The sequence below is a fragment of the Moschus berezovskii genome, chromosome 12, assembly GCF_049115385.1.
Source record: "Moschus berezovskii isolate FMDL1 chromosome 12, NW_MosBer_1.0, whole genome shotgun sequence".
NCBI classification, from domain to species: domain Eukaryota; kingdom Metazoa; phylum Chordata; class Mammalia; order Artiodactyla; family Moschidae; genus Moschus; species Moschus berezovskii.
The window spans coordinates 68131131-68275309 of NC_142471.1; the positions used below are offsets into that span (position 1 = coordinate 68131131).

At 45.2% G+C, this 144179-nt stretch overlaps 3 protein-coding genes and 1 non-coding gene across 7 annotated transcripts; 2 read left to right on the plus strand and 2 right to left on the minus strand.

Moving 5' to 3' along the window:
* Nucleotides 1–348: 348 nt before the first annotated feature.
* On the minus strand, nucleotides 349–8977 carry POLL (DNA polymerase lambda). The gene is made up of 9 exons (XM_055424816.2): nucleotides 8844–8977; nucleotides 7564–7704; nucleotides 6545–6839; nucleotides 6220–6382; nucleotides 5542–5859; nucleotides 4637–4810; nucleotides 3962–4090; nucleotides 1643–1811; nucleotides 349–1209 (listed from the first exon to the last, which is right to left on the minus strand). The coding sequence occupies exons 1-9, from the start codon at nucleotides 8923–8925 to the stop codon at nucleotides 845–847; spliced, it is 1836 nt and encodes a 611-aa protein (XP_055280791.2). The 5' UTR covers nucleotides 8926–8977; the 3' UTR covers nucleotides 349–844.
* Nucleotides 8853–31614, plus strand: DPCD (deleted in primary ciliary dyskinesia homolog (mouse)). Its single transcript, XM_055424822.2, has 6 exons — nucleotides 8853–9056; nucleotides 16633–16713; nucleotides 22630–22754; nucleotides 23093–23226; nucleotides 30581–30683; nucleotides 31303–31614. Exons 1-6 carry the CDS (start codon nucleotides 8993–8995, stop codon nucleotides 31405–31407), a joined length of 612 nt encoding a protein of 203 aa, XP_055280797.1. The 5' UTR covers nucleotides 8853–8992; the 3' UTR covers nucleotides 31408–31614.
* Nucleotides 8884–117799, minus strand: FBXW4 (F-box and WD repeat domain containing 4). Of its 4 annotated transcripts, none has more exons than XM_088842278.1 (9): nucleotides 117003–117799; nucleotides 100389–100484; nucleotides 97128–97313; nucleotides 96562–96694; nucleotides 88635–88729; nucleotides 43195–43260; nucleotides 33682–33822; nucleotides 33058–33144; nucleotides 32133–32853 (listed from the first exon to the last, which is right to left on the minus strand). In XM_088842278.1, exons 1-9 carry the CDS (start codon nucleotides 117797–117799, stop codon nucleotides 32841–32843), a joined length of 1614 nt encoding a protein of 537 aa, XP_088698404.1. In that variant the 3' UTR covers nucleotides 32133–32840. The 4 variants fall into 4 exon arrangements, with proteins under 4 accessions (XP_088698405.1, XP_088698404.1, XP_055280796.2 ...); XM_055424821.2 differs by having other exon boundaries at nucleotides 33058–33199; XM_088842277.1 differs by lacking the exon at nucleotides 43195–43260 and having other exon boundaries at nucleotides 33058–33199.
* On the plus strand, nucleotides 97894–97967 carry TRNAE-UUC (transfer RNA glutamic acid (anticodon UUC)). The gene has a single exon. It is a non-coding gene; the product is annotated as a tRNA-Glu (tRNA).
* Nucleotides 117800–144179: the final 26380 nt, after the last annotated feature.

Here is a 144179-nt window from a genome sequence, read left to right on the forward strand (position 1 = left end):
CAGAACAGAACAGAACAGAACAGAATGAGCCTTGTAACATTTGAAACTTTTCACTTTCACTGAGCCTTTTTACATCTGTTCATATCCTTAGGTATTGCCTATTCTAGGACAGGGCCCACACAACATGCTGATGGGTAGACAGGCAGTCCTAATTCCTAGCTCCACGAATCCTCCCTCTTAATGTCCATCCCTACTCCTTTCTGAGTTGTTCAGGAGCTGACTCAGGCCTTGCCCGTTTGGAGAACTGTTAACTTGCCTGGGTTCCCATTCACCTCCGATCTCTGTCCCTGCCTGGGAGAAAGGCAGGCAGAGGCTGCAGCAGCTCACAGACACACCAGGCAGGCTGAATGTCAAGTGCACTTTATTGGGCCCCCAGGCCTTCAAACGCTGTCCTCGTCGATCCTGGGGTGCCCCCTCCCCACATTGCCAGCTGCACTGCAAGGGAGGTGGGTGGAGGAAGCACCTCTGGAGTGGCTTGTTTGCTCTGAAGGGTCTTGGGTGATGCTGGGCCACAGTATTGTGCCTCTCCCCTGCAGCCCCCTTCCCACCCCCAGTAGCTAGACCCTCCTTGGGGTAGAGAAGTGGGGATGCCTGGGCTTCCAAAGCAGGAAGCTGGCCCCAACCCAGGTACCAGTTCCTGCCTAAAATGGGGCAGGGGGCCATGTGCACGACTCTTCAGGGGCAATGGTGAGGTAGACACGGTAACACCTGACCCTGCTGCAGAGAGGGCCAGGCAGTCCTGGGAGCCAGGCTGGCCCTTCCCATCAAGCTCAGAGGAGCCAGTGGTTGATGCAGTGAGGTTCAGCCTGCTCTGCTGGCTGAACGGCCAAGGGGGGCAGCCAGGTTACCAGTCCCGCTCAGCAGGTTCTCGGTAGGGCAGGCCTAAGAACCTGAAGACATCCTTCTCAGTGGGGGTGGGCAGCACTTGGCCAGAGCCCACCTTGAGGCCTTGGGCATTGCGGACCACAGCTGTGCTGAGGGCATGCTCTGACAAGCTCATGCCCTTGGTCTTGGCCAGAGCCCGCATGGAGCGGTTGAAGTGGGCAGAGCCAGTGAAGTAGAGCAGGGCACAAGCGAACTCGCTGTAGGGAACGACGATGATGTCCAGTCGTCGGTGCCGCCGCCCTGGCCCCGGGAGCTGACACACACCCAGGTACTTCTGCTGCTGGCCGTTCTCCTCGTGGCTCACCAGGTCATCCGTCAGGAACCCTGGCCCAACACAGGAGGGCTGCTGGGAGGGCGGGAAGTCAGGGCCTGGGCTGCCCAGCCCAGCGCTGTCTGACCTCCCAGGCCTCTCCTGATTATCCCTGGGTCCTCTGTCCCCAGCTTGTCCATTTATTTGCAGGCTTTCTTCAGCCCTATGTCCTTTTCTATAGAATATGCATAGTAACTCCTCCCCGTGTCCCCCCTCCCACACCGGGGGCATGGAAAGATCAGATGAACCCTTGACCTGCAGCACCTCTGGGAGGTGTGAGGAGCTAATTCATCTCTTCCCAGCAGTGGCTCTGGCCCCAGGAGAGAGGTGGGGTTCTCATGGAGCAGCCTCCCCTGCTTCCTGCCTAGAGATGGGAACTTTGAGGCTCTCCTGCCTGGGGGCCACATTGCCCCTGCCCGCCTGCTCACCCGGGGGTGGGGCTTATACCTTGCTGCCGGAGGCTGTCCAAGAGGCGGCTGAAAATGCCCTGGTGAGAGCGGCCATCTGGGTGGGTGAGCAGCACGTCCACATCACCACAGGTTGCCTTTCCCCGTCGGTATGAACCACATGCCACGCACAGCAGCCCGGGGTTGAAGGCCTGAGCTGCTTCCCGGACCTAGAAGAGGACAGTGAGGAGGGTGAGGGCTGTGGCCTTCCCTGTCCCAGGAGCCCACACACTCCTTGGGTTCCAAGCCAATCCCTGGATGCATGGTCCAGCCTGAGGGAGAGAGCCTCAAGCAACAGAAGAGGAGTTCCATCCACCCTGGAGAGCAGTTCTCTAGCTTTGCTGGGACAGAAGAGAAGAAAACGTATTCACAACATCGGGTGCGGCCCGGGGAGAGAGATGAGAAGACCGTGATCGGATTCTGAGGGAAGGTGTGGCTCTTTCCCTCTAGAGCTCTTCAAAAGCAGACAGACATACCTTCTCTGGGGTCCGCCCCAACCCATACACCCAGGTGTGTGAAGCTCCACTGAGTACAGAGGGCCAGGTGCCAAGAAGCCCTCAGCCAGGGCTCAGTAGCCCCAGGTATCTTTGGATTCAGAGCTAAATGCAGAGTGTGAATTGGGGCTTGAAGCCTGACAGGTGGCTGGCAGGGTGCCCCTGGTGCAGGCCTCTGGGGAGATAGAGCCCAGAAATATAATTGCATGTGTAGGGAAGGAAAGGGGAGAGCAAAGGGAGGGAAATCTGAGCCAATGGCCACATTCTTACTTGGAGAAATGGGACTCGGTATGGAGGGAACTGAGACAGAGGGATCATGGTGCAGTGAGTTGGGGGGACTGAGGGAGGCTAAGCCCGTTAGTCTCCACCCCAGAAACAGAGGCCTTTCATATGCAGATAGCTACCCAGTCTCCACCCCAGGACACTGAGATTTCTGGGACCCTGAATACCTCAATTCTCCTAACAGGCAGGCTTTGCTAATCCCCTCAACCCCCTTCTTGAGAGTGTGGGAGGAGGCCTAGGATGAATAATCCCATCACAACCTCCTAAAGCTGGAGACCTTAAATGGGGATACTGGGGCTGGAGGCTCGCTGGGGCATTCTCTGACAAAGGGGCTTGCCTGTCCATCCCACACCAGCTCATAGTCATGTGACTGGGGGACGAGCTGGAGGGTGACTTCAACTAAGCTGGGCCAGTCTCCAGGGAGTCCTGCCGTATTAGAATCATAGGCCATAGTGAGCAAACCGGCCCCTAACTTCAATGCCAGCTGAACAATTGATACATCTCACCCTAAATGTACCCTGCTGCTACTAAGTTGCTTCACTCGTGTCCGACTCTGTGCGACCCCATAGATGGCAGCCCACCAGGCTCCCCCGTCCCTGGGATTCTCCAGGCAAGAACACTGGAGTGGGTTGCCACTGCCTTCTCCAATGCATGAAAGTGAAAAGTGAAAGGAAGTCGCTCAGTCGTGTCCAACTCTTAGCGACCCCATGGACTGTAGCCTACCAGGCTCCTCTGTCCATGGGATTTCCCAGGCAAGAGTACTGGAGTGGGGTGCCATTGCCTTCTCGGAAATGTACCCTAGTCTCCCTCTAATCTAGGTTTTATATGAATTTAACCCCTAACCCAACTCTAAACCAAACCCTAATCTTGGCCAAACCTTATTTCTAGGACAATCATAAATTTTAACGAAAAGCATCCAACACTAAGAAAACTCTACTTCTAATTCAGGTCTAACCTTAACTTGACTCTGGATCTAGCTTTCCTCTAACCCCAAACCTAATCCTACTGGCACTGCGCTTTTACACCAATTCTAACCCAAACCTTGAACCAGCCTCCGGAGGGCTGCAGAAGGTATGTACTTCCAAAAAGAGATATACAACTTTGTGCATTTTTACAGACTGTGGACAGAAGAGTCCATGGTTTTCATTAGGTTCTCGAAGAAGTTTGTGAGTCAAAAAATGTTAAGAACCTCTGCCCTGATCCACCCTACCCTAGACCAGTTCAAATCCCAATATCTTCAAGTAGTTCTGACCATAATCCAGCTCTGATCAAGCGCTGACATTAACCCAGTCCTAACACCATCATAACACCTAAGCCAGGGCTAACTCTGCCTGATACTGAGACCCCTACCCCAGAAAGCTAGTGCTGCAGCCCTTCCCTACCTAAGCCAACTTGCTCTTTGCCCACTAGTTCCAATCTCTGGTGGCCCACAGCTTCCTCTGCCTGCTGGGCTCCCCCCCTGAGGGATCAGGAGTTCCTGGCTTTGAGCCAGGCCCTGACCCTATAGCAGTGGCTCTCCTCACTGCCCTGGGACACCTGCTTACTGTCTGCTCAATCTCTGCAGCCTCCTCCCTGGGCATGCGGTCTAGAAAGTCATCATAATGCTTCAGGCCAATGGCCTGCTGGGTAGTCAGACAGGCCTGGTTTCGGATGTCTTCTAAGCTCCGGAAACCCTGAAAAAAAGAAGCCAGATGGGAAGGCTATGAGGATCCAGAACCAACGAAGAGACAGTGAATAAGCAGACACACAAGGTTTTCATTATCCCTAGACTTCACGGAAAGCATAAGGCAGGAGCAAGCCCAGGGTCTGTAATCAGTGAGACTTGGGAAAGGCACGGGGCATGAAGACACCTCAATCCAGCCCTGCCCCAATCCTAAAACACTCATTCATCACCTCATCAATCTGGGGGCGATTCTGGGCATGGCTGGGTTTGGGAACTACTGTTCTGATTCTCAGCCCCTAGGTCTGGCCTGCTCAGGAAGGCCCTTGTTGTTCTGGGGGACAGAGAAATATACTTCCTGTCTCTGCCTACAGCACAGACTAAGCCTCAAGGATACCAAACAGGGTAGTTCTGAGAGCCAAGAGAGGGATCTGCATGGGCCCTGGTCCCTTTGAGAAATGATCCCTCTCTAGTCTGGGTTCATTCTCATCGAGAGAACTGTGGGACAGGAGCTCTGAGATACAGTAAAACTGAAGTGGGGGCTAGGACAGGGTGTGACCTGATGGTACCACATCTGGGAAGTCTTGGTTCCAGCTCCCCAGATGTTGGAGAAGAGCTCTAAGACAGGCACGCTTTCGCTAATGTGGTCCAGCTTCCGCAGATGCCCACTCTCCAGGATCTCGACAATCTTCTCAGCCATCCGCTTTCCAATCCCAGGGATGCCAAAGGCCTCCTAGAGGAAGAGGAGGCAGAGGCAGGAAGGAAAGGTGAGAAGATGGGAGGAGCAGAGTCAGCAGTGGGGAAACTGACTCCTTTAGCAGATGTCTTGAGTAAAAGCCAGTCTGGCTGGGGGGCAGCTGATAGCCATGTAAAGCTTGGGCACAGCTGAAGATGAGAAGTCTGGATGGGCTGGGCTGGGTAACTTGTCTGCTGGTTCCCAGAGGGATGGAGCTCAGCACAGGCATCAGAGGAAGGGCAGCAGTGATGACACCAGGCAGCATTACCACCACAGCAGGGGAGCCAATGTGAGGCTTTACCCTGTATCGGGTCCTGCACTACATGGGTCATCTCTGAGTCCTCACGGGAACACTGTGTTTGTTACTATTCTTAGTCCCTTTTTACTCATGAGGAGACTGATGCTCAGAGGATTTGAATAACTGGCTTAAAGTCGGCAGTTAGTGAATAATGGGAACCAGAATTCAAACTCTGGCCTGTTGATCTTCAGAGATTAAACTTTTCAGCAACTTTTTTATTATGGAAAAACTCAAAAGAGTATACTGGACCCCACAGACCCAACACCCAGGTTTTATAATTATCAAGATTTTTGCCAAGCTGCTTTCATTAATCTGTTTTTTCCTTTCAGAAAGTCCCAGACATGAGAAAATGTTAAGCCCTCCACCTGACCCCCCACTACAGAAGACCCCCACCCAGCCCCTCACATGTCCTCCCCTGGCCCCCAGGTACCTGGTAGGAGGTGACAGGCTTGTGGAAACTCTTCAGGGCATTGATGGCCTTGGCATAGCCCAGGGCCCTCCACTTGTCTCCCTGAACGCTGTAGGCTTTGGCCAGTACTTCCAGCTTCTCTGTGATGTGGGGGTTGTGATTGATTGCCTTCTGGCTCGAAGGCTGTGCACAGACCCACTTATCCAGGCCCTTGGGGGCTGGGCTAGGCTCACCATCTCCCTCAAAGGGGGTGGGGTACCGGCCGCTGATCAGGGCTTCCAGATCAGCAGCGCTAACCTGGGTCTCTTCCCCGTCACTGGTTTCACCATCAGAGCTGGTCTTGAGATAGGGAAGGAGAAGAGACAGTAAGTTCGTGCCGCCCATGAGGAGGGCTCCTTCGAGGTGGGGGCTGAGTTTCCTAGTCAGACCCAAGTATGATGCTGGGTTTTCTGCAACAGACCTGAATCTCCTTAAGTGTGGGGCCGTGTTCCACCTGGCTTCCCCTAGTGCCCAGCCCTAGGATCCCCAGTGAAATGTGGTAGACAGGCAAATACAGGCGTGATGAATGCTGGGAAGACTTCTCAATAAAGACAGCCCTCCTTTCTCAGGGGCCTGGGACTTTCTGAACACCAGGCTCTCCTTGTTTCTGTGATCTAGTTCCCAGGAGAAGGGAGCTGCTGGGGCTAGGAGGCTCCTGACCTGGGCTTGGATGCTTGCAACCGCCTCTGCCCTCCAGGAAGGAGATACAGGTCTGGTGGGAGAGCAGGAAGGAGACAGGGCTATCCTGGGCTGAGCCTCACCGGCTCCAGGAGGTATAAAAGAGACTTGGTCTGCCTTGCTGAGCTGTGCTTGATCCAGGTACCTGCAAGATGGTGATGGCAGGTTAACACACCAAAGTCTCACCCCATAGCGGTTCCCAATCCTTCTCGACTCTGAAATCTTTGTTTTTTTAATGTGTCTAATTAAGACAATGAGACTTTAATAGCTCAAGAAAACATCTGAGGAAAGACTAGGACCAGCCCACCTCTTGGGGGTGAAGATGCCGAATCCTGCTGTGTCCACCAGCCTTCTCTCCTGCAGGCACAAGCTCAGCCAGGCTGACTTCACCAGCTGAGCACCTGGGGGCAGCTGGGGCAGTCTAAGGAGGCGGAGGGCTCGCTCACAGTCCATGCCGTCATCCACCACAATGTGAGTGACCCCCGGGGCCTGAGCAGGGCATATCTGGCCACCATGCTGGACAATCTGCTTCTCAAAGAGTTCTGCCCGGGCTCTCCCAATGCCGGTGGGCACCACGTGCACCCGCACGGAGCTCAGCCACTCTGTGGAGGGGGCATCCAGACGCCTGCTGTCATACTCTCAGACATGATTTGAATGAACACTTCACAGTCCCCTTCCCCCAGTCATTTTCCTCCACCCTGCCTCCTGAGGATTCCACCACAATTATACAGTTAATATCCTCATGGGCCATCGCCTGATGTAACGGGCAAAGATTCTGATACGTCCTGTTCCCGGATGTAACCTAGAACTGTGTCTGGCACATTGCAGGGAGCCTATAAATCACTTCATTTGATCATTTATTCTTTCAACACATATTAATAGACACTTATTATGTATCAGGCACAAGGCACATGCTTTGCTACTACAGGCCTCACAGTCTCAGATTCCCCTCTCCCAACCCAACCTACCATGTAAGTTTTTGCCATCTATTTGTCACTTTGGCTGCAAAATAGCATAACTCAGGGGACCTGAGAAGGATCCCCTCCCTTCACCAGCAGGCAGCTTCCTAGAGGAAAGGATCCTATTGGTCATTTCCTTAGGGACCAGGGAGTATTTTCTGATTTATGGAGGCCTCGGCCTGTGGTAGAAGATGAAACAGCAAGTCACCTGTCAAAGACTGGGGACCAAGTTTAGGACAAGGGAGGTACAAACAAACCTGCAGGCTCTGGGTGGGCAGAGTCAGCTGTAATATCTGATTCTAGGCATGAAAGATGTAAGAAGCCTGAGGCTCAAGCACATGAAGGTCCTGAGGGTGGGTCCACTCACCTCCTGCTTCTTCTCTGTCTTCCCTCTTGGGAATCTTTGCAAGAGCTTTTGACGATGGATTGGTGTGGATTTTCTTCCTCTTGGGAAATGCCTTCAAGATGCCCCGGGGGTCCATTGAGGTATGGCTGGACCCTAGCCTTTCTGTTGGAGGGTTGGTCAGGGCAGTTGTCATGTGCAACCCAGACCTGGGGCTCCCCAACCCCTCTATGAAGGTGGGATCTCTACTGACAACACTTTGGGGACAGTAGCCAAGTTCCCAGGAGTCTCACAAAACCTGACTAAACTTGGCTTAGCCTAGCTCTACACATGGACAAAGGAGCCTGATGGGCTACAGTCCATAGGGCCACAAAGAGTCAGACACTACTGAAGTGACGTAGCATGCACAATTACCAGTCTTTCAGAATACTGGAGAAAATAAGAAGAGTGGAAATATCCAGGGAACTTTTGAAAGGGGAACAAATGACATCATGGGCTTCCCTGGTGGCTCAGATGGTAAAGAATCTGCCTGCAATGTGGGAGACAGGAGTTTGATCCTCGGGTCTGGAAGATCCCCAGGAGAAGGGAATGGTTATCCACTTCTTGCCCTGAGAATTCCATGGACAGAAGAGCCTGCTGGGCTACAGTCCATGGGGTCCAAGGAGACAGGACTCAGCGACTAACACTTTCACTTTCAAAGGGTATCATTCCTCAGGGGGCTGCTTTGAAGATTAACTGTGCAGTACCTGCTCCTGCTGCATCCTACTTCCAAAAAGCTTTACAAAAACGGGATGCCAGGCTAGGAATGGGCTCCATCTTTAGGAAGGACTTGGGCTTCCAAAAGAAGTGGGGATTGGTGGTTGGGGGCGAGGGGGAACCTGTATATCTTTCTCTACCCCATCACAGGCCCGCAGAGGAAAACGGGGAGGGTGGGGGTGGCTGGTGGAGTTTAGGGAGCTGGGGTGGGGAACGCCCTGCACCTGCTCTGGTCTTGGACCTCTTGGCACTGGAACGCGCAGGCCCGCAGCTGCGGGGAGACGCGACTGCAGCAGGTGTGGGGCGCCTTCCGGGACTGGGGAGTCTTGGCCTCACAGCTGGGGGTGGGGAAGACGCTGGCAGGTGTGAGGCACCCACCGCGCACCGCAGCTGCCGCGCACCAGGGACTCCCGGGGTGGGGCTAGGGGAGCGCTGGACTGTCCGGATCCTGTCCTGAGGATTCCTCCCCACTCCCCAGATTCGGTACAGAATAGGGTCAACTCCTGACCCAACGGGTCACCGGGGGTGGACAGGAATAAACTACTTACCAGGGCAGCCAATGAGAGCAGACGGAGGGCGCGGGGTTCGGGGGTGGGAACAGGCCAATGCCCAGAACATCTTCCGGGTCATCCGGAAGTGACCCTAGGCGGAACGGTTGCCATGGCAGTGGCCAGGCACGCGGCTCGTTGAAGGGAAGATGGCGGTGACCGGCTGGCTGGAGAGTCTGCGGGCGGCAGAGAAGACGGCGCTGATGCAAGACGGTAACTCGAGTCACCACCCCTACCCCCGCAGCCGCGAGCACCTTGTTCCTTTCCACCAGGGTCCAGCCCTCCGCGCTGGCGCCCCCGGGACGGGCCCAGACCGGAGGTTAAGCCTGGAAGGTCGCAGCCTCCTGCCAGGGCAAGTTCTGCATTTGCAGATGAAGAAACTGAGGCTCATATACATGAGGCGACTGGAACACCCTTCTCTGAACACCCCTAGTTTCCTCCACACTACCTCGCACCTCTCTGCGTTGTTACTAATAATTCTTTTCATGTTCACTATGTCATTTGCTCTTCACTGCAGTCCCGAGAGGCTGTTTTCCACACTGTTTTACAAAAGAGGAAACTGAAATCCAAGGTTTTAGGTCGGCTGCAGCTCCCCCAGTCAGTCAGTGGTAAAAGTGTATCTTGACCTGGGATCCTATGAACCCCAGTCTGGAGATTCTATTGCTGAAAGCTGCCTGGTATAGATAGACGCAGGACACCTGGGCTGTAGTAGGATTCTGCCTTTAATTCACCGTGGGCTCCCCAGTCGGCCTCTTATATTTGAACCTCACTTTCCTCATCTGTAAAATGAGGTGAATGGATTATCTCTGTTCTCTCTGAGGTCCTTTGCACTTGTAATGTTCTGTTTGTAAGTGAACTTCTAAATGTTCCTTGGGTCTTTAAAGGAGACAAAGCAACGCCTCCCGCCCCACCCCACCCCCTCCCCCGCCACTTCCCCCATTCCTGCTGGTTCTGGAAGAGGTGGACACAAGGGTATGGAGTTCTGACTTTCCTCCACCCTAGGATTGGCCAGTGCTTGACAGTCCCTTCCTGGACCCACTTGGCAGCCAGAATGCATTCGGTCTGAATTTTTTGTAGCTTTCAGGAAACTGGCAGGGACTGAAATCCACAGATAGAGGCCAGTCAAGAAAGCTTGGAAAGTGAAATCAGCTTGTCATTTGCTCATTTATTCAGGCAGCATTTAGGGATGCTTTTACTATGTGTCAAGTTGTGTGCTAGAGCAGATAGAAAAAGCCATGTTTCAGGAGTTCTCATAGTGGTCAATAAAAAAAAGGTAAATAAACGAGTGTATGTGTTAAGTAGAAGTCGGACTTTTCTATAAAATGCCATGAGAGCACAGAGGTGAAAATAGTTCTCTCAGGAAGATCTGACAGAACAGGTGATGTTCATGGGCCCTAAAGGATAAATAGGTGTTTGCTAAGTGGAGAAGCGGAGAAGGCAATGGCAAGCCACTCCAGTACTCTTGCCTAGAAAATCCCATGGATGGAGGAGCCTGGTAGGCTGCAGTCTGTGGGGTCACTAGGGGTCGGACACGACTGAGCGACTTCACTTTCACTTTTCACTTTCACACATTGGAGAAGGAAATGGCAACCCACTCCAGTGTTCTTGCCTGGAGAATCCCAGGGACGGGGGAGCCTGGTGGGCTTCCGTCTATGGGGTCACACAGAGTTGGACACGACTGAAGTGACTTAGCAGCAGCAGCAGCAGCAAGTGGAGAAGAGGGGATAGTTATTCCACCAAGAGTAACTCACAAGTGAAGACGCAGAGGTGTAAAAGCGTGTGGATGATTTCTAGGGGCATAACAAAACATTTAGTGAGGCTGAAGCCTTTACCCAGCCAGTCCTAATATCTACCTACACTTTGTCAGGTACTGGGTGCTAGGATGCAAGAGTGAATAAAAGGTCCCTTTTCTCAAGGAGTGTTAAGGGGAAATGGTAGAACATGAAGAGAAATTGCAGAGAAGTTGGGGTTGTGATAGATCTCCTTTGCCAAACTAAAGATTTTGAACATTATCTCATAGGACGCTGGGATTTGTTTTTATTGTAAGAAGTACACAACATATATTTACCATTTTAGCCTTTTTTAAGTGTAGTTTTGTGGCATTAAGTGTGGCATTCACATGGTTGTGCCCCCATTGCCACTATCCATCTCCAAAATGTTCATCTTCAGCTGAAACTCCATACCCATTAACACTAACTCCTCAGCTGAAACTCTGTACCCGTTAAACACTCCTCCTCGGTTTCCTTATCTTTGGCCCCTGGCAATCACCATTCTACTTTCTATCTTCATGAGTTTGGTTACAGCACGGACCTCATATAAGTGGAGTCTACAATATTCGTTGTTTTGTGACTGGCTTATTTCACTTAGCATAATGTCTTCAAAGTTCATCCGTGTTGTTGCATGTGGAAATGAGAAAATGTCATTTGTTGCATGAGGAAATTTTGATTTCCTCCCTTTTTAAAGCTGAATAACATTCTTCCATTGTATGAATATACCACATTTTGTTTATCCACTGGTGTGTCAATTGACACTTGAGTTGCTTCCACTTTTTAAAAAATTAATTTTATTGATTTTTATTGTAGTACAGTTGCTTAACAATGTTGTATTTGTGTCTGCTGTACAGCAAAGTGAAATCAGCTATACATATATTCCCTCGTCTTTGGATTCCCTTCCCATTTAGGTCACCACAGAGCATTCTGTAGAGTTCCCTGTGCTATACAGTAGGTTTTCATTAGTTATCTATTTTTGCATAGTATCAGTAATATATATATATGTCAATAAATATATATGTGTCAATTCTAACCTCCCAGTTCCTCCCCAATCCCCCCTTGATCAAATCCATACGTTTGTTCTCCATGTCTGTGTCTCTGCTTCTGCTTTGCAAATGCGTGTTTATGCTTAGTCGCTCAGTCGTGTCCGACTCTTTGCAACCCCGTGGACTATAGCCCAGCAAGCTTCTCTGTCCATGGAATTTTTCAGGCCAGAATGCTGGAGTGGGTTGCCATTTTCTCTTCCCAGGGATCTTCCAAACCCAAGGATTGAACTGGTGTCTTCTGTGTTAGCAGGCGGATTCTTTACCACTGATTCGCGTGGGAAGCCGTGCTTTGCAAATAAGATCACCTATACCATTTTTCAATATTCCACATATATGCATTAATATACGCATTTTTTTCTAACTTCACTCTGTATGACAGTCTCTAGTTCCATCCACGTCTCTGTAAATGACCCAATTGTGTTCCTTTTTGTGGTTAATATTCCAATGTATATATGTACCACATCTGTTTTTTTAAAAAAAAAACTTTTGAAACTATTTATTTTGAATTGTGCTGGGTCTTTGCTGCTGCACGTGGGATTTCTTTATTGATAGTTATGACAATTGTAGGCTGCTCGTTGCCATAGATTATATTGTGGAGCACAGGCTCCAGCGCCTCAGGCTTCATTAGGTGTGGCGCATGAGCTTAGTTGCTTTGTGAAAGTGTGAAATCTTTCCAGATCAGGGATCAAACTTGTGTCCCCTGCATTGGCAGACAGATTCTTAATCACTGGACCACCAATGACGCCCCTGTGCCACATCTTTATCCATTCCTCTGTTGATGGACATTTAGGTTGCTTCCATGTACTGGCTATTATAAACAGTGCTGCAGTGAACATTGGAGTACATGTGTCTTTTTTAATTAGTTTTTTCCGGGTATGTGCCCAGTAATGGGATTGCTGGGTCCTATGGTAGTTCTGTTTTTAGTTTTGTAAGGAACCTCCATACTGTTCTCCTTAGTGACTGTATCAGTTTACATTCCCACCAACAGGGCATGAGGGCTCCCTTTTCTCTACACCCTCTCCAGCATTTATTGTTTGATGATGGCCATTATGACTGGTGTGAGGTGGTATCTTATTGTAGCTTTGATTTGCATTTTTCTCATAGTGATGTTGAGTATCTTTTTATGTTTGTTGGCCATCTATGTGCCTTCTTTAGATAAATGTCTATTCAGGGGTTGAGCCCATTTTTTGATTGGGTTGTTTTTTTGCTATTGAGCTGCATGAGTTGCTTTAATCGTTTATCAGTTTATATTTTCTGAGGGTTGTCTGAGGCCCATTCTGAGGGTTGTCTTTTCATCTTGTTTATGGTTTCCTTTTCTGTGAAAAAGCTTTTAATTGGGTCTTTTATTTTTGTTTTTATTTATTTCTGTTTTTGTTTTTATTCTTATTACTGACGGAAGTGGGTTACTTCCACTTTTTTTTTAACCGTAAATAACTACTGCTGTGAACACGGGTGTACAGTATCTCTTCTAGTCCCTGCCTTTCACTTTCTTTAGTCTAAGGACAGTGTTCAAACAAATATTTCATCAACCAGGATTTTGGTAAATTTTTTTGGTAGTGATATCACAAAACAACATTATTAGTTTTTTCTCTCCCTAATCAAAACCTAAAAAAGAAAACAAAAAACCCTACTGTGTGAATATGCCTTGTTAGACCACTCCTGGAGATCTGCCCTCCTGATGTGTAAGTGAGTGGGCAGAGGATGTGGCTGTCTGCCCACCAAGAATCCCTTCTCTTGATAATGAGAACCCAGTACACTTTTTCATAAATCATTATTTTTTCTGTTGCAAAGTGTTGATTTATTCAATGATTGCTATTCCTGGTAATCCCATTATTTGCAGGAGGTGGACATCAGTATGTTAGCAAGTTTTTTAGAAAAATTAAAACCAGAAAAAAGTGAAGAGTACATTGTATGTGAGATCAGTGTTTTATGATACTTGATATGATACATGCAACACAGACGCATACATACAGACACACACAAACACACATATGATAGATTACATATATACTGACTGTGATCTACATCTTATTTCTTACCTTAGGTTCCATTCAGAAAAGTTTGACAATCATTGATCTAGAGAAACTCTTTGTGAGCTATGCGGTATCTTTCATAAATAATTTATTTTCATTGTGGAAATATGAAAAATAAATAAACAAGTCACCCATAATCCTCCCATGTGGAGATAATAACAATTGACATTTTCATACAGAAACATCCATGTTTTTTCCATGCATACAAGCTCACGCACATATATTTTTTCTTTCACCAAATATCATAGTAATATACTTAAATTTTTTTATATTCACATACATGAGTACATTTAGAACTGACTGAGCTATGAGGGAAGCCCTAAATGTGTATTAGAATAAAGTATAGATGAATATTATGATCTTGGGTAAGGGAGGATATTCTAAGCACAACTTCTGGATAATAACCACAAAGGAAAAAATAATTGACGATATAAAAATTAAACATTTGTTTGAGAAAATCGTTAGACAAAAAGGCAATTAAAACTGAGAATATTTGCAACATGTGTGACATGTGCTTACTATATATACAAAACTCAGATTAGTAAGAAAAAGATGAATAATGAAATAAAATAGGCTAAACATGTAATTCACTAAAAATATGAACAATAAACCCCTAGAACACTGTTCATCCTTATAACCTTAAACCCATACAGGTACCCTAGTATGGTTATTAGAGTGTCGACTTTGGCCTCAAGTGAGTTTAAGCCCAGGCTATCATTTACTAGCTTTATGACCTTGAACCTGTTACATGATCTTTAAGCCTCAGTTTTCTTTATTTGTGAAAGACAAGTACTGGAGGCACATAGGATTATTGTGAGAATTAAATGCAATAAAATATGTAAAGCGCCTGGCCCATAGTAAGCACTGTGTCCTGCTGCACTGACGGCCAGACTCCAGGGATGAAGAGGGTCAGGCCAAACACCCTCAGCTACTCACAGGCAGCACCTTGTACCCGCCTCCTGACAGGACAGCCTCTGCTAGCTCTGTGAGCCAAACAAATGATTAAGGGTGGTGTAACCTAGGGGCCTAGTGAGAGGCCCTGCAAATTTGGAGGTGAGTGTCCCCAGAGTACAAATTTGGAATGACTCGAAGAACAAGGTCTTGGGGAGTGAATGGACAGCAAAAGGCTCGGTAGATCAGATGCAGTTGCAAGTTTTGGCTAGTGGCTCCTTCAACTGATTAAGGGCCTTAGGGCTCTATTCATCGCTGGGTACCTGTCTGCTGGGCACTGGTACTGTCTCACTGAGGAGCCTACCTGTCTGTTTACCTATCTGTGAAAATGGGAAATTATCTAGCCACTTTTAAGAAGATGCTTAGGATTATACTACTGAGATGAAAGAGTTGGTCTCGGAGATGCCCTTGAATTCTCTCCTTTTTTTTCTTTGAACATATGTTACTTTTGTTTTAGTATGAAATTGTTTTAACATTTGTTTTCTTTTAAATTTTTATTGGAGTATAGTTGCTTTACAATGTTGTATTAGTTTCTGCTGTACAGCAAACTGAATCAGCTATCTATATACATATATCTCCACTTTTTTGGATTCCCTTCTATCTGGGTCACCACAAAGCACTGAGTAGAGTTCTCTGTGCTATCCAACAGATTCTCACTAGTTATCTATTTTATACATAGTATCAATAGTTTATATATGTCAATTCTGATCACCTAGTTCATCTCACCCCCACTTCCCCTCGTGTCCATGTGTTTGTTCTCTATGTCTGTGTCTCTATTTCTGCTTTGTAAATAAGACCATCTATATCAATTGTTTCAGATTCCACATATATGTGTTAATATGCAGTATTTATTTTTCTTAATTCTGATTTCACTCTGTATGACATACTCTAGGTCTGCCTAGGCCACTACAAATGACACAGTTTCATTCCTTTTTATGATGAATTCCACTGTATTTATGTACCACATCTTTTTCCATTTCTTCTCTTCTTTCAATAAAAGATGAAGTGATGTTCTTTCATTCTTTCAATCAATATTTAGCTGAGCTCTTAAAATATGCCAAGTACTATGCTTAGTGTTTGGGGATAGAGGGGATAAAGTCCCTCTTATCTTAGTAAAGAGACAGGCACTGATCATCCAGAATTCACAGAGATAGACATAAAACCATAACCGAGGTAAATGCCATAGGGAAAATACGTGGGCACTATGTCATGTGCTGTGTGATAGGAATGGCATAGAGATGTGCAGAAGAAGGCAGAGTGAGGGGCATAGCTGGAGGGAGCTATTGGTTGGGAAACCCAGTTCAATAATATGAGCACATAGGCTTGGTTTTAGGAACTGGGGAGAGAAAGATAAATATGATACCATTCTTGAAGCAGATACTTTTAAAAGTATCATACTATGTGATAAACGCTCCACTGTGCATATGAATAAAGCACCAGGAAGGCATAAAGAAATAAGTGATGAATTTGCCAAGGTGACTTGGAGTGATAGTTTTAGGAAGACTTCCCAGTAGAAGTGACATTTCAGTTGTATTTTGAAGGGCAAGGAGGAGTTCAGCAGTTGGGAAGAGTGGGTCAGACAGTAAAGGATCTGCCTGCAATGCTGGAGACCCAGGTTCAAGAAGATCCCCTGGAGAAGGGAATGTCTATCCACTCCAGTATTCCTGCCTGGAGAATTCAAGGACAGAAGAGCTGGCAGGCTATAGTCCATGGGATCGCAAAGAATCAGACATGACTAAGCAACTAACTTTTAGAGCTATTGCTCGTAGAATAATCAGCAGAACAAAGACATGTTCAGGGAAAGCAAATGAGTCCCAGGACATGTCTTAAAGTAATGGTGGGTGATGGTTGTCAAGGAGTTCATGGGAGGCTCTGGGAAGATTTTTAATATGCCCATGGGTGTTAGTGTTTCCCAGGTAGATCTCTGGATCTAAAAGGCCCAAGGCAAGAGGAAGCTCAGGGGTAAGACCCTCTTTTGCTTTGTGCCTAGGGAGAAGAAAGGTGCACTATTTGTTCCCAGATGGGAAAGAAATGGCCGAAGAATATGATGAGAAGACAAATGAACTACTTGGTAAGTGACAGGGGCCCCCAGTGGGCCCTAGGAACACTTGGGGTGACCTGAGCACAGGTAAACAGATCTAGCTGAGGCTTCAAAGAGAAGCTCAGGAGTACATGTGGGAGCTCGATGAGACTGAGGCCCTTGAGGCAAAATTGTTCCTGAGAATAACCCGAGGTCAGGGCCAGACCCCAGAGATGCAGTGGCTTCCACTTGACCAGTGCACCTCACTCCACCCCCAGGCAAATGAGAGAGTTGACTCTTCTAAGGTGCGACTGGGGGTGTAGAGAAACCGTTGGGAAGGTCTTCACAGAGAAGGTAGAATTGGAAGTAAGCCTTGTGGGCTAAGTCAGGGTGAAGGCAGCTTTCCCTGCACTTTTTTGGCTTAATTTTTGTTTTGTTTTCTGAAACCACATCAGGAACAAGCAAGAATCAGAGGCAGCAGCTTCTGACCTTGCCTCAGAGGCAGCTCTGTTAAATATGCCCCTCGTCTTAGAGAATGTCTGAATCAAAGGGAGGAGGAGGGAGAAATGGTGATTTTGCAACATCATCACTTTCATTCCTGCAGCCCTTTTCCTCTAAGAATAAGCTCATGAATAGAGGCTCTAGCTCAGATTTCTGGAAATTATTTGATTTGCTCATTCTCTGTTCTCAGGTATGCATATCAGCATTAACTGACTTCCCGAAGCTAGGTGGCTTGTTCTTTGACCCAGGGCCCGAGGCTGTCAGTGGTAGGAGTTGGTCTCTTTATTAAGTTTCACCTGAAATGCTAAGACCAATGATGGAATCATGGGCTGGGTTATTTTCTTGTCATTATTCTTGACTTTAATTTCTTCCTGGGCCTGATGGACAGGTAGTACTGTTGAGGGAATTTCTTTTTCCTTTTTTCTGACAGCTCATAAATGTCTAGAACCGACAACATGGATCACACTGGTTTGCATTCTCTTCGTCTCCAGTCTTAAAACGTGTGTCCTGCGCATGCTCAGCTGCAAAGTGAAGTGTTGATCCTTCCTTATTATAAGCTGCTTGGGTTCCAGTCCCAATTGGTTTAGTCTGGTGCTATTAAAAAATCTTGATGTGTTTAGCATATGACACTGATTTGGTGAAAACCAATACAGTAGTAATATCCTCACAATGCATTGTAATTTATAGCACTCCCAGGGGGTGACAGCCTTGGAATGCCTAACAGGGTGTAAGCTTATGAAAACAGAGGTCACGTGGGCTGACCAGCACCATCACCAGGCCAGGGACTAGCCACAGCGCCTCTCTCTGAGCCCCCAGCGGCACTCTCTTCTCCACACAGAGCAAATAATACAGCTATTGCTGCTATGGCTATAAAAACAAACAAGTAAAACCCAAGGCCTCTTAGTTGTGCTTGGACACAAACTTGAAATGAAGAACACGCCCAGGTTACTTCATTGGTAACATCCCATGTGAATCTGTCACTTTCCCTCGTGGCAGTTCAAGAATAGACAGTGGCCTCCCAACTCCTTTTTCTTGAAAGCAAAAATGGAGGTTCATAGGAGGATGTTGCTTGAATAAGTCTACCTAAGGATAGTAATACTGTAACTTTTATTGGGCGCCATGCTAAGTGCTTTACACCAACCATCCTCGTTACAGCCCAGTGTGGTAGGTAGGTGCTGCTGTATTCATTTTACAGTCAGGAAAACTGCAAGTTTCAAGAGGTTAAGCACCTTGCTAAGAATCACATAGCTGGTTAGTTACAGGGCTTGGGTTTAAGCCTAGGTCTGTCTGATGAAGAGCCCATGCTTTTAATCCACAACAACATACTGTTGGGAGTTGAGAATATTTAATCCTGTTTTGTTTTTTTAACTAAATTTTGTTCTCCTCAGAATGACTCAAGTAGAGACTGGTGGGAGCAGGACAGAGATTGGACAGTGAGGAACACTCCGCTCAAACCACTGGGCCCTTTGAACAGCTGACCCTTTTCTTATTCATCTCCAACCACCCCACCCCACGCCTGCCAGCTTGCAAAATACTGTTTGTTTTTAATTTTTAAGTATAAATAATCCCACAGCCTGAACTGACTTTCACTTGTGCATTCGTTGAAGCAAAATATGGACAGGGTTTTTGTGGCTGTAAATGGGAATGGTTTCCATTTTTTATTTTTTTCCAGCTAATTATACAAATTGGATAATTAGTCAAACTGGTTTTCTGTCTGAAAAACCCAGAAAGTAATTTATAGAGAGAATTACCAATAGTGCGTCTCTCTGGGTCAGAGCCCTTCCAGTCGGTGTTAATAACCATAGTAGTGTCATATTTTTTGTCCTGCCCGCTCAATGCTATTCATTCCCACCCCCCACAATGAATGCTGTATGTGTATTCATAGAGAAAAAAAACTGAAGGGCCCCATAACAATGATCGGAACATCAAACCAGCCCTAGAAGAACACAGCATGTCCAGGGGGGCCGAGGCTGAAGGGCAGGCCATCCCCCAGCGATTACATTCGGATTACCGGCTTAATCTGCTGTGGTATTTGACCGCCAGCCTAACCACCCCAGGCTGCATTTGGAGGATATTGAGCACTTTCATCCCCAAGCACTTCACCGGCTTTATAAATGACCCACTCGATTCCCTTCAGCCTCCTTAGGGATGGGACGTGGCAGCTGTTTAATAGCCACATAGCAATGTTGCAGTGTTTTAGGGCAGAAAAGAAGAATCCTGCATCCAGTTTAAGCTGCAGGGAGTATTTAGGAAAGGGGAATGTAATTATCCACATTGGAAGTGGGCCAGGGCTGGGAGCTCTGGGGAAGAAGGCCTTTAGGACCTCTACTCTCCAGCCCACCTGAAAGATGGGGCCTCCTTTCAGCAGTCAGGGACATCAGCTTGCTTCCTGCTGACTTAGGAAAAAGGCCCCAGGCACTGCCTCCTTCATATATTCCCCATCAGACCCTTTACAGGGTCATTGAAAGTCTCCTTTCCAAGGACTAGCCCTGGCTCAGCCAGGAAGGTATGACAGCGTCCCAGGGAGCTGCCTTGCACATACCAGTTTGGGTTTAACATATAATCAAATCAGAGTGACAGCAGGTGGAAACAGTCTTCTGTTGCCGCAGGAGCTGTCCTTGAGTTCAGGAACAAAGACAGGACAAGACAGACAAGACGAAGCGTGTATTTGCATGTGTGCATCCATGCCCACACCCATGGGAGAAATAAGGACTTCACCAAAAATCATTTATTGGATCTTATCTCACACGGGAATGAGTACAGAGACCTTCATATTCTAACAAAGAATTTAACCCCAAGGTGTTAAAAATGGTGAAACAGCCAAGGGTCCAAGTTTCTGTGACCCAAGTGGCTTTTAAGGCCAGCAGTAAGGAAACCAGTAGCTAACTTTCCATATCCTTAGGGTCCTTTTGGGGAACGTTTCTGTTCCAAACCCAATTATTCCATAGATAAAAGAGTAGATCAGAATTGCCTTTCCTGGCCACACTGGCACTGTGCTTCAGGACACATGATTTAACAAGGCCCGTGATCACCAGACACCTCACTTGTCCAGCCTCAAATAATTAAGTGTTTTTCAGAAATTAAATTTTCAAATAATTGAAGCTTTTCCTTTAAATGCTAAAATTTTTAAAAGAAATAGAGCTTTAAAAAAAAAACTTTAAAAATATCGTATATGCTATTGAATATTTTTGAGGAGGGCATTGCTACCCACTGCAGTGTTCTTGCCTGTAGAATCCCCATGGATAGAGGAGCCTGGCGGGCTATAGGGTCAGGAAGAGTTGGCCACGACTGAAGAGGCTTAGCAGAGCGCAGTTAAATGTTTATAGAATACAAGTTAGCCTTTTACTGACGATTCACATGCTGGTCTTGGAGTCCCGTTCGTTCTGTTCCGTTCCGTCGCTCAGTCGTGTCCGACGCTGTGCGACCCCGTGGACTGTAGCCTACCAGGCTTCTCCGTCCATGGGATTTTCCAGGCAAGAATACTGGAGTGGGTTACCATTTCCTTCTCCAGGGGATCTTCCCGACCCAGGGATCGAACCCGGGTCTCCCGCATTGGAGGCAGACGCTTTAACCTCTGAGCCACCAGGGAAGCCCGGTCTTGGAGTTAGGAGACCTGAATTTTACCTGTGGATTTTGCAAGTGAGTGTCTCTTTCTGAGCCTTGGTAATTCTTTATACTCTTCCCTGGAGAGTAGTAGCAGGGGTTGTAGGAAAGCAGGCAGGGAAGAATGTTATTTTTCATTTGAAAGATACAAGCATTGGACTAGACGCTTTCTAAAAGAACCTCCACCTTTAAGCTCTGCTGTTCTTGCATCATGATCCCATCAGGGTCTAAGGATGCTTGTTTGCCCTCACACCAAATGGTTCCACATGCTTTTTAGTTCTGACTCTGCTCTCAGTGTGAGCTATCCCATCATGCTGTTGTCAGTATGCCTGAGAAAAAATTAATTTCCTGCCTTATTCTACACATAGCATTTTACACATGCCCGAGTAAGAATCTAGGAGTGATCTTTTCTACAGTATAGAGTGAGATACATGGGTCTGTCACAGTAAGTCGCAGCTTAGAGGCGTTTATCATTTCTGAATTTGTAATTGTAAAGGCTGCAACCCAGAAGATTGGCTTCCTAGTTAAGCAAGGTATTACGTGAATAGATTTGGATGTACATCTGGTCACAGTCCATTCACTGAAGATAGAAGTATTTGTGAGAAAAAAAAAAGTTGCCTATAAAGCATATTTCCAAGTTTTACTCTTCCTTATTAATTTTCATTATAAACTTGGAAATGTGTTTCTAGGGAGAGTTTCTGGCCCTGTGACGTAATAAAATCACACTGCAGAATGCAACAGACCTTATAAAAGCACATATTCAAGGGGAAATCCTCATTTTACAGCATACTTTTGTGTTCAGCTTGTGTCCCTTACTTAGAGCAGGGGAGGGTGTTTGGGGTTTGGCACAGCTACTCAGAAGAAACCCATCCTGAGAATCGCACTCACCCTCCAGCCCAGAAAAGGAGCAACCGCCACAGGACACTGGGTGCTTTCTGAGTTGTTTAGCTCCTCACGGCAGCTCCAGGAAGGCTGCTGGCCTGGAGCAGTGCCCGAGCCGCCACCTGGAAGACCCCCATTGCCTCAGGGAGGGAAGGAGCCGAGCGGTTGCGCTTGGGAAAGCCCCTTGTGGCCACGGGTGTGCTGACAGCAGTCAGCTGTGACAGGGCTGAGTGGGGTCCCTGAGCATCCCAGTGGGGCTCAGTGTCTACTGCAGTAGACTTTTCACCTAAAATTTCCATAAAAGTGTGGGCCTTACTGGAAAAAAAAATTCTTATGCAAACATCTGGACTGTAAAATAGAAATGATTATTTTCATTATAAAAGGATGATTCCACTCTACAAGAAATTTATGTTAGATCTTTTATAAATAATACATTTAAAATGTGGTGTGTGCCTAAAATTTCCTATAAATACAACTGCGGGGCTGTTATTTTAAGCCAGGCCCACCTGAAATGAGTAACCTGCTCACTTTGGACTGAGTCATGAGACAAATCTGCTTATCATCTTTCACACTCTTAAATCATTCTTCCTTTGCCTATTTTTAGAAGGAAGAATGCACATCAACTCAGGCTTCTTGGGATCCATATTTTCCCTGTTACTAGTAGCCACCCTTTTCCTAACCTTCATATCATCCCTGTGCTTGAATTCATACCTGGGTTTTTCTGAACTCCACCTGGCGCCTTTCATAGCTTTGTTTTAATTTTGTCTGGGCACCCTGATCTGTGCTTTACAAATTGTTATTTAAATGCTCTCCTGAGATTTCAGGGGTTGTGAGGTCCCTGCTCAGACGGATAAAGTTAATGTGAAGGCCCGTTACTCCCACTTTTATCCTGTTCCTGTACCTAAAGTGATGTCAATGATTCAGCAGAAGAGAACAGAACACTTTTCCTTCCCTAATCCCACTGCTTCCTTCTCTCCTCAGTGAGGAAGTGGCGTGTGAAGAGTGCCCTGGGAGCCTTGGGCCAGTGGCAGATTGAGGTGGGAGAGCCAGCACTCCCAGGAGCAGGGAGCCTGGGGCCTGAACTCATCACGGAAAGCAATGCCAATGTATGTCTATCTGTCAGGTGTCTTGGGGAGGCTGGGGGAGTGGGCTGCTAGCCCTCAAGGGCAGCCACCATGTCTTCTCCAGTATGCCCGCCTGGACACAGTGCTCTGGACACTCAGGACACAGTGGCTAGACACAGTTCCCTTGAATGGATACCCAAAGGGTTCTGGCTTAGTCATCCCAGAGCAGGGGCTCCAGGCTTCGTAGGCCACAGCAGTGGAAGCATCAGAGGAGAGCTGAGGGTCTCCCATTGTGTCCCCGGGTAGAGCTTTGTGGAGGGGAGCCATCCTTTCCTACCCCTCTCCAGGAATAGTCCTTGAATTGGATTTGCCTTCTGCAGCCCATATTTGTGCGCAAAGACACCAAGATGAGTTTCCAGTGGCGAATTCGAAACCTCCCATACCCTAAGGACGTTTACAACGTCTGTGTGGACCAGAAGGAGCGCTGTGTTGTCGTCACAACAACCAACAAAAAGTAAGTGGCGTGGTAGGCACCTGCCTACCTGTGTATGAGCAAGGTGGGTGTGGGGTTTTCCTAGGGTTAGGACTCAGACAGTTCCCCACCCCAGAGGGTAGAGCAGCCTCCTCTTCCAGCTCTGAGAGAGGCAGAAGGGCTTTACTACAGCCCTAGAGTAGGTACTCGGAGAAGGCAATGGCAAGCCACTCCAGTACTATTGCCTGGAGAATCCCATGGATGGAGGAGCCTGGTGGGCTGCAGTCCGTGGGGTCGCTCAGGGTTGGACACGGCTGAGCGACTTCACTTTCACTTTTCACTTTCCACTTTCACACATTGGAGAAGGAAATGGCAACCCACTCCAGTGTTCTTGCCTGGAGAATCCCAGGGACGGGGGAGCCTGGTGGGCTTCCGTCTATGGGGTCACACAGAGTCGGACACGACTGAAGTGACTTAGCAGCAGCAGCAGCAGCAGAGTAGGTACTAAAAGCTGAAGGGCTTTCTTTCTTCAGCCCTTGAATACTGTAATCAGAACCAGCTTGAACATTGTAATCAGCTCCATCAGGGCAGGGAAATTCGAACAATGAGTGTCTGGTCCAGTACTTGGCATATGCTGGAGCTCAGTAAACATCTGTTGGATGAATGAGGGGATGAGGAAATCACCCAGCTACTGACTTGTGATCTTAGGTGGTTCTGCTGTAAGGTTACTATGCCTTGACCTCTGGCTGGCTCCAGTCCACGATGAGCTTGGAGCTGGCAGGGAGCCAGAGCCTGGAAGGCACACCTGTCTGGGGTGGCAGTTAAAGAGGTTAAAAGTACTGGTCTGGGAGCAGCAAACTTGATCCAACCTCCCTAGGGGGGTTGTCCCTAGAGGGACAGGGGGTGGGTGCTTTGGCTTCCTGGAAGTCTCTTGCATGATGTTTCAAAAAGGGTGCTCACTCCCTTTTCCTCCTCTTCTCATGGTCTGCTAGGGGCAGGCAAACTTTGGGGTTGAGGGGACAGAAGGTGACCGAGGTGGAGAGCTGATCCTGGCGGGACTGCTTCTGGGCTGATTATCTTGGAAATGCACTGATCTCGTTTGGGTTTCTGGAGCTCTGACTGACCACAGAAGAGAAGAGCCCTGTAATGACTTGGTTATGAACTGAGTCAGAGGGACTGCAGTGTAGGACCAATTCCCATGAAATAGATTTAGGGCATTGAGATGGGAGGTTTTATGAGTTCCTAGTCTACAGACTGTGAAGCTACCCAGCATGTCTCATGGGGTGCTCAGCTTAGGCCAGAGATGCCCCTCCAGTTTACCTGGAGTAAGGAGGAGCCAGTATTTGTCCATCTTCTCAGGCGGTGTGGTTCCAGCCTCCCCTCCCATCTCTCAGGTCCATGATGCCACAGGGAAGCAGTGTGGCTCCCAGGCTCCCCTAGGGCAACCCTGGGTTCTACCCTCTTCTCTGACCCCCACACCCTATCACTTTGGCAGGGTTAAGGGGTGGGGAAGGGGTGGAGATGAATGAATTAATTTCAGGATTATTGCTGTACATGCAGCCAGCAGCCCCTAAAGTGAGCCTTGTCTATAAATATAAAGTCATAATAATAAGGGTTTGCGTTTGTAAAGCACTTTATAGCCCTCAGATAAAAGGCAGTTTATTCCCGTTATTGTTCTCATCATTAACAGGAGTCAGTGCCTAAAGTAGAATTTAGCAATTTTAGACAACAGAGAAATTGCCTTTAGGAAAACAAACTCCATGCTTCAGCAAGCATTCCCTGGCGTCAGAGGCCCTGGGTCCAAACTAGGAACAAAAGTGCTTCTGATAGCACTTGAATCTGCAGCCCAGCAGTTTGTGGAGCTGGCTGCTGCCTCCCTTTTGTCCCCCAGAGGTCACTGTCGAATACAGATATCAAGCAAAAATGTGATTACCAAGGAGCGAGAGAAGAGATGCTAGCTAGCTCACCAGAAAATTCATCTGCAAGCTGGTCCTCTGGGTCCCATCTCCTGCGCATATCCAACCATAGGTGGCACTGTTGGCCAGGAGCTCCACTCCAGCACCCCAGGCAAGGGGAGATGTTGCTGAACTGCCCGGTGAGGCAAGGTGTGATGGGAGTAGTGCCTCCAAAGGGAGCAGGACCAGGATTGGATTCCCACAGAGGGGAGAGAAGTATGTGAGTGCTCACTTCAGGGCCTGCACTGATATCTCAGGGTCAGTGCGGCCCGGCCTGGCGCAGCACAGCCTCGGGACCCTCTGCTGGGAGGAAGGCAGGGGAGGCTGCTAAGCCCTCAACCGGCTCCTCCTGAGCCTAGTGGCACGTTCATTTTCTACTTGGGGTAGTAACATGTCCTGTACCTTTACTTCGTCTAAATATACACAACTCAGTGGCTATTCCTTTGAGTAGAGTTTAACTTTTTCAAGATACTGTAAAAATCTATTTTCTGATCATCACACCATCCAGTGGTGGACAGGGTATTTATTTTTATTCTTGTGCTATATATGAACGATTCCGTAAGAGTATCTATAAAGTCAACATGATGCACTTGACTTACTGGAGAGGATAGTGATGGTTTTAATGCCCAGGCCTCTGCAGTTTCCACCACACTGTGGCTTTTCTGATTTGATGTCCTTCACCTGAAGATTCCATGTCTGCCCTGATTCTAATATTCTGGAATATGGTTATCAATAAAAGCCAGAGTCCCTGAAAAGCTGGGTTTGCCACTTTTCTTGATGGAATTGATTCCAGTGAATTATGTCCTCGGCCTCAGATAATAGCAAGAGATGAACCAGGGAAGGAAGACAGTGCTTTTCTAGGATCTGATTGTGGCATCATCTGTTCCCAGTAAGAATGCTTGTGCAGAGAGAAGGTTCTGAGCCTCAGCCTTAGAAGCTGGCAGCTGTAAGTGGAATGAGCTAGGCGTGGAGTAGGAGGATGTCAGCTTGAATCTGGCCTCTGCCACATATTAATCATAGCATTTTGGGCAAGGTTTCCTCATCCATCACAGGAGAATACTCATGTATACATCATAGATGGTTTGGGGAATTAGAAAATTGTATATTGTACTCAGCCCTGTGGCCGGCCTGAGGAAATTGGAGGCCAATTCCAATTTCTTTGGAAATTGGAGCCTGAAGAGAGTTTGACTGATTTGACATCGGTAATACTAATTCTGTGGGAATGTTAATAGGCATCTCTAGAAAAAAGGATTCTGTGGTCAAATAAGGTCAGGAAACGGAATTAAACGGGTTTCTCTTTGGTAGGACTTCTGAGAGCCTTAAATATATGAATGTGCATGACAGCCTGAGGTGGCCAGTTTGTCCACAGTGTTGATGTTTAAGCAAGAAGGGAAGATGTGCCTACTGATCCTCTAAGGGACAGACTGACTACAGGCTTCCCTCGACCACTCTGGCCGAGGCTGTGTGCAGGTGTGCAGAGCACCCACGGGAGGTATGTGGGGCCCAGCCCATGTGACTCCACAGCCGTCCTGCTTCTACTTTCAGCTTCCTTCAGAGCCTCTCTCTCTCTAGGCCTGGCCTCTTGTGCCCTTTCTCAGTTCACTGGAAGGGAGAACAGGTTGGGAAAGGACTGGGAATGGGGAAGGGAAGACAGCAGAGAAGGAGCGTAATTCAGTGCAGCAGGTCATCTCTGAAACAGTGAAGTTGCTGTCTTTTTGTGCAGGCTGGAGAGAGAGACCAGCTTAGCCTGTCCTGTTCCCAGTGACTTAAAAGTTCATCTGGGGCAGCTATTTTATTTGGGAAAGGAATCCTGAGGCAGAAACAGGCCCAGAAGTTGCCTGCCCAGAGTCACAGGGTGGGGCCAGGGGTCCTCCTGAGAGCCCTTGCTTCCACATACATCTTTGCACACTTTTACATTCAGAAAGGAAGGCCACTCCGTGTTAGAGGGAGTGCTCAGGATACCTGCATGGTGGCTGAATCCTGGGGAGACCACCTCTTCATCTCTGCCCCATCCTGGGAACCTAGATGGTCTGATCCTTTGAGGTGAGAATGGAGAGCGATGAGGAATCAGGAGATGGAGGGGTTATCACTGTAACAAGGGCATCTCCTTTACCAGTTTTATGATGTGGACAAGATGCCCAGCTTGCCTGTGCCTCAGTCTCCTCTTCCATAAAAGAGGATGACAGAAGCAGCCAACCTGAGAGCGTTGTTTTGAGGAGTCAGTGTGTTGAACATTGCCTGGCACAGATTTAGAATTCATAAATGTCACCTCTCACTGTGTGGCTGAGACCAAGGATAGTGAAGGCAGGTGAGAATGGGGGTTGTTGCACATTAGCTAAAAGCCCAGGGACTACCCCACTATAAAGGCTTAGCTTTCAGCAGAAACACAAGATTTCAGGCAGTGATATGGCCTTGTTTCTTCTTCATCCTTAAAGCCCCAGTTCACAGCTCTGGGACACAGTTGATGTCTAAGAAATGTTTGCTGCCTGTCTAGGACTGCCAGAGGCTGGGCGTTTGGACTTTCCTGGAAGCACAGTGGGTCCCTCTCTAGTCCAGGCGCTGGTGAGAAGGTGAACTATAGTATTCTCAGGGCAAATCCAAAGGCAGGGATGGAGATAAGGGGGTATGAGCTGTTTCTTGAGGAGAGAAAGCAGATGCCTTATGCTCCCTTGAAGGCTGCCCATCAGAAGCCCCTAAAAAATGGTTTAACCTCAACCAACAAACTAAATCCATTAGAATAGACTCAAAACAGAGTTGAGCCCCCAGACCTACTCTGCCACCACCTTCCTACCATGTGAGAGGTGATGGGAGTACAACAGGGACGCTGAGGCAAGTCTTGCAGCTCAAGTTCCCTTTGATCTTGTCATTGCTGTTGAGGCCAAGCCCTGGACTCTACCTCCCCTGCCTGGGGCATGTGCCTTGACAGCGTGGGACACAGGTGTGTCCCTGTCCCCCCTCCCCAGTACACAGCTAGGTAGGCATTAAGGACATACCACATTCTGCACAGCGAGGCCTTACACAGGCCCACTGGGTTCAGCTGAGCCGTGTATGCCAGGCTGCTTCTCTCCCACTTCTGCTGCTTGTGTATATTTGCAGGGAAGATGTTAACACTTCCTAACAAGCCTTTGTGTTCATCTAATCTCCGCTGTTTAACCTTTGACTCCCTCCCTATTATCAGTGTCTGCCACCTTTGCTGGCCAGACCAAGGGCCCCAGGAAGAGCCCTCAGCCTGGGCTGGCTAGGAGGAGGATGAGGCCGACATTCCACCCCGGTCTGTAGGCAGATGGATCGCCTTTCCCTGGGGCAGAGCTTTGGAAAATAAAGCAAACTTGTGGTGCCATTAGGATCCCCCAACCCCCACTCCTTTTGAACTGTCAGCCTTTAAGTAAACATTCTTTTCCTCCCATGGGTCCCAGCACCTTGGTGGGGAGTGAGGAGCCTGGGAGGAGAGGGGGCCCTGAGAGTCTTCAGTGAACAAGGGATTTCAGCAGGGAGAACAGGGCAGAAATGCTGCCTTGATGTCAACTCTGAATCCCCAGGGCATCAGGGCTTTTGAAGTGGACTGGGGAGAGCTGCCATAAGGACCAGGCCCCTCTGAAGTATTAAAAACCCAGCCCTCTCCAGGCCCTCACTTGTGTGTGTTTGTACCTGTCTTCTGTGTTCTCTGCCCAGGCCATAGCCTCGTGGCAGCACTGATGCCATGCCTGGGTGACAGGTCTGGCAGCCACCAGCCAGAGCCTAGGTCACACTTCCACCAAGGAAAATGCCAGACGGGCCTGTTGCTAGAGAGAGGAGGCCATTATTGTGCTCCAATGTAATAAGCTCCAGACCAGGATTGGGGAACTTTAATCTGACCCTACTAACTGGATGTGAAACCAGGCAAGATAGTTCACCTCTCTGAGGCCGAGTTTCCTCTTTGGTAAAGGAGGTCAAATTTTCTGCAAAGTCCAGTTACACACATTATGGGCCAGATCTTGCTATCTGGGTGGTGGTTTTTGTTTAATTTTGGGTGCACTGCTCCACGTGTGGGATCTTAGTTTCCTGACCAGGGATCAAACCTGCACCCCCTGTATTGGAGGCGCGAAGTCTTAAGCACTAAACTGCCAGGTAAGTCCCAGGGTTTCCCCCCCACCCCCAACTAAAGGGATCATTCATGGCAAATAGATGGGGAAACAGTGGTTGACTTTATGTTTTTGGGCTACACAATCACTGCAGATGGTGATTGCAGCCATGAAATTAAAAGATGCTTACTTCTTGGAAGGAAAGTTATGACCAACCTAGACAGCATATTAAAAAGCAGAGACATTACTTTGTCAAAAAAGGTCCATCTAGTCAAGGCTATGGTTTTTCCTGTGGTCATGTATGGATGTGAGAGTTGGACTGTGAAGAAAGCTGAGCACAGAAGAATTGATGCTTTTGAACTGTGGTGTTGGAGAAGACTCTTCAGAGTCCCCTGGACTGCAAGGAGATCCAACCAGTCCATCCTAAAGGAAATCAGTCCTGGGTGTTCATTGGAAGGACTGATGTTGAAGCTGAAACCCCAGTACTTTGGCCACCTGATGCGAAGAGCCAACTCATTAGAAAAGACCCTGATGCTGGGAAAGATTGAGGGCAGGAGGAGAAGGGGACGACAGAGGATGAGATGGTTGGATGGTATCACCAACTCAATAGACATGAGTTTGGGTGAACTCTTGGAGTTGGTGATAGACAGGGAGGCCTGGCGTGCTGTGGTTCATGGGGTCGCAAAGAGTTGGACACGACTGAGCGACTGAACTGAACTGAAAGGGATCATTAATCTCTGGACTGGCACCTGCAAATAAGGGGGACCAAGTGTGATATGTGAAAATGGAGTGGGTCTTACGGTCAGCAAAGTAGGCCAGAGCCCCAGAGATCTGGCTTCTGTGATGAGTCACACGGCTTGTTCTCTTAGGGAGATTTCTCCTTGTGGATTAACTTCCCTCTCTGGCCTGTAAGTGGAGTCAGGCTAACCCAAAAAGAGGGAGAGGTAGCAGAGGGCCTCGGTAAAGTGCCATGTAAGTGCCAACTGTCAGTCCCTAGCTCTGGAGGACAGCATTAGATGTCCTTATTCTGTTCCTTGTTTGCAGACATACGCTGTTTTCTTGGGGTGCTAAGGAGGTAGGGCTTGCCTGATCCAGTTGTGTTTCCCGGAAGGCTTCTTCCACATGTCTCTGGGATTGTTGAAATATGAGTCACTCTAACCCTGGTCTAATCAAGGAATTATGGCTGGCCAGAAGGCCTTTCATTCTCTTCTTTCCAGGGTCACTAAGCTTTAAAATACTAGCCTTCTAACTGGCTTCCCTTCTTCCTCTTTGGCTAGGGGGTCGGGGGGACTGTATAGAAGCCTGGCATTAAAGGGCCTGATGCCCATCTGTGGGTGTCCCCATGTTGGGTGTTCTCATGGCCTCTTGGTGTCCCCACAGGTACTACAAGAAGTTCTCCATTCCTGACCTAGAAAGATACCAGCTACCTCTGGATGAATCCTCACTGAGCTTTGCTCACGCCAACTCCACTCTCCTTATCTCTGTAAGATTTGTTCAGACTTCTTGGCCACTGTGTCAGGGAAAGGCTCCTTCTTTTGTCTACTTCCCGTCTTGACTCAGTTTCAGCCCCAACAACTCCTAGGGTATGCTTGCTAGGGAACAGGCCTCTACAACAGAATGGGATGAGCACGCAAAGGCTCAGGAGACTGATTTTAAAATCACAGCTGGAACTGGGTAGAAGGCGATGGGGAGGGGTGAGATCCACAGAACTGGGGCTTTAGAAGGTTCAAAAGCCTACCTCTACCCCCACGTGACCTTAAGCAAATCATTCAACCTTGTAGGCCTCAATTTCCTCGTCTTCGAATAAGGGGGAGCAGAAGGAGGACTTCCCTGGTGGGCCAGTGGTTAGGACTTTGCCTTCCAATGCAGGAGGCATGGATTCAATCCCTGTTTGGGAAACTAAGATCCCACATGCCTTGTGGTTTGGCCTGAAAGGGGGCAGGTGGCGCTGAGTCTGTTTTCTTGGGGTGCTGAGGAGGTAGGGCTTGCCTGATCCAGTTGTGTTTCCCAGGAGGCTATGGGTTGGTGGGAGGTTGGGTAGAGGCTATGTGTTGAAAGGGCTGATATGATTGATTCATGTCTTCTCCTTGCTCCATCCTCAGTACCAGAAGCCAAAGGAGGTCCTGGTAGCTGAGTCAGAGCTGCAGAAGGAGCTGAAGAAGGTAAAGACAGCCCACAGCAGTGACGGGGACTGCAAGACTCAGTAGCTGACACCTGAGCCTGACTTCTGACACTTAGGGTGGGTGAGGCTTTTCTTGTAGGCCTGTGAGACTTCGGGCTTGGGCCTTTCTGATGCAGGGGCAGCCTCTGTCCTCCCAGGAGCTGTCTAGGCTTTGTAAGCACTGGGCCTGGGGCATTCCTAGCCCCCACCCAGGTCATGGTCTTCCTTCCTGAGTAAAGTAATTCTGAGTCACTGTGTGTGTCCTACCCCCTTGTCCTCCTCTGGTGCTTCTGCCCCCAGGGAGGGGGCTGGTGATGGCGTTTCCTTCTTCGCTAGCATCTGGACCTTCAATGTAGAACCTTCCACTTAAAGGTATGGGTCTTAGATGGAAAGGAGGATCAGGGAAGCCTGACGCCGGCAGGGCAGAGCTGGGCCCCAACCTGTTTGCAGCCCAGAATATTAAGACACTGTGGGTGTAAAGTCAGCATAAGGCTTGCAGAGCACTGGAGTTGGGTGAAGGTGGTCACTGCAGGCCGACAGCCGTCAGGAGCCTTTCCAGGCCCCCCACCATAACCCACAGGTGACACCCACCCCACCACCAGGGCCAAAGGGGTGGAGGGGTAATGAAAGGTCTTCCTGGAGAAAAGAAACCTTTGTTCTTTCAGACACTGAGTCATGAGGCTGGTCTCACCCTTCCCTAGTGTGCTCAGCCCCAAGTTTGAGTCTATTGTTCCTTCTCCCCGTGGTCTTGCTAACCAGTGAGGTACCAGATCAGTGAACAGTCAAGCTTTATTTTTACAAAACTGTAGATTGTAAATGTCTCAACAGCTAGCCTGAGGTTGGGCTGGCTCAGAATTCAGAATTTTGGGATTGCCTTTGTCTTTTCTTGGTTTCAAAGCAAGACCAGGCCGTAGTACTCCAGCCAAAGACCTTGGTCAAAGGTGGGGTCTGACTGATGTGGAGGCTGGTACCATAGGGTACTGGCAGCCTCCCCCTTCCTTCTAGGGAAGGGGCCACCTGGGAAGCCTGGAACACCTCACCTCACACTTGTGCTAAGCTGGCCTGGCTCTAAGAAGAGGGTGGGCCTCTCTCTCCAGGCCAGATTCTTGCTCTGGCCAACAGGGAAGCAAGGCCCAGCTGAGTTCAGCTGAGAAGCAGTAGGTCCCATCTCTCCAACTGGTTCCTGGGAGAGACTGCACCCCTGGGTGACCCCAGTGTCCAGGAGTCAGCAGCCTTCATCTTAGGTGCCTGAGCACCGTGGTCACAGGTCTAGGAACACAGGGAGGCCGGGGAGGAGGTATCACTGAACCCTCCATGCAGGAGAGGTCCCTGAGTAGCTGGCTTCCCTGGCCCACAGGCTGGGTTGGCCTTGTCATGGGTTTTGAAAGTCCAGGACATGGAGGTTGTAGGACAGTGCAGCATAGAGGTGTCTGGTGGTGAAGCGCAGGCAGTACACAGGACTGCTGAGGGGTGTCGACGTCAGTGGGAAGGCCTGCAGGGGAGGGACAAGAGTGGCAAAAACATCCCCACTTGGAGCTGAGGGAGCCCAAATGCAGGATTCCCAGGCCTGGTGCCAAGGGACAGGGGATACTCTAGGCTTCCTCCCACCCTCTCCAGGCACACCCACTCCCAGTGCGGACCCTGAGAACGAGCCCTGGCATCCACGAGGCCTGCCTGTGGTGGGCAGGACACTTACATGGAGGCAGGCCCTTTGGCGGCGGTCCCACAGTCGCACGACACCATAGTAGGAGGAGCCAGTGGCCAGCAGGTGGTTCCCATCCGTCTGTAGGCAGTACAGGGTGCTGTCGTGGGGCTCCTCCCACTCCATGACACACTTCCTGTCCAGGAGGAGGTGATGCAGGGGATGTCTGGGGGTGCCCTCTGCCACCACCTCAGCTTCCCCAGAGGCCTTAGGAAGCCATTCTGGTTGGGAGAAAGATGCCAAACTACCACATTCCTTTCAAACCACACTGAATGGGGGAAAGCCCCTCAGTAAAGATCTCTTTCTCCCCAAGTCCCTGAGCCCAGGCAGGCTTACGCCTCATTTGTGCATCGTGTGGCTGCTGTGTGTCACCAGGTTTCAGAGGCAAGGGAGGCCTCAAGAGAGCCGGGGCAGCTGGCTTCCAAGGCTCTTATCAGGGCCTGGTGGCTACAGTCTCTTGGGCCACGGGACCAGGGCTGCCGAGGTGGGGAGTCTGAGCTCACTCTGACCTTGCCAGCTGCTCTCCCAGCCCCTGCTATGGGGTCTCTGTCCCTCTCCCTGGGGCGCCAGGACAGGGGTGGGGTTCCCACTGCCTGTTGTCCTGCCCCACACACTCACCGGGCACTGGCTCGGAGGTCCCAGTAGCGAACATAGGTGTCGTAGCCACAGGACAGGAGCGTGGAAGGGGACTCATACATGACGTCCAGCACCCCAGCCCCTGGGGGAAAGTCACTGCCCAGGTGCGTCATCAGCTGCCCACTGGGAAGAGAGGTGGGACAGGGGATGAGAGGTTGTCCTGCCTTGCCCCACACACATGCTTTTAACCTTCAAGTGGCATCAGTCCCTGGGCTCCTTCCTGAGCCAGAATTAAGACCCTTGTAGAAAGGGGGCCAAAGGAGGAGATGCTCTGGACTTCCAGCCCTCTCCCCTGTTCCCAGCCCTTGCCCCTCCCCCAGCTGAGGCCTCAGTGAGCCATCAGCAGCCTCTCCATCACACCTGCACACTGGCTACCCGCCACCCAGCCACTCCTCCTTGGGCCGATGAATGGGCCTTGCCGAAGGGGTCGGCCCCCCTCACACACACACACATTTGGTTACTTTATACGCCTTGATCCTGCAGGTCATGCAGTTCTGAGCTGCCTGAGTCCAATGCCTTAATTCCTGCCTGTAATCTGGGGCTCAAACCTCATTGGGGATAAAGACCACACAAAGGGAGAAGGGGAGTCCCAGGAGATGTTAAAACAAGTAAACACCTTTGTGTCTGGGGAGAGAAATCGCTGAGAAAGCAGCTTAGCAGGCCGGTCCCTGGTGTTCCTGGCCCGGCTGGCCCCCGGCCTGGGGCTAGCACGCCTCTGTGATCACAGCCCCCAGCCTGCTGGGCTCCAGCCTGCCCCCCTGCCCGTCCCGGTGGCCGAGAGCAGATTACCGAGAAGAACAATTTCTTTGTGACTGTGTAATTCCCTCCGTGACCGCGGCAGTGGGCAGACCTCTCGCCCTGATGCCAGACCCCTAGCAACCACCTAGGGGGGCCTCCTGGCCCTAGCAACTACCCCTCAACATCAAGTATACCCGCTAATCCCTGTGGCTATGGGATGGGTAGAAGCGGTGAGTTTCAGAATGGGGGGAATGAAGAAGAAGGGGGCATGCTCCAGGCCCAACCCCTCAGCTTCACTCAGGACACGCTGGGCTCTCCTGCATGGCACGACAGGAAAGACTGGGCCGTGGACACTACACAGGGACACGCAGGTAAGAGGCCCTGGCATGAGGTGGGGAAGACTTTGTGGTCTCACTAGCCCAGCCTTGGCCAACTGGGTTTCACCAAAGTGGCCACGAGCCACGTGTGTGAATGTGGGCCTTCGCTCCGGTCCTCCCGCCTCACAGACCCCGACCCTCAACCTCCCTTCTCCTCAGTGGAGCCACCACCTTCCCTGAAGGAGGAAAGGAGGCGACCGCAGGTTCTTTTCTGCCCAACTCTGCCTTTCCTTGTGAGCACTGGGTGGTGAGGGGACCCCCAGCGAGCAGCACTATTGCTGTCCAGTCAGGGCAGGGTGGGGGCAGGCCCTAAGTTGGCACTTCTGCCCCCAGCCTCCTTCCCGGGGAATTGCTCTTCCTTCCTGTGTGCTGAGGGCTCAGACAGAAAGCCTTCTCCCCATGTCAGCATCTCCTAGAGATCACTGACCTCAGTGCCCAAGCAGGCCCACCAGCCATGATTCACCACTCCTGGGCAGGTCAGAGGGGCTGGGGTCATATTCTTTCTGTCTCTGTCATCCACTGGGTCCCGGCTGCTTTGCTCCACAGCTCTCCCTCCCAGATTTGGGGGCCCTGCCCCCTCCATTAGTGAGGCCTTCAGGAATGACTGAGGAGCTCTCCCCTTTAATCTATAGACGTAATTTCATGTTTGTCTGTTTGAAATAGAAGATGAAAGGCAGTGGAGATTGGGGGGCGTGAAGCCCAGCGTGGCTCTACCTGCCCACCCCTGGTCCCAGGGTTCGGAATGAAGGAGAGCCAGGCACCCGTGGACAGAAGGTCGGCAGCAGAATGACCACACCCTCGCCGAGTTGCCAACCTGGGCCCTGCCCAGGCAGGGTGGTGTCTCAGCCACCACTGGAAAGTGTCTTGCCAGCCTGTGCAATAAGAAACACATAACCCTACCCTCTGCTGCTGCTGCTAAGTCGCTTCAGTCACATCCAACTCTGTGCGACCCCATGGACAGCAGCCCACCAGGCTCCTCCACGGGATTCTCCAGGCAAGAATACTGGAGTGGGTTGCCATTTCCTTCTCCAACCCTACCCTCTGGGGAGACCCAAAGGCTGAGCGAGCACCAGCCCCCGCAGACCAGGACAAGGCCCCAAAGCCCCTGTCTGCCGGCCTGGCCTGGTCAGAGCCTGAGGAGTTTCTGCCACACTAGTTCTCTGACTCCCTGAAATGGCCACACAAACTTTAAATGGGCCAATAAAAAGATACAGTTTCTTTTGCCTCTGGGCCTGGGACCCTCCAGGCTCTGTTGTGCAGTACCCCTGAGGTTAAGTTCAGAGCATAAACTGACACACCAGGCTCTGGGAAATGGCCCTGTCTCTTCAAATAGCAGCCCAGCGGTGCCATAGAAGCCCTGCTGGGGCTTTGATTTGGGAAAACAAACAGAAATGGCACCGTGGGCCCTTCGTGGCCCCCACCACAGGACCAATTTAACTAGAAAACTCTAGCTCAACCACTCTGGTGGAGGGAGCAAGATGAGCACCACAATAGCCCCAAACTTTGGGGGGAAGGGGGACAAAACAAGCTGTCTGTCTCCTGGGCCCCTCCTCCCGGGCTCCTTTTCTTACTGCAAGTGTGTTCTTGTAAAAACGATTAGATTGCAATTTGTATAACGTGGTGACCCCCAAATTCAGACATTTCACCCCTTTTCTCTGGAAAGAATGTTAAGAATGCCTCTCGGCCTCTCACTGTGGGGGGCGTGAGGGAGGGGTGCAGAGCCTTGGCTGTCGCACAACTTGTGTGGGAAAGGGGCTGCCGCTTAGAGCCTCAGGCCAAGACAGGAGCAAGGGCCAGGTCTGCACTATAGACACCAGACAAAAAGTCCCTTCCCTTCCCGCTCCTGCGCACAAAGCCGGGGCTGCCAGGAGCCACTGAGGGCTGGGGGGTCTCTACCCGAGCCTCCCCCTAGCCTGACTCCAGCAATTCTCTCTCGACCCAGGGAAAGATAAAGACAGATGGGGCCGCCCCTGTGAGCCTGATGAATGAGACACAGGCCAGGGAGGGCTGCCTGAAGGAGACCTGTTCCCCAGGCTGGGCTGTGTGCAGCTTCCCAGAGGAGCCCCAGAGTACCTGGGCAGGAGAAAGAGCAGAGTGTGGCTGGATCCCAGACTTTGAGGTGGTGGGGCTCAGATGAGGGCCCTACCTATCCTGCTGCCCAGGCAGCTCCACTGAAGCTGGAGGGAAGAGGGACCACAGGAACTTCCTGACAGGGAGGAGGACATTTAAATAAGATACTAATAGCACCACCCCCCCATCACCATCTCTGTTGGGACAGCTGTCTGGAAGTAGTTACTAGCCTTGAAGATCAGATACCCTGTCTGGGAGAGGCCCTGAGCACCAGGCCAGAGTTGGGCACAGGGAGGCAGTCCCTGGAAGGCCCCCTACCCCAGGCTGGGCCCTGCAGGCCAGGGAAGCCAGGTGCCCTGCTTCACTCCCTCTGTGTTCTCCCTCATCCCGCCTCTGCGCACCTCCCTGGTGGCCCATACAAAGTCCTCCTGTGCTGACCACCCTGAGGTAAGATACCCAGGCTCTACTGCCTCACCCACACGTAAGAATGCCATGGCTCCCACACCATCTCCAGCCACTCTTAACACACTGGGTTCCTGATGCTGCTCCTTGGAGGTTCAGTTCAGTCGCTCAGTTGTGTCTGACTCTTTGCAACCCATGGACTGCAGCATGCCAGGCCTCCCTGTCCATCGCCAACTCCCGGAGTTTACGCAAACTCATGTCCATTGAGTTGGTGATGCCATCCAACCATCTCATCCTCTGCTGTCCCCTTCTCCTGCCTTCAATCTTTCCCAGTATCAGGGTATTTTCCAGTGAGTCAGTTTTTTGCATCAGGTGGCCAAACTATTGGAGTTTCAGCTTCAGCATCAGTCCTGCCAATGAACACCCAGGACTGATCTCCTTTAGAATAGACTGGTTGGATCTCCTTGCAGTCCCAGGGACTCTCAAGAGTCTCCTCCAACACCACAGTTCAAAAGCATCAATTCTTCGGCGCCCAGCTTTCTTTATAGTCCAACTCTCACATCCATACATGACTACTAGAAAAACCATAGCTTTGACTAGACGGAACAAAGGTCCTCGGAGGTTCTGTGGGTGTTAATTCCTGCATCTGTTTGGGTGTGAGGATACCTCACCCAGTATGTGCAACCACAAAAATAAAACAATGGCTTCTGAAAAGAAAGGTCGCTTCCCCTGAAGGTGTAATATAATCTGGGCCTAATGTGATCAGTGAGAAAACAGGACACTGCTCTCTTTTCTTTCCACCCTTTCCTTCCTTTTCTTCCTTTCTTTGATCAACAGTCATTTACTAAGCACCTTCTGTACACAAGTCATTGTGCCTGACGGAGACTGCAGGGAGATGTGAGCCGAGACTTGGACAGGGGGGGACATGGTCCCTTCCTCCATGGAGGGAAAGAAGTCTCATCTACCCAACTGACAATACAAGGGGTGGCTTGGTTGGTACCAGGGGAGAGATAAAAGGGAGTTTACTAAGAGGACAGAGAAAAGGACATTTCTGCAGTGAGTGACCGGAAGGGACAGAAGATGGGAGATGGCACAGGTGAAGGACCAACAACTGCAGAGGTGCAGGGCTGGGCCACCTGCTTTGGCGGGAGGTGTGGGTATGTGAAGGGAATAAGCTGACCACCACAGGCCTCCAGGTGCTCACTGCTGGAGGCGTGAAGGGCGGGAGTGGCTGTCCTTGTCCAGCCCTCTGGTGGTGAGGGTGAGAGACTTGAAGAGGCAACCTCAGTTCTGTAACCGAGGTCCCAGACAGAACTGTGGAGGCCAGGAGAAGCCCCCTAAGGCTTCGCCAGCCCCAGCCCTCTCCAGTGAGCGGGAAGGGCCCTTTCCAAGCACAGGCCCCTCACATGCACGTGTGTGCGCGTGCATAGCTCCAGCACCACCTGCGCACACGTGTTCAGACACAATGGCTCAAAGGCCAGGCAGCCAGGCAGCCCACTTTGTACTGCTAACAAGAGGGCCATAATTACAGGAAGGGGCAGCCGGGCAGATAAAAGGATACAAAATTTCAACATCTGTTGCCATAAAGGGATAAGGAGAAGTGAAACGCAAAGTATCAGTTTGGTGTCAGCAGGCAGAGAGCCAATTTCAAAGAGTTCAGGGGGACAGAGGGGACAAGAAAGAAAAAGGAAAGGGGTGGGGGGAAAAAGAAAGAAAGAGAAAGAAATTACAGGGTTCCTTAAAGAGGTAAAGAAAAAAGAAAATGAAAAAAGCTGTCAGTAATACTTTCAAAGGAGACGGCACATACTTAAAGAGGGGCAATTCCCATAATCGCCCTGACCGAGGACCAGGCCCGCTGCCCCAGGTGGAGGGTCAGGGGCAGAGACAAAGCCACACCTGGGTGGGACGGGCACTAACGGTGCCCTCAGAGTGGCCCAGCCTGAAGTCAGGACCCCGTTGTTTCTGCAGACAGAAAGGGGTGTAGTCGGGCACCCTTTGTCATTCTAATGCTGTAGGATGCTGTGATGTGTATCTACCAAGTTCAGTCCAGGGTTCCAAGATAAGTTCCAGGCCACATGGTGGCCAACAGGGTAGCCCTATGAATGCTCTAAGGGTCACCATCTCCAGCCACAGGGGTAAGGATCAGGGAGTGCCTCATGGTAGAGGTCTATTCATGCTAAAGAATGAGCAGTGTTTCAGTAGGCAGAGAAGGGGTATTTCAGGCACAGGGGTCAGGTAGTAGAGCAAAAGCCCAAGGGAAAAACACATGGTGTCTGTCACAATATGTGAGAAACTTCTCTGCCCCTGCCTCTGTTGAGAAAGAGAAGACTTACGGGCTTTAGGATGGAAATGGAGGAGTCATGGGGCACCAGGGATGATGCTGGCCAGAAGGCAAAGGGGAGATGAGGTGGGATTATGGAGGGGTGTGAGTCACACACATACAGAGCAGTGCACTACCTAGCCAAGGACTCAAACCCTCAAACCCTAGGAGGAGCCAAGTCACCAAAACCCACCCCTCCTTTCTTCTTTACCCAGCACTTCCTGGTTGGCTTGGAGCTACAGCTGGCCCCCTGGGAAATCTCCAGAGCTGAGTGAGACCTCAGGCCTCTCCATCCAGGTGCCCACGTCCCCACTGCCTCATCTCAGGGCACCAAGGCCAGATCCAGCTCAAACGCACCTTAGTAAGGGCAGAGCCAGGGGAAGATCTGTGTGTGATGTCAGGCCAGTCAGAAACCTCCCCCCCAGGGTCTTCCAGCAGCAGGAGGTGTGCCCCACACAGACACCACCATTCCTGGGGCAGAGCCAAGGGCCCTGACAAATGCAGACAGAGAACACTAGATGGGCCTTCGTTCCTCCAGACTCAAGGTCAGGAACAGGATGACTTTGGCACAGTTCCACAGGGCCTAACTAGGGATACCTCAGTGGCGAGTGAGTGGCAGGGTCAAGATAGAGCCCCTGGGGGCCAGGGATGGCCTGAACACCATCAACCCTTGGAAACAGGAACTCTAGCACATCCAAACTGGGGGAAGGACTCATCTTTCTTTCCATCTGCTTTACACAGGTTAGAAATCCCCTGCCGCTGGGCCCAGCCCATGGTCCACAGCTCTAAGAGAGAGGCAGGAGAGGAGGAAGAGTGGGGGACAGCCAAGCTCCCCACCATCCAGGCAATGTCTCGGTGCCCACGGCCACTCTCAGACTGGTGTGCTCCAGCTAGCACCTTGCTTCCTTGCCCCCGCCCCACTCCCCGCCAGAGGAAGAATAGAGGCTCTAGGAATGCTGAGGCACAGAGGGCTTAAGGGAGCCATGATGACCTTGAAAGAGGTCCTCAGACACTGAAAAGCAGCCTAGGCTGCCTGAGGACCCATACCTACGACACAGATGGACGAGGGCGCGCTGGTGCCCAGCTGGTGCCTACGCCTCTGAGGTGTGTCCCAGCCCCCACCACCACCCTGAGGGCAGCCTCTGGAGGGGCCATGCTCTGAGCAAAACTCCCCTCCAGTGCACCTCCCCCCAGGCTGAGCACACACATAAAAGAGAAAATCCCGGCCCTCCTCAGGTTTCAACGGTGACAGGTTAAAAGCAAAGAATCCACCCAGCACCGAGCACCGCCCCGCCACTGAGTCCTGCCTGCGATGCTGCTCCACCTTCCAGATTGGCCTGTCAGTCAGGCTTTAGCGTTATTGAAAGATCAAACTCTGTCCTGCCTGTTCATTACCTTAATCCTATTTTCTACATGGCTTTATTATCTGCTTGGGCTTCTTTGGGAAAGACAGCTACAGACAGTCGTCCTGTCCATCCATTTCCTCCCACCAAAAGTGGATGCCTCCATCAGGGCATCTTCCCCCTCAGTCCCTGCACCACTGGTCCTCAAGCTTCCCTGAGGACGGAAGAGGTTAAGTGAGGCCTGGCTCCTCAGTGGTGAGGAGAGGAGTCTGGGAGCCAGAGAGCAGGTAGTTGAATCCAAGCAATGCCCAGGGCAGCCTTGCCTCAGGCTGGCCAGAGGGTGCAGTGACTATTTGTTGACTGGCTCCAGTGAGAACTGAGGCCATAGCTGTCTTGTACCCATTCTCACCTGGGTCCTTTCTGGGTTCTATAAAGGCCAGTGTTTAGTGTTAGTGAGGTCTAGTGGTTTCATAAGAGAATGCTGTTGAAGGAACTGGTGCCTTAGAACTCCATTCTGGCCACTAATCTGTACCCCAGCATACCCTCACCAAGGCAACCACAGGCAGAGGAGGCCATTCAAAGGTTACTCAGCCTTCAAGATATAGCTGGACCACGGTGGGGTGATACACACCCTCACTGCCCCAGCTTGTCTGCCATCCCAGGCCTGGGTCAGTATTGATGCCAAGCATACCCAACAATGTGACTAAATCAAACTGACTTTCAGCAGAAATGCCTATCTCTGTGACCTCATCAGTGAAAAAGCAAACTATCTAATTAGAAATAGGCAAACATGAGCAGACATTTCACCAAAGAGAATATATAGAAGGCAAATAAGCACATGAAAAGATATTCAACATCATTAGCTACTAGGGACATTTGAATCAAAACCACAAATAACACATCCATTAAAATAACTCAAATAAAAAATAGTGACACTACCAGATGCTGTTGAAAATGTGTAGAAACTAGATCTCTCAGACACTGGAGTCAGAATATAAAGTGGTAAGATACTGAAAACAGGCTGGCAGGTAAAAAAAAAACTAAGCACATACTTAACAAATGACCTAGCAATTGTATTCCCAGGCAGTAATTCAAAAAAACTGAGAACGTGTGCCCACACAAAAGCCTATACACAAATGTTCAATAGTGTGATCCTCAACAGTCAAAAAACAGAACAGCCCAAATGTTCTTCAATGAGTGAATGCTGATTGATGGGGAAAGAAACTTTGGTATATTCATACCAGAGACGACTGCTGAGCAAGAAGGAAGAAAGCACTTCTGACGCATGCAACAACTTCTGTGACTCTCAAGGGAATTATGCAGCATAAAGAAAAAACCTCCAAAGATTACATATTACATATATACTACATATATGATTTCATTTATATACTACCTTCAAAATAACAAAATCATAGAGATGAAGAACACCTCAGTGGTTGCCAGGGGTTAGCAGCAAGAGGGAGGGGCAGAGGACGGGCGCGCCTGTAAAGGTGTACAGGAGGGGTCCTTGTGCTGATGGAGCAGCACAGTTCTGTGTCTTTATTGTGGCAGTAGTTATATGATTCCACACATGGGATAAAACTGCAAAGAGACTTATACACACAAACTAAGAATAATCAGATAAAGGGCTGCGGACTGCACCACCTGTGCCTACCAACTGGCTAGGTTTGATATTACGGAAGATGTTACACAGGTACCTTGCCTTCCTACTTTTGTAACTTCCTATTAATCTATAATTATTTCAAATGAAAAGTTTAAAAAAAACAACACACAGAATAGCAGGTAATCAGATGGGAACGTGTCAAGCCTGGAAGGCAGAGAACTGTAAATAAAACCTGGGTGTATTTTAACTGTTCCGTATTGTTCTTCTTAAGGATCTGTGGGCACTTCCAAAATTTCTTTATTTTAGAAAAATCATCTCTGAGGATAGATAAAATTTTTTATAGCCACATAGTCAGGCACTCCTTAGAGAAGAAGTATCATATCCAAACTGTTATCATAAGTTCTACATGAAATTATGTACCTATTATAAATTACTTCAACAGTTTCCATAAGCTAACAATTGGTCCTATGTGAGAAGGTGACACAGTGGAGCCTGTTGGGTTGTGGGGCATAGTCCTTCCAACCTCCTTCTGGACCACTTGGGCAAGTGAAATGGGCTGGCTTGGGCAGCTCTTTCCTTGGCGTCCCAGCTGCTCCAGCCCCACCCACCCTGGAAGCCATGGTGGGCTTAGGAATCTCTTACCTGTTGAGGTCCCAGATTCTTAAAGGTGAGAAGTGCCCACAACAAGCCGTCCCTGTCACAAAGGAACTGCCGAACAAAAGGAGAGCAGAGTCAGGTCTGACTTGTCAGAACTTGTGGCGGAAATGGCTACACAATTGGAAGTGCTGTGCTTATTCTCCAGGGGACCATGGGGTTAAGCCAGGATGAGAGAAGCAGCCAGTAGAGCCATCGGAGAAGTTGTGGGAAACCATATGGAATCAGAGTGATGGCTGTAACCTCCCAGAGTTGCTTGGCCAGAGGACCCACAGGTTCAATGGCAGCTGAGTTTGCTGCTCAGACCTGGTTGGGTGGTCTCTGCCCACCATAAGAATGGATCTCTAGATGTGCAACTGAGGCCAAGGGAGAGCAAGCCTGTTGGTCTTCAGTTGTATTAACACCAACTTCACGATGCCACACCACAGTAATGGTCTCCCTGTAATAGGTTGTTGGGCACTGGAAGCTAATGCCCTGGTCAGAGGTGAGGGAGGCTGGGCGGCTTTACTGAAGGTTTTAAGCGCTGGGGAATATGGTAACATGATACAAGCACAGGGCAGGTATAAAGGCACCAAAGTGAGAAAAGGCAAACGATGCAGGGTGGGTAATGACATGAAAAGGTGAGGGTGGGAAAGCAGGGAATGTGAGGGTCCAGGCAGTCAGGACTGCCGTGGGAGTGGGATGAACGTCAGAGTTTAGAGGACAAAGACATGGCAAGAGAGAAGGAACACTCTGACCACACTGCCCAAATTTAAGAGCCTGAAGTCGGACACGACTGAGCGACTTCACTTTCACTTCTCACTTTCACACACTGGAGAAGGAAATGGCAACCCACTCCAGTGTTCTTGCCTGGAGAATCCCAGGGATGGGGGAGCCTGGTGGGCTGCCGCCTATGGGGTCGCACAGAGTCGGACACAACTGAAGCAACTTAGCAGCAGCAGCAGCTTAAATCCCTAAAAAGTTCAGCATATATAATCTGCAGTTTCATTTTAAGTGGGGACTCAAACCCAGTGAGAAGAATCCATTCAATGAGCCAGGCTGGCCACAGTACTAGGACTAGAACTTGAACCCATGTGCCAGACCACTCGTTTGTCAGAGGATTTGGAAGGTGTTGGGAGGGGGAGCCTGCAGGAACCCTGGGCCTGAAAATCTAAACTGGAACAAGAGAGCTGAAAGCAGTTATGTCACTCAGGAGCCCTGAGGCAGGGAAGGGCCATGTCCCTACATGTCTGGGCTTGGGGGGAGGGACTGGACATATTAATGACACGTTAGCACTGTGGGGCAGCAGCCTATCGGCCCTGGCCCTGCCCAGCACCTGTGGCTCTCTGATCCCAAGCATGTCAGTGGGGAGATGGATTTCCGCAGTTGGGGCTCTAGGAAGCCGATGGCTTTGGCTTGGTGGGGGGTTGGCCTGCTAGTTGCTGATAGAGGAGATGTTAGGGCAGGCACTGGGAAAGCCACTGATTTACAATCAAAATTGCAGGGCAGGGGTTAGTGTTTCAACCCCAGGCAGACAAAAAGGCCACATAAACCACCCTGGGGCATCCATGCCTCAAATCAAGACTTCTCTAGGGACATGCTCAGTCTTCCCAGCCTCCTATCAACCCATAGGCATGCCAGTAGCCACTAAACTAGAATGGTATTCTAAAACAGTCACTCTGTCATGCTCCAAGTGACACCCAGCCCGGTATGCAGCCACTGGACACTGAAGCCCCAAACTACAAAGCCAGGAGGTGTTATCCTCACTTCCCTCTCCCACCAGCTTTTTTCTCTTGAGGGCAATCAGTAATAACTGGCAAAGCTAATCACCTTGGGTTGGAAACATAACAGCCCTTAGAAATCATTCATGCAGGCAGTGGGGCTCTTCAGACTTTTGAGAAGTAGGGAGCCAGGTGAGGGGCACCGGCACAGACGCACGGACTCTCAAGAAGGCCTGGGCAGGCCTCTGACTGGCCACAGGCCTAAACTAGCACCAAGGTGAGGCAATGGAGAAAGAGGGGAGGCGCCTCCCCAGCTCTGACTTCCCAGCAGGGATGGAAACCCCTGCCCCTGGACTCCTGTCCTCTATTCCTGCCCACCCACCCCCGACCCTAACCCTCTGCCTCCAGGAGGAACGCCTCTCACCTTCATGCCCATAAGGACCTTTCTTAATTGCCTGGATATAACAACTGTGAACATTTCTTTCCAAAAGCAGCCCTTCTCCCTTGCTTAACCATGTAAAGCAGGAAGGAGGTACAGGAGGGAGAGTAGAAAGTCCCTCTAGCATTTATGAGGGCCTAAGAGTTTAATCAAATTTAACACTCAGTCAAAACAAACAAAAACAACCATGTAAGCAGCAATTAGGCAGATTTGGAGCCAGGTCTTGCTTAGAACATTCACCAAGACTCACATCCAAACCACGGAGACTGTCAGCCCTCCGAGAGACAGGGACGGCCAGCCCTACTCAACAGGCAGAAGCAGGATCTGCTGGCTGCTCAGTAGCCTGACAGGCCTTCCTCTTAAGTCCTGCCACACCCTGATCTCACCTGCACGAGACAAATAGCATTTGAAGGGTTATCTTCCCATCTTCCTTTTGAGATCATGGACTGTCTGGTGGCTCTTGTGTATTCTAGTGCCCAGCACAGTGTCTGCTACCAAAAAGATGCCCAAAACAAATCTACAGACTTCAACTGAAAGGGCCTTCCAGAGTTCACAGCCAACACAGCAGAGGAAGCTAGTCATAGGAGCTGTGAAGGGGGTCCCTCTGCTTCTTAGAGAATTAATCCCCAAATCTCCAAGCTCAGACCTGAATAACACATGACACAGTGTTGGTGCAGTGAGGTTGTACAGTGAAGCACAACCAGATAACAGATGAGAAGAAAGGAGCATGACAAGGCTATATATTGTCACTCTGTGTATTAAATTAAACGCAGAGTACATAATGCAAAATGCCAGGCTGGATGACTCACAAGCTGGAATCAAGATTGCCTGCAAAAATACCAACAACCTCAGATATGCAGATGATACCACTCTAATGGCAGAAAGTGAAGAGGAACTAGAGAGCTTCTTGATGAGGGTAAAAGAGGACAGTGAAAATGCTGGCTTAAAACTCAACATTCAAAAAACTAAGTTAATGGCATCTGGTCTCATCAACTCATGGCAAATTAATGGAGAAAGAGTGGAAACAGTGACAGATTTTATTTTCTCAGACTCCAAAATCACTGCAGACAGTGATTGTAGCCATGAAATTAGAAGATGCTTGCTCCTTGGAAGGAAAGCTATGACAAACCTAGACAGCATATTAAAAAGCAAAGACATCACTTTGCCAACAAAGGTCCATATAGTCAAAGCTGTGGTTTTTCCAGTAGTCATGGATGGATTTAAGAGTTGGACCATAAAGAAGGCTGAGTGCCAAAGAACTGATGCCTTTGAATTGTGGTGCTGGAGAAAATTCTTGAGAGCCCCTTGGACTGCAAGGAGATCAAACCAGTCAATCTTAAAAGAAATCAATCCTGAATATTCATCGGAAGGACTGATGTTGAAGCTGAAACTCCCAATACTTTGGCCACCTGATGTGAAGAGCCGACTCAATGGAAAAGACCCTAATGCTGGGAAAGATTGAAAGCAAAAGGAGAAGAGGCTGGCAGAGGATGACATGGTTAGATAGCATCACCAACTCAATGGACATGAACCTGAGCAAACTCCAGGAGATAGTGAAGGACAGGGAAGACTGGCATGCTACAGTCCATGAGGTCACAAAGAGGAGGACACGACTTAGCAACTGAACAATAACAATAACCAGCAATACCTAAAAATGTCAACACACACACACATGAGAAAAGGACACGACCTAGCAACTGAACAATAACAATAACCAGCAATACCTAAAAATGTCCACACACACACACACACACACGCTCTCTCACCCTGAGGGTCTGAAAGTCATTCTGACTCCACAAACTCTTCTCTTTTTGGACCAGAAGAAACAAGCCTTCTACAATTTCTCATCCAATTTCTCATCCACTCTACAAAGTTTCACCCTGCCCAGATGCCCAAGCTACCTTACTGGCCCCCGGGTCCCAATTTAGGAAAACCTGGCCTCACAGAGATCATCCATAGGCCCAAGAAGACGACATAAGAGCCCTCACATCAGAGAGAAAAAGAGAGTTGGGAGTTCTGGTAGTCAGGTTGAGGAATAGAAAATAACAAAGATACAGAACAGAGCAGAGCAAAGTATGAAGGAAAATCAGTCGGGTGTGGGCAGGGTGAAAAGAAGGTATATTCATGCTGCCTCTGCCTTAGTTTGGACCCTCTTAACTACACTAGGGGAGAAGGCAATGGCAAGCCACTCCAGTACTCTTGCCCAGAAAATCCCATGGATGGAGGAGCCTGGTAAGCTGAGTCCATGGGGTCACTCAGTCGGACACGACTGAGGGACCTCACTTTCACGCATTGGAGAAGGAAATGGCAACCCACTCCAGTGTTCTTGCCTGGAGAATCCCAGGGACGGGGGAACCTGGTGGGCTGCCGTCTATGGGGTCGCACAGAGTCGGACACGACTGAAGCGACTTAGCCGCAGCAGCAGCAGCAGCAACTACACTAGGAAGTGACTGAGCACTTGCTGTGTGCTCGAGTCCGCAAAAAAATGTCTCCAAAGCACTATTTTGTCTACTGCCTCATGTCTGACAGACGAGGACACTGAGACACACAGAGAAGTAACAGACTTGATCTTGCTCACACATGGAGCAACCAGTGGGACTAGAATTTGAACCCAGTTAGTCTTAATTCCAGAGCCCAAGTGATTTTACACCCTGTGCCCTGTAAGTTCTTTCCCCAGCACCTAGTATAATGCCTGCCACATACTGACAACTCAAATGCTTACTGAATGAACGAATGGACAAGTGAACAAATGACTCCACCTGGGAGAAGAAAGGAGCGACGGAGGGGCTCTGAGGAGGGGCAGCAGAAGGGTGTGCTCGGCAGCTGTGCCCCGTGGCTGGCCTGGAGCTGCCCAGCTGGCCCAGGCCCCAGCCGCCTCTGAGCTGGGCTGACACACTTTGGCAAGGGAAGCCACCAGAGCTGTCACATCATTCACCAACATGCCCATCAAGTGTATTCAGTTCTCTTCAACCCGCATTGGCATTTTAATTACTGTTGGGTAAACTAATTTGTACAAATGAAGGCCGGGCTGCCTAATAGAATATGCAAGCTCTCTGACCTCTGACAGGCACTGACACGAGATACAAAGGCCGCCGAGGAAGGCTTTTTATCTGAGCCTTATTACTCTCTATTACTCCAATTAGTCAGGCTCCAGTGCTCCTAATTGGAGGAAAAATTGCAATTAAATCAATTTTTGATGGGCTGCAAGTGGGCTCCCGAACCGCCCTGCTTGTGAAACACTGATATTATAGCAGCAAAGGTCACAGGCTTCATCGGCACCTGGGCACCCCCTGATTTCCCTTGGCCCCCTCCTAAAACGCCTCAAGGAAACCCCTGCCCCTCCATCAGCTTGGCCAGCAAGGGTGGGAAGAAGAGAGTCATTAGAACATGTCAGGTCTCATTGCTACTGCCGCCATCTGCTAACCTGCGCCATGGACATCATTATAGCGGCTAAGTCCCAAAGCATGAATGCAGTGCGAAGGTCACACAAACTCACCGGGTGAAGCTAGGCCAGGAGCAGAAGTGCAGTGACAGCACTGTGAGGGAGGGACCAGCGGAGTGGGAACAGGAGGTCAACAGAAGTCAGGAAGAAGAGAGACACAGTCCTGGGCAGGTAAAGGATGAGGCAGCCATTTCCCAAGATCCAGTCAACAGGGCACCCCAGGCCACCCAAGGGGAAGGGAAATAGATGTATTTGGGAGGGAACAAAAAAAAGAGAGACAAAGAAATCTTGTTCTCATCAGCAAACATCCACCTTGCAGTGGGGGTACATATACCTGAATGCTCTCCATTAGACCAGAAGGCTGAGTGACCCATCAGTGATGAGGCCTACCGTCCATAGCAGTGCCTGCCTATCAAGCCTGGGGAGGAGTGCCCAGAACTAAAGCTTAACCACAGAGGAGAAGGTAAACACAACTTTGTTCACCAAACTAAAGGACAACAAGACAAAGACGCCTCTCTGAAACTTGAATGAGTAAAGTTTAAGGCAAATAAAAAGCAGGTCCATTTCACATAGCATCTGGCATACCATTACCTCAAAGAGATGGTGCAAACAGAAAATAAAAATTCAAAAGAAGGTTAGCCAACTTCATGGGTGATTGAACCAAAATGGATTAACAGGGAAAGAAGGATGTACCTTGTCTTAAAGGGGTCAAGACCAAAAATAAATGCTGGTCTATCTACTTAATGGAATATTAAACAGACATTTAAAATGATATTCCCAAAGAAGATAGACAAAATGTTTTATAAGAAAAAAAAAAAAGTAGGGTATGAGCAGCATTAATGGAACTATTTTAAAACAGCTTGAGTGGAGAAGGTAAACACAACTTTGTTGATCAAACTAAAGAATCATACAACTAATTATTTTTAATTACAAAAGAGGCAAGCATACACAATGGGAGAAAGGTCAGTCTCTTCAACAAACAGTGTTGAGAAAATTGGACAGCCACTTGCAAAAGAATGAAACAACTATCTTATAGTGTACACAAAAATTAATTCAAAATGGATTAAAGACTTGAATGTAAGACCTGAAACCATAAAACTCCTGAAAGAAAACACAGTAGTAAGCACCTTGACACCACTCCTGGCAATGATTTTTTGTATCTGACTCCAAAACAAAAGCAACAAAAGCAAAAATAAACAAGTGGGAGCACATCAAGCTACGAGACTTCTGCAAAGCAAAGGAAATCATCAACAAGATGAAAAGGCAACCTATTGAATGGGAGAAAGTAATTGCAAAGCATATATCCAATAAGGGGCTAATATCCAAAATATATAAAGAACTCATACAACTCAATTGCAGAAAGCCAAACAATCTGATTAGAAAATGGGCATAGGACCTGAACAGACGTTTTTCCAAAGAAGACAGAGATAGCTAGCAGGCACATAAAAAGATTCTAAACATTGCTAATCATCAGGGAAAATGCAAATCCAAACCACAATGAGATATCACTTCACATCTGTTAGAATGGCTGTCATCAAAAAGACAAGAGATAGCCACTGCTGGAGAAGGTGTGAAGAAAAGGGAACCCTCATGCACTGTTGGTGGGAATGTAAATTGGTGTAGCCACTATGGAAAACAATGTGAAGTTTCCTCAAGAAAGTGAAAAATTGAACTACCATTTGTTGTTCAGTTGCTAAGTAATGTCTGACTTTGCAACCCCATGGACTGTAGCATGCCAGGCCTCCCTGTCCCTCACTATTTCCCAGAGTTTGCCCAAGTTCATGTCCATTGAACTGGTGATGCCACCCAACCATCTCATCCTCTGCCTCCCTCTTCTCCTTTTGCCTTCAATCTTTCCCAGCATCAGAGTCGTTTCCAATGAGGCGCCTGTGGTCAAAGTATTTGCATTAGGTGGGCAAAATAGTGGAGCTTCAGCTTCAGCATCAGTCCTTTCACTGAATATTCAGGGTTGGTTTCCTTTAGGATTGACTGGTTTGATCTCCTTGCAGTCCATGGGACTCTCAAGAGTCTTCTCCAACACCACAATTCGAAAGCATCAATCCATCAGCACTTTGCCTTCTTACGGTCCAACCCTCACATCTGTACACGACTATTGGAAAGACTATAGCTTTGACTATATGGACCTTCATTGGCAAAGTGATGCCTTTGCTTTTTAATATGCTGTCTAGGTTTGCCATCGCTTTCAAGTAACAAATGTCTTCTGATTTAATGGCTACAGTCACCATCCGCAGTGATTTTAGAGCCCAAAAAGAGAAAATCTGTCACTGCTTCTACTTTCTCCCCTTCTATTTGCCATGAAGTGATGGGACCAGATGCCATGATCTTCATTTTTTAAATGTTGAGTTTTAAGCCAGCTTTCACCATCCTCTTTTACCTTCATCAGGAGGCTCTTTAGTTCCTCTTCACTTTCTGCCATTAGAGTGGTATCATCTGCATATCCGAGGTTGTTGCTATTTTTGCAGGCAATCTTGATTCCAGCTTGGGAGTCATCCAGCTTGGCATTTTGCATTATGTACTCTGCATATAACTTAAATAAACAGGGTGACAATATACAGCCCTGCTGTACTCCTTTCCCAATTTTAAACCAGTCAGTTGTTCTGTGTAAGGTTCTAACTGTTGCTTCTTGACCCGCATACAGGTTTCTCAGGAGACAGGTAAGATGGTCTGGTATTCCCATCTCTTTAAGAATTTTCCACAGTTTGTTTTGATTTACACAGTGAAAAGCTTTTATGTAGTCAATGAAACAGAAGTAGAAATCTTTCTGGAATTCCCTTGCTTTCTCTATGATCCAATGAATGTTGGCAATTTGATCTCTGGTTCCTCTGCCTTTTCTAAACCCAGCTTGTACATCTGGAATGTCTCAATTCAAGTACTGCTGAAGCCTAGCTTGAAGGAGGAACTACCGTATGATCAAGTAATTCCACTTCTGAGTATTTGTTTTTTTTAAAAAAAAAATAGTAATAATTTGAAACGATATATGCACCCCCATGCTCACTGGAGCCTTGTTTAAAATAGCCAAGCTATGGAAACAACCTAGTGTGCACCGGTGGACGAATGGATAAAAATCTGTGGTGTGCATATATACAATGGATACCACTCAGTCATAAAAAAGCATGGAACCTTACCATTGGGGGCTTCCCTGGTGGCTCAGATGGTAAAGAATCTGCCTGCAATGTAAGAGACCCAGCTTTGATCCCTGGATTGGGAAGATCCCCTGGGATCCCCTGGGATTGGAAAGAGGGCATGGAAACTTACTCTAGTATTCTCACATGGAGAATACCATGGGCAGAGGAGCCTGAGAGGCTCAAGACCATAGGGTTCCAAAGAGTCAGACATGACTGAGCAACTAACACCCACTTGCCATTTGTGATACATACAGGCCTTAAGGCATTAGGCTAAGTGACATAGGTAAGACAGAGAAAGACTAATACTATATGATTTCACTTATATGTGCAATATAAGAAAGAACAAAATGAATCAAAACAAAACAAATGAAAAACCAAGTTCACAAAGAACAGACTGGTAGTTGCCAAAGGGGAGGAGGTAGGGGACAGGAGAAATGGAACAAGGCAGTCAAAAGGTACAAACTTCCAGCTATAAAATAAATAAATTACGAGGATGTAATATACAGCATGATGGCTACAGTTAATAATACTGTGTGGCATATCTGAAAGTTGCTAAGAGAGTAAATCTTAAAAGTTCTCATCAAGAAAAAAATGATCATAACTATGTAAGGTGATGCATAGTAACTAGACTTGTGATAGAGATCATTTTGCACTGCATTCTAATATCAAATCAGTATGCTGCATATGTGAAACTAATATAACGCTATGCTTCAACTTTTAAAAAAACAGCCTGTGAACAGAAAAGGAAGAAGTGGAATGAAACTCACTAAAATGCTTCAGGTGACTGCATATGGGCAACAGAGTAATTAGCAATTCTTTCTTCTTTTAAATTTTATTTTATAAATCTTTAATAAGTAAGTGCTGCTTTTTAAAGGGAAAAGTATATTATTTACATCTTATAAGAGAAAACACAACATAACCAAACATTCCTGCCCACTGACTCATGGCCAAAAACAAGTGGACCCGATAATGAGCTGCCTGCTGAAACAGGTGTCAGCAGTGGTGGCCCTGGCACACCTTGGGCTGAAGCTGTGGAACTGATCAGTAGCCCAAGGTTAGGACAGAAAGCCCCAGGTCAGCAGGGAGGGACTCCACTAGCCTCTTTCTCCTAACTCAGCACTGGCCAGCAGAGAGCAAGACTGGTCCTGACTCCCACGGTGGGCAGAGGCCTGGAACACCTGTCGCAGTCAGTGTCTACCTGCCTGCCTGTCTTGTGTGTCTCTCCTTCCCTCTCTCACACACACACACCTCAGGCCCCTCTCAGCCCATGTGCCTCTGGATAGGATGGTGCAAGTAAGCCACCTAGGTCAGGCTCTGAAAGTGTCCAGAGGCTGGGGCTCCCCAGGCTCGCCCTCCTGATAAAGACTCTAACAACAGCAACAGAACAGGCTTTCTGCTTTCCCACAGAGGAAATTCCTCTATGGAAACACATAATGCTCATTTTCCATTTTAACCAGTGGTAAAAGGGCAGGCTGGCCAAGGATATAAGACCCTGGCCCAGGCTAACCAAGAGGAGGCTTGAGGTATAGAGGCTGCTCTTCCCAAATGCACCAATTCCACTTAATAAACAGAAACTTACAAACTTGAGCAATGGAAGGGCAGAATTAATATAAAAAATTAACTACATCAAAAACAAAGACTCACAGTACAATGGAATAACATACATTCAATCTACTGAATTTATTAACAAGACATGTTAGAGACGTTTCTACACTCTATTTTCTATCTGTACGGCCTCTAAACACAAGTTTTGTCCACCCCCAAGAAGAAATGGCACTATATTCCAGTGCTAAAGGAAAAACTGACTGGGTCAGACTTCCTGAGAAATGATGAATACTGATCCACAAAACTATGTACCTAACAAGAGGCATGAAAAAAGAAGAAATACATATGGTCATTATTTGTGGACACTATAACTGTCTACGTAGAAAATCCAAAAGATTCAACTAAAAGTACTGCAACAAATTTCAGAGTAGGATGAGGTGGATGGCACACTGTGTATGACAGTGGAAAGGAGAGTTGGGGACTTCCCTGGTGGTCCAGTGGCTGAGACTCTACAACTCAATGCAGGGGGCCGGGTTACATCCCTGGTCAGGGAACTAGATCCCACATGCCACAACTAAGAGTTCACATGCTGCAACTAAAGATCTCTCATGCCACATAACAAAGACTGAAGATCTCTTGTGCCGCAACTGAGATGCAGTACAGCTGAATAAATAAATAATAAAACAGCGAACGAGAGAGAAAGGAGTGTGGGCTCAGGACTGCTGGCTCTCCCACCTGGTAACCATGGGACCTTGGATGAGCAATTAACTGGGCTTTCTTTAACAATAAATCAGAAATATTAGGACTTACTGAGAAAATTATATGGGATAAGATGCTTAGAGCAATGTATGGCACACAGCAAATGTAAACTATTTTGCACCAGCAAATGTAAACTATTTACATTTGTAATGTAAACCAGCAGATGTAAACTATTATGCACCAGCAATCACCAAACAAAATGAAATTAGAAATCTATTTGCAAAAAAGAATTAAGAAATTGTAAAATAGCCAAGAATAAATCTAACCAAAAAAATGAAACAAAAAGAAACAAAAAACCAAAACCATATGAAAACAAAAAAAAAAACTCTACTGTATCCTTTACTAATGGACACAGAATTGCTGAGTAAGTGGAGAGATACATCATGTTCCTGGATGAGAAGTCTTCAACTGTCAGTTTTCCCATCATTAGCCCATAAATTCAATACAGTCCCATCCAAACAAGATTTTTTACTTAATCAGTTGATTCTAAAATTCATATGGAAGAGGAAACTTATATAAGAAGAGCTAAGAAATATTTTTACAAGAACAGTGAGAAACAGATCACTTGACTAGATATCAATGCTAGAATAGACAACTAGATCAATGAATCAGAATAAAGAATCTAGAGTCATACCCATAAATTTGTAGGGAATCAGCAGGTCCTAAATGTGGCATTTAAAGGCAGTGGATGAAGGATGAACTAATCAATAAATGGTAGAGAAACCATAGGACATGCATTTGGCAAAAATAAAATTAGAGCCCTAACTCACAGCAGACATCAATTCCAGATGGATTGAGGACATAAACACTTTTAAAAACTACACAAAAACCCATAAACGTGTTAGAAGAAAATATAGGAAAATAGTTTTACAATCTCGAAGTAGTGAAGGCATTCATAAGACAGAACTCTGAAGCCATAGGGCAGAGATGACAGAACTAATCTCCAAATTACAAAAAACTACACAACAGCAGACACTGTAAACAACAGGCTGAAAGGAATTACCAAATATATGTAGCAGTCAAAAGATTAATACCCAGAAAATACAAAGATATTCTATAAACCACAGAGGGAAAAAAACAGATGAATGAGCACAAATTTTCAATAAGTAATATATAGCAAAAAAATATACCTGCCCAAAAAATACATGAAGTAATGTTAACCCTCCTAGTAATCAAAGAATTGCAAATCAGAAAACAATGAAAAATAGCTGCAAATACCTATAGCATTTACCACATACCAGGTACTATATAATTAATTCATTTAACCTTCAAATCATTTCAACAGGGACTTCCCTGGGGGTCCAGCAGTTAAGACTCCAGGCTTCCACTGCAGGGGGCATAGGTTCCTTCCCCGCTAGAGGAACAAAGATCTTCAGTCTTTGTTAAGTGGCATGAGAGATCTTTAGTTGCAGCATGTGAACTCTTAGTTGTGGCATGTGGGATCTAGTTCCCTGACCAGGGATGTAACCCGGCCCCCTGCACTGGAGTTGTAGAGTCTCAGCCACTGGACCACCAGGGAAGTCCCCAACTCTCCTTTCCACTGTCATACACAGTGTGCCATCCACCTCATCCTACTCTGAAATTTGTTGCAGTACTTTTAGTTGAATCTTTTGGATTTTCTATGTAGACAGTTATAGTGTCCACAAATAATGACCATATGTATTTCTTCTTTTTTCATGCCTCTTGTTAGGTACATAGTTTTGTGGATCAGTATTCATCATTTCTCAGGAAGTCTGACCCAGTCAGTTTTTCCTTTAGCACTGGAATATAGTGCCATTTCTTCTTGGGGGTGGACAAAACTTGTGTTTAGAGGCCGTACAGATAGAAAATAGAGTGTAGAAACGTCTCTAACATGTCTTGTTAATAAATTCAGTAGATTGAATGTATGTTATTCCGTACATTTGAATGTATGTTGGCAAAAAAACCCAACAAACCTACATTCCTACATTTTTGGTGATATTTTTCTAGATATGATAATGGTATTATAATCACATTTTAAAACCATCACTATCTTTTAGACTATCCACTGAAATATTTACTTATATGCCTGATATTTACTACAGAATAATATTGAAGGGCAAAGTGTGTGAGCAATATTGATGAAGCAAAATTGGCCAAGAATTGATTATTCTACTTTTGCATATTTTGAAATTTTCCATAAGAACAAAAAATTTAAGTCACTATGAGTATGTACTACCATTATCATCCCCCTTTCACAGATGAGGAAATTAAGGAATAGGGAGGTTAAGTAACTCACCAAGTCACACAGCTAGCAGGTGGGAAGACTTGTGATTTGACCTCAGCCAGTTGGGCTTCAGAGTCCAGTTCTTAATCACTATTCTATACTCACTACCAGAATTGGATATCAATTTTTACCCTCCAGAGAAACAAAAAAAATTTTTTAATCTGATATTATCCAGTACTGATAAGAGGAAATATATATGTATATACTGTTTGTGGGTATGTAATCTGATACAGTCCAAGTGGAGGGCAATTAGGCAGCATCCAAAAACTTTTAATTGTATTTACCCCTCAATCCAGCAAGTTTATTCCTAAATATCTTCCTTAGAAAAATATCTCACTATATGCACAAATAGGCAAGTACACAGATGCTTCCTGAGCACTATTCATAATAGCAAACCACTGGAAATAACCTAAGTGTTCATCAATAGCAGGATGGCTAAGTAAACTATGGTGCATCCATATTTTTCTGAATTAGAATGCAGCAGTAAAAAGAATGCTTTCTGACAGCAAAGGACCTCTGAGCCACATGGGTCCCAGAGGAAGAATTCAAGTTACAGAATGCATATTGTGAGCCTAAAACTAAGCAAAACCATGTATTTGTGTGTGTATATACATACACATGAATATTCGTGAAATTACATGATGTTTGATGTTTGCTTCAAATTAAAAGATCTGGAGTGACATCTACAGACTTCCTACAAAAAGGAGAAGAATGAGGGGAAGGGTAACAGGAAAATAACTTTTTTTATATTCTCATATATTTTTATATAATTCTATATAATTTATATATTTTTAAACTATTTAATCTTTTTACAACTGGAATATATTTATATATTACTTATCTAGAAAATAACATAGAAAATGAGAGATTAAAAAGAGGATGATAATAAGAATATTCATTTTGAAGTTGCCTGAAAGGACTGCATATTGCTGGTGCCTGAGTTCAATGTGATTCTGAACCCCACACAAACCACACAGTCCCATGGCTCCTTCCTAAACCTGGCTGACACCCTTTGACAGGGGCCATTCACCTGGAGGGCTTCTGAGTGATTAAGGCCTGAAAAAGTTGCCTGTGAGAATTCCACAGTTTCCTCTCTGCTCTCATATAGTAGTATATACCTCCTAAACTTCTGTTTCACAAGCACTTTCTCTGTAGAGAGGTTAACAACCAGTTTCTTCAAGCAGGAGAGCTACTGAACTCTGCAGGGAGCCTATCAGGGGTCAAAGCCAAGGCTTACTCCACCACAGTGCCCTGTACTTACTGGGTACTCAGATGACTAACGGTGCTAAGGCTAGCTAAGCACAGGATTATTTCCAGCTTCAAAACAAATCCACTTTTTCCTCTCTCTTCTAGGCAGTCCATTTGTCATCATGGTAGTGGTCAGGCCCAAGGACTGGGTCCCAGGCTGCTAATGTCTTCTGGGCTTGGGTGGCCCACGTGGTCTGGAGATTCCTGGGGAGACTTAGGCTAAACAAGCTCTGCTGTTTTTCGGGTTTCCTGATGAACATAAGTCGCTGGCATCTGAGAAGGGGGATGAGGTGGAAGGAAGACAAGAACCACTAGAACCAGCTGTGACTCACAGAAAGGAAAACAGAGCTCAACTGGAGAGCAACTCAACAGTTTCATTTTAAAGTCTGATTCTTCCTAAACAGGCCCACGTTACCAAACCACAGAGGGACCCCGAAACTCAGACTGACTTCAGATGTAGGCGGCAGCATTAAGTGTTCACAACACAAAGAGAGAAGAGAGATGAGGGCAGGCCAAAGAGGACTCTGTGGTGTGCCCTATGATCTCAAGGCCCTATGTCCTTGGCCCACGGTCATATTTAAGCCCGGCGATGGCATTCCCTAGAGATTGATTGGCCTGGTTCTTATTTTTATTCTCAACATCACATAAGCACCAATGTGGGGTATTTTCATGGGGCAAGCATCAAAGTGCAATCAAGACCTTCTAGAAAGAGGCTCTCTCTGAGGAATCAAAAGCAAGAGAGCCCACCCACAATACCTGTCGCCTGACGGCATGGCATTCCTCATCCCCTGGCCTCGTAACTCTGACAGAGCTTAAAACGAAACAGGCCCTAATGCCTTTCCAAAGAGAGGCCCACAGTGACGTCAAGTAAGCTGAAAACAAGGGAGGCAGAGGGTGTGAGTGTTGATTTATGGATTCACTACTACCATCTGCATCCTTGGACCACTTCTCTTCCATCAACTCAGGGGGAGGAGAAGCGGAGATGAAGCTCTATACTCCTCCACCTAGCCTGATTGCTGCGGCATTTTCCACCATTTCCACTGAAGGCCACTGGTGATGGAGGAGTGGTCAAGGAGTGGGAAGGGAATTTTCCTTCTATCATGGAGGTGGACAGACCAGTAGGGCCTGCTATGCATCATAAATTATACACAACAGGGCTATAGAAATGGGATCCATGAAAAGAAGAAAGGAAAGGACTATGTCTATGTACACAGGAGGAAAAACTGATTCCTCAAGAAAGAAAGTCTCTATTGTAGAGGAGGTCCACCAGTAAACCCTGGTGTGCAGATTTAACCAATAACCCTCATGTCAACTCCTTCCCTGTGATGAGAGACACCAAGGGCCCCAGAGTCCTCACGCTGGCACAGACTGAGGCTTACTGTACAGGGGGAAGTGGAAAAATTACATGGCTAGAGATAGGAGAAAAGTAAGAATACTGAGGTCCTTTTCTGCAAGTCTTTCATTACAGGGCTTCTCAGGAAGGTGAAATCCCAAGGGACTTCCTTGTTTCCAGATTAGTGGGCTGCACCAGGAATCTTGACCTTGAGCTGTGTTCCTCTCCAAGATTTCCTGCCCTCTAGACAATGGCACTGAGGAGGAGAGAGGTGGGAGTCTATGTGTTCCATTCTGTTCTGCTGAAATCCTGGAGTCTAATTCTGGCCACCTGCTGGTCGTTCTCCTCTGGAGGCGGCCCAGTCCAGTCTGTGCCATCCCAGGACTTGGCTCCCATCTCTCTCTGCCCCACTGGAAGGGTCCTGGGCCACTGCACATTTATCCAACCCCGTGTGTCTGCAGCCCAGTTTTTTCCCCCATGAACATGTGAGAAAAGTGGCAGATTTTTCTAAGGCCACCATCAACAGCTTACAGAGGGAGGAATGTCTAATCAGCAGAGCAGTAATGAAGTGAGAAAGAGGAGGTGAAAGCCAATAATGCCACAGTTCCCTCCAGACTGAATGACCGTGAGAGCTGGCGGCCAAGGCGCTGAGCTGCTACCCTCCACATACATACTAGTGCCATCACCTAGACATTTGGGACGGGGTGTCAAGGAGTAACTTGCCCTTTATGAAAACAGTAGATACTGACTGCTCTGTCTGCCCTGTATGCTCCTTCCACACAGCTGATTCTGAGACTTCCCATATTCTTACATAATCTCCCTCCCCGGCCAGTCAACCGGTCAAGGGGTAGGCAGCTGACCTAGGCAGGGCCAGTGAGATTTCTGGATGCCAGTCCCTTTTCATGACTTAATCCATGAGCTGCCAAACTCAGGAGCTCTTGGCAGCCTCTGGAATAAGCTGGTCAACTGGGAAAAAGAAAGAAGCTGAAATCCAAGCAGAAACAGAGATGAGCACCCTAGAAGCATAAGTCCTGGCAGCACTGCGGTCTCTGGGTCCAGGTACTCCCGAGCCTTCCTGGACTTGTGCTCTTCTTTTAGCTTGATTGCTCAGCTTTACCCTTGGATTTATGAGCCAAACATTTCCAGTTTTATTCAAGTTAATGTGAATTTGGTTTCTGTCACTTACAACCAATTTGTCCTGACTGCTGCTGCTGCTGCTGCTAAGTCGCTTCAGTCGTGTCCGACTCTGTGTGACCCCATAGACAGCAGCCAACCAGGCTCTGCCATACCTGGGATTCTCCAGGCAAGAACACTGGAGTGGGTTGCCATTTCCTTCTCCAATGCATGAAAGTGAGAAGTGAAAGTGAAGTCGCTCAGCCATGTCCAACTAGTAGCGACCCCATGGACTGCAGCCCACCAGGCTCTTCTGTCCATGCGATTTTCTAGGCAAGAGTACTGGAGTAGCTTGCCATTGCCTTCTCCGTGTCCTGACTGCTATAGAACTTCAATTCAGTAGCCACTGGGCTTCTCACCCACCTGAATGTCCTCACTGACAAATAAGCAAAGGGCTTTGCCAGGCACCTGTTGGACACCTTGAAGCCTAGCTAAGAAGAGACGCCTCGTCCATGAAATCAATAGCTGGTAAGCCTGCTATGAGAGCAGATGACCAGGGCAGCATGGTCTGGCCTCGAACTTCAGAAAGGGGATGATGTGTTTTCCTACATTTAGGCCCAAAGAGAGTGCCAGGGAAAAAAATCTACTCTCCATGCAGAGGTGGGTGGGAAGACTGTCTGCACTGACAGCAGATAACAAGGATACTGTTTGAGGCAGGAGGTTACAGTTTCTAAAGAAGAAAGCCCTATCTTCAGAGACTGGGCCTCTGGGATTTCTTTTTACAAACTGATGAGAGTAAAAATTCTGTTGGAAACCACAAGGCTCACTCTGCCAGGACAGAGTCTGGGCCACTCTCAGACCCTTCCATTTTCAACAACTATGGAGTCAGGCATCTGAGAAATAAGCAATCTAATGATACTTTCCAGGCACTTATCTGACTTGAATAAAGACATACAAAATGACTGAAATAGTGATGAAAATATAGGAGTCAATTTTACTGTTTTCTTTGTATATGTTTGAAATTTTGAAAGTTAAAAAATATACACACCCATAATTAAAACTTTGAAACCACCAGCAATTCCTTTGTTACAACTTCTTTTGATCTCTTTCCCATCTTGACCCGGGACCAGTAGTCCCAAAACCAAGGGAAAAATAAATCTGACCCTAACAGCAATCTCATATATTCCACTGTTAAATCCCTCTGAGTGACAAATTAAAAAATGAAGAAGGAACCAAGCAAAAAACTCACATATGTAAAATTAAACCCACATATACCTAAAGTAGTCCTCCTAAAACTCTTTTTTTCTTTTGGCCATGAGTGGGATCTTAGTTCCCTAACTAGGAATTGAACCCATGTCCCCTGCAGTGGAAGCTCAGAGTCCTAATCACAGGGCCACCAGGGAATTCCCTTCTCTCACTCTTTTTAATGAAGCTAGCCCTAGGTTTAGTAAGACATTTGAAGTCATTAGTCAGAAATTACATATCAGGAAACCAAGGCCCATTCATGGTCAACCACGTTCTGGAGCATAAAATAATAAATGATATCATATGTTGTATAAAAATGCTATAAACATCACTAAATATTGCATGAATAGACACATATGTGCACGTTTATGTGTATCTATATCTATCTACTTAACTCTATATATATAGTAATATCAGTCGTTCAGTCATGTCCCACTTTTTGCAATCCCATGGACTGTAGCCCACCAGGCTCCTCTGTCCATGGGATATCTCCAAGCAGACATACTGGAGTGGGTTGCCATTTCCTTCTCCATTCTCTGTATATACCTATAAGAAATTTGAAGCAAAACATGACAAGCATTTGAGCTTCGGGTTCCTCCAAAGACCCATCTCCTTACAGGTAGTTACTGGGTGGAGCCAGACACAGTGAGCAGCCCCTCATTCCTGCTCCTCTCCCAGCCACTTCACACCTACCCAAGACCCCCACATTCCACCCAGCCCTGGCTCTCCATAAACCTCACCTCCAGGCTCCTGCTCAGGACTTTGTCAACAGCCTCACCTCCCCACTGCCAGCCTCTAGGCACCAAATTCTACTTCCTAAGGCCCCATGCTAAGCAAATAACTTGGCATATTTGTTTTCTGGGAAAAGTCAACCCCTCAATGTTTCATTTCACCTCTTTGGAACACTGGAATAAAGGCCAAACACATCATGAGCCACAGGGAAGCACTGGGGCCAGGGCAGTACCTGACTCAACGCCATGCCCACCATCAGCACCACCAGAACCTCCCTTAAAGTACCAAGATGTGGGGCATGGTACCTACCTACTTAAGCCACATGTAATCTCTGCATACACGTGTGCATATACACCTGTAAATTACCAGATTACACACTTTTGATGTATAAGTCTACTGCCCTCCCCAGATCAGATCAGATCACCTTATCTTTCCAACTTGGGCTTCTCCTTTGGGAGAAGAAATTTGAGGGGAGCAGTTTTGCCACCTGGAGACTCCACTATAAGCCATACCAGCCAAGCCAGATACCCAGAAAGCATGTGCCAGCACAGGTCACTGATTCCTTTCCTGCCGAGTCACCACACCTCACCCCCACCCAAGCAACATGAGGAAGAACACTGAGGAGATTAGCGGGTCTATTCTCCACCCCCCTGCCCCAATCATTCCTAGCCCAGGGCCAGTGGGTGGCTGCTGGCCTCTCAGCCCTCAGTTGCCGACTCTCCGAGGCAGAAAGCTATGCTGTGGCTCGACTCCCAGGTGCTGGTATTTGGCTCCTGGGAGGAAAGAGAACATGGGCCCAGTCACAACCTTGGGAAGAGGTGCCTGCCCAGCTGGGTTGCCTTGGCCTTGCCAAGAGAGGTAGACACACACGTAGACAGACAGACACACACACACACAGCCTGTGTTTGCTCCTTTTGGTAAGGAGGCACCCAAGATGCTGCACATGTACTCACACAGCTGCACCCACTGTTTGGTGTTTCTACTCCTGACGAGAATGATCCACGGGCACAGGCCCACCCCATACATACAAATGCCCCTGTGTGCCCACTGCACCCCACAGGAGCCTCTCTCCTCAGTCTTCCTGGGTACTTGTGATTTTCAGCCGGCCCAGGTGTTAAACCCCTTCCATTCTCTTCCCCCTTGGGCCTGTCCCTCCCTCTGCCCTCCCACGGTAAGTGCTTTCAGGCCACACAATGAGTGGGAGGAGGAGAAACACTTCTATTGAGGAAGGCGTTTTGTTGTTTCATCCCTAAGGGGGGGCTGGGGTAGGAGAGGAGGGGGACCCACAAAATTTCTAATAAGCAGTTTCTCTCCTCAAAGCTAAAATGATTTTAATTGCTCGGTGGGAACAGTTTATTGTGGGGGTCTCTGCCCTCCTCCCCCCCCAGCCTAATTGACTTACTGAAGTTTAACAGGGGCTTTCACCTGGAGAGACTGCAATTACTCCCCCCACCCCACATTCGTACCTGGGCTCTCCCCACAGGGGGCCTTTGTTCCCCCTAAATACAGCAGTGACACAAATGTCCTCAGCAGCAGGGGAACACAGGGAAGTGGTAATTTTCAGCCCAACGCAATTAGCTGAGGGCTTTTCAGCCTTCCCCTTGAATGGTGGGGAAACTTTCGGCATGTGGGAACGGTGAGCTGGGGCTGCTCTGTGCAAGTTAAACAAAAGAGGACTCTGAATTGAGCCCCGCAGTGAGCCAGACCAGGGCTGTGGGGCAGCTGGGACTGGGGCCTGGACAAGGGACCCACATCGTCAACCACCCTATCTGTGCCTTCCAGTCAGGGCCAGTGGCCCCAAACAGCTTTCAGGGAGGCAGAGGCATGCAAGACTGGCACCACAGCTCTGCATTTATGAAGCAAAGAAAGAAAAAAGGTGGTGGATTGAGCTGGGGCAGGACAAGAGGCCCCAGAGGGCTGCAGTGCTGTGTCCGTCTGGCTTTCTCAGAGGGCCCGGGGCTGGAGCTCACATTAGATTTCGGGTCTTCACAGATACCTCAGCTTTAGGGAGAGACTCTTCCAGGAGACAGGAGGCCCAGGACTCCTCTAACACTCAGGCCTACTACTGCCGTCAGCGGCCCTTACCCAAGCCCAGCTAAGCAGAGGAAAGCAGGGCCTCTGCTTGCGGTGGCTCTGAGGCTAGGGGGAAAGCAGCAGCTCAGTGCCAAGGTACCCGAAGGCCAGAGTGTGGGCTCGAGCAATGGAAGTAACTACGCAGGCCTGCCAGCCTCTCACAACCTGCCCTAAGACAGCCCTGACCCCAGACCCAGAAGAGAGAGAAGCAGTCCTCCTTGAAAGAACGAAAAAATGAAAACTAGAAAGTCTGGGTGACAGATGAGCTGCGATCCATACAGGAAAGAGCACACAGGCCAGGGCAGGCAGCGCTGTGGGACCTGGGAAAGGCCAGAGCCGGGCCGAGCAGGCCTGCATTCAGGACCAGATCAGCTGATCACAAGCTTTCTGACCCAGCAAGCCTGTACCTTCCAGAGGCCTCACATTTCTTGTCTGTAAAATGGGTAACAGTTATACTACAGTGTTGTGTTCAACTTTTTACAAAAGCAACACAAAACGTTTGTGAGTAGCATCTCTAATAGATGCATTAAACAGGAACAAGAGAAGCTGTTCGGGTTGAACAGAGGTGAGGGGTAGGGGCTGAGCCTCACCCAGGTGGCCTCCAACTTTCCTGCCTTTGACACAGACCTCAGAGCCTTGCCTGGAAATCCCAGAACCAGATACTCTGCAGGCCCAATGCACTAGGAACCCTCCACTAGTAACAAACACTGTGACCCAGCAGAGCTTGGACTGACGAGCTCCCCATAGTATAGGCTACTGCTCTCTGTGGCCTCCCAGCTTCCTCCAGTCACACCCACAGAAGTAGGATCGTGGACCATGGGGATTTGCCATCAAAGACCTCACCTCACAGTCTGTGAGAACCCAGACAAAACACATTCAGCAGCTATCAAGTCTGGGGCACTTGAAGCATGTGGCTTATAGGCAGCAGTCAGGTCAAACTTTTTACCTATTTATCCAACGTCGGGACCTAGCCATAAAAACTACTACCATGTGAAATGCCACCCCCACCGTGCTCCCTCACTGGCCTGGACTAGCTCTTAGGGACTAGAGTTGCTCTTGCCTCACTCCCGCCTCCAGCCCCGCCAAAAGAAGTTCCAAGTGATTCTCTACAGAGGAGTCTCCAAAGCAAAGCGTGGCTAGTCCAAACACCTGCGGTTCAGAGACATGAAAGCAGACCCTCTCCTCACACCCTGCCACCCCTGGAACAGCCTCCTCCTAGGAGCAGCCCATCTCGACGACCTGCAGGGGACAAGCAGGCCTCTTCTGCAGAACAACTGGCTCAGCTCCAGTCACATCAGGCCTAGATTCTGTATCCTCCTCTCCTCTGCATCAGTCTGGTGTCCCACCTGCACAGCCACCATCCCCACTTTGGATGGATGCTCCTACCCTGAGACTGACTGGCACTCTCATGCAACAAGGCCTTGCATGGGCAAATCCTAAGCTGGAGGCAGGCGAAGATAGGGGCCTCATTCTTTCAACAATTACCTGAAGGCTATCCAAGCCAGCCTAGGAATTAGGATGTTCAAGAAAACCAAAAAGCCAAAACTTAAGGTCCAGAGAGTTAAGTTTTCAGTTCGCTTTTTTATTTAAATTGGAAACAATTCAAGACAATCAACAAATTCTAATCCCAAATGAGAGCAAGATCCTTGTGAGCCAAGAAGCAGACAGGGTAGCAGAGCAGTTAAAGGCCATGAGCTCCAGAGTCAGAAGCTGGGACTCAAACCCACGTTTGAGTTAATTACTGAATGTGACTCTGAGAATGTTAATAACCTCTCTTAGGCCTCAGTTTCCTTGCCTGATGATGGTGACAGTACCTATCTGGAAAGATTAAGTGAGATATAAAGTATTTGGCATCAGTCAGTTCAGTTCAGTCGCTCAGTCATGTCCGACTTTTTGCGACCCCATGAATCACGGCACGCCAGGCCTCCCTGTCCATCACCAACTCCCGGAGTTCACTCAAACTCATGTCCACAGTCGGTGATGCCATCCAGCCATCTCATTCTCTGTTGTCCCCTTCTCCTCCCGCCCCCAACCTTTCCCAGCATCAGTCTTTTCCAGTGAGTCAACTCGTCGCATGAGGTGGACAAAGTATTGGAGTTTCAGCTTTAGCATCAGTCCTTCCAATGAACACCCAGGATTGATCTCCTTTAGAATGGACTGGTTGGATCTCCTTGCAGTCCAAGGGACTCTCAGAATCTCCTCCAACACCACAGTCAAAAGCATCAATTCTTCGGCAATCAGCTTTCTTCACAGTCCAACTCTCACATCCATACATGACCACTGGAAAAACCATAGCCTTGACTAGACAGACCTTTGTTGGCAAAGTAATGTCTCTGCTTTTTAATATACTATCTAGGTTGGTCATAACTTTCCTTCCAAGGAGTAAGAGTCTTTTAATTTCATGGCTGCAATCAGCATCCACAGTGATTTTGGAGCCCAGAAAAATAAAGTCTGACACTGTTTCCACTGTTTCCCCATCTATTTCCCATGAAGTGATGGGACCACATGCCATGATCTTTGTTTTCTGAATGTTGAGCTTCAAGCCAACCTTTTCACTCTCCTCTTTCACTTTCATCAAGAGGCTTTTAAGTTCCTCTTCACTTTCTGCCATAAGGGTGGTGTCATCAGCATATCTGAGGTTATTGATATTTCTCCTGGCAATCTTGATTCCAGCTTATGCTTCTTCCAGCCCAGCGTTCCTCATGATGTACTCTGCATATAAGTTAAATAAGCAGGGTGACAATATACAACCTTGATGTACTCCTTTTCCTATTTGGAACCAGTCTGCTGTTCCATGTCCAGTTCTAACTGTTGCTTGCTGACCTGCATACAGGTTTCTCAAGAGGCAGGTCAAGTGGTCTGGTATTCCCATCTCTTTCAGAATTCTCCACAGTTTATTGTGATCCACACAGTCAAAGGCCTTGGCATAGTCAATGAAGCAGATGTTTTTCTGGAACTCTCTTGCTTTCTCCATGATCCAGAGGATGTTGGCAATTTGATCTCTGGTTCCTCTGCTTTAACATCTGGAAGTTCACGGTTCACATACTGCTGAAGCCTATGGCATTTCAGCTGGCAATCATGTCAGTCATCCTCATCATTATGGCCATCATCGGCTAGGCATTACAGAGGCACTGGGGACTCCTGATCCAGAAATGGCCTAATGAAAGGAATCTGTATCGTTTCCATCCAGAAGAACCAGAGGCTGGGTAAGAAGAGAGACTTCTGGTTCCCTGTCCCTGTCCTGCAGACTACCCCAGAAAGCTACTGTCAATGCTGATGACAGACAGGACAAATTTAACCTGGCCAGGGCAGCAGGGGACCTTGAGCCAACCAGGGGCCTTAAAGGGAAGGACTGGAATTTGTGCACCCTCAAACTGACCACAGCCCCCTTAGCCTCTCCCTCGCTCCCCCTCACTCTCTACCACCAGCCTCCTGGCTGGAATGCAGGGGCCCCTGTGCCAGAAGGCCCAGGCCAGGCAGGAGGCCGGGAGGCACAGGTGGTTCTCAGAGGAGATCCCTGAGCTCCAGAAAGCATTTCCCCCACAGGTCCAACAAAGCTGGGGCTTGTTGTTGGTCAAGGCGCCTTTGCTTGTCTGGGCTGCAGCCCAGACAGTGAGACGGCCGGGGCAGGCCAGGCGATGCAGGGCTGCAGGGTGTGTGTGGCGGTGGTTGTTGCGGGGAGCAGGTCAGCTAGCCGCTTTGGCACCAGCTGCCTCCTTCCCTGGGTTTCTCACTTTGTTCAGCATGGCAACCCAAAGGAGGGTGGGGAAAGCGCTTTTCACTACCCAGCAAATAAAGACACAGGGAGAAGGAGAAGGATGAAAGGTTTGGGGGTTTTTTAACTTGGTTTGGGGGTATTTACATGGTTTTAAAAAATAATAGAAAGAAGTTGTTTCTACCATCCAATTAATTTCAAACCCAGAATTCAGATCATGAATAGCCAACAGTGATCCCACAGCACCTAATTCATATTATCCCTCTTCTGAGACTTGAAGTCCCAGTCGAGTGAGAGGTGGTTCCAAGAGGCTGCTGCTGCTAAGTCACTTCAGTCGTGTCCGACTCTGTGTGACCCCATAGACGGAAGACCACCAGGCTCCCCTGTCCCTGGGATTCTCCAGGCAAGAACACTGGAGTGGGTTGCCATTTCCTTCTCCAATGTGTAAAAGTGGAAAGTGAAAAGTGAAAGTGAAGTCGCTCAGTCGTGTCCGACCCTTAGCAACCCCACGGACTGCAGCCTACCAGGCTCCTCCATCCATGGGATTTTCTAGGCAAGAGTACTGGAGTGGCTTGCCATTGCCTTCTCCGTCCAAGAGGCTAGGAGGGATGTTTTCTACCTTCTGGTTGGGCACGGTTAGGGTTGGGGCACAAGCATGGCTTCAGTCAACCCCACTACAAAACTCGGGGACTTTGAGCTCCCCAGGTCCACAAACACCCATGCAGTCCTGCTAATCAAGGGTATACGTGGCTTTCCAAGTGAAGGTATGACACCAGCGACTGCAGAGCCCACTTATTCCTAAGAGTGATGTCCTCCTGGTCCCAAGCCTGGGATATGGACACAGGAGATTTCAAGATTCCAATGGGGACCTGAACTTATCTGCTTCCTTCATTATTTCCAGGAAAGGAGCCCTCATTCACAGGTCATTCTGCCTCTGCTGGCTCCCTTCCACCTGGCCCCAGAGCCCTGACTCTAGGCCTTCCTTGATCCTACGGCCTAGAAGGGAGGGACTGTTCTCACTGGGTCTTCAACAAAGGAGAGTTTTTCACACAGGAGTTTGAGGAGACACTGGGCCTGGGAATCCCCTCCCCAAGTCGCTGCCTGCTATCCCATCCAATTCCTGAAGTTTGGCTCAACCCACTCACACCACATGCCCAACTCTTGCTTTGGAACAGCTTTCTTTCTGGTGGCATGTTTTTTCCATGCATTTTTGAAATCATAATCTATAAAAACTATGGCTTCTTCTCTGTGGAAAAACATTAGGATTCTAAAAAGCTCATTTGATTTGAAGTTTCCTCTTTCCCACTAGGCTACTTGGGATGGGACAAAAACCTTTCAGACGAATACAAAGACATGACACAGATTTGCAAACACACTTGACAGAAGTATGGGTTCCAGAGTTACTGGCTGGATGACCCACCTCACTTCAGACTTTCATTGCTACATGGAACCTGTGCCACGTATGGGGTACTATTGGCTGCTGCTGACTTGAGGGAGTCTCAAGTCAAAGGTTTCGAGAGAATCCATTTCCCTTCCCCTTCCTTATTCCTTCTGTGGAACAGCCAAGGAGTCTAGACCCTTTTGATGAGGCTGCTTGAAATCCTCGGGTCAGCTGCTACCAGTACAGTCCTGGGCCTCTGATACCTCAACAGCTCCTGCCTCTTCTGTGCTCAAGCCATGTTCTCCCACACGACCACAAGCACCTACTGTGACTTGCTTGAGAAGCACACATCTTCTTCCAAAAAACAGCATTTCCTTGCACTCCACCATCAACAGAAGGAAAATTCACAGAGAAGGAAAGTCCCAAGAAAAAGATTGGGCAAAAGATAACCTGAACAAAAAAATTAAAACTTCAGGAAACACAGTGATTGCCAGAAACTCAGTAACTAGGTCCAGAGCTTCTCCTCAACGCTCTAGGGAAGAGAAAATGATGAAACCCAGTGGCTTGAAGAATCCACATAGGATTTTCCTGGTGGTACAGTGGATAAGAATCCACTTGCCAATTCAGGGGACATAGGTTCCATCCCTGGTCTGAGAAGATCCCACAAGTCGTGTAGCGACTAAGCCCATGTGCCTCTAACTACTGAGCGCACGCTCTGCAACAAGAGAAGCCACCACACAGCAACTAGAGAGTAGCCCACACTCATCGCAACTAGAGGAAGCCTATGAGTAGCAATGAAGATCCAGGGCAGACAAAAATAAAGTTTTAAAACCAGAATCCACATAAATATACACTCACTTATGCTGAGCTGTCTTCTTGAGGTGACTCTGACCCAGGAGAAGCAGTGACATCAACACAAAGTAATGAAGGTTAAGGCAGATGGTTCCCTGTGGATCATCTCAGGTGGTTTGTGCTTGCGGGTAGGGGCACCCCAAGACCAAGGAACCTGCCTGACACCCTGACACACACTTTACAGATGCACAGGCTCAGAGCCAGGTGGCAGGGGCATACACACAGCGCTGCAGAGAGAAGGGCACCGGACCTGTGCCCCTAAATTAAAAACCCAGCACTGGCTATCTACTATTCAGTTCATTTTCATTAAGGGCTAATTGATTTCTCTGATCACCTCCTCTCATTTTCTTTGGAAAAGTGGAAAGTACACAGAGGGAAACTTTTCCCGTTTTGTGGGGTGGAATAAGGAAAAAAGGGAGGGGAGAGAAGATAAAAATAAGCTGCCTCCTACAGGTGCTCAATGAGCTCATAAATTATCCAGTCACCTGGAGAAAGGGATCAGGTCTACCCACCACAGGGAGACATCCTGTGTATTTAAAGTCCCAGGAACCTCAGGGAGGTTGGGTTTAGGCAGAAACCTGTAGATTAAAAGCAAAAGATGGTTTGAATGGGAGAAAGCAAAAACTCTGGTCCTTTGATGAACTCACAAGCAGCATTGATTCTAAACGAAACTTTTGTACTCCTGCTCTTAGGACCCCAGCCATTGCGAAAAACTCTCCCATGACCAACAATACCTTTTCTCAGCTTCCCTAAGAACACTGAACACCAGATAATCTGATTGACTACCCAGAACCTAGACAAGGTGTGTCTTTAATAAGCACCCTAGACCAGAGTTTTCTTGGGGACTGACTATACTTTGGACAAGAGCCCTGGGGAAGCAGCAGTAGGAAAAGGAGTCGGAACTTTAAGGCCAAGCTGATCTGACTGACTCAGAAAATCCTCTATGGACCACGGAGGACCTGCCTAGACAGAAGTTACTGTGCATCAAACCAGGCCCAGTTAAAGGCCAGCAAAGCCCAACCCACTCCTTCCCTGGCCCCACAGGGGAAGGGGCTATGCTTTCTAGGGAACAGCAGTTATGTTAAACCATTGCACTGCATCTGTATTCGGCCATTTTGTAATTTTAATGCAAAAGTTAAGATAATCAAATATCAGGTCTCCCAGGACAGCAGGGTTTCTGATCAACATTTTTCTTGTCATTCCAAATTCTTCAGTCTTAATTCCAGAACTGAGGTCCCCACCCCGACCAGGGCTTTTTCGCCTTATGTTGTCAAGGAATGAGGGAGGACTCTGAGCAACCTTCACTGGTCCATCTCTCCCTCCACCTCGCTCCAAACTCTGCTTGAAATTCCAGGCACTCTACAAAGTTATTAAGAGCAATTCTTGCCTCTTCCTCCAACCTAAATACAATTATACTTTTTAAAGGGGAAAAAACAGCCCAGGGAATCCCCAAAGAGGCCTGCTGCAACTCTTCCCTTTATAATGAAACTTAATAATGAAATGCCCTGTGCTCCAATTAGTAAGAAATGCTCATTTTCTCCAACTGAACACCCCCTATAGATATATCTAATTTGTTTCCATGCTTCCATCTCTCTCCTCCATCGAGTTTGCATTTAAAGGTTATGATCTGTTGGTGCCGCCCTGGCAGGACAACCTGGGGGAAGTGACTGTGTTTTCTGTAACCATGGAGCCCCAGTCCGACCATCTCTAACACCCCTTCCCTTCATCATCACATCCATACACACAATCTGTCTCCTTCAGGCTCTTTATGAGCTGTCCTCAAAGTAGAAGAGAAAGGAAGGGAGGAACAGCATTTGGGTAAATTAAGAGAAAAGAAGAGTTAAAGGAAAAGAGAGGGGGTGGGTATTGCTGTGAGTGTCTGTTTCTCAATGAAAGAAATGTTTTACCATGGAGTAACCCAAAGCTCCTTAGTGATGGGCCCCGTTGGGACTCAGGCCCCTCAAGGCCTTGGAGCTCCAGCTTCTTTCCCCTCATCAGGCCTGGCGTATGTCTGGCACCAATCCCCGAGACAGTTCGATGGGTTGCCAACAGTAGCACAGAGGAGTCCCTGTGCTCGGGAACCTTGGCAGGATGCCTCTCCAGGGCCACCACATCTCAGTGGCCAGCCCACATCTCTGCCTTCTGATCATATGGAAAGTGAGGACACTGTCCCCTTCTAAAAACTTGACTCCTAAGATGAAGGCCACACCCTTAGGGCCATACGAGATGCCAGGACCATGGCTTGGCCATGGGTGTGGGGTGGACAGGTCCTTCCCCACCAGCTCCCTGACTCAAAGGTACCCCAAGGTTTCCCTCTCCCCAGAAGTACAGCAGGCCATAACCAGGCTGAGCTCCCAGAGTCTCCTCTCTTCAAATGCATAGGCATCCAGCCAGGTGAGGAGCCCAGAATGGGTAAATACCTTCTCCCCCAGCTCCCGGCACTTGGCTATACTCAGTGAGGCAAATGGTAAAGACCAAAGACATCCTGGTGGACCAACCCTAGGGGGTCTACCTGTGATGGGGCCCCAGGTCCTCTCACTGGAGAAAATGCCTCCATTTTGTCCTTGGTTTCTAGGGACTCTCCCCTTAACTGCTGAAGATGAGCATTTGAGATATGTCGATGCTCCTCCAGACACTTTGCCTCTTTTCTGCCCAGTCCTCTTCGCCCCTGACCCTTCCCAATTGCTGGGTCATCATCTGCAGCAGCCTGGTGCTCTCTGAGCAACCCTCTGCTTGACTCCACCTCCTCTGACCCCTGAGGAATGGCCCTGCCCTGGCTCCCTGAGACTCACAATCTGTGCTTCTGCCAGGCTCAGTCACAAGGGGGGTATAACTCACTTCAAGCTGGCAGCCTTACATGGTAGAACTAACCACCCCCCCTTGGGGGTGGGGGAGAAGGCAAGCAAGCGTGTGCCTGAGCATCCCGCGGTACTCTTGTTTTCCAGGCACCCCACGGTGGTCTGTGACAGACACATGGATGGGGGAATCCTCTGCCAGCCAGAGCTGGCATCTCACCCTACGTCCCAAATCTGCCACTAGCCTCCGGGGCCCAAGACCCTCCAAGAAGAGGAGGCCCTGCAAGACAAAGACCCAAGCCCCCGCCAGCCTGGCCTCCCAGCCCAACACAGGCCCGCATTAAAATCAACACTCCATGAACACACAAAACTGACAGGGCAGAGGGGGAGCACACATCGGATACAAAGATCGGGCTCTCGGGAGACGCGGCCTGTTGGTCTCCCATGTTAGCTCCAAGTGACTAAGCGCAGGGTGGGAAAGAACGCATCGCGGCAGCCTGAGCGCCCGCCTGGGCTCCAGGTTCGGTGGCCTTTTCACGGGGAAGATGCCTCTGCCTGGAAAAAAAAAATGCAAGTATTGTGTGGGGACCATTAATGCGTGCGCCTCTGCACATTCCTTCAAGAAGCAGGAGCACACTAGTCCCTGAGCCCCCAGCCCTGTGCCCCCGCGATTGTACAGGCTTGGAACACACTGCACATGCCACCTGGTTCTTCCCCCTAGGCCCCCGGCCCTGCAAGCGGTGGGAAGGGGCCCACCAAACACCCTGGCTTCATTGTGCCCCAGAAAGAGGGGACTAATTACTCGCCTACACTCCGGAGCACCCAGGGAGAAAACAGAGGCCAGTGGGGTGGAGACGGTGGGAAATGGGGGCTGGGGCAGGGGGGGCGCTTGAAGAAGGGAGAGAGAAAGCCACAGGATACATTTCAAAGTTTCTCTAGCAATTTGGGGGTGGGGGAAAGAAAGCCTGGTCCTGATGTGAAATCATACAGAGGTCAGGGCTGGGTCTCCCACCCTTGTGAGAAAGTGGTGAATCGGAGACGGTTTATCAAACGATCATTTTTTTCTTTTGAAACTGGGAGGCAGCAGCTTGGACAATTCTGCAGATGTGCTTGATGAGTTAGGGACAAAAATGGCCCTTCTCTACCCCCTCCTCCCCTCCTTCTATAAGGGCTCCCCTCGGGGGTTGCTTCTCCCTCCACTGACTCCCGGGCCCTCCCCTCCCTTCTTCAGTGGTCAGCTGAGACCCCCACCCACTGCTTGCTTTTGTATTCTTGGCCTTTGGACACACTGACAGGGGCCTTTATGAGACCCCAATCAAGACCCCCATGTCACAGGTACCTAGTAGAGACACCAGACCTTTTCAAACAAGAGACAACAAGGAAAATCGGCTGGCCCATTGTTTCTCCTCTGTGCTAAGTGAGATGAAAGGGGCCCGCAGCCCCCTCCCAACAGCCCGCCTGCCAATCACCTCTAGTTATTAAGGTCACAATGTGTAAATTCTTTTGACCTGCACCTAATCAAAGATTCACCGGCCCTTTCAAACCCGACTGGGGAGGAGGGGAGAGATTCCCTCCCATAAACCCAGCAAACTCTCCCTCAATAAAATTTCTCTCTCTGATTCCTACTCAGCTTCCCATCTCCACCCCCTCGCTTCTCCTCACTCCGCTCTTTTCACCACTAGCTTCAAACACAACTGACAAGCCCCTGGAATTACTACCCTCAAAAACCCAAGGAGGATTTGAAAGTTTCTATTTAATTCTCTTTAAAGAAAAAGTTTTTGGACAGGCGTAGCTGCCCAAGCAAGACCAGAGCCTGGGCAGTCCCCATGGCTCTAATGCCAAATCTCTCCAAATGGCCAAGTGGTCGACTGGCTTTCTTCTTTCTCCAAATCAGCCTCTCTTGCTTTGCCCAGAATACTACTACACATGGAGAAAAAACTGGGATGAAGGATACTCTCTCACAATGTCACTCAGCATCACCAGCTCAGTTGCTGACCGTCCCAAAACTCAGCTTACACTGAGCGATTTTGTGAAATGAGGTAAAAAATATTACCATGCCCAAAGTAGGCAACCCTTGAGGAAAAAACATAACCATAGGGTAGAACAATAGAGAACAGAACAGGAACTGAAGGAAAGAACTTGAGAGAAAGCAAAACTTAGGACTTTTTGTGGGATGAAAACTACAAAAGGCTTAAATCAAGCAAGGAGAATAAACTGCTTGCAAATCTCCATCAATCAATATCAAGTTATGCCTTTTCCTCTTCTCTCTCTTCTGTCACTTAGAATAGGGAGGCGGCATCACAAATAAGGTATGGAGTATTTACAAAAGTTGCCCCCAAACCTGCCGGTGCCTAGCATCTACTCTTGGGGATGCCTTGTCCCTCTCCTCCTCCCTCTGCTCCTACTTTTCCACCTGCCTCCATGAGCAGAGCTTTTGCTTCTTGGTCTCCTCCTGCCCAGCTGTCTGTAACTCTTAGTTCCCCTTTTGGTGCTAATCCCTCCTGTGATTTCAATTTCTGTCTCCATGCTGAATCCTCCCACATCTTAACCCTGTGTCTGAGCTCCAGGCCACCACTCCTGGCTGTCTCTGGCCAAGGCTACTGACTATCCCTTCTCTGGCTCAAACGGAACTCCATCTTCTCAAAGCCCTGGCCCCCTCCTGCCATCAGGTCCTCCTGCAGGTCTTTCTCCCACAAGCAGTCATGACCACCTACAGAGTTTTTCCTGTTTCTCTTGAATCCAAGGGTGTCTTCCCAGTGTCCTCAGGAAACCAGCCCCTCACTTCTCACAAAGTGCACTCCCAGAAAGTACTCAAACAGCCTCAGTCTCCCCCACTCCAGAGTATCCTATACACTGTTGTTGTTTAGTCACTAAGTCCCGACTGACTCTTTGCGACCCCATGAACTGTATAGCCCACCAGGTTCCTCTGTCCATGGGATTTCCCAGGCAAGAATACTGGAGTGGGTTGCCATTTTCTCTTCCAGGAGATCTTCCTGACCTAGGGATCGAACCCATGTCTCTTGCACTGGCAGGTGGATTCATTACCACTGAGCCAGCTGGGAAGCCCCATCCTATATATACTGTACCACTACATTAATCATTTAACTGCTTCAATCTGGCCAAAAACCTTTCATGGCTCCCTATTATCCTCAGCTTAAAGTTAAACCCTGCTCTTCAAAGCCTCCAAAACCAGGCCCCAAAGCTCCCCTCCAGCCATACTACCCACTACTCCTTTACACAAATCCTGCACCCTAGCCAGCCAAACTTGTCTGCTCTGAACCCCTCAAACTTACAATGACATTCCCCATTCCTGAGTATGTCTTTGCTCATACCACTCCCCTTGCCTCAAGTTCCCTTCTGCCGTTTAATAGAGTCATTGGTTAAGTTCCACTTCAAACTGCATGTCATCCAGGAAGCTCTCCTGATTTAACAAAAAAGCTCCTGCTTTCCTCTGATTTCCTATCAATAACCTTGACAGTTGATGGCACTCACACTACATATATACTGGAATAAGCTGCTGAGTACATGCATTGTTTTTCCAACTGGAATATAGATTCCTGGATAGTAAAAACTGTCTCTTGTGCTTCATGTTCCCCATGTATCCTTGCACATGGCAGTATTCTTGATACATCTACAAGGTGGACAACTCAGTGATATGCATTACATAGAGAAGCAGTTCCAAGTTTACAGTGTCTTTTTTTTTAATTAATTTATTTAAAATGGAGGCTAATTACTTTACAATATTGTGGTGATTTCTGCCATACATCAACATGAATCAGCCATGGGTGTACATGTATCCCACCATCCTGAACCCCGCTCCCACTTCCCTCCCCACTCCATCCCTCTGGGTTGTCCCAGAGCACCAGCTTTGGGGCCCTGCTTCATGCACTGAATTTGCACTGGTCATCTATTTTACATATGGTAATATACATGCTTCAGTGCTATTCTCTCATATCCAAAAGTCTGTTCTTTACATTTATGTCTCTCTTGCTGTCTTGCATATAGGATCATCATTACCATCTTTCTAAATTCCAAATATATACTGAAAGTGAAAGTGGAAGTCACTCAGTTGTGTCCAACCCTTTGGGACCCTATGGACTATACAGTCCATGGAACACTGGGCCAGAATACTGGAGTGGGTAGCCATTCCCTTCTCCAGGGGATCTTCTCAATCCAGGGATCAAACCCAGGTCTCCCGCATTGCAGGTGGATTCTTTACCAGCTGAGGCACCAGGGAAGCCCCATATATATTATACTGTTTTTTTGTTTTTTTTTAAATATTCAGTATCTTAACATTTCTTTTCCCACAAAAGGTCCCAGGTATGAAACCATGTTTAATACTGCAAAAGTAAATGCAAGGAAGGACATTTCCAGGGAGATGGAAATATTCTAAGCTGACTGTGGTTGCACAACTCTATAAATTTGCTAAAACTCATGGAACTATACACTTAAAATGGGTGAACTTTATGGTATGTAAATTATACTTCAATAAAACTGTTTAAAATAATAAACACAGGTCCATGCATCCTTAATTTAAGTAACTGTGTAAGGGGAAAAGGAAGGATTCTCTCTACTGTTACCTGATACTGAAACAGACATTTAAATGCAATTTATGTTTTTTCTGGGCTTCCCTGGTGACTCAGACGGTAAAGAATCCACTTGTTTTTTTCTATTAGGCTCATTATAATATAAATCTTTTTGTATACGTCTTGCATACTTGTTTGATTATTGCCTTAGGATAAATTGCAAGAAGTGGAATTTATGTAAAAGTATCCACATTTTTATTTTGATATTGCCAAACTAATGTATTTTTTTTTCTTTTTCTTTGGCCATACCACATAGCACGTGGAACCGTAGTTTCCTGACCAGCAATAGAACCCACACCCCCGGCACTGGAGGTACACAGTCTTAACTACTGGACTGCCAAGAAGTCCCCAAACTAATGTAATTTTAAAACTAACTTTTCCTCTCCTTAACCCTAGACCTGCCATTACCAGCCGGCAAAGAACGATTTTCTTGGCCACAAATTTCTAATAAGTAAAGAATCCTTTCAATAATCTATTTTTGTGCTAATTTTTTGTTTTTATTCTCAACTACAGCTTGCCCTGGATAGTATGGAGACTCAGACTGGCCAGGAAAAGTAGAGTGCTTCAAACACTTTAACCCGTGTGTCCCTCTTTCTCGCCAAATGTTACAAATCTCACCTTCATGCCCAGCCGACCCTTCTCTTCTCTTGGGTCATTTACAACAGTACCCCAACTCTAGTCCCTCACCTGGTCTCTCATTCAGGCCCAAGAGGAAAGGGCCCAGGCTTGGCCAGGAAAGCTAATGCTATCACTGCAACAAAGCAAAAAATAACAGGAAAAGCATTCTGCAGGAGCAGAGCCCTCAGGAGAAACGGAGACAGGGGTTATATGCTCTGAGCTAGGCCCCTCTACAGCCCCAGCAGGCCACAGAGCAGTGAGTTCAGGGTGAGGAGCATGTGCTCAGCAATGGCTGAGTAAACCTGGACAGCGTCCTATATGCAAACAGTGCTTCTGAGACTCCATAGAGTTTTGATCAGGCACTACAGGACTCATCCAGGGCCAGACTCAAGATAATCTCTATCAAAATTTCCCAATCAACACAGAAAGAAGAGATAGCCATTCCTGGTGGCCTCAAGCAGAAAGGGGTCCATTTCACTTTACCATGCAGGTCTCAGCTTTTCCTTCTCGCTCTGTTCAATCAACACACGTCACATGTGCAACAGGCCACACACAAAGGAAGAGAAGCAACTCTCACGGGTGCACAGTGGCCTCTGCTACTAGCAAATATTTATACTTGGAAAGCTTATCCTCCACACTGCCTTCCAGCCTCTCTTTTTGTCTTCCTGTCTAGCTCAGTTCCTAGAAAGAAGCCAGTATGAAGCTTCACACTTTGCTAGCATAATGCCCTGCCTATCCCCACCTCTAGCACCACTGAAGCATCAAGAAGTAACATAGACATAAATATCTCCATCCTGAAGCCAAAAGTCACACCTCTCTAGATAGGACAGACTAAGCATGGAAAATCAAGAAAAGAACAAGGCCTGGGGGCCCCATGTTCTGCTTCACCAAGCTTACCCCTGGTATTAAAAGGATCAGAGCCTTGACTTTCACGCCTTCTCAGAGCAGGCCAGCTCTAGGTGTGCTTTTTTGTGCTCCAGGACTGGTGTGCACACTGCCTAAAGTGCACCAACTTTAGATAGGACTGCTGCTTCCAGTATCCTGTGAAAATCAAAATATTAATACTCCACCGTGACCACTATGACCATTGTTCGAGAAGCTGGATTATGGTTTTGCTATCAGACGGTGCAGAGGAGGAGACAGCAGTGCAACTGAGCCGGGCTAGAGACAAGTCTGAATACAATAACATGGAAAAGGTGTGGCGGGAGGAGGGAAATCACAAGAAAATATGATTTATAGTTATTTTAATCTTCTAAAAGCTTCTCTCTCAATATTGAAATTCTCTTGCAAATTAAGGCCTTGCTGAAGATTCTGGATGTTATCACATCCCAACTGGCACCCTACCTGCCCCTCCTATACGTTTTTGTGCCCCATTCATGTTTTAAATTTGCATTGCAAACTATGAAAAAGGAAAGCTTCCGCAGAAAGCAATTTCCTGGGCCAGCAGCTCTTGGACTAATATTCCCTTTGCAATTACCAGGGCTCCTGCATGTGCGTACTCCCCTCCTTCCTCCCTCCCTTGCCAGCACCTTCTGCCTGAGCCAAGCCTATCTGACCAGCACCACAGACAGTGACACAAGCTACCCCCTATGAAAATGCCCTGGCCAGAGAGAGGAGCAAGAACTAGCTGGGAAAGGGGGCAAGGATCTTGGGTAGTCAGCTTAACAGAGCACCCCAGAAGCACAGGGGTGTTGTCTGTAGTACAAGGCTTATAACTTATATAAAACAGGAAATAAAGTTCCTGCTCCCAAAAGTTCACAATCTGAAACTTCGAAAAAGTCCTGCTTAAGAAACTACTAGAGGTACAAGGATTAGCAGATATCCATTCCACACAACTGAGATCTTTTAGTAACAGTGTGAAGGAAAAGCAAAAATATTTGTTGGCTTGCTGAGGTGTTAAGTGCATCCTTCATTGTTATCCTATGTAGAAATTCAGCCCAGCAAAATTCAGAATCAGCACAGATCTTTTTGAATCATAGCATCTTTTTTTTTTTTTTTTACCTCTTTGGCCACACTGCTTGTCAAGTGAGATCTTACTTCCTCAACCAGGGATCGAACCCCCACTCCCTGCAGTGGAAGCAGGGGAGCCCTAACCACTGCACTGCCAGGGAACTCCATGAATCATAGAATCTTTATAGCCAGTTTTCCACATCAATGCTGTCAACATATCTCACTGCTAGTGGTACACAGGGATGTCTATTCTCTTCCTTGATGGTGTGAGGAAAATATTCCAGTTCTTAAGTTCCAGGCTCCTAACCCCCCAAAGGGGGCTCTAATAATGAAGCTCATTCTAATAATGAAACTCAAGAGACTCACAGATGCTGGAAACTGTCATGGACAGCAGAATTCCTGTTCTTGGGTCTTAAGCCCATGACCAAGGAGAGTCACATGGGACTGTCCTGAATTCAGAGAGGGAAAGAAATACAACTGACTATGTGGACTGCCACCTGGAAGTCCCAGGGACCAGGACTCTGGTAGATGGAAAAGTGATGGGGAGAAGACATCTTTTCAAAAAATTTGCTTTAAAATGAAAAGGAAAACAGGAACTTAAGTCTTGACTCCAAATTTATGTACTGAAATTTGCCCCAAATGGCCTGAGAGCCACCTATGAATAATTATAGGAGGATGGGGTAATCCTTCCACTTCTGACATGACCCCCCAACATACAAAAACACATTACTAATCCAGCCACACTCCCATCATTGCCTTTTTCACTCAGGCCCAGTGCAAAGCTCACTCCACCCCCTAGTCTACTTACAAGAGTGAGCTCCATCGGCTCAAAAAACTAAAAGAACAGGTTATTTCATGAAGATCCCTCTTTTGACTGATCTGAGTGTTGCAGCTAACAGGTGGGGAAATCTTAAATATACGAGTGTTATCATGACAAGACCACTGAAACGGATCACTGCTATAAGTCAGACAAGGGCTAGAAGTTTCCGCCCTACCATCAGGTTCCTCTTTAGCCTTGACAGATCAAACTCAAGCCGAAGCAGGCTACAGAGATCAGTTCAGTCTCCGAGCCAAAGGTCTTCACAGTGAGGGACCAAAGCTGCCCTGGCTGGGCCTCTGCCGGCCCGTGTCCCAGATTAATCACCACCAGGAGGGGCCTGGACACTAGGCTGCAATCTGAGCCCAGCAGCACCTGCACAGGGGTCACCCTGGCACCCCCCTCATTCCCTCAGGCAAGACTCCAGGGCATGAAGGTATCCACCTGCTGACTACACTACCTGGAACAGGCAGGCCAGACACTTAGCCATCTTCAGTCCCACAGGTAAGTCACAGGCAGTTCAAGTTAGTGCAAGAAGGAAGAGAGATGTAGAGACTCAAGGAGTGAAGTCAAGGCTCCAAGAGAAAGAAAATTCTCAACCTCTGAAGAGAAAGACTTCAATGCCCCTCTCACCACTATCTAGGGAGACTATTTAGCTCGAGACCAGCGGTGAGAGAACTAAGCCCTCAGAAGTTATGAACTAATGAGATGCTTCATGTTTGGGGCACATTCTCATCATTTATAGACCAACAGGAGGGAGGGAGAACAGATCAGGGATTTCTTTTCAAAACACCCGCAAATGCTACCAATATGCCCATGTGAAGGAAGCTTAGACATAAGTAAATTCACCCTGTGAGGATGCAGGAGAGTTTCCTCTGAATGCCAAGACCTCACAGAACAGTTTCCTTAAATGATCTAAATCAGGACACTATTTCAAACACATGTTCACATACAGCTAGTGACTATGTGTGATGTGTGTACACATGTCTGTTCATGCTAGAGCATCCTTTTCGAGACCAATAGACCATATTATACATTCTCCTCAGAAGGCAATTTGCTTTATATTGTTGCTTCTTAAGTCTACTGGGGTAGGAGAAAGTATTCTTGAGACTCAAAAAAAAAAAAAAAATCAAAAGGAGGAAGCCTGAAGATCTGTGTCTTAGAACAATCTGTCCCAGGCCCCAACTTGTGATATAAGGAGAGGCCACTCGGATGGATGCACTCTTTTCCACCTGCCTCATGCCCCAGGGAAGGAAGGATGGGAGGGGTCCAAGTCAGATTGAAGTGTGTGTCCCTTAAAAGAGCAGAGAAAAAGCACAGGTCAGATAGGAGAAAGAGCTCCTACACAGCGCCTTCATTTGAAGAGAAACACCCACATCCTGACTGTTACACCTTGTACCTCCAGAGCTCCATCTCTAGGAATTCCCTTTGAACTCCCGGCTGCAACCCAGAGTTAGGATAGAGCAGTGGCTACAATTACAACTTGCTTGCAAGGGGGTTGGGGTGGGGGAGAACTCTGCATTTGACGGGCCATGAAAGGTCCCTGCCTGTAAAACAGACTGGAAAACAAACCCTTAATTTAAATGTTAATGAAAGTGCTGTGGGGACATCAGAGGGTTCCCGGCTGCTCAGAGAACAGCAACACCAGCCCCAGGATTTATGGCTCCCGTTCCCCCTCCCGCCTCCCTCTCTGCCTCATCACCCACTGAAGTTTAAAGAGTAAGAAAAAAAACCAACTAATTTTAAAATTAACTCCGTGCTTCCACCTTGGGATGTGATTGCTAAATTATCTGTTGGCAGAACACTGATCAAAGGTGGAAAAACAGAGGCACATTGCACACATAACCCAGAAAAGTCAGCCGCAGCTAAGGAAGGAAAATTGCCATCTTTCTTCCTGATGCAGGAAGGGTAGAAGCAATAGTGGTACAGGTAGGGGCTGGAGCTGGGAGGTGCAGGCAGCAGTAGTGGAGGAAGACCCTGATCCGTCCCACGTGCTGTGCTCCCCATCTTAGACCTTGGCACACCATCTTTGCTAAGTTTGACTGGTCGGTGTCTCCATCAGACTATGCTGTCTAGTTCACTGTTGTTTCCCCAGGGTCTAGCATGCTACAATGCTTAAGAAGTATCTGGAGAGAGAAAGAGCGATCAGGACAGGAAGAGAGAGACAGCAACAGAGATAGAGCAGAGAAAGAAAGAATGGAAACAGTGAGACTGAGGGATGGAAATGTATCTGTAGCAGGGGTAGGGTCTCAATGTACCGGCCCGGTACCCACAGCACCCCACTTTCTGCAGCAGCCTCTGCTTCTAGTTGCAGTGTTTCATTTCAGTCAGTTCTTCACAACTGAGCCAACCTTCCTGGCCAGGGAAGGAGTAGCTCCCACAAATGGGGTCTGGGCCAGCCAGGGCTGGTTGGGTTGCTGGTCTCAGGCCAGCAGCTCAGCACATGAGTTTCTCTGTGCCCAATATGCCCTGGGTAGTGGCAGAAATCCAGGTTCATGAGGAAGTGAAACCCACCCCTGTGGCATTTCATCCATGCTACTGATGGATATGTCTGTCGGAGTGGCTTGGCTTAACACAGGCAATGAACTCTAGGGTGGCGGGCACTGCCCTGAGATTCAGCAGGACCAGACTCTGATTCAGTTGTTTCCCTATGCCGATCTCTTTCCAATATTAGGTCATCTTGGGCTGGACCAGTGGGCCCACCAAGCGTCACAGAGAGTTCCCGTCTTTCTCCAGACACCCTGCTACCCCTTCCAGCCATGCCAGGCCCACACGGTCTTTGTGTCCCTGACATTCTCATCCAGGGCACACTTGTAGGAGACTCCCTCTGGTACGCTCTTCAGCCTGGCAAAGGGGGATCCTGAGCCCCTCCTTGCTGACAGAAGGTGCCCTTTCCTGAGCAAGCCCCTGACCCTGGGAAGGGGGAAAAGACAGATCTTGAAAGCTGTGGGCCAAACCATAAGGATGATCAGCTACAGTGTGAAACACAACGAAGTCATCCATCAGTCTTTCTTCAGGTTATCAAGGTTAGGGATCCCCTTTGGGACCAACTCTTTATCACCAACTAGCAAAAGCAAAACTCAGGGACACAACATTTACTTTTGATTTGTCTTCCCCTAAAAGCACTGAGTGAGTTAGGAAGCCTAGGGCCAAAGGATTGTTGAACCACTGGGAACCAAAAGAATCTAAACTGAAAGTTGGCTGCCTTTTTTTTCCCAATCTTTCAAACCTCTCTGTCAGAGAAAACTCCAGATGCAATTACCTTTCACTAAAGAAGGGCGTATTTCAACAGGCTGGTGAATGTGTCTGCCACACACACAACACACAGTAAACTCTGTAGCCACTGGGAACAAACACCCACTCTCCACAGAAATCCACCCCCTTACCGAACAGTACACAGTAATGGCTTTCCTTCCAGACTCTCCCTCACCTCTGGGAGAAATGAAGCAAGAAGGGGCAGCTCCTCCATCAAAAGCCCCCAGAGGCCACAACTCACTTTACAAATTTCAATCGGTACATTTCATGCAGACTTGGACTAATCCCCCCAAAAACAAACAGGCCACCACAGTGAGCAAAGTTACACAAAATTATATTGTATATTAAATAACACAGCTATGTCAAGTTTCTACGCCTATACCACTCATATGTTTCCCTAATGACAGAAACAAGAGAGAAGGGATTAAAACCCAAGTGTCCTGGGAAGCCTTCCTGACCACACTCACTCACATGATAGCAAGAGTTGTTTGGAGATGGGGAAAGAATTCTGCTGAGCATCTCCGTTTTCTTGGAGAGTAATAAATATGGTGTCTGCAGAGGAAGGAGGAGCTGTGGATGCCTGTCTCTTCCCCTCCTAGGCAAACAGGGCGATAGGGCTCCAGACTCATTTCACCACCAGGGCCCCTCCCAGCCAGCTTGCAAGGGTGCACTGAAGATCTATGTGCACTGGCACTCCTGGGATGGGGTAAGCATTCACAGCTACGTGAGTGAGCTTAGCCTTAATTGCATACCGCCTTCCTCCCCTTCCCCTCTCTATCGCAACTCTAGCCTCCAGAAGTGGAATGTTCCCAGGTCCCCACTGAGCCTTTCAAGGGCCACAGCTACTGTGCAAGATTCTGGTGGGTGAAGACAATGCAGTGACCCAGAGGCCTGCCTCATGGCCCTCCCTGAGCACTACAGCATGTGGCAATAGGCTGGAGACCTGAGCCTCTTCAGCCCTATCCCACACTCACCCTTCCCTGAGCCTCAATTTCTCCATCTGCCAGGAAGGGAATGCCCCTCTCTCTTCCTCAACCAAGACACACTAGTTTCAGGCACTTATTATTGTCAAGCAACTATCGAGGTTGTGTCCCCATCTTTCCCCACCATTGAGTAAGATCCTTGGGAGAGTCACCCCACAGCAAGTGTTCAATCTGTACACAGGGCACATAGAGGAAAGGGAGTGAAAAAAAAAGGATGGAAAGTAGAAGGGATGAAATCAAGTCATTAACAGTTACTCATTTCCCTACTCTGAGTATTTACTAACTTTATTCAGCTAGAAATAATCTTTTAATAGCAATATAATGTACTGCACATTTTAAAAACTCTGCTTTTCTGTGATACTCATGGAAAAGAGATCAGAACTCCATGTGACCTCAGGAGATACATCCTGAGACCAGCTGGGCCCCACAATTACACCCAGACATGTGCCCTTCCAAACTCCAGCATCTCACTTCTGTTCCATCTCAACCTGTCCTCTTTGTACTCATCACACAGCCTCAGACTAGGCCTCCTCTACTGGAAGAGGGCTGCATCTATAAGTCACAAATCCTAAAAACAGAGTCATTAGTGTTGGTGCAAGAAGATGTTATTAGATGTTGGTACAAGAAGGGCATGCAGGAGGAAGAGGGAAAGGTCCTTGCCTACCACCTTGAAGCCTGCTGGCTTTCCTTCTGTGTTTTTTGAGTACCTAAACATGGCTCTAAGCACATGACTGGTATTAAATATCATCCTCCAAGAGTGTTTACAAATCAAGAACTCAAGGTCAAGAAAGGAAGGAGACGTTGACATTTGGACACAGGACAGAATACCTGCTTTCTCTCAGTCATGAACACCTCAAATTAAGCCTAGGGCTTGAGGTTTCACATTTCATACTACAAGTTTCTAAGTACACACACAGGAAAAGAAGGCAGATAAGTCCCAGCATCAAAGATAAACATGATGAATAGCTCTGACAAGTTATTTTAAATAGAAGAAAGAGAATGAGATGTGCTGTGTCTCCCAAATGACCAGGTTCCTTCCCACTACATGAAGAAGCAGTGGGGGAATGAGTCATTGTCAGGCAGGTGAGGAGCACCTGCCCTGGAGGACGGCTGCTGCTCACATGCTCCTCACACGGGGTTCATGGCCACATTACATGAGTGACACTGACGACTACACTCAACAGGAAAGGTGGCCGGGAAGGGAACAGAAGGCAGCCATGGAGGGCAAGAACCCAACAGGAGAAAAGGAGAGGAAAGAGATTCCTGCTGAGTCCTCACCTTAAGAAGACTGCAAAAGAGCAGGGTGACTCCATGAGGGCCAGGAGAAGACTGAGGGAAGGATGAGACACAAGAGCAGTCAAAGCCGCTAAACAAACGCTTTACCAGGCCGGAGATATTCTGGCTGACACAAGACTCTAGCCCTTTAAGCTTTGTAGAGTATTTTCACATTCATTATTTCAGATCATCTTCACAATAACCTAGTAAGGATTATGAAAGAAATGGTATTCATATTTAACAAATGAGGAAACCATGGCTTCAAGCATTTACCCAAAGCTACTCTGCCAGTGGCAAAGAATTCCAGATTCCCAGAGCAGGCCCTCCACCTAGGAGGCAATGTCTTTCCAGATTGGGAAAATGAATGAGTTTACTGAAAGATTCAGATTCACTGACACAGTAAGAAGAAATGGATCTAATGCTAAGATGAAAAATCCCTACCCCAATATATTTTGGGGGTAAGACAAAAAGCAGCAGAGAGAATACCAACATATACTGTAGTCATTTAGTACAACAACAATATCCCAAAAGCAAACTACTTTTTAAAATAGTCCAAAACATCATTTGTGGACCTGGGGAAAAGTTCATTTCAATAGTGAGTGAAGGAATCATCCCAGGGCAAGAAAGCACACCAGGAAGACAAGATGTAAGGACACCAAGAAGACTCTTAATGAGAATGTAAGGAAAACATGAGACCTCGGTTTTCAAAGATAGGGCCTATCAAGGACTTGGCAGAGGGTCTGGCATAGAACCCATGACTAATAAATGTTGGCTGCTGGTAGCAGTGGTGGTTATAGAGCAGAGCTAGTAATATTAAGAAGCTAGACTTTTCCTCAAATCCAGCTGCCGAGTTGTGGCCAAAAAAACAAAAACAAAACCCAAAGTCAGTTTATTGTGATCAAAACTGCTTAGTGACAAAGGCAGACTCTGTCCTCAACCTCTCTTATCAACATCATAACAGCTACCACGCTCTATCCTGTTAACAGGTAGCCTAACACACTCCAGAGGAGGTGGCAGGAGTAGAGGAATACGAAGATGGGGATGCTGGGGAGCCTGTACATGTCTTTGGCCTAAATCCACGTGCAGGAAGCACATGGGCCATCCCCAGCCTGAAGAGCATCCCTCCACCACCAGTTGCACCCCAGCCCACCCATCTACTGAAGCCAGCATAAGTCCTCAGGTAAGCACCAAGATGAAGTCACCAGCCCACCTGTCACTTCCCGCCCTTATACATATCCAGCCCACAGACACCTGAGCTTGGCTAATTGGCTTTAAAGGGGGCAGCATTAGGAAGAAACTGAGGAGGGGCCAGAGCCCAACAGCTCCATTTTCCACCCTTGGCTCCCACACACTTAGGCCTCTCTACTCCCTGCTGCTCTTTCCTTCCCTTTTTCTGAGGATTGCTAGAATGATTTGTTCCGAACAGCGACAGGTTTATAGGTTAGCCGACACCTCCGCTCTGTGGAATTTTAATTAACTTCTCTCATCGTCAATATGCTAAGGAACGGGGTCTCCATGCTCTGAGGTCAGCAATGTGTTTCAGGTCCTGCTATATCAGCCGTCAAATTGAAGAATTAATGACGTGGCTAATCGGCTCTAATTCTTTAGGAAGAAAAAAAATTTGAAAGAGAGCTGTGGAAGGGGCAGGAGGAGGGGTGCAGGCTCCTTGGGGTGAGAAGAAAAAGGCTGAAGGGGGCTGAGCAAAGAGGGGGACCAACTCTCTCCTAAACAAGTGACTGACTTAAACCTGACGCTTGAGGGTGTCAGCCCCACAGCTTTCCTATTGATCATTCGGTGGGGAGTGAAGGGTGAAGGAAGTAGGAGAAGACACCAGGTAAACACTGTGATAGAGCAGGTGCAGAGAGGGTGTCGATATACCCTGCTTGGGGAGAGGCTCTACCTCGGTTTAAGAAAGCCTAGAAAGCAGAAGTCAGGATGCAAAGCTCACTTAGTCACAGGTAAAACTAGAGAGACACCAGTCAGGCCAAAGGGTAGGATAAAGCCACCATCAAAATCAGCACTTTTGCTACAGCTGTCAATGAATCTACTCCACAAACATGACTTTGCACACAAGCCCAAGTGGACATGGGCCCCAAGCCTCTCCTGATGACACCCACCTGCCTTGTAAAATAAAAGCATTATTTCATAGGACAAAATCATACCCCAAAACATCTCCCTTACCTGAGCAATGGGCTGATGGCAATGGACCAGACTCGGTCTTCAGTCTGGATGGTGTGTAAGCACTGCCCCAGCCGGCCTGAAGCCAAAGGCCATACCTGGAAACAGGAGAGGAGATGCTCTCGTTGGCATTGCTGGGATCGGGTAGGGGGGCTGGGAAGATGCACCAGGTGGAGTCCCTGTCCCAAGCGGGTGGGGGAACAGAGAATCTTTCTGTCCTGCATACACAGAGCTCTGGGGAACACAGAGGGGCCTCTCCAGCTTCTGCCTTCCCTACCACCTGGAGAGACGCCAGCTCCAAATCCTAACCACCCTCTCACTTCCACCTGAGAACCCTTAAGCAGCAGCCAGTTCTATACTAGGGAATCAGTTTCACGTTCCTCAACTGGGATCCGACTAAGAAGCATTAGCAGGGGAGGCTCACCTCTCTCAATAACCTCCCTGTGTTTGTGGATTTTCCTTTTCCTATCTGTCACCAAGATTTTACTTTGGAGAGGTAGATAGAAGGCCCAGTATGAGAGGACAGAGACAGAATTAGAGTAGAATTAGAGAGACAGGAGTAAAAGAGAAAGATCCAAGGGAAGGAATAATGGAAGAAGAGGACTTCAAAGTGGGAAGGTGGTGTGTTGTTGTTTGTTTGTTGATAATACCCAGAATCCAGTGCTATTCATGTCAGCAGGGAATTTAGCACCTAGTGTCACCAAAAGTAGCAAAAAAGCTTAACTCTTTTAAGCTTCCATATCTCCCACAGGTTAAAAATATTGCTTGGAGAACATTATCTGGTCCCTATCAGTCAGGAATGTACATTAGCAGCCACTCTGGGCTTAACTCTAATCAACACTCACAGAGCCCTCTCAGTGGTCAGTGCATTTAGAAATCTCCCATTAAGCACAAGGCCCCCTCACCGCACCCTACCCTAGATGACACACACAGGGGACTAAGCCTCTAACCAAACAGAGAGGAAACCTCAGATGTACACGGCTGTCCCCAGACAGCAACTGAGGAGGGATCCTGAGGCAGCCAGATGGATCAGTGACCTCTCAAGGTCCCTGAGGTTCTATAAGGGGAACACACGAAAGTCAGTCAGGACCTTAGATGGAAGAACTCTCAGGAAACATTCCTTGAGTTTAAGGGGTAGGTGATGGAGTGGGGGTGGTCCTGACTTCTTAGGATCACATCTCTTCTCTAAAAAGGAGACAGTGTTTCTTAGGTTTTGTGTGTCTATGATAGGGGAGGAGGGTGTGAGTTACTTTTCCCAACATAGGGAAAAGAAAATAAATTTAATAAGAAGATACTGAATGAAGAAGGAAGAAAACAAAGGTCAATACCACAGCTTCTCCTGGAATGCCATGATCTTGGTTCATTCTTTTGGATCAGGTCACTTTGGTAGTAACTAGATGCATTCAATGTCCTCTTTCAGATTGGCTCAGCTTGGAAGAGAAGTTTGCCTCTTCCCTGATGCAAACTACCGAGGAGACAGGTTCTTATTGGGGGTGGGTAGGGAGACACTAAAGACTGTGATTACAAAATCTATGAGTACAGCTCAAGGCCAGAATTCACTAGAGTCCTTCACTGAACAGGCTAATGGATCCCACTGTGAAAAACCACAGAACAAAGTTCCTGGTTCCCAGGAGTGGCTCCAGAAGCATGCTGCAATTTCTCAAGCACAATCTAGGGAAAGTGGCCCTCTTGACCTGCACCAGAAGCACACCATCCACCAAAACATGAGTATGCTGATCACATCTTAACCTTCAGTGGTCAAATCCAAAAAGACTCATCCCTGAAGAAGATATAATTCAGTGGAAGTGGACATATATACAGTCCTTTTATAAAACAACTGGCAATATGTATACACACCCTTAAAATGACCAAAGCCTTAAACCTGGTAATTCTAATCCTGAGACTCTATCCTCAGAAAATAATCCTAAAATGAAGAAAAACCTAATGATAAAAATATTCCCTGCAGCTGCATTAGCAGGAAGAGCACATAAGGGCTTTAGAATTAGACAAATCTAAGTTTGAACCCTAGTTGCTACTTCTGTATCTATGATGTTAGGAATATTTTATAACTTCTTAGCCTCAGTTTCCTCATGTATAAAATGGGAGGTACTGCCTAACTCTGAGGGTTGCAGTGTGGAAAAGTGAAGGTAAGTGTAAAGCACCTAGCACAGGAGCACAGTATTTGGCAGGCATTAGGCATCATTGACGGAGAAGGCAATGGCAAGCCACTCCAGTACTATTGCCTGGAAAATCCCATGGATGGAGGAGCCTGGTAGGCTGCAGTCCGTGGGGTCGCTGGGGGTCGGACGTGGCTGGGCGACTTCACTTTCACTTTTCACTTTCCACTTTCACACATTGGAGAAGGAAATGGCAACCCACTCCAGTGTTCTTGCCTGGAGAATCCCAGGGACGGGGAAGCCTGGTGGGCTTCAGTCTATGGGGTCACACAGAGTCGGACACGACTGAAGTGACTTAGCAGCAGCAGCAGCAGGCATCATTGATGAAAGTGAAAGAGGAGAGTGAAAAGGTTGGCTTGAAACTCAACATTCAGAAAACAAAGATCATGGCCTCTGGTCCCATCACTTCATGGGAAATAGATGGAAAAACAGTGGAAACAGTGTCAGACTTTATTTTTTGGGGCTCCAAAATCACTGCAGATGCTGATTGCAGCCAGGAAATTAAAAGAGGCTTACTCCTTGGAAGGAAAGTTATGACCAACCTTGATAGTATATTTAAAAGCAGAGACATTACTTTGCCAACAAAGGTCCGTCTAGTCAAGGCTATGGTTTTTCCCGTGGTCATGTATGGATGTGAGAGTTGGACTGTGAAGAAAGCTGATCGCCAAATTGATGCTTTTGAACTGTGGTGCTGGAGAAGACTCTTGAGAATCCCTTGGACTGCAAGGAGATCCAACCAGTCCATTCTAAAGGAGATCAGTCCTGGGTGTTCATTAGAAGGACTGATGCTAAAGCTGAAACTGCAATACTTTGGCCACCTCATGCAACGAGTTGACTCACTGGAAAAGACTCTGATGCTGGGAAACGTTGGGGGCGGGAGGAGAAGGGGACGACAGAGAATGAGATGGCTGGATGGCATCACCAACTCTGTGGACATGAGTTTGAGTGAACTTCGGGAGTTGGTGATGGCCAGGGAGGCCTGGCGTGCTGTGATTCATGGGGTTGCGGAGAGTCGGACACGACTGAGCGACTGAACTGAACTGAGGCATCATAATGGTGCTTCTTATTACTATAGGAAAAGCTAGATATAAACATCCAATAGGAAAAATAATAACTAAATTATAAATTCCATTGTGAAACCATTAAAGATGACCAATAATTTATAATAATAATAGAAAATCTTCAAAAATAAAGTAGACACAGCAGGGTATACATAAGATACACTATGTAACAGTCGCTCAGTCGTGCCTGCCTCTTTGCAACCCCGTGGACTATACAGTCCATGGAATTCTCCAGGCCAGAATACTGGAGTGGATAGCCTTCCCCTTCTCCAGGTGATCTTCCTAATCCAGGGATCAAACCCAGGTCTCCCACATTGCAGGCAGATTTTTTAACAACCCAGCTATCACGGAAGGAATGCAAAACAAACTACAATGAGGTTTCACCTTACGCCAGTCAGAATGACCATCATCAAAAAATCTACAAACAATAAATGCTGGAGAACTATGGAGAACAGTAGGGAGGTTTCATAAAAAAACTAAAAATGGAGCTATCATATGATCCAGCAATCCCACTGTGGCACAGATTCAGAGAAAACCATAGTTTGAAGAGATACATGTACCCCAATGTTCACTGTACACTAGTCACAATAGGCAACACATGGAAGCAACCTAAATATCCACCAACAGAAGAAGGGATAAAGATGTGGTACATTCATACAATGGAATATAACTCAGTCATAATACAGAAAGAAATAATGTCATTTGCAGCAACTTGGATGGACCTAGAGACTGTCATACTAAGTGAAGTAAGTCAGACAGAAAAAAGACAAATATCACATGATAATACTTGCATGTATAATCTAAAAAATGGTACAAGTGAACCTATTTACAATACAGAAAGAGAGTCACAGACATAGAAAACTAATGGTTACCAAGGGGGATGTAGGGGGAAGGATAAATTGAGAGACTGGGATTGACACATACACACTACTACATGAAAAACAGATAACTAATAAAGACCCACTATATGTATAGCACAGGGAACTCTACTCAATGCTTTGTGATGACCTATATGAGAACAGACTCTTAAAAAAGTATGTGTAACTGATTCACTTTGCTGTACAGCAGAAACTAACACAACATTGTAAATCAACTATACTCCAATAATAATTACGGGGGGAAAAACTACACTAAATAAAATGAGAAAATGAATAAATGTAAAGGGCTTATTAGCACAGTGCCTGTACATTCTATGTTATTATAAAACAAAAAAAGCAAACCTATCACTGAAAAATACCTAAAAAATGAAAAAAAAAAACAGTTCAAATGTTCCCTCCTTCATAAAATCTCCCCTCCAAGTCTGATGTGTACCCTCTAAACCTGAAACTTTCTGGCCCTTTCCCTAGAGCCTTACAACTTCATAAACCTGGCCACTTCCAACCAGTTTCATAGCTAGTACATGCAGTCTCAGTTCCTCTTAAAGAAAGACTATCTTCTTCCCCTTTGAAGCTTCACATAGAGGAGGCACTTATCAGAAATAAAAAAAAAGGAAAAAAATGAACAAATGATCAGCCCTGGCCCAGACCCAGCAAGAATGTAAGCTACCATTCTATCACATCTCAGAATGGAGCCAGTCTCACTAAAGTCAGTCCAGAGGGGCAATCCAAGCTAAGTCACAGTAATTCTGAAACTTGCGTCAGGGTCAGAGGTCTATCGCTGTTTACAGATGAACATGACTAAGTTCTTATGTAGGCTCAGGTTTTAGAAACCTGGAGAAGCAGCTGGAGAATTATAGATGCCACCAAAAAGAAATGGAGAGTCAGTTATAAAAGGCTAACTGTGGATAACTGAAAATGGTCCAGGAAGATGAAGGTGGCTAAACGCAAAGACAGCAATAGAAGGAGGGGAAAGAAGCAGCATACTGAAAGCTAGAAAAGATGAGCTGGCCTGGAGGTCACTGGGAACCCCAAAAATAGCTGACTAGCTTCCTGGAGTTGAACCAAGGGAAGAATTCTGTCACTGACTAAAAAAGAAATCTTCAAAAGGAATAGGAATGTACTATAGTGACAATTTGAGAATTAGAGAGTACTGACTTTAATGCTTAAAAACTCTAAAACACTAAATAGTTGTACTTCGACAAAATTCAACATCCATTTATGATAAAAACCCTCCAGAAAGTGGGAATAGAAGGGACATACCTCAACATAATAAAAGCTATATATGACAAACCCACAGCAAACATTATCCTCAATGGTGAAAAACTGAAAGCATTTCCCCTAAAGTCAGGAACAAGACAAGGGTGCCCACTCTCACCACTACTATTCAACATAGTTCTGGAAGTTTTGGCCACAGCAATCAGAGCAGAAAAAGACATAAAAGGAATAAAAATTGGAAAAGAAGAAGTAAAACTTTCACTGTTTGCTGATGACATGATCCTCTACACAGAAAACCCTAGAGACTCTACCAGAAAACCACTAAAGCTAATCAATGATTACAGTAACGTTGCAGGATATAGAATCAACACACAGAAATCCCTTGCATTCCTATACACTAATAATGAGAAAATAGAAAGAGAAATTAAGGAAACTATTCCATTCACTGTTGCAACGAAAAGAATTAAATACTTAGGAATATATCTACCTAAGGAAACAAAAGACTTGTACATAGAAAACTATAAAACACTACTGAAAGCAATCAAAGAGGACACTAATAGATGGAGAAATATACCATGTTCATGGATTGGAAGAATAAATATTGTAAAAATGAGTATACTACCCAAAGTAATTTATACATTCAATGCAATCCCTATCAAGCTACCAACGATATTTTTCACAGAACTAGAACAAATAATCTCACAATTTGTATGGAAATACAAAAAACCTCGAATAGCCAAAGCAATCTTGAGGAAGAAAAAAGGAACTGGGGGAATTAACCTGCCGGACTTCAGGCTCTACTACAAAGCCACAATCATCAAGACAGTATGGTACTGGCATAAAGACAGAAATATAGATCAATGGAACAAAATAGAAAGCCCAGAGATAAATCCACGCACCTATGGACACCTCATCTTTGACAAAGGAGGCAAGAATATAAAATGGAGAAAAGACAGTCTCTTTAACAAGTGGTGCTGGGAAAACTGGTCAGCCACCTGTAAAAGAATGAAACTAGAACACTTCCTAACACCATACACAAAAATAAATTCAAAATGGATTAGAGAGCTAAATGTAAGACCAGAAACTAAAAAAAAAAAAAAAAACCTGAAACTAACCCAATATTCCAAGTAAAACTGCAGTCAATCTTCAACTGTAATCAGTCTATACCATGAATTGCTACATATGGTCATAAAACTTAGTTGTGTACTGCTCTGGGTGGCAGACAACAGAGAAATGGATGGAAGAAAGAGGCATCATTGAAGGTTTCACAGAGAAACTTGAAGCCTTGACAATACAATCCTAGAATGAGACAAGACTATCAGGTCACACGTGTACAAAAGGTTTCTGAGAAAACTGTCTTCTGAGAAGCACAGCAAAATTAAGGCTAGTCTTTTTGCAAGGAATGGTACAAAGACGGTGACCACTCAGAAATGCGAAATAAGTATGGGGTGGAGGATTTGGATAAAAGAAATTCAGTTTCCATGTTGGTTTGAAAGATTTTCTGAATTTTTTTCAGGCTCCCTGTGCTGATGAGCACATTTCTCTGACAGAATACAAAGTGTAAGAAAAAAATTAGCAAAGGGAGGAGAAACTTCCATAAATAGAAAGGAACATATTTAGTCCTTTTTACATAAATTAGCAACATTTTTACATGAAGGTATAATCAATAAAGAGAACATGGAGTCAGAAAAGTTAGTAGACTGCAACTTCTCTCTCCTGAGTCCTCTGCCCATGTGTCTTAGAGCCCCACTAGCTGACGTGGACAAGCATTTCACTCCTGTTAGCAATGTGGAATCTCCAGACGCTGGGAAACACATAAGCAAGAACCTATCAAGCTTCCTGCACCATCAGCTGAATTGTCAGCAAAGTTCCCACAGCAGCTCCAAAGGACCAGGCATATGTGAGCTCTGGCAAGGGCTATGGGACACAGAGATGGAGAAACTTCTTCTCCGTCTCACATGTGGAAGCCTATTTAACCCAGACATGAAGGAGCTGAGTCCATAAAGCAGGGGTCACGCTACTTATCAGTCTCATTCTGTTGGGCCTTGGCAGATGTCTGAGTTTAGACCAGGCAACTTGGCAATGACACAACAAACAATGCCCTCCTCTCATTGTCTTTCCACTGCTTACTGACCACATCACTCTCCAGAGAAGCAGTAAAAACACATTTCAATTATCAGCCCGATTCCTTATAAACAAGGTGGTAAAAAATTACCCTTCCCAAACACAGAGTGAGCAAAAGGTGGGAGATTTTAAAATAAAATATTGGGGTTAGAACTCAACCCACAAACTTGAGGAAACTCAGCTCAGGAGGAAAAGCTGGCCAGGCCCTCTGTTTTTGAGTTCACGCCACATTTCAAGTGAGTGGCAAACTTCCCAGCCACTGTCCACTCCTTTCCCTGGCCAGCTGGCAGGGACACAGCCTGGCATGGCAAGCTGCATGCCAGAGGCACATAAGTGAGTTCTTTATTGTGCCGTTCCCCTGATGCCCCAACTCAATGCCCTCCACCAATCCTGAAACTCAAGCCCCTATTCACCCCCTCCCTCCCCACTCCCTATAGACAGGAGGGAATAGCAGTATGTAAGGAGGAGATCTCACCTTGGCTGTCCTGTCTCTGGAGCCACTCACAATGATGCCCCCTTTGCAGTCCACACAGTTCACCTCCTGTTCATGGGCCGAGTACTTGACAGTGAAGGTGCTATGAATCTTATGAATACCAATCTTCCCATCTCTAGGAGAGAAAGAAGAAGCCAACCCCTGAGAGCTAATTACTTTCTCTGCAGGAAAAGAACAAGTCTATAGAAACAGCCCAAATCTCCAATGACTTCCAATTTGCTAAGCTTTAGGCAATTCAGCCCAATAAGGTGCTAAGTTTCTAGATACCTTTACTTCTTCGGTACACTTGGGGCTGAAGAAAGCTGAGAGACAAAAAAAATCTCCCCCTTGAGAGTATCAAAACCAGCTTCCCTTCTCATTAAAGGTTCTTCCTGTTTTCCTTTTCCAGCTTACCCTATTAAGTACCTGCTTTAAACGGAAAAAAAACATTACCCCTTATTCTAGTCTCCCTACTTATCCTTCTGGAGTAGTGACAGAAAAGTCAGAGGCAGACAGAAGGTCTCTGAAGAATACTGAGGAGGAAGGAAGGACAAGCCTGTAGCACTTACCCCCCTCCACTGATAATATGCGAGTTGGCCAGCACGAAGTGGCAAACGTCCTCATCATGTCCTGCAAAGACTCCCAGGGGCCTCCGGTTCAAGCTGGCACCATCTGGGCGGAACTGATAGGCTAGGATGAAATTAGCCTGGGATATGTACAGAGAATCACCCTCTAGCTGCATCCAGGGCATCTGACTGCAGAGATGAAAAACAAAATTTAAGGATCATCAAGACATAGCAGGAAAATTCAACTTCCGTCTTTAGAAAGGCTGACCAATCCCCAACTTAGCATTACCTGTTAGGCTAAGTCTATATCTCACTCCCCTTCTTCAAAACTACTACCTACCCTTAGGCTTCCCTAGAAAACTAGAGTGATTAAGCTTTGTGGTGACCCTATCTTCTTTATCACTATTTCCCTAGAAATATCTTCTTTATCACTATTTCCCTAGAAAACTAGAGTGATTAAGCTTTGTGGTGACCCTATCTTCTTTTAGCTTCCCTTGTAGCTTAGCTGGTAAAGAACCCGCCCACAATGCGGGAGACCTGGGTTTGATCCCTGGGTTGGGAAGATCCCCTAGAGAAGGGAAAGGCTACCCATCCCAGTATTCTGGCCTGGAGAATTCCATGGACTATATAGTTCATGGGGTCGCAAACAGTTGTACATGACTGAGCGACTTTCATTTACTTACTTACTTATCTTCTTTGGACTTTCTAAAAGAAAGTCAGAATAAAAGACCCATTAAATGTTACTTTTAAAAGGAGAATGCTTGGGAGTTCCCTGGTGGTCCAGTGATTAGGACTTGGTACTTTCACTGCCAAGGCCCCAGGGTTCAATCCCTGGTCAGGGAACTACCCCCCTAGCTACCCATATGACAGTGAAAGTGTTAGTTGATCAGCTGTGTTTGACTCTTTGCGATCCCCATGAACTTTAACCTTCCAGGACCCTCTGTCTTTGGAATTTTCCAGGCTAGAATACTGGAGTGGGTAGCCATTCCTTCTCCAGGGAATCTTCCTGACCCAGGGATCGAACCCAGATCTCCTGTATTGCAGGAGGATTCTTTACCATCTGAGCCACCAGGGAAGCCTAGCTACCCATGGTGCCTAAATAAATAAATGGAGAATGTTTAAGACTTGAATTACTGGCTACCTATAGACTTCTTTTGAGTAGACAGAGCACCGCCCCTCAAAAAAAGCAATAATTGAGGGGTGGGGAAGAGCAAAAAGAAACCTTCCACTCAGATGAAATAATTTTCTTTCATTCTGTGTCCTCACTATCTGAAGATTAATTGGTAAGTTTTAAGATTCCAAGACTCCCATACATACCTTTTTCCCAGTATATCACTTAGGGCATGATAGAGAAAAGAGAAGAATGATCCAAGGGAAGCCCCATTCCCTTGTCCTACTAGAGCAAAGGGGCCATTTTTAAGTGAAAGGAATAAAGTCATTTAGGACGGGATGCTAATGTACTGATTAAACACCTAGATCCTCTCAGAGGATATCTAAGTTTCTGTACTAGAGGCTAAGTGTGGCAATGGCAAAACATAGCTCCAGAGAGTGTACTATAGTTCAGTAACTACAGAGAAATGATTGGCTCTCACAGAAAGCTGATAAGAGAAATACACAAACAGTTAAAAGATTCTAACCACAATCTGGCAGGAGGAAGAAACATTGGAAGCCACAGACCAGTCCCATGGCATGGAGTAAGCCTTAAAAACAAACAGGACTCTGCCAAACACCATGTTCTCTGGTGGGGACTATACTCCTTTCCCAAGGTACATCCCCACAGCCTGTCCTACACCACAGCGGGGTCCTGGAGCTACCAGATCCCAAGCAAAGCATAGGGACAGATGATTCATCCCCATTTATAGAGACACCATCTCCCACTGCCAAGTCTGTCTGAGCAAACTGGGCTGTGTTTCTTCCCCAGACTCCTTAATACAAGCGTCATGGGAATGTACAAAAGTTCTGCAAATTGACTTGACGGACCATTAAATGCAGCTTGGACTTTGTAGCAACTAATTTCTGCACATGAGGTTTTAACAAGTGTGTGCATATATTATATGGAACACGTATAGTGCAGAGATGCCTGCACTCTCATTCATTACGCACATTCCTCTTCAACATGCCCTTGCACCAGTTTGTGGCATACTCAAGTGGGCAACAAACAGAAGGGTTTGGAATTCATGTGTTTAGAGCCATCTGGTAAATAGCCATTTGCTCAGCACAAGAAACCAGGTTCATGCCAGGTGAACAGTGGAGAATCCCGGGGCAGCCTAGTAACCGTTTTGTGTATTTATTTGCCACACTGCTTGAAACCAGCCCAAAAAGACATCAGGAACAAAACCTTGACAGAGAAATAAACTCTTCCTTCTGGTAATAAAAGGCAAATAGGAAGGAGAAGGTAAAGCCCTTTGTCATACAAATTCATCTTTCTTCCCAAGTTTCTTTACCATCACCACTACCACATAATTCACAGGAACTCGTGTCAGTGAAAGCAGCAGAAGTTGGACACAAGCAAAACTGGACACCTCTTCATCACATGAAGAAGCCTGCCTGGCCCTATGAGCAGAGGTCGAGGTCAACTGGAATGTGGAATCATGCTGTTCCCTGTCCATTTCAACCAATCAACAAGGAGTACTTTTTGGTGAGTAATCAAATAATAACTGGAATAATTTAGTATCAGTGAGGTATAAAATCTGTGGCATTAGCAGTGCCAAAGCCAATATTTAAATCTCCTGCCATTTTTTCTAAGCTCTGCCTCCTGTAACGTATATATCCAAACCCTCAGATCCTATTTAGCTTTTTAATAAAAGTAGGAGAGAGCACTACAGGAAGCCAAGAGGGACGGTGTAACTCCCTAGAGTAGAACATTTTTTTAAAAAAAAATTGTAAAACAAGATGAGGTGGAGTATTGGCTTCATTTCTTTCTTTTGATGAGGTGTATTAACAGAGGTTACTTCTGAGTGGTAGGATTTAGATAAGTTTATTTTCTTCTTTAACTTTTTTTTCAAATTTCTACAATAAACATTTATTATTTTTATAATCATAAAAATACAGGCTCTGTTAAATTAAAGTACATTTTTTGGGGTAATCTTTTTTTAAATATGAAAAAAAGTTGTCCTTCTGCTGCCCCCTTCGTGGTGTTTAAAGAATCACCACTGGTTCATCACCCAAGTCAGGCACATTTATACTTCAGCTTGGACTAGATTTTTCATTCCCAGTATGCTTTTATGTCCCAGGGAGCTTTAAAGGAGTCAAGAGGCTGCTTACCTGCATCTCCACTTCAGCAGAATCCCCTCTCGGCAGCGCCCCAACCTCCAGTTCTGAGATACCTTCACTCGTTCCTTTACTGGTACACTGGCCATCCTATGTCCAGACAGAGGAGAAAATCCAGTCACTACAACTCACTGACAACCACAGAAAACTTCCTGGGCTTTTGAGTCAGGACTCAGGAACATCCAGAAAATATCTGGATAGAAGTGAAGGGGTTAGGAGATATGAAAGAGATAACTCTTCTCTCTCCACACTAAGATAATCAAGAGAGCCGAGAAGAACAGCCTGTGCTTTGCAGTGTCCATAGTAATTCCAAAGCAATCTAACAGAGCAAGGGTGACAAAGAGTACTGGTACCACTGGCTAGCCATGTGGAAAATATTCCTACCTCATACCATACAAAAAAATTAATTAAAAATAGATCACAGATTTAAACATAAAATCTAAAACTATAAAGCTGTCAGAAGAAAAAAATACAAAAATAGCTCTGTGACTCAAAGTAGACAACAGTTTAAGACAAAGCAACAATACAAAAGAAATATCCAACAAATTAGATTTTATCAAAATTAAAATTTTTTGCCCATCAAAATGAATACAAAAGCCACAGTCTGGGAGAAAGTCTTCACAAAACATATATTTGACTGAGAGGTTTATACCCCCCAAATATGAGGAAATCCTCCTTGTATATATATATATTTTGAAGTCTAACAAGGAACTCTCCTACATTCTTGGTGAGAGATGACAATAGTACAGCCAGTTTGGGAAAAGGTCTGGCAGTTTAATATTGATGTACTGCAAGGAGATTCAACCAGTCCATTCTAAAGGAGATCAATCCTGGGTGTTCATTGGAAGGACTGATGCTGAAGCTGAAACTGCAATACTTTGGCCACCACATGCAACGAGTTGACTCACTGGAAAAGACTCTGATGCTGGGAAAGGCTGGGGGCGGGAGGAGACGGGGACGACAGAGAATGAGATGGCTGGATGGCATCACCGACTCTGTGGACATGAGTTTGAGTGAACTCCGGGAGTTGGTGATGGACAGGGAGGCCTGGCGTGCAGTGATTCATGGGGTCACGGAGAGTCGGACACGACTGAGCGACTGAACTGAACTGAAACATACACCTACTCTATGACCTAGCAATTGAGGCTTTCATAGGGGCTCAGACAGTAAAGAATCTGTCTGCAATGCAGGATACTCAGATTCGGTCCCTGGATCAGGAAGATACCCTGGAGAAGGAAATGGCTACCCACTCCAGTATTCTTGCCTAGAGAATTCCACAGACAGTGGGAGCCTGGAAGGCTACAGTCTATTACTCAAAAGAACTGAAAACATATGCTCACAGGAAGACTTACACAAGACTAGTCACAGGACAGATCTTCCCAGGATCCCATCTAGTAGCCACATTGTATCTAGTTATGTCTCCTGAGTCTCCTCTGGTCTAATAGTAGTTTCTTAGTCTTTCCTTATGTTTCATGATCTTCAGTTCAGGTCAGTCGCTCAGTTGTGTCCAATTCTTTGTGACCCCATGGACTGCAGTACATCAGGCATCCCTGTCCACCACCGACTCCCAGACTTTGCTCAAACTCATGTCCACTGAGTCAGTGATGCCATCCAACCATCTCATCCTCTGTCATACCCTTCTCTTCCTGCCTTCAGTCTTTGCCAGCATCAGAGTCTTTTCCAATGAGTCAGTTCTTTGAATCAGGTGGCCAAAGTACTGGAGCTTCAGCATCAGTCCTTCCAATGAATATTCAGGACTGATTTCCTTTAGGATTGACTGGTTTGATCTCATTGCAGTCCAAGGGACTCTCAAGAATCTTCTCTAACACCACAGTTCAAAAGTATCAATTCTTCGGCACTCAGCCTTCTTTATGGTCCAGCTCTCCCATCTGTACATGACTACTGGAAAAACCATACCTTTGACTAGACGGACCTTTGCTGGTAATGTCTCTGCTTTTTAATATGCTGTTTAGGTTGGTCATAGCTTTTCTTCCAAGGAGCAAGTGTCTTTTAATTTCATGGCTATAGTCACCATCTGCAGTGATTTTAGAGCCCAAGAAAATAAAGTCTGTCGCTGCTTCCATTGTTTCCCCATCTAATTGCCTGAAGTGATGGGACCAGATGTCATGATCTTCATTTTTTGAATGTTGAATTTTAAGCCAGTTTTTTCACTTTCCTCTTTCACTTTCATCAACAGGCTCTTTAGTTCCTCTTTGCTTTCTGCCGTAAGGGTGGTGTCATCGGCATATCTTAAGTTGTTGATATTTCTCCCGGCAATCTTGTGCTTCATCCAGCCCGGCATTTCACATGATGTACTCTGCATAAAAGTTAAATAAGCAGGGTAACAATATACAGCCTTACATACTCCTTTACCTATTTGGAACCAGTCCATTGTTTCACATCCGGTTCTAACTGTTGCTTCTTGACCTGCATACAGATTTCTCAGGAGGCAGGTCAGATGATCTGGTATTCCCATCTCTTTCAGAATTTTCCACAGTTTGTTGTGATCCACACAGTCAAAGGCTTTGGCATGGTCAATAAAGCAGAAGTAGATGTTCTTCTGGAACTCTTTTGCTTTTTCTATGATCCAATGGATGTTGGGAATTTGATCTCTGGTTCCTCTGCCTTTTCTAAATCCAGCTTGAACATCTGGATGTTCTCAGCTCATGTACCGCTGAAGCTGCAGTACTTGGAGAATTTTTAGCATTACTTCGCTAGCGTGTGAGATGAGTGCAATTGTGCAATAGTCTGAACATTCGTTGGCATTGCCTTTCTTTGTGACTGGAATGAAAACGGACCTTTTCCAGTCCTGTGGCCACTGCTGAGTTTTCCACATTTGCTGGCATATTGAGTGCAGCACTTTCACAGCATCATCTTTTAGGACTTGAAATAGCTCAGCTGGAATTCCATCACCTCTACTAGCTTTGTTTGTAGTAATGCTTTCAAAGGTCTACTTGACTTCGGACTCCAGGATGCCTGGTTCTAGCTGAGTGATCACACCATCATAGTTATCTGGGTCATTGAGATCTTTTTTGTACAGTTCTGTGTATTCTTGCCACCTCTTCTTAATATTTTCTGCTTTTGTTAGGTTCATACTGTTTCTGTCCTTTATTGTGCCCATCTTTGCATGAAATGTTCCCTTGGTATCTCTAATATCTTGAAGAGATCTCTTGTCTTTCCCAGTCTATTGTTTTTCTCTATTTCTTTGCATTGATCACTGAGGAAGGCTTTCTTTGCTATTCTTTGGAACTCTGCATTCAGATGGGTATATCTTTCCTTTAAAACTTTTAAAATTTCTTTTTATCTTTTGCCATTCTAAGAAGCAAAAAAAGATTCCTTCCTGTTGTTCAGACGTGTATTTTTTCTAATTATGGCGAAGACTGAATATCTGGTTGTGTCTGAAAGCCATTTCTTCTGTGAAATGATCATCCATGTCCTTTGTCCCTCTTCCAAATAGGCTTATGGTCTTTTACTTGTGTGTTTGTAAAGGCTCTTTATTATATTCTGAGATGTCAATCTTTTCCTAATTTACTATTTTCTTTTACTTTATAGTATTTTTTCCATGTAGACATTTTGATTTTTATATATTCATTATTTCATGTCAATCTTTGCTAGAAATGACCCAAACTGATATGAATTTAATATGCAACAAAGTAAAGTAAGGAAAGAAATCTCAACTTAATTAGGGCTGTTGGGTTTGTATAACATCTCCAGCCTTACTAGAAAGAAAGGAGAGAAGAAAAATATACATGCCTAGAAGAATAGACTCTAAAATAGTCAACTTTGGGTAGCCAACTTTGGGTGTTTTTACTTTTTTCTTTGTGTTTTTATGTATTTCCCAATTTTTCTACAATGTAATATTTTGGTAAAGATAAAAATTTTCATTAAAATAATAATGCTTTTGATAAAACTGGATATCAATAGAGCAAAAAATTCTCATCTCATATCATAGTATGTATAATATATTCTCCCAAAATGAAAGAGTAAATTTAAAATATTTTTAACTAGAAGGTTTTTAAGTATTTAAATTTTAAATACTGCATAGAAGAAAAAAAAGAATAAAATGAAAGTAACATAGTAGGGGAAGGCTAACAATTAATGCTATGAGTACAAGTTTTATCCCTAAAGCTTTTAGGGGACTGATAAAAATCTATCAGGATAACAGCCTGTCTCCAATACCCAGTCATCAATATCCAATAGCAGATAAGAACAGGCACACAATGTTCACATGATAAACACTGCAGAAACATCCTGAAACAATAAGAGTTTACAAACATGCACATTAAAACAATTAATGAAGTACCACCACACATCTATTAAGTGGAAAAATCACATGCTAGCTTTGGTTTGATAAAAGGGTTTAGGTTTGTTTACATATTGCTGGTAGCTTATTAGTACAGTCTTCCAGAAAGGAATTCTGTCAAGAAAAGTTGTTACAGGATAGCTTCTGACCCAGCATTCCCAAAACTGTCTCACAAAGAAATAATTCAAAAGAAAAATGTTTTTTACAAAGATATTTATCGTTGCAGCTGTATAGTAAGAGTTAAAATCTAGAAATAGCCCAAATGTCTACCTGTGGGAGAAAACGGTATACTAATGCAATAGAATAAATATGGCTATGAGAAATGACAAATGTGAACAATGCAAAACATTTTGGATATTACTATAACAGTAGTGGTAATTTTAAAACAAAGTCTAATTTATAAAGATACTACATAAAACTATGTATCCATAAATAGATCAGAAGAGGTAAACAGATGGAGTTTTAGGAAGTAAGTATTTCTTATAAGGATAGTATTTCATGCAATTGTGATGTTTGAAAATGACAAATAAAACAAAATAACAGATAAGTTACAAATCACTATGAAAATGGTTATTTTTTATATAGAGTAGCAGTTTATATTTACAAATGGTGACATCACTAAAGCTAATCTAATAATCATTTATTTTTCTTCTAATTTAATTACATCTCTTAGAAATTATTCTTTTAAAGTCAGGCTGAATGATTAGGATTTGGGTACACATATGTTAAAGCTAAAATATATTACTAAATTCTTCCACTGGGTGAACACAGTCCTCAGTTTCACATTTCTAGACAGCAATCTACACTACTGCTAGATGGTTAGAAAACTGAGGTTAGCTATGAACAATCTCCTCTTTCATATGTGGGAGAGACTTGGAAATAAAATTTAACAGCAAGTCTAATCTTTTTCATTAAGACTTCAATTGTTTTGGTTCATCCTGTTAACTGTCTTTTATGGTCCTCAGTTTTAACTCTAAGTTAGCAGGTAAAGGTGAAACCAAAAATTGAATATTCTGGATCACAGCAAGAAGGAAATAAGGGGGAAAGAATCAATATACTTCCTGAATTAGGATAAGGACAATACTTCTGTCATCTCCCTGGTCACTTAAATGCCATTTGGTGACACTTTACTAAAGGTCAAACAAAACACTGCCCTGAGGGCCTGATCACAGCAGCAAGAAACTTTCAAAGTTGAACTTTAGAAGCTGCTACCAAGCGGCAGGTGCAAGCATCCTCTCCCACAAACAACAACATAATCAAAGTACTTGGCTCTGGCCCTTCAAAACAAATTTCAACTGTAAAAAAATGTTCCACTTGGCTTTCACTTGAGAAATAGTACCACTTTGCTAAAAGCAGCTTAACGCAGCTTTTTTTTTTTTAATCCCTTTTGTTTGTTCAATTCTTCCTGATGGTTAATTTCCCTTGTTGGTGGCCAAATCATATGTATAGTCTTATTGGCTTTAGCACTTGAAAAATCAGGAGGAATAAAAAAAAAAATTTCTGTCTCTGAAAACAGGTAGCCCTCCCTCCCTGTGGGGACCTATCACAGCCCAGTTAAAGGGAGTTGGTAGAACAAGGCATCCAAAGAGGTTGAAAAGACAGGAGCAGGTGCCCCTGGGAATTCAGCAGGGACTCTTGCTTCCCATCCCAGAAACACTCTCCGGTTGGCTGTTCCTTCGACAGTTAGTGGTGTCAAGTGGGGGTGCTCCCCCCAAAATGATTAGTGCCCTGTAAATAAACTTCTGGCGCAGCTGTTAATGCATGGAGAAATCTCTAACCTGGCCCGTGGGCCTGGTGGAACTTCCATTTTCCCAGCCCTCTTTTTTCTTGCCTCAGGCTCATTTTTCCACTTGGCCCCCCTCCCTCTCAGCTTTCCGGCACTTAGTCACCATTATAGTTTGACTGCATTCCTGGGTGCATGACCTATTTTAAACAAAAACAACACAACAGGCACCCACAGTAAGGTATCAGGCCCCTTAGAATCTTGGCAACAGTGAGTCCAGAGGGACAGAAATTAATCTAAGCAGTTATCTAGAGTTCCCTTTCATTTCACCTCTCCTCATTCACACTCCAAACCAAAAGCAAATAAATAAACCAAATTTGAAGAAAAATGGCTAAGGGATGAAGCGGGGAGGTGTGAGTATACTAGAGAAGTCATATCCACACAGTCTCTGAGATCAGAAACCTTCTGGATCACAAATCAATTTCCCTCTCTGGCTCATCTTGAAGTTTGATTCCTCTTGATACCGCGCATGCTGCCTACCTGCTGACTGACGTGATTTCCATAACATCTTGCTGCCTTGGGAATTCAGGAGAGGAGGGTATCTGTCCACAAGCACAGAACAAGGCCATCTCAAGGGGCACTGGGCTAAGGAGCAGAGACAGCATATGCAAAATGATGCCTTGGGCTTGGAGTTTTAATTCAACATTTTCTCAATTTCTTTGATCTTTCTGCTCACTGGTAAGCAGATTTCCCCCATACAGCCTGTGCCTACCAGTTCTGCTACCAAGACTAAGAATTTTGCTTTAATGTATACACAAGTATTTAAACAGTCCAAGACAAGATTTCTAACTCTTCATTTATACATATGTTAGACTAAATCCTCCAATGGCCTCAGGATCAGAGGTCTATAATTAAGGTTCAAATTAAATCAATGAAAAACCATATACTATGTTAAACTCTTATCCTTCAGGCCAGGAATAGGAACAGCCTCAACACCCAAGGTGAAGTGAGATTACAGAGAAGATGCCCAGCATGACGACAGGACAGAGAGCACAAGGAGAGCACAGAGCAGACCCACACATCCCTTGAAAGGCCTCCGAACGTCAGCTCCCCATACTTGTTCAACCTCACCTCCCAGGGCTTCACACTCTGCAAATGAACTCCCACCAAGCCATATCTCTTTTACATTCCTATCCCCATATCTTCTCCTATATTCCCAGACCAGCCTACCTTTGTCCCCAACAAATGCTTACTTCCCACTTTGGGACCTAGTCAAATCCATCCATTCTTCAAAATCCAGCTTTAAGCCTCTACTTCCCTGACTCCTCCAACATTCTTCTCTCTCTCATGTGAACCCTTAGACTGAACCTACCGTAAACTCTGGCATTATTACCTTTGCATAGCTGTATGCCTCGGTTGTCCAATACAGTCATAATTTCCACAAAATTGAGTCTTAAAACTCTCAGTACTTCTAAAAGTGGATCTCGACCAGTATGCTTCAGAGCAGTGATATACCAGGAACCTTAAATAAGTCTGCTATTAATTTTTTAATGATTTATAGACCTTATTTTCACTAAACCAAAGATCCACATTTTTATGAAAATATCTGTCAGACAAATTGCTGAGCCACAATACGGCTTATGACAAAATTTGCTACAAAAAAAAGCAAAGACTGCATGTTCAGAGCAACATACATGAACTTAACCTCTAAAGATATGAGAGTACAAGGTCAGGGCAGTAAACAGTTCTACTCAGACATTAACATACCAAAGCAAGTAAATGGACAGGTTTTTCAACTTTCTAAAGCCAGGTTTTTTAAAAGAAGACATTCATCTTTTAATCCTTTAATGTACTATCAAAAGTTCTATCACATAAAAATATGTCTTAGACACAAAAGCTAAGAACCTTGGTCCTAGTATAATAGGTATTTTGATAGATACTGCCTAGGAACTGCTTAAGCAAGTTCTCAAAAGTACAGTTCTCCCTTTGGGAAGTCACACTTTCAACAAGACTTACAGATTTTCAAGAACCTAGACGCACTACCTTCAAGCTCCAAAGGCCTTTCCTAAAAATGTACAAAATACCACATCTTCAGAAATTCAACCAAGGCCACCAAATTCTTATGCTAGAGAGGCTCAAGGAAAGGAATCTGAGCAGATGAAGTATCTTAATGTGGCACTCACATGTCAAAGTTATCCAAAGCAATGGGCATAACCCTGATTCTTTATGTGGGTTTAGGATTTAAGACCGTGTTCACATTCATTTTCTCCTGCTATTGGTCAAGTTCTAAATTTGCAGGGCACTTGATCAGTGTTTGTATTATGCAAGACGTTAGGAGATATTAAGTGGGAGAAAAAAGAATTTGAAGTCCAACACACTTTGGACAATGCTGAAACAAAAGTAAACAGGTCTCTCTTGTAAGGACTTCCTTTAACTTACCAATGGGCATTGTGAGCTCTCAAAAGAGGGGATATGGAGCACAGCATTTCCCATACTCATTTAATCACAGAATCAGTTTTTCAAGAATCCCACAATACAGCTTTCAGAAAGGCTGATCTAGCACTTACTAACAATAAACAACAGCAAGAAAGATGCCACTATTTTTTGTGAACAGGCCATTTTCTGAGTCATGAATCAGGTACTACCAGACTCAGAAGTGAATTTGGTTCTCATATCGTCAGTGACTTTTCCCTGGGCTCCTCATCTGAAATGTGAGGAATAATTATACTGTTCTGCTTCCCAGGGTTTTTTTTTTGTTTTGTTTTGTTTTAATCTTGTGATTGTGTTCCATATTAATCACCAAAACAGGTTCTCAGCCCAAGTGGGCAGGCTTCAAAATTGCTGGTGCCCTTGCAGCCTGGATGAAGAGATGGAGAGAACATGAACCAGATGCCACCCAGAAAGTTTTTACATCACCAGTTTCCAGGCCATTATGATAAAGTCAAACTGCAGACAAGATAAGGGATGAAGAGAGGCTCTCCTTTAGTAACTCACTTCTGGAGGGAGGCCCCTTAGTCACACACACCACCTGTATCTGAATCTTGACTCACCTTTTCAACATGGACTTTCTAAACGAAATTCAAAGAAACACAGGTGGTCAGGGAAGATTCCCTGATCTACAGGGAAGAAAGAAAAAGCAACACCAGCAGAAGACTATTTCCCTTTCTCTACAGAGAAAGAACCCATTACAGAGCTAGTGAGCAGGGGAAATAGCTTTCCTTTCAGTGCAACAGCTTTCCAGGAAAAGTATCTCAACATATTTACTATAAAACAATTTAATTTCCCTGTCCCATCACCTGCCACCCCATCCCCATCCCCGCAAAAAGCCCACAGATTGTGGATTTCCTCTCATTCTTGGCAGAGTTACCAGAAGAAATATAATACCCCCTTCGGACTGTTCCCAACAGCTGCTGGAACAAGAGGGGAAGCTGGGGGTAACCTTCCAAAGCTGCCTCTAAAAATGACCATTCCCCCTGCCAAACCATGCAGTCAGTGAACACAAGACAGCCCTTTTTCTACTTTCTTAAAGAGGAGATCCCAAAAGCAAGTGTTCTCTGGCCCAAAATACTGGCCTCCAGCCCAACTGTCCTCCTCAACTTGACTCTAAGCTGGCACTTCTAATACCTAATTCTTCCTTAACATGCACTTCTTAAAATAATCATCTACTTCTTCACTAGCATTTTGGCTAGTTTAACGTGCCAATATAACCAAGTTAGGGTTCTTATCAAACTCCCACTCAGAGTAATATATCCTTGTCTCTGTCCACCTCCAAAATACTACATTCCTCAGGTGTGTACACAGCGTGCGTGTGCACACACACACACATCTCCTTTCAGGTCAAGAACCTTCCCACAAAAAAGTCAAGGAACAAAGCAATGGTAAAGTTGCACTGTATCCCAGCCCTTTTCCCCTTCCCTAATATCATCTACACTAAATACACCTCAGTTCTGTCTAGAAAAGCCCCACTGCCAGGCAGCAGAGAAACTTCCAGTTAACCTTCAGCCTCTCAGCTGAGACCACCAACAAAGAAGTTCATGAATGTCAACTGGGGGCACAGGCAATATCTCTCTTTGCTGAGGAGAAACTGGACAGAGCCTCCAGCATCACTCCCCAAAGGTGACAGCCGGGGTTGAGTGAAGACCGTGAAAACTGTACAAGAGCTGGGGGAGAAAATATAATGGAAGGAATGATTTGGAATCAGGGGCAGGAGAAGGTGGAGGCATGAACTGGCTGACCCCAAATGTCTTTTCCATCTCTAACTCCTATGATTCTTTGACCTCCAATTTTGTGCTGCGAACAAGGAATGGAAAGTCAACAGACGTGGTGATGTTTTGAAAGAGCCTGGCAGTCTGCTCTTGTCATTTAGTGGCCTTTGCATGTATTTTTTAAGGTGTCTCCATGCCCTGTCTTCATTTCACAGTTGTCACCTTTCTCAGCAATTTGAGCTCATGTCAAATACCAAAAAAGGAGAAGAAGAAAGAATGTACTGGCAATTAATTGTGGGCTAAAGAGGGGCAGACACAGGGGCCCATTGGGTGGCCCAGACTTTCAGGGAGGGCAGAGTGGACAATTTGGATACAATGAAAAACTGGCTTCAAGTTGAGACAAGGGAGTCAAACCTCTAACAAGAGATAAATTCTTTCTCCAGACAGTCTCATACTCAGTTTTAGATACAGGTGAAACCTTTACATGATTCAAAATTCATAAACACATTCTTAATTAGAACAAACATCTTGCTTCTACTGATTACACCTTAAATTATAATACTTGTTCAAATCTGAGCAAGACTGCTAAATAAAAAGGACTTTTCTCAAGAATAAACCAAATCTTTGGATTCTCAACTTCATCTGATGGCTGACACACCTGAGATAAATTCTGGAGTTTATCAAAAATCTGCTTCTGTAGATCAGAGTGTGGGGGCATGTCAATTTTCACTGGAAACTCAAAACTCAACTTTCTCCTTGTTTTTCCAGTCAATCTCATCTTAAATATTCAAAAGTTATTGGAGCCTGGCCTCAAGAAGAGTCTACCTGAAATTCTCCCTGTTCCATGGTTCTGAGTTAGGACCAGAAACTAATTCAATGCCAGGGTTATTCCAGAGTTAAAGTTAAGCTGCCACACAAAGATAATCCTTTTCTATGTCAAACACTTAAAAATACTTTTTTTTTAATATGTATGCTTCATCAGTAACCTCACTGCCGGTTTGATTTCAAGCAGCTCAAGCACAATCTTTATCAAAGATGAAGGGGCTAGACATAGAAAACTGAAAGTAAGAAATAGAATATTGAAATACTTTCAGAGATTTCATTCCAACATGAACTGTTTATCTTGTAGATTATGAGGACTTTGGGTTTCTCCATGATTCTGCCTTGAAAGTTAGGAGAGTCATTCCCTACTGTTCGAGTTTTACAAGACTGGAAAGGAGATAAGCAGCTTCCATGTTCTCACAGTCTTGAAGGAAAGTCCTCCAGTTTGCATTTGGAGGGACTGACTGCACTAGACCATTTCCTGCTTCCACAGGTGTACTGTTTTATTTATTTCAAATATGTAAACTGAATTCACTTTTATTAACTCACAAAACCATTCAAAACAAAGCCTTTCCAAAAAAGCTGAAAATAAATACATCCATATATGAAACCTTTCAATGAACTGGAGAACAAGTAAATGATTGCTTTCTAGGTACTGCAGAAAGGTGAAGGAGAGAGCCGAAGTTACTTTAAGTTGCTAATTGTTTTCTGAAAATCACTGTTTAGGCCTTAAAAGTAACCAGTGAGCAATGTCTTTTCTGTTCAGGGTTAGGAAACTTTATGCTTTCTGGGTCAGAAAAATGCTCTTAGGTGCAATCATTTTAAAACAAACAAACACACTCTGCTTATCTGTGTCCATCTCACCACTTTGGACGTTAATCATCACTGAAATAGATACCCCAGTCCCTCGGCCTCAAAGAGCTCCAAGCCTACAAGACCCTGGCTAAGGAATGAATGTACATGCCAGGGCAAACACCTCAGAGCCTGACTTCCTAAACAACTATTGTTAATTCTAGGCAAATCTATGACAGGCAAATGCAAGAAAGAACCCAGGTAATGCTCAAAGGATATTTGAAATAAAACTCAAGTTTGAAAATATACAGGACTTACTTTAGGAGGGAGACGATCAAGAGAGGTAAAAGTATTTAAGACTGCAAAAGTATTTTTAAAATAGATTTACATACATGGGTATACTTTTTTCTTTCCATTCCTTGCTTTTTTTAATTTACAGTGTCAGAATTTACAATTAGCACCTTTGCTCTTCCACCTGTCATACTTTCTAACTTCTTGCATTTAGCCTATATTATATACTGACAGAGTTAAATTTCATTGTTTTGTTCATAAGGACTGAACTAGCTTAGTTTTGCCTCTACTCTTTAGGGAAAACTTAAAAGATTGCTATATGAAACATTTCCTTGATTTTTATATTAAAGATATTTCTATTCCCCCAGGATTCATAAAACTTTCAAATAAAACTGATTTTAAACCAGATGACGGACTCAAACTGTCTTTGTGTCCACTTAAAACAAAAACAAAAACTCAGAAAACCCACCAGTGTTCACTGGTAGGGCAAGAGGCCTAACGGGAAGCAAATTATTTGTTTGTGGTTTCAAAGTGGCCAAAATGCCTTCAAGCACAAGTATAAGACCATTAACAAATCACAAGGAACCAAAGCAGTTCATCTTACTCAACAAAGCTATGATCAGTTAGGAAGAGCCAAACTGAATGGGACTTGCCCTGGGCCGGAAGGTCAGTAAACCTTAGCAGTTTGTGTTTCTGAGAATTCAGGAGGCTCTTCGGCAGGGAGAGCAGACCCTAAAGCCCACAGCTTCTGCTGTCATGTTTCTAAAAACATTCAGGACAGGTAAGAGAAATTCAGCCATGTATGTGTTTTCCCCCACCTTCTGTCTTTAGGCAGCCTCTCTATGTCAAACCATCTCCACTTTTGCTATATACAGACTGACTAGAGGAGAAGCCACACAACTTGAAAGTTCCATTTTACAACAATTTATTGAGTGCCTACTATGTGCTGAACACTGTGCTATCACACATCACAATGGTTAACCCTGTTTTACTGGCTATGTTACTCTCATTCTTTATAGATGATAAAACTCTGGGGCAGCGAAGTTGTGTGGCTTCTGATAAAATGAAGTTTTGTGCTTAAAAAAACTTGTCCTACTGTCCAGTGTGCAGTTAATTAGCCCAAAATATGAACTACAGCCCTGCCACAATCCAAACAGCCATACTTTCATTGAACTTTGGGCCCAGGCTCCCTAATGCCCTAAGGTGACTGGGGTACATGCCATCTCCCTCCAGGGATGATAACCACCCTTCTTGGTGGGTTATCATGTCTCTGCAGCTGTCCAAAAACAGACCACACTGGTAAACATTCTCTCCACCTGCTGTAACACGTATAACTTTCCCCCTCAACTCAGAAAACATGAGCATGACCCTGCTCTTTATCAAGTGTTATGGTAAAACAACTTCCTAGAAGGCTGGCGATACCACATTCTAGGACAAAGGCAAGAAATCAGAACATGTGGCTAAAAAATAACAAAGTCAAATCACCTGGCAGTCTCAACGTACTTTATACTGTAAACTTATTTTCATTTTGTTATTATCACTTAAAGAATGCACACTCATTCACATTATTTCCCAGAGCATTTGAAAAGGAAAGAAAAATAAACATAAATTCTTTCATTTGTTCATTCAGTCTCTATAAGGAGAGCAGTCTATGGCCATACCACCTTGAAAGTACCCGATCTCATCTATAAGGAGAGCAAGAAAGCCAAATTTTGCCATGGCTGGATTGGATTTAGGCATTTCAGACAACTGCTCTTCTAGGTCAACTAATAGGTTCTCTGAAAGAGTTTTTCGTTATAAGAAATGAAGATGGGCTTCCCTGGTGGTCCAGTGGTTAAGAATCCACCTTGCAATGCAAGGGACACCGGTTCAGTCCCTAGTCTGGGAAGATCCCAAAGTTGGCAGGGAAACGAGGCCCGTGTGCCACAACTACTGAGCCTCTGTTCCAGAGGCCACGTGCAACAATTACAAAAGCACGACTGAAGCGACTTAGCAGCAGCAGCAGCAGCAGCGGCCCTAGAGCCTGTGCCCTGCAACAAGAGAAGGCCATGCAGCAACAAAGACCCAGCACAGCCAAAATAAACAAATATATGTATATTTTTTTAAATTCTTTCAACAAAATGAAGGTAACAAGACTTATATGCCCCCCAAATCCCCAAAAATCATTATTATCAACAACAAAATCATACTAGAAACAATAAAAGTTAAAACAATAAGGTTCAAAATTTCCAAAAGACTGTAGCAATCCTGGACATCATTAATAATACCCAGCTGAAAAACATACTGAAAAAGAGATTGCAGTCACACCAAAAAAAAAGAATAGCATATTTAGGAATAATAACAGATATGTAGTTACTTTACAGTGAAATCCACAGAAACTTTTGAAAAGGCACAAAATTTTTTTTTTGCTAGGGGGCTGAATGAGAATGGAGATGTCACACTCTCACACACACACAAATCACAAATCCAACAAGGAAAATTTAACCCTAACAGATATTACACTCTATCAAAAAGCAACAATACTTAAAATAGAATGGAAATGGAAAAATACATCAGTGGAACAAAACAGAGTTCAGATATAGACCCAATATATATACATACATATATGAATGTATATGTGACTATATATACACAGATATATAAAGTTAATATCTGTCGAAGTACGCTTTCTAAAACAAATTATTTTGTCTTTCTAAAGAGAAAGACATGAAATACTTAACAAAAAGTTTAGTGGTAACTAGGTAACTGTTTAGAAAAAAAGAAGGTTGAATTCAGGGCCCTTACACCAAAAGAAAAGTGATATTGATGAAAGTGTTGACAATTTTAAAAAATCAAATTATAGGAAAACCAGCAGAATGTCAAAGAGAAGATTTATTATGTCTGTGAAGGAATCATAAATTTCTCAGTTTTGGAAGGGGAAGGAAAGATTAAAAAAAAATCACACAAAAACGGACATATTCTGATATATTTAAATCTAAAACTTCTATAGGCTAAAAACAGTAAAATAGAACAAACTGGGGAAAATATTTGCATCAAATGACAGATTAGAGCCTAATATCTATGACCCACAAGGATTGGAATCTATTAGCAGTGTCAATACCCCAATAATACATGGGCTAAGACTAGGAAAAGACAATCTCATAGGTGAAACAAACACAGGGGAAATACTTATCCTGATAAAGGAAGGCAAAATAACAAAACTTTGAGATATCATTATATGTCCACTAAAATAGCAAAGATTTTTTAAATTATTATATGAAATCGCTGCTAGTGCCACTGTAACTTGGTACAATGCCTTTTTACAAACCATAACCTTTGACCCAATAATGCCAATCTTGAGACTTTATCCTAAGGAACCAATTCAAAAAGACATGTATTATACAGTATCTGACATATCTCAATAAAGCTGTTACCAAAAAATGCATTGATTTATTCATTTCCTTGTTATCTATGACAGAAAAAGCTGGATACAACATGAAAGTCTAATATTAGAGGAAAGTTTTTAATCTCATAGTACAGCCCACAAACATTATGTACCCATTCTGCCAGGATCATGAGGATAGCTACTAAGTGGGGGAAGAAGTGTGCAAATGAAAAGCAATTTTCAAAACTGAACAGCTGCCTAGAGGTGATGATATTATAACTATTTATGTTTTACACCAACTTTCCTTAATGCTGCTATACTGTATTAAAATTATCTTTTAAAATTTTTTTAATCCAAATTGGATGGAGTTGGATGCAATCATAAAGTTTTTACTCCAATTCAACACATTTTCTCCCCTTCCTATGTAACAGCTTACATGATTAAGTTCTGCATTCACAGGCTTCAGATCTTACCAAGAACAGGCCAAAGTACAATATCATGCCTTCGCGTACAGTCTGTATACCTCATCCAACTCCCTGCCATAAGCAGGTACCCTTTTTGTGTGTCATTCTGCCTCCAGCAAGTCATAAATTATCGCTGACACTTGGACCAAGGGCCTTTTTTTTGGAGCGTGAGCCCTTTTCTCCATATTTGATTTTATCAGAGCCCAGAAGCCTAACGATCCTTAGAATAGAGAGGATGAATGTCCATAAAAACGTCCTGATAGCACACAAATGGGACATGGGCCCTACACCTGGATGGGAGGAGACCTCTAAAGCCACAGACCAGCCGGACTCCTCTGGAGCTGAGGAACCCAGACGGTCAACGTCTGCAAAAAGACACATTTAACAGCTGAAGAGAGTGCTTAAGATGGCTAATTGTGAGGAGCTGCCCACAGAGAGGGTGCTGACTAAGGGAGATGTTCTTGGGAGGTTTCCTCAGATGAAGGCCTCCGAGAGGAATTGCGTGCTCGGGAAGGGGTCGGAGGAGGCCGGGTTTGGAGCTCGGAATTCAGGGTACGACACGGCCCCAGGCCGACCAGGCCGCGGCGCCCCGCCCTTTCCCGGGACGCGGGGCGGCCTGGGGCGGGGAGCGGGCGGGCGCTTACAGGTCGGTGCCGAGCCGCGTGAAGCCGGAGTTGAGCGAGGCCCGGGCTATCCGGCGCCAGAGCAGGTCGCAGCTGGTGAAGCGCCGCAGCCAGCGGCACACCTGAGCCAGGCGGCCGAGGGCCTGCATGTCCAGGTAGGAAAAGATGAGCAGCAGCAGCTCCTCCGGCAGGCGCAGGAGTGCGGGCCCCGCGGCTGGGCGGCAGGCTGGCTCCCGGGCCGCCGCCGCCGCTGCCTCCTCAGCCGCTGTCGCCATGGCCGCCCGTGTCCCCGAGAGGCGGCCCCAAGCCTGACCCCCTCGTCCCTGTGCTCTTGCCGGCCTGGCGTCCTCCCGCCTCCCAGTCCTGACCCTCCATTCTTCCTTCTTCCCCTCATCTCTGCCTTTGGCCTCCTTTCGCGCCCCTGCGCTCCCCTCATCTCCCCTGACGCGCCTTCTCGCCCCTTCCTCCACGCTTCCGCCTCTCTCTCCTGCCTTTCCTAGGCCTGCACTCGGTCCCGCCTCGGCCCCCAGCCCCGTTTCCTCCTTCGCCTGTGGCGGCTCCGGCTTTCCTTCCGCCTCGCTTCCTTTTCCGCCTTGCCCTGCTCCCGCTTTCCCCTTCCCCTTCCTCCGCTTTCCTCTCGCGGCTCTCCCTTCCTCCTGCAGTTTCCTCGTCTCCCCGCTCTCGCCCTCGCTGGGCCCACCGTTCCCGGGGGTCCCCGCGCCGCCCTGGCTACCCATGAGCGGTCGCGGGGCCGGCCGGACGCGGAGCCAAGCCCGAGCCGCCGCCACAGCCGCCGCCCCGGGAGGAGGCGACACCATGCCGGACCGGGTCACATGGGGCGGCGCGGGCCGAGGCCTGGGCCCGCCCCTCACACCCGAGGCCGTGGAGCGGCTTCGTAGTGCGGGCGGGGGCCGGAGAGCGGCCCCCTCCCATGCCCCGGGCCGCCCTGAGCGTGTGCTGGAAACACAGCGTGCGTTCATCTAGCAGGTGAGGCCCACCAAGCGCCAGGTTAAGACCGCCAGAGGAGCATCTGCCTTCAAGCAGCAGCTAGTTTAAGGCCCTGCCCTCAAGAAGCACCCACTTGGGTGGCCTTCCCCCTCTCCTACCCCTCTTCTACCTCGTCTGATGCCTGCTTTCCACAGGCCATATACCAGGGCCTCACGAACTGCACCCCTAGAAGTTGGCAGGTTCCTTAGGCCGGAATCTCACATGGGGTGTATACCTAAGTTCTAGCAATGAGCTGGTATTTTTGACACTTTGGAAGACTGCAGTCCTCTAGATCCTGCATCCACTCCCTGGTCATGGATAAGCAAGTGGTAAAGCTATTAGTCACCACCCAAGTGCAAGTGGATTCTCCAAGGTCATCCAGGAGCCCTCCCCACACCGTTCATTCCATTCACAAGGGTACCATTTTGAAGGGAGAGCTAAGAAAAGTCTACTAAAGTCCCATGCTGTCCCATACTGTCCCCTCTAGTCACACATGGCTTAGGGGCATTAGTCCAAATTGAGGTGTGCTGTAAGTGTGAAAACCCACCGGATTTTGAAGACTTAAGCAAGATAAAGAATGTGAACTATTGTATTAATAGTTTTATATTAAGTACATGTTGAAGTGATAAGATTTTTGATACACTGGCCTAAATATACTTTTGTAACTACTAGAAAGGTTAGAGTTATACATGTGATTCGAATTTGCGGCCCACATTTTTTCTGTTGAACAGCACTGGGGGAGGCAGTAAGATTTGCAGGTGGGGGAGGAAGATACCTATCCCTAAGTATCCTGTGCCCCAAACCTTAATAGTAAAAATTTTAGGGGTTTGTTTTTACATCTTAAGATCCATTTTCAGAAACAAGAATGAACGAAAAATCAACTTTGGAAATTATTCAACAGGTAGCATAAGGAGAAACCTAGGAGAGGGAAGGACATTGCATTATGTCACCACAGAAACATCACGTAACAAGGTCAGACCGGAATCTGGCTTTGCCCTAGAATTGCTTTTTGATCTTAGCAAAACAACAACAAAAAACCCCACCTATCTTGGCCTTTTAGTGTTCTCAGTCTGTAGTGGAGATAATGCCTCTGCCTTACTTTCGAGGGATAAATGAGATGATCCCTGTAAAATGCTTTGAACTCCTCTAAGAAAATTCTCAATAATAGTTACAGGTCAAATCCTGTTACAAAAAAATACCCTACAAAAGGTGTATGTGTGGGGGGAGGTACAACAAAGGCTTTGTGTAGAAAAAAGATTTCCAAACTCCAGCCAGTGGTTTACTTATTATAAGCAATATTTAACATGACATTTCAGTACAACTAAAGAATTTAGACCATCTCTTAGAAATCATTATAAAGATATTTACTTATTTCATACTGTTAGAAGGCTGTTGAGGTCGGAATGCTGAATATTGAGGTAATATCATCAACTCAACATATATTGATTTTGCTACAGTTGAATACTGTGAGCCACTATGCAAGGAAAACAGATGAATATAGCATATGGTTCCTACATTTTGTCTTCTGATTTGTGTTAAACGTGTTTGTAATTTCTTATTGTTTGACTATTTTTTTTTTTAACCATTTCTTTACACAGAGTAAAACTTAAGTAATTCATCCACACTGTACCTAGTTTTCAGTAGAGGACTTGAAGTCACAGAAAATTGTTTAATTAAATCAAGTATTAAAATCCACAATCACACAAATGCAACTTATTCTTTATCCCATGTTGCCCTCATTGTTGGAGAAATTAAACCATCACTTAAAAATATCAAATCACCATCTTTTGCACCCAAACTGGAAATCAGGTGAACTAAAATTTATGGTTTACTGATTTCCAAAATAAGCCAAAGTACTCACTATGCAGAAAGGCAAAGCCAAAATGGAAAATTGGCATATATTCTGTTATTTGGTGGTGATTTGGTGTATCCCTAAATTCCTAAGCTATTTAAAAAAAAAAACCTACAGTTTAGTTTCAACTCAGAGAAGCACCTAGAATTTTTCATCAACCCTCCCTTCCTCACAAAACAAAGCAAAAAAATCCAATGTGGGATTTAAACTAAACTTGAAAAAAACTACATCACAAAAAGCACTTTTAAAATTCTTTTTGGAGACAGGTTATTTAAAAAAATCAGCTGGATGGGAATTTCCTGGTTGTCCAGTGGTTAGGACTCCATGCTTTCACTGCCCAGGCCCTGGGTTCAATCCCTGGTTGAGGAACTAAGATTCTACAAACTGCATGGTGCAGCCAAAAAAAAGATAAAAAATCAGCTGGGACTGAAAAAAATGATTTGCAACAAAAGTAAATGCATATCTTCATGGAACACTGAATGGTGCTTTATTATCAAAGAAAATAAACACCTTAATAGCTAGAAGAAAAGAAAAAGAGTACACTGGACTTCAGAACATCTTTAAAAAAGTCATCAACTCCCTTGAAGTTCAAATCCAGGAAACATAGTGAAATAATATTGGGGAGGGTTGAAATTTACCATGTTTTTATAAGGCATTTTAAATTTAGAATTTGCATAATAAGTAAACTGTAAGCATTGGACTACTTTTAACTTAGAATGCCAAAAACATGAAATTCGTAATATTTTAAAACATAAGACTCAATATTAATTTTTCTACTTTTTAAATAGAAGATAGGTGATTTGCAATATCAGTTCTAGGTGTATAGCACAGAGACTCAATATTTTTATAGGTTATATTCCATTTTAAGTTATTATAGAATATTGCCTATATTTCCTATGCTGTAAAATGTATGAGACTCAATATGAATTTCACTGGGAATTTAGGGATACTAATATTAGTTTAGAGAGGATTTTTAAGTTCAGATGTAAAGTTCTTTGTGTATGTCCATGTAACTGACTTGCATAGTAGTAATTATTGTTATAGGTATTTTATATTTTAGGATTGTGAAAAGGCTAGAACTGTGTGTTCTGTACATTCTTGTAAACATAAATGACAATCTTAGACAGGAAACTACTCCCACATCCAATATGCCAGTGCCCGCATGCCTCTTAAACCCTCAGGGCCCAAGCCTTTAACTTTAAAAGTAAGCAGATTTAGCAGGGGAATTATTCTGAGATAATGAGAAAGAATGAGATTATTTTGTGAATGACAATTTATAATAATAATAATAGCATATATTTATTGAGCTCTGTGTAACAGGCACTATTATAAGATCTTGCCATGTATTGTCTCACTTATTCTTATCAATAACCACATAAGGAAGATACGATTAACCAATTTTTTTTTTTGCAGAAGATGAAACTGAAGCATATGGCCACACAGTTCCTAAATGACAGAACAGGTATCAAATCTAGACATTCTAACCCCAAAGCTCCTACTCTGAACTGTGCCTTCACCATGGTGGTGGTTTAGTCACTAAATTGTGTCTGACTCTTGCGACCCCATGGACCGTACCCCACCAGACTTCTCTGTCCATGGGATTTCCCAGGCAGGAATACTGTAGTAGATTGCCATTTCCTTCTCCAGGGGATCTTCCCAGCCCAGGAATCAAATACTGGTCTCCTGCATTGCAGGCGGATTCTTTACCAACTGAGCTACAGGGGAAGTCCTAAGCCTTCACCATATACAACAGAAAATGGAATAGGAATAAGGCATTGAATTCCGTCTTCTAGGATCCCTTTCAATTAATATAGCCACACCTAATAATATGGTTTTTCCCGTGGTCATGTATGGATGTGAGAGTTGGACTGTGAAGAAAGCTGATCGCCGAAGATATTGATGCTTTGAACTGTGGTGCTGGAGAAGACTCTTGAGAGTCCCTTGGACTGCAAGGAGATCCAACCAGTCCATTCTAAAGGAGATCAATCCTGGGTGTTCATTGGAAGGACTGATGCTAAAGCTGAAACTCCAATACTATGGCCACCTCATGTGACGAGTTGAGAGGAGGTGGGGACGACAGAGAACGAGATGGCTGGATGGCATCACCGACTTGATGGACATGAGTTTGAGTGAACTCATGTCCATGGAGTTGGATGGACAGGGAGGCCTGGCGTGCTATGATTCATGGGGTCACAAAGAGTCAGACACAACTGAGCAACTGAATTGAACTGAATAATATACTTTTCCGCTGACCATCAGGCAGGTCTGGTATCTAAATAAAAGCTGCTTCTCAACCAGAGATCAAATTGCCAGCATCCGGTGGATTATGGAGAAAGCCAGAGTTCCAGAAAAACATCTATGTCTGCTTCATTGACTATGCCAAAGCCTTTGACTGTGTGGATCACAATAAACTGTGGAACATTCTGAAAGAGATGGGAATCCCAGACCACCTGACCTGCCTCTTGAGGAACCTGTATGCAGGTCAGGAAGCAACAGTTAGAACTGGACATGGAACAACAGACTGGTTCCAAATAGGAAAAGGAGTATGTCAAGGTTGTATACTGTCACCCTGTTTATTTAACTTATATGCAGAGTACATCATGAGGGACGCTGGGCTGGAAGAAGCACAAGCTGGAATCAAGATTGCCAGGAGAAATATCAATAACCTCAGATATGCAGATGACACCACCCTTATGGCAGAAAGTGAAGAGGAACTAAAAAGCCTCTTGAGGAAAGTGAAAGAGGAGAGTGAAAAGGTTGGCTTGAAGCTCAACATTCAGAAAACAAAGATCATGGCATCTGGTCCCATCACTTCATGGGAAATAGATGGGAAAACAGTGGAAAGAGTGTCAGACTTTATTTTGGGGGGCTCCAAAATCACTGCGGATGCTGACTGCAGCCAGGAAATTCAAAGACGCTTACTCCTTGGAAGGATAGTTATGACCAACCTAGATAGAATATTAAAAAGCAGAGACATTACTTTGCCGACAAAGGTCCGTCTAGTCAAGGCTATGGTTTTTCCCGTGGTCATGTATGGATGTGAGAGTTGGACTGTGAAGAAAGCTGATCTTCGAAGAATTGATGCTTTTGAACTGTGGTGCTGGAGAAGACTCTTGACAGTCCCTTGGACTGCAAGGAGATCCAACCAGTCTATTCTAAAGGAGATCGATCCTGGGTGTTCATTGGAAGGACTGATGCTAAAGCTGAAACTCCAATACTTTGGCCACCTCATGCGACGAGTTGACTCACTGGAAAAGACTGTGATGCTGGGAAGGATTGGGGGCGGGAGGAGACGGGGACGACAGAGAATGAGATGGCTGGATGGCGTCACCGACTCAATGGACATGAGTTTGAGTGAACTCTGGGAGTTGGTGATGGACAGGGAGGCCTGGCGTGCTGTGATTCATGGGGTCGCAAAGAGTCAGACACGACTGAGCGACTGAACTAAACTGAACTGAAACAATTAAAGTACATCCTGTCCTTGTCTCAACTATTAATACTTTGTAAGGGTTAACATGTAGAATCTACAGCCTCTTATGCTTTTCATAATGTTTTTGCAAAACTTTAAAAGGATATGTAGGAACTACTGTCTTGCAAAAGAACATATAACTAAAGCTTAGTAATTTCATCATTTTACCTCAGCTTCAATTTCTTTTGTTAAATAACAGTGTGTGTGTAGTATGTATTATATGAGCCTTTTTTGGAAATTTGTCCCTATTTCAGTTCAGTTCAGTCGCTCAGTCGTGTCCGACTCTTTGCGACCCCATGAATCACAGCACGCCAGGCCTCCCTGTCCATCACCAACTCCCGGAGTTCACTCAAACTCATGTCCATCGAGTCGGTGACGCCATCCAGCCATCTCATTCTCTATCGTCCCCGTCTCCTCCCGCCACCAATCCCTCCTAGCATCAGACTCTTTTCCAGTGAGTCAACTCGTCGCATGAGGTGGCCGTAGTATTGGAGTTTCAGCTTTAGCATCCGTCCTTCCAATGAACACCCAGGATCGATCTCCTTTAGAATGGACTGGTTGCCTCTCCTCGCAGTCCAAGGAACTCTCAAGAGTCTTCTCCAGCACCACAGTTCAAAAGCATCAATTCTTCGGCGATCAGCTTTCTTCACAGTCCAACTCTCACATCCATACATGACCACGGGAAAAACCATAGCCTTGACTAGACGGACCTTGGTTGGCAAAGTAATGTCTCTGCTTTTTAATATGCTATCTAGGTTGGTCATAACTTTCCTTCCAAGGAGTAAGCGTCTTTTAATTTCATGGCTGCAGTCAGCATCTGCAGTGATTTTGGAGCCCAAAAAAATAAAGTCTGACACTGTTTCCCCATCTATTTCCCATGAAGTGATGGGACCAGATGCCATGATCTTCGTTTTCTGAATGTTGAGCTTCAAGTCAAACTTTTCACTCTCCTCTTTCACCCTCATCAAGAGGCCTTTGAGTTCCTCTTCACTTTCTGCCATAAGGGTGGTGTCTTCTGCATATCTGAGATTATTGATATTTCTCCTGGCAATCTTGATTCCAGCTTGTGCTTCTTCCAGCCCAGCGTTCCTCATGATGTACTCTGCATATAAGTTAAATAAACAGGGTGACAGTATACAACCTTGACATACTCCTTTTCCTATTTGGAACCAGTCTGTTGTTCCATGTCCAGTTCTAACTGTTGCTTCCTGACCTGCATACAGGTTCCTCAAGAGGCAGGTCAGGTGGTCTGGGATTCCCATCTCTTTCAGAATGTTCCACAGTTTATTGTGATCCACACAGTCAAAGGCTTTGGCATAGTCAATGAAGCAGAAATAGATGTTTTTCTGGAACTCTCTTGCTTTCTCCATGATCCAGTGGATGTTGGCAATTTGATCTCTGGTTCCTCTGCCTTTTCTAAAACCTGCTTGAACATCTGGAAGTTCACGGATCACATATTGCTGAAGCCTGGCTTGGAGAATTTTGAGCATGACTTTACTAGCGTGTGAGATGAGTGCAATTGTGTGGTAGTTTGAGCATTCTTTGGCATTCCCTTTCTTTGGGATTGGAATGAAGACTGACCTTTTCCAGTCCTGTGGCCACTGCTGAGTTTTCCAAATTTGCTGGCATATTGAGTGCAGTACTTTCACAGCATCATCTTTCAGGATTTGAAATAGCTCAATTGGAATTCCATCACCTCCACTAGCTTTGTTCATAGTGATGTTCTCTAAGGCCCACTTGACTTCACATTCCAAGATGTCTGATTCCAGGTGAGTGATCACGCCATCGTGATTATATTCATCTTGAAGATCTTTTTTGTACAGTTCTGTGTATTCTTGTCACCTTTTCTTAATATCTTCTGTTTCTGTTAGGTCCATACCATTTCTGTCCTTTATCGACCCCATCTTTGCATGAAATATTCCCTTGATATCTCTAATTTTCTTAAAAAGATTTCTTGTCTTTCCTGTTCTGTTGTTTTCCTCTATTTCTTTGCATTGATCACTGAGGAAGGCTTTCTTATCTCTCCTTGTTATTCTTTGGAACTCTGCATTCAGATGCTTATATCTTTCCTTTCCTCCTTTGCTTTTCACTTCTCTTTTCACAGCTATTTGTAAGGCCTCCTCAGACAGCCATTTTGCTTTTTTGCATTTCTTTTCCATGGGAATGGTCTTGGTCCCTGTCTCCTGTACAGTGTCATGAACCTCCGTCCAGAGTTCATCAGGCACTCTATCAGATCTAGTCCCTTAAATCTATTTCTTACTTCCACTGTATAATCATAAGGAATTTGATTTAGGTCATATCTGAATGGTCTAGTGGTTTGCCCTACTTTCTTCAATTTAAGTCTGAATTTGGCAATAACCATTATTAGCATTATTCTACAAAGTCTCCTTTTGAGTATATATAAATAAATATAAATTGTCCCTATTTATATAAATTCAAAAGGAGACTTTGTAGAATAATGCTAATAATGGTTATTTCTAGTAATGGAATTTTGGAATTTTACTTTATACTTTTCCCTATTGCTTGATTTTTTTTTTAAAGAAGCATGGATCACCTTTACAAAATCAATAAAGTCTCCCAAAAAGAAAATTATAGTTGTTATGCATCCAAATACACCATGCAACAAGACAATTAGAGAAACCTAGATCATTGCCAGAGTTTTAACTAGCCACCTAAGTTTCTTCAAATTTTATTTCATTTAAAATGTGTTTCATGTAATAGTAAAATAAAGAACAAATTAGAGTATAAGAAAGAAGAAATGAAGACTAATAATAAATGTATAAACATTTGAGCATCACATAAATAGAAAGATAGAGTCTAAAGTTTTGTTTTCAGAAATTATACATCAGGTTCAGTTCAGTTCAGTCACTCAGTCATGTCTGACTCTTTGTGACCCCATGGACTGCAGCACACCAGGCTTCCATGTCCATCACCAGCTGCCGGAGCCTGCTCAAACTCATGTCCATCGAATCGGTGATGCCATCCAACCATCTCATCCTCTGTTGTCCCCTTCTCCTGCCTTCAGTCTTTCCCAGCATCAAGGTCTTTTCCAGTCAGTTGGTTCTTCACATCAGGTGGCCAAAGTTTTGGAGCTTCAGCTTCAGAATCAGTCCCTCCAATGAATACTCAGGACTGATTTCCTTTAGGATTTACTGGCTTGGTCTCCTTGCAGTCCAAGGGGCTCTCAAGAGTCTCCTCCAACACCACGGTTCAAAACCATCAGTTCTTCAGCACTAAGCCTTCTTTATGGTCCAACTCTCACATCCATATGGAAAAACCATACCTTTGACTAGACGGACCTTTGTTGGCAAAGTAATGTCTCTCTTTTTTAATATGCTGTTTAGGTTGGTCATAGCTTTTCTTCCACGGAGAAGGCAATGGCAAGCCACTCCAGTACTCTTGCCTAGAAAATCCCATGGATGGAGGAGCCTGGTAGGCTGCAGTCCGTGGGGTCGCTAAAGGTCGGACACGACTGAGCGACTTCACTTTTCACTTTCACACATTGGAGAAGGAAATGGCAACCCACTCCAGTGTTCTTGCCTGGAGAATCCTGAGGACGGGGGAGCCTGGTGGGCTTCCGTCTATGGGGTCACACAGAGTCGGACACGACTGAAGTGACTTAGCAGCAGCAGCAGCAGCTTTTCTTCCAAGGAGCAAGCATCTTTTAATTTCATGGCTGCAGTGATTTTGGAGCCCAAGAAAATAAAGTCTGTCACTGCTTCCATTGTTTCCCCATCTATTTGCCATGAAGTGATGGGACGAGATGCCATGATCTTAGTTTTTTGAATGTTGAGTTTTAAGCCAGCCTTTTCAGACTCTTTCACTTTCATCAATAGGCTCCTTTGCTTTCTGCCATAAGGGTGGTGTCATCTGCCTATTGAGGTTATTGATATTTCTCCTGGCAGTCTTGATTTCAGCTTGTGCTTCATCCAGCCCAGCATTTTGCATGATTTACTCTGCATATAAGTTAAATAAGCAGGGTGACAATATACAGCCTTGACGTACTCCTTTCCCAATTTTGAATCAGTCTGTTGTTCCATGTTCAGTTTTAACTGTTGCTTCTTGTCCTGCATTCACATCTCTCAGGAGGCAGGTAAAGTGGTCTGGTATTCCCATCTCTTGAAGAATTTTCCAGTTTGTTGTGATCCACACAGTCAAAGGCTTTGGCATAGTCAATAAAGCAGAAGTGGATGTTTTTCTGGAACTCTCTTGCTTTTTTGATGATCCAACAGATGTTGTCAATTTGATCTCTGGTTCCTCTGCCTTTTCTAAATCCAGCTTGAACATCTGGATGTTCTCGGTTCACATATTGTTGAAGCCTCGCTTGAAGAATTTTCAGCATTACTTTGCTAGTGTGTGGGATGAGTGCAATTGTGTGGTAGTTTGAACATTCGTTGGCATTGCCTTTCTTTGGGATTGGAATGAAAACTGACCTTTTCCAGTCCTGTGGCCACTGCTGAGTTTTCCACATTTGCTGGAATATTGAGTGCAGCACTTTCACAGCAATTCCATCACTTCTGCTAGTTTTGCTCGTAGTGATGCTTCCTAAGGCCCACTTGACTTCAGACTCCAGGATGTCTGACTCTAGGTGAGTGATCACACCATTGTGGTTATCTAGGTCATTAAGATCTTTCTGTGTATTCTTGCCACCTCTTCTTAATATCTTCTGCTTCTGTTAGGTCCATACCATTTCTGTCCTTTATTGTGCCCATCTTTGCATGAAATGTTCCCTTGGTATCTCTTGGTATCTGCTCAGATTTTCTTGAAGAGATCTCTAGTCTTTCCCATTTTATTGTTTTTGTTTCTATTGTTTTCCTCTATTTCTGTCAGGTTGGCAGTTTATATTCTGAAATCCTGTTAGAAACACCAAGATCTGATCTGTTTTTCTGTGAATCCACTGTCTTTGTCATATTCAAAGATAATATATTTTTATTTCATATGAAACAATTTAAAATATTGTTTAAAAATAGTTACTTTATGCAGAAAAGACTAGAAGGAAATATGTTCAAATTCTAGAAATGGATGCTGATGAGGTGGAATTATGGAAAGTTCTTTCTGCTGTTGCCTTACCCTTTTCTATATTTTCTAAGTTTTCTGCAGTGAACATACATTACATAGATAATGAATTTTTTTTAAAGAAAAAAACCTAAGAGGTGTTTGTACCTGAATATACAAAATCATTTCATTCCATTTAAGCTAATTAATTTTAATATTTTAAAAGTCCATTTTACAAATGTCCCACACATAATTCCAAACAATTTGTTACACTTCACCTTCGAGGACATGGAGCACAACTACTCTCCCCCACCACACAGACATACTCCCAAGAGGACTGCATGCGGTGACTTCCTTCCAAAGAATACAGTACATAAAGAAGAGGAGAAAAAAAGTAACTTTTTGTGGAGAAGGCTGACAAACACTATTTCAGCCAGGTGATCAACACCTGTTCAACATCATCAGCTGTAAGTCACATGGATAGTAGGTACCCTTGATACACATGATGAAAATGGTACTTTACCTCTGTAGCCATGCTCCCTAAAAGCCATAATCCCAGTCTAATAATGAGAAAAACATGAGACAAATCCAAACTGAAGGATGGTTTATGAAACTACCTGACCAGTCCTCCTCAAAAATGTCGAGATCATCAAAAACAAGGCAAGTCTGAGAAATTATCACAGCCAAGAGTAAACAAGAGTCATGACAAATGGAATGTGGTATCCTACAGCAGAAAAGAGAAAGAATATAAGGTAAAAACCAAGGAAATCTGGTCCATTAATCATTACAAATGCACAATACTGACATAAAATGTTGATAATGGTAGTATGTAAGAACTCTATTCTGGTTTCACAATTTTTCTGCAAATTTAAATCTATTACACAAAAATAAAGGTGGTTTTGTTTTGTAAATTTATTTTACCCTTTTGTGACTTTTGAGAGAAAATCTTGGCAAAACTTGTAATGCACATGAAGGCTGTGTTTCCTGAGTTAGAAATTTGTGATACTATGAAACCCTATCTTGTCATCCCAAATGCAAAAGAAAGACATAGAAATAATGTCCCACAAGTCATCTCCAGCAAAATTTAAACTACTACTTAAGACTTTTAATTATCCAAACTTATAGCTATACTAAAAAGATTGATTTTCCAGAGGGTCAGATGTCACTCTAAGATACTGTTGTGACTTTACAACTGTAAGAAACACACATTTCCAAGCACCAATTTATGTGTGAAAGATATACACACGTGTACACAAAATTTAAGGACCATATGGCAAGTAAGGTAAGGGGGTGGGCAAAATAGAAATATCAAATAGGACTGTGGGAAAAAGAAAGCAGATTTCTAGATTTGCTAGTTCAGTAATGCTACCATTAGTCTGAGATAGCCTTCTTATGTCAATAAGTGGTGTTCAAAGAAATTTTGAACAAAATGGAGAGCACGCCATTAGCATTAGGATCTAAGATAATTCATGTTGACATCTGAATTTGTGATTTTTCTGATCTCTGTCAGAAAATTGAGTCATTTGGCAACAAATGATGGAAAATACAAAACGAAGATGAAGGCAACCATAAATCTTGTGAAATGTTCTGGAATTTCTTTAAATACATACATGTGCATGCATGGGTTTGTGCATGCTAAGTTGCTTCAGTCGTGTCCAACTCTGTGCAACCCTATGAACTGTAGCCCACCAAGCTCCTCTGTCCATGGGGATTCTCCAGGCAAGACTTCTGGAGTGGATTGCCACGCCCTCTTCCAGGGGATCTTCCCAACCCAGAGATTGAACCTGCATCTCTTATGTCTCCTGCGCTGGCAGGCAGGTTCTTTACCACTAGCGCCACCTGGGAAGCCCAAATACATACATCCGTTCCGTTCCGTCGCTCAGTCGTGTCTGACTCTTTGCGACCCCGTGGACTGTAGCCTACCAGGCTTCTCCGTCCGTGGGATTCTCCAGACAAGAATACTGGAGTGGGTTACCGTTTCCTTCTCCAGGGGATCTTCCCGACCCAGGGATCGAAACCTGGTCTCGCGCATTGGAGGCAGACGCTTTAACCTCTGAGCCACCAGGGAAGCCCCAAATACATACATAGATACATACATAAAAATAAAGTTACCACTGAGATAGAATATATATAAATATGAGTTCAAGAAGAAAATGATAAGTTCTAGGGAAAAAATTTCTCTTAAGCATCTTCAGCTCTTCTGGAAGAAAGTACAAGGTCAAATATAACCTTCTTGTTTCTGTTTCTATAATTATTACTATTTAAGAATCCCGAACCTTCAGGTAAATTTTTTTCATCTGAGTCTTTCATTACAGTGACTAAAACCACAGGATATAATTTATCTTGTCCTAGGTTTGGGGTCCTGTCAAAAATGTGAAAAACACAAAAGACAACTTTTTTCTGAAATAGCATTGTTATGTTATTTTGAATAGATGGTGGGTTGTGTTCAGCTATTAAATAAATAAAAGTTTGGATGTGAATGGAATAAATATCGGTCTTATTTGAGGGATTTTTAGTTTTAAAAAGTGTGTGTGCATACACACATATATACACATACACATACTATGTAAAGAGAATTATGACTTTTAGGCCCATATTTAACTGTTATCTTTTGAGAACCTATGTCACTACTTTTAAAGAATTATATATATAATTGCTTTTCGCCCTTCCTCATGGCAGCTGTTTTCCCCTTTCTTATGGCATCTTTCAAATGTAAAGATGAGTGAGAAAAATCCCCTACATTTAAAACCTACCATGGAGAGACAAGCAGGAAGAAATCTATAGCCTCTGGAGATCTTCCCAGGTTTAGCAGATTGACCTGAAAAAGGAGTACAACTTGAGTTCCTCCTTTAACAACTCAAGCTCCAGTCAGAGAAGTTTCCAAACACATGGAACTTAGCAAGACCACCTGCTTCTAACACAAGACAATGGCCACTGGACCACCAACTCTGTTGCCTCAAGTCAACACTAGCTCTCCTTCACAACAGATGATAGGCTTTCCACTAGAAGAGCTTCCCCATTAAAAAAAAAAAAAAAAAACAAGGGCGGAAAGAGAAATTTAGCTTCACATATGTGCTGCTGCTGCTGCTGCTAAGTCACTTCAGTCGTGTCCGACTCTGTGTGACCCCATAGACGGAAGCCCACCAGGCTCCCCCATCCCCAGGATTCTCCAGGCAAGAACACTGGAGTGGGTTGCCATTTCCTTCTCCAATGTGTGAAAGTGAAAAGTGAAAGTGAAGTCACTCAGTCGTGTCCGACCCTTAGCAACCCCACGGACTGCAGCCTACCAGGCTCCTCCATCTATGGGATTTTCTAGGCAAGAGTACTGGAGTGGCTTGCCATTGCCTTCTCCGGCACATATGTGCTAGAAGCTCATAAATTAGGAGTGAAATGGACAGATGAAAAACCTGAAATTGAAGTCAGTCTGACAGTAGAACCAAAGAATAATTGCACAGATACCAGCCTTAGCAAGATAAAGTTCAAATCCCCACTTTGCCAGGGCATGGGCCTCCAGGTGCTATGGGAGCCAACAGGAAGTAGAAAGGAAATTTTGCCCAGGTGCTTATGCCTTCCTCAAGTATGACCAAACTCAGCGGATGTGTCGCACAACCCAGGACCCTTCATTTATCATCTCTTAATGCAAATCAAAATTACAATGAGGTACCACCTTACACTGGTCATCATTAAAAGTTTACAGGGGGTTTTTCTGGTGGTCCAGTGGTTGAGAACCCACCCTGCAGTTCAAGGGACACCAGTTCAATCCCTGGTCCAGAAAGATCCCATATACTGCAGAACAACTAAACCCCTGTGCCACAGCTACTGAGCCCATGTGCCTACAGCCCATGCTCCCCAACAAGAGAAGCCACCACAATGTGAAGCCTGTGCACCACAAGGAAGAGCAGCCCCCACTCACCACAACTAGAGAAATCTTCCGTGCCACAACGAAGACCCACTACTGCCAAAAAATAAATACATCTTTTTTTAAAAAAAGTTTACAGGGACTTCCCTGGTGGTCCAGGTCCAGTGACCAAGAATCCATGCTCCCGATGCAGGGGCCCATGTTTGATCCCCGGTTAGGGAACTAGATTTCACGTGTTGAAACTAAGAGTGCACCTAAACAGTGCACTTTAGTTGCTCAACTAAAGATGCCACAACTAAGACCCAGCACAGCCAAATCAATAAAATACTTTAAATTTACAAATAGGGAGCTCCCTGGTGGTCCAGTACTTAGGACTCTGTGCTCTCACTGCCAAGGGCCCAGGTTCAGTCCCTGGTCAGGGAACTAAGGTCCCACAAGCTGCATGCATGGTATGGCCCCACAAAAAAGTCTATAAATAACAAATCCTGGGGAGGGTGTGGGGAAAAAGGGAACCCTCCTCCATTGTTGGTGGGAATGTAGATTGGCACAGCCATTATGAAAAACAGCATGGAGCTTCCTCAAAAAACTAAAAATAAGAGTTGCCATATGATCCAGCCATCCCACTCCTGGACATATAGCTGGAGAAAGCTCTTAATTTGAAAAGATACATGCACCCTAATGTTCACAGCAGCACTATTTATAGACATGGAAGCAACCTAAATGTCCACTGACAGATGAATGGGTAAAGAAGATGTGATATATACATGCAATAGAATACTACTCAGCCATCAGAAAGAATGAAGTAACATCATTTGTAGCAATATGGATGGAGTTAGAGATTATCATACTAAGCGAAGTAAGACAGAGAAGACAAACATCATGATATCATTTGTACTGGGCTTCCCTGATGACTCTGATGGTAAAGAGCCTGCCTGCAATGCAGGAGACCTGGGTTCAATCCCTGGGTTGGGAAGATCCCCTGGATAAGGAAATGGCATCCCACTCCAGTATACTTACCTAGAGAATCCCATGGACAGAGGAGCCTGGTAGGCTACAGTCCACAGGACTGCAGAGTCAGACACAACTGAATGACTTAACACACACATCATTTGTATATGGAATCTAAAAAAATGGTACAAAAGAACACATTTACAAAACAGAAACAGACTCACATGCATAGAAAACAAACTTATGATTACCAAAGAGGAAAGAGGGAGGGAGGGATAAATCAGGAGTTTGGGATTAGCAAATACAAACTACCATATACAAAAAAGATAAGGTTCTACCGTATAGCACAAGGTTCAATATCCTATAATAAACTATAATGGAAAAGAATATTATATATATATGTGTGTGTGTGTGTGTGTGAATCACTTTGCTGTATACCAGAAACCAACACAACACTGTAAGTCAACTATACTTCAATTTTTAAAAATTTGTAATTTCTCAAGATCTCCATCTCTCATACCACTCAACAGAAGGAGAAGAATCACTGTGATCAGACCCACAACTTACCTAGCTCTCCCAAGAGTTAAGGTCAACTGAATTACAGTTTCCTTGATTTGAGTCCTTGGTCATATATGAGATAGCCTGTTGAACTGGTATTCAATTAAAGGTATATAAAGCAATATTTAACATTTTGTAGGTTAAGAAAATTAAAATTAATATCAGTTAGTAGAAGGAAATTCTCAATTCAGTATCCCATGTTAATCCACATAGGAAAATCAATGAACAAAGGAATTTTAAATGTTGAAGCAGGTGGGATCCATGACGAGAACGAGAGGAAATTACAAAGTCTTGGTATCACACAACTCCCACAAGTCCAGATTTTTGAAAACTATAAACTCATATTCCTTTAGATAATTTTTCTTAAGTTTTAAAGATGTTCGAAAATCAACATTTTTCAAGAGCCTTCCATGATACAGTTAATTAAAATCCACGTTACTTACTCAGCAGTGCCCACAGTAGAGTCACAGAAACGACCTGAGAAGAAACAAGCCATTGACAGAGAATAGAAACGTTTGGAACAAATGTATTTCAAACTGTTTAAATACATTACATATTACATCCATAGAATAGAACGGTAAACAAACAGCTGTGAAAAAGAATGAGAAAGATCAGATGCAGTGTTTCAGAAGGGTAGCTAATAAACATTAAGTGAAAAAGCAAAATGCAGGAGTGTATATAATATGTTGCCATTGAGGGGTGGGTGGGAAACCACACTGGCCTGCTTTGACTTTTTGGGTACTAGCTCTCTCTGGACAAGGACACAAAACCTTGTACCAGCGTTTGCTTCCAAGGAGGAGAACTGGTTGTATACAGGATAGGGTTTCTTTTCACTATACACTATTTCATACCTTTTGAATTTTTAGACTATTAACTATGGATTGCCTATTGAATAATAAATATTATCTTTTAAAAAGCTAGGGAAGCTGTGGGTCTGATCACAGTGATTCTTCTCCCGTTGAGTGGTATGAGAGATGGAGATCTTGAGAAATTATAGATTTTTAAAAATTGAAATATAGTTGATTTACATTGTTGTGTTAGTTTCTGGTATACAGCAAAGTGATTATACATTTTCAAGCATATTTCGGGAATAATGAAAAAAATTACCACTACCTTGCCTCAGAAAGCTACAATGAAAGAGTTGGGGGGCAGGAGAAATGTTAACTAGGATGTCAACCTAGCACCAGTGTTTGCTTCCAAGGAGGAAATATGTTAACTAAGATGTCAGAAGGTAGATCAAAATTAATACCCAGATTGTGAAAATATGACAATTACTGATGGAAAAAGAATACTCACTGCATTTGAGTAAGCAGGGATACATTAGGAAAAAGGACTAAACAGAGAAAATGCTGGAATTTTTAAAATTTTTAAATTTAAAATTGGTTAAGTTATTAAAAGTCCTTTGTGAAACAAAGCTTCAGAATATGGTACTATCATAGTAAAATATATAAAGATATTTTTCAAATGAACCCCATCAGATCCAGAAATCAGTAAAACAATTTCCCTGTCTTAAAATGCTTACACAAACATACCCCTAACACACACAAATTCAGACACATACTGTAAGTAACACACAAGACCATTAAGACAAATCTAGACTTTTATAGCTATTTCTTTTTAAGGGGTCATTCTTTGCATTTTTACTGCCCTAAATTTCCCTCTTCAAGTCACAGCAATGCAGAATTGAGCTTTCTTTCTTTTTTAGTTTTGTTTCCAACCAACTCTTTTGTACACTTCTGGAATTTAAGCCACCTATGTTACCGCTACTTATCTATAACACCATTGCTTTGAGGGATTAAAGCAGGTTTCTTGTAATACACTTAGATCAAGAGTTATCTGAGTTGAGAAGAATATCCTGTTTGAGTTGGGGCTGAGGAACCTTTATTTTTTTATTTTTTATTTATTTTTTTTGATCTTGAGTTGTTTTGATTTCCCCTGAGAGCAGTAATCTTCAGCAAGTGATATTTTTAAAAAGCCCAAACACACCACAAAACATTCCAAGTGATTTTAACTTCTGAATGAGGTTGGGCTACCTGAGTGATTCTCTCTCTTCTCTTCTTTGGCAGAAAGGATTAGAAACCTCCACAGAACTTGCTCTCTATTAAAGTGGAGTGCTGTGCATTCATTGGCAAGAGGTGAATTGTTTTCAGATTACATGCGAAAGAGTGTGTGTGTTTCTTTCCCACATCAAAGACTTGGATGGAAGCAGTTCTGAGTATTGCCAGGGATGCAAGAATTGGTGCTAAAGTGATTAACAAAATTGCTTTCCTGCAAAAGAAGCACAAAACATTACCTAGGGATTAGAGGAGGAGAGGGCAAGATTAAAGGTGATGTTGAATTTTGGGTGGAATATCTTATCCATCTTTTTCAAATCATGCTTCAAGGATTCTGTGCCCCTCCTTAAGGAAACTGAACAAATCAAAGTCTCGCTTTCTCAAGTTTTGTACATGGGACGCTGACAAGGTAAAATTAAAACTACTAACACAAGTGGCACTTACTTGTGACCTCCATATCTTTATCTCAGACTGCAAATACATCTTGAATGTATTTTATTCAGCACACACCAGCAACACCATTGACCAAAGATTCTTTCATTTGTAATTGGTTTGTGTGTCACCTGTTGGACTTAAATGCTAGTGTTTTATTGAATTTCTGAAGTTGTTTGGTTTTAGTAAATCTTGATTAGTATTACGTTCCTTTTTCAACAGAGCTTTCATAGTTGAAATTTTCACCTAACCAAAATGTAAAATTAGAAAAAAAAAAAAAAGCCATAGAACCCATATTCTAAATAGTGAAAGAAAGATCACACAGCAAACCTCAACAATTCCTAGTTTAGGATATTATTTTAAGGGGTCTCTCTGAAATGTACTATGACATTCTTTGCCACTTGTGTTTCTTTTTTCTCTTTCAAAAACTGAATGTAGGCCTCCCTTCTTCCAAGAAGTCTTCCTGACTTTAGTGTCCCAGTCAGAGTCAGGCAGAAACATACAGGTACATGTAACTATTCTGTATGAATAAACTTTTTCTTCCTTCTTGGTTTCTTCCTCTAAAACATTTAAGTCCAGGGGCTTCCCTGGTGGCCTAGTGGTTGACTTCACCTTCCAATGCACGGGGGTATGGGTTCAATGTCTGGTGGGGGAACTAAGGTCCCACATGCCATCTGGCCAAAAAACCAAAACATAAAACAGAAGCAATATTTGTAACAAATTCAATAAAGACAAAAAAAATTAAGTCTAGAAAAGGAATAAAGCAATTACCTGGATAGGTAGAAAAAACAAAGTTGAGCGTACTAGCAAAATAAATTCAGAGCAATATATATAGTATGATACCATTTACCAAAAAATTTACACACAAAACAGTATCATAATTCTTTAAGGACCATATACATTCAGGTAAAGGTAAAAAATTGGAACAGAATTACACACCTCAAACTCATGGTAATAGCTGCCTCTGGGAAGGAAGGTGGGAGATTTGGAGGGCCATGATGAGAGGGAATTTTCACCACATGTGTAATGTTTATTTATTTTAAATTTTCTCTTTAAAAAATTAAGATGATTTACTTACACATAGTTAGGGCATAAGAAGTGTCACTGAAATTCTGGTCTAAAAGACACGCCTAATGTATAGGGTTAGCAAAGAGTCGGACACGACTGAGCGACTGAACTGAACTGAACTGAACTGAATGTATAGGGGGTTTTTTGGTCTGATACTATGTCTCTATAACAATAAAACCTGTTTCAAATTGATTAAATAATTCAGAATAGTTGTGACCTCTTCCTCTTCCGCAATAATATCATCCTCATAAACAAATGACCTGTGGTGATGGAGTTTATCTTTGTGCGTATTCTGTAAAGACTCAGAATACACCGTTGAGTCCTCAGTAAAAAGAATCAATAGGTGAATAAATAAATAAGCACTGTTTGCCTGCCACCCTGCATGCAACAGTTTGTGGACATTTTCATTTTGAAGTTGTTTCTCGAGGTTGCCTATGTGACTTCTTTGCTTTCAAGAACTTGTTAAGAACAATCATTTTTTATCTGTCTTTCCTTTGGGGTCCCGTAAGGTCACTGGCCATAAGATAGCTGTGAAATTTGACATTGTTCCAATTTAAATGCTTTACTCCAGCAAGTGCAAGACTGTGGATGCTTCGGTGTGGGGATTGCCATGGCCAGGCTGGTCCTGAGACTCGCCAGCCCTCCAGGCTTCAAAGCCTGTTATCCTTGATCTCACTAAAGAATGTTTTTGAATTCTATGTCCATCTAGTGGTTGCCTGCAAAGATCTACTTGGCTTTTTCTTTCTTCCTTTTCTTTCACACTTGATCAGTGAGATTCTGTTTGTGATGGGGGTTTTGCCCCCCTTGGTCTTTAATTCTTTCACAGGTGGTTTCAAAGTGTCTATCCTTAGCCCCTGCTTTCTATAAACAAGCAGGAATTCGTGAACTGCAGTTACTGATGGCTCTCCTCACAGAGCAATTCTCTCACTTTGAAAACAGACTGTTTTGTGGACAGTAAAGTACAGTTCTTTTTCATAGATGAGATTAGAGACTTGAGGGGAGCTGGAAGGAAGGGAGTTTCTTCCTCTTTTTTTATTTTTTTAAACTGGAGAACCTTTGTGTTGTAACTCATTTTAACAAATTCAAGAAGTTATTTTACACTCAGTTGCACCTTTGGTTAAAGATGACATGGCACTAAGTAGAAGATGCTGGAATTTGCTGATTTGCTCATTAATTCCAACATCTCCAGCATCCCAAGTGTAAGGTTAAGAGTTGAAGATCAGGTGGTGACAGAGCCAATGTGGTTGCCTATCTAAGGGATTAAATTATATCAGTTCTACCTAAGAATGCTGATGTGCCACGGGAGGTTGACATTTTCTATGCCATTAAATATTCTTCAACAATATCATTTTAATGGCTGCATAGTATTCCACTAAGATGGACCACAATTTACTCAACCAATTCCCCAGTAGTGAAAACAGGTGTTTCCAATGTTTTGGCATTATAAACAGCATTCCACACTCACATTCTTGAGTTTGCTGATAAATTCCTCACAGTGAAAATGTGGCCATAGGGCGTATACATTTGTTGAAGCTTTGAAGATCAGCATTCATTTTAAAATTCACTTAAAAAAAGGGATTGGAGGACAGAAGGAATTGCTATTGCAGCTACACACTTAAGATCCCAAGCAAATTTCTACTTAATCAGTTGAGAAAGTCCCTCATACAATGTAAGGAAGGAGTGGGCATTGTCTGTTAGCTCTCTAGCAATTCATCATTCACCATTGACCTATACTGAAACCTTCAGCTTAGGAAAAGAATGTAGAAGGCTCTTATGGAAGGTTTGATTCAGTGGCACTCAGGGTGCTATAATAATACCTGTGTGAGCACTTTCATCACTGTAGTTCACTACCGGATCTAGGACCAACCAGGATCTCTTTCACCTTGCTCATTACTGAAATATGATGCTATCTGTGGGGTGGAAATTGCTGAGGAATAGCAATCAAGAAAATAAATTCAAGAGGAGGAATCATTCAGGACTAATGACAAGGGGGTAGCTTTCTCCCTTCTAAACTGCCTAATTATTAGTTGGTTTAGCCTATGCCTCCACAGAGCCTTGAACTTGGAAATCCTGGATAAATATTAGATTATGTGGCTTGCTTGCTCACATAATTTGCCACACTAGGCTTTGTGGTCAATACAAACCCTTTGCCTTGCACTCAATATTCTGGTTTACCCAGCCCTCTCTCACTCTTAGTGCCCTAGCAGGAAACCTTCCTTTCCATCCAAACTGAAACTATGTGCTGTGTTTCCAAACATGCAGCATATACTCCAGAAGGACCTTTGGGTTTGGCCCAGATAGTCTGGATTTGAGCCCTGGCTCTGCCATTTCTTTTCTAGGTGACCTTGGGCAACACATTTAATCTTACTGAGTCAGTTTCACCATCTGTAAATTAGGAATGGCAAAGCCTGTTGTATGTTAAACTAGATACCAGCATGTTAGAGAAGTTGCAATGTGGAGCGGGCAGAATTTGATAGGTGACATGAATGTCTTGTTTATCCTGGCCTCTAAGCATTTGCTCCCACCTATTTTCTTTCTATGACTTCCCTGGTGGCTCAGTCGGTAAAGCGTCTGCCTACAACATGGGAGACCCAGGTTCAATCCCTTGGATAGAAAGATCCCCTGGGGAAGGAAATGGCAACCCACTCCAGTACTCTTGCCCGGAGAATCTCATGGATGAAGGAGCCTGGTGGGCTACAACAGTCCATGGGGTCACATTCTCTCACATCTGAATCCCACCCACTCTTCAAAGCAAACTCACGTTTTAGCCCTCTTGCAAGTCCTCCCATGAAAATCCTTAGCTGGTAAGACTTCCTGATTAGACTATTCATTCCACGTGTCAGTGCTTCTAAATAGACTCTCTCCTGGGGCAATTTTCAGGGACTGCTGATGCCAATTTTGTCCCAACAACAATCATAATTAATGTATACTACTTTGTGCCTACAACAATAGCCTATAACATCAACAGAATGGATATTATTGTTATCATCATCCCCGTTTCTCAGAGATTCAGAGAAATCAAGCGATTTGTCCGAGGCCACAAAGCTAGTGTAGGCAGAACTGAAAAAACTGGACTCAACTAGACTGATTACAAAGCTCATGCCCTTGGGACTTCCCTGGTGGTTCAGTGGCTAAGACTCTGTAGTCCCAATGTAGGGGCTCGGATTAAATCCCTGATCAGGGAGCTGGATCCCACATGCTGCAGCTAAAGATTCTACATGCCGCAACTAAGACCTTGCACAGCTAAATAAATAAATATTTTTTAAAAAAAACAAAGCTCATGCCCTTGACCTCACACAATAAATCCTCTCTCTTTGTTGTCGTTCAGTCGCTCAGTCATGTCCGACTCTGTGACCCCATAGACTGCAGCACGCCAGGCTTCCCTGTCCTTCACCATCTCCTGGAACTTGCTCAAACTCATGTCCATTGAGTCGGTGATGCCATCCAACCATCTCATCCTCTGTTGTTCCCTTCTCTTCCTGCCTTCGATCTTTCCCAGCATCTTTTCCAACAAGTCTGCTCTTCCCATCAGGTGGCCAAAGTATTACAGCTTCAGTGTCAGTCCTTCCAATGAATATTCAGGGTTGATTTCCTTTAGGACGGACTGGTTGGATCTCCTTGCAGTCCAAGGGACTCTCAAGAGTCTTCCCCAACACCACAGTTCAAAAGCGTCAATTCTTCAGCACTAAGCCTTCTATATGGTCCAACTCTCACATCCATACATGACTACTGGAAAAACCATCGCTTTGACTATACCAACTTTTGTCAGCAGAGTAATGTCTCTGCTTTTTAATACACTGTCTAGGTTTGTCATAGCTTTTCTTCCAAGGAGCAAGCATCTTTTAATTTCATGGCTGCAGTCACTGTCCACAGTGATCTTGGAGCCCAAGAAAATAAAGTTTGTCACTGCTTTCATTGTTTCCCCATCTATTTGCCATGAAGTGGTGGGACCAGATGCCACGATCTTCGTTTTTTGAATGTTGAGTTTTAAGCCAGCTTTTTCACTCTCTTCTTTCACTTTCCTCAAGAGGCTCTTTAGTTCCTCTCTGCTTTCTGCCATAAGGGTGGTGTCATCTGCCTGTTGAGGTTATTGATATTTCTCCCGGCAACCTTGATTTCAGTTTGTGATTCTTCCAGCCTGGCATTTCGCACGATGTACTCTGCATATAAGTTAAATAAGCAGGGAGACAATATACAACCTTGACATACTCCTTTCCCAGTTTTGAACCAGTCTGTTGTTCAATGTTCAGTTCTAACTATTGCTTCTTGTCCTGCATTCAGATTTCTCAGGCAGCAGGTCAGGTGGCCTGGTATCCCCATCTCTTGAAGAATTTTCCACAGTTTGTTGTGATCCACACAAAGGCTTTAGCGTAATCAATGAAGCATAAGTAGATGTTTTTCTGGAATTCTCTTACTTTTTCTGTGATCCAGTGGATGTTGGCAATTTGATCTCTGTTCCTCTGCCATTTCTAAATCCAGCTTGAACATCTGGAAGTTCTCGGTTCACATACTGTTGAAGCCTAGCCTGGAGGATTTTGAGCATGACCTTGCTAGCATGTGAAATAAGTGCAATTGTGCAGTAGTTTGAACTTTCTTTTGCATTGTCCTTCTTTGGTATTAGAATGAAAACTGACCTTTTCCAGTCCTATCTCTAACTGTTAATGGACATTTGTCCCTCTCTGAAGTAGTATTACTGTTGAATTTTAGGTCCTTGCCTAAGAAGAAAATGGTTGTGTTCTTAGGCATAGTAACCACCTAAAGAAACTTATTTAGTGTTTGCAGAGGCACAGCAGCAGAGGCACAAAAGACATGTGCATGATTTGCCAGTTCTCAGGGAAATGTCCCAAGTGAAAACTTTGTGTAAATTATTTCCCTGGGACTCAGATTGAAAACTGGGGCTTTGGTGGGAGGGTATCTCTTCCCTCATACAGCAAGTGATTACAACTCAGAGCAGCCCTCTTAGAAGTGATTCCCCCACTGCACTTGCTGCCTCTTAGTTCCTCCCTGCCCCACCCCTCAAGGTTCAAGAGCTTCTGCTCAAGGGAATCATAGGTGATCTTGACTAGAAAATCTTGTAAGGGTCATCCTATCACTTCATGGTCCTCCAGCACACTGGTGCATCTCCCTAGCTACACATTTCATTCTCTGACAGCTCAGTAGACATTGTGCAGACTTAGGGAAAGTGTGAGTCCCCAGTCACCTGCAATCCAAAGCAGAGACATGTCTTCAAAATACCTCATCACTGGGTCAGCAACAGCCTTCCATCCAGAGTGTTGGACTACTTATTGCAAAAATCCCTGGAAGCCGCACGAATCTTGATTGGACTGTTTCCTTCAATTATGTTGATAGCAGTTGCTCATCTCTGCCTTGCTCCTGCCTTGGGCACTTGGGCATTAAATTTGCCAGTTGCTTCCAGATTTGTTCAATATATGTGTATTGAGAACTACTTCCCAGGTACCTTGCTAGGCACTGAGGGATAAAAAGATAGGGGACAGAATCTTCTCACTTAAAAAATTTTTTAACTGAAGTTGATTTACAATGTTATGTCAGTTTCTGGTGTACAGCAAAGTGATTCAGTTATACACACACACACCTGTATATATATAGATATATGTATATATATAGATATATGTATATATATCTATATATATGACTTCCCTGGTGGCTCAGACAGCAAAGCGTCTGTCTACAATGTGGGAGACCTATATATATATGATTTTTCATATTCTGTTTCATTATAGGTTATTAAAAGATATTGAATATAATTCCATGAGCTATACAGGACTTTGTTGTTTATCTATTTTATATACAGTAGTTTGTATCTGCTAATCTCAAATTCCTAATTTATCCCTCGCTAGAATCTTCTTCTCAACACTGTTTCCACTGAAAGCCACACTTTGTTACAACCGACAAACATCAAGTCAGAATGAACCCCAAGTCACAGAGAGGCAGTTTGTGTTTGTAATATTTCTATTTTCTGAATCCAACATGAGCACTAACATTAACACAGCAATGTGTATCTAATTTCTCTGAGCCAAAAGCAGGAGTTTGACCTCAATTCACATATTATTCTGGTAGATTGTTACATGTAACATCAGGCATAATATGTCTACATCTTTATCCACATTGTCTGGTAAAGCCTTCTCTCCCTTTTCATGATGCTGCCACCTCTAATTCTCCCACACCCATCATTCTGTCTCAAACACCAAAACCTCAAAGATCTCTCCTCCAAAGATCTTAGCCTTAAGACTTACACATTTCCTCTTATTTCTCAACAGTACCCACCCTTCCCTAGATGTTCTTTAGCATAACATCAACTCAGTCAAATGAAATCAACAAATATTTACAGAGGAGGAAGGAGGGACAGATGGGGAAGGGGACAGCTGTGATTACTGACCCATCCTGCCCCAGCTTTCCCTCAGAGTGGCTTTGGATACAAGCTCAAAGCAGCAATTAAGATAAAAATCTAATTTCTTATACTTTGCTGCTGCTGCTAAGTCACTTCAGTCATGTCCGACTCTGTGTGACCCCATAGATGGAAGCCCACCAGGCTCCCCTGTCCCTGGGATTCTCCAGGCAAGAACACTGGAGTGGGTTGCCATTTCCTTCTCCAATGTGTGAAACTTTGCTGGAGACCAGCAATGAATAATTGGGATTTGAATTTTTTTTTAAACTATCACTTACAATAGCCCCCCAAAAATACAAATACTTAGGTATAAAATCTATCAAAATATGTACAGGATCTATAGAAAGCCACAGAACACTGATCAAAGAAATAAAAAAAGATCTAAATAAATGGAGTAAGAGTCCATTTTAGAAAGTCAGTTTAAAATATCAATTGCTTTCCTATACGCCAGGAATGAACAATTGGAATCTGAAATTTTAAAAAAGATACTATTTAAAAGTTTAGTTTCAGGGCTTCCCTGAGGCTCAGTGGTAAAGACTCTGCCTACCAATGCAGGAGACACAGGTTTGA

Coding starts and splice junctions, on each gene's coding strand:
- POLL (XM_055424816.2), bottom strand. CDS start 8,925: ATGACCCGGAAGATGTTCTGGGCATTGGCCTGTTCCCACCCCCGAACC. Junction 6,383..6,544: donor GGCATCTTCACCCCCAAGAG/GTGGGCTGGTCC, acceptor ACCATCTTGCAG/GTACCTGGATCAAGCACAGC. Junction 4,091..4,636: donor CCCAGATGTGGTACCATCAG/GTCACACCCTGT, acceptor TCTTTTTTTCAG/GGTTTCCGGAGCTTAGAAGA.
- DPCD (XM_055424822.2), top strand. CDS start 8,993: ATGGCGGTGACCGGCTGGCTGGAGAGTCTGCGGGCGGCAGAGAAGACG. Junction 22,755..23,092: donor TCACGGAAAGCAATGCCAAT/GTATGTCTATCT, acceptor TGCCTTCTGCAG/CCCATATTTGTGCGCAAAGA. Junction 23,227..30,580: donor GTCACAACAACCAACAAAAA/GTAAGTGGCGTG, acceptor GTGTCCCCACAG/GTACTACAAGAAGTTCTCCA.
- FBXW4 (XM_055424821.2), bottom strand. CDS start 117,799: ATGGTGTCGCCTCCTCCCGGGGCGGCGGCTGTGGCGGCGGCTCGGGCT. Junction 43,261..88,634: donor GCCATCAGCCCATTGCTCAG/GTAAGGGAGATG, acceptor TTTGTTCGGCAG/TTCCTTTGTGACAGGGACGG. Junction 33,823..43,194: donor AGAATCTGGGACCTCAACAG/GTAAGAGATTCC, acceptor CTCTCTTCCCAG/TGGGCAGCTGATGACGCACC.